The sequence below is a fragment of the Ornithodoros turicata genome, chromosome 8 (assembly GCF_037126465.1).
Source record: "Ornithodoros turicata isolate Travis chromosome 8, ASM3712646v1, whole genome shotgun sequence".
In the NCBI taxonomy this organism is placed as follows: Eukaryota; Metazoa; Arthropoda; class Arachnida; order Ixodida; family Argasidae; genus Ornithodoros; species Ornithodoros turicata.
In genome coordinates this window covers 6,568,532-6,712,710 of record NC_088208.1, presented here as the reverse complement: position 1 = coordinate 6,712,710, position 144,179 = coordinate 6,568,532, and the positions used below count along the sequence as shown (strand labels likewise).

The window sequence follows — 144,179 nt, the reverse complement described above, 5'->3', positions numbered from 1 at the left end:
CCTCCCGCATGCTACTCCCTTATAGAATGTTCTGCCATGCGGCGCACGGAATAAAAGCGAGCAGGCACCTATTTCCGAACAATCGAACTGGACGAACAACTCCGAGCATTAACGAGGCAGAAGTGGACTTGTTATCATCAATGAGTGGCCACTTATCTGAGGAAGCGTACGAGTGATACATATACCCATACATGGTGCTGATCGTAACACTGCGATAGCGACACTTGAGCCTTTTGTTTGCGTCCTCCCGCAACCTTCTTCCTGAGTACGCAAATAGTTTCGCCATCACCTCATCGTCTCACGGCCGGCTTTTGAAAGGCTGTAATGCAATGTAATGTAATGTAATGTAATGCACCGATGACAGAAAACGTTTGTGGGATTCATCATGCCCCATTAGTTGGCTACGGGAGCTCGTGACGCAAAAACCGCAGACCAAGCGCGTGACAAAAATTCAGTGGCGATTTAGCGGTAAATGCGGGAGAAATGCGTCATCATTAAGCGCCTTTTTCGGTCCATACTTCACTTCCGGGTATCCACTTCCAGTCAAAACCTGACTTCCGGTTGTCCACCTCCAGTCTATACTTGACTTCCGGTTCGACGGTTTCAATTACTTTATGTAAGTCCATTTAATTAGCATTTAATTGGCCTCTATTACTTTCAGTTACCCTTTAATTACCGAAGGTAGTTTTGAATTTCATTTAATTTCCTTTAATTACGTTTACTCGTTTTAATTACTCTCAATTTCCCTTTAATTGACGTTAGTTACCTTCAATTACAATTCATTACCTCAGGTAATCGGCGGTTGCCTTCGATAATCTGTAATTTCGTTTAATCTTCTTCTTAGTTACCTATATCTTACATTGAAAACTCAGCTTTTTGCTTCAATTAACTCAAATTTTCTTTAATTACTACCTCTTACTTACCTTCAAGTACTTCAATGTCATATAATTTACATTCATTTACATTTACCCTCTTATCTCCCGTTTACATCTCCACATGTACCTCCACGAAACCGCCCGCTCGCTGTTACCGATCAAATCATGAACAAAAGGTGTTTGCCGTGTTCAGTAACCATAACTTTCTGAATGCAACACGCCATCGAAAATGCGAGCTTTCGGTACTCAGTAATATTTAAAAAGAAATGTTCACCTCGTTATACAGAAGCGATTATTAATTTCAGCAAGATAATTTGGACTTCTTCTAGAATGGGTTCAAATACCTTCTGCGGCCCCTGGAAAAAGGTCCAGGAGGGAGGGAGGAGGGAGGGTGTGAAATGTGGCCCTCGGGATTGCAAACTTTTCGAACCCCTGTTCAGTGACGTTATGCTGGCCTTCTGAGCATCGTCGCCATTTTTATCGAAACGAGATGGGGTGAATGTCGAAAGTTGACGAAGGACGTGAAGTTACACGGCAACGGAAATCCCGGTGTACAGATTTAGCTTATTGACAGGGTCCCGGATTTGAAGTTTCGGTATTTATTCTTTTTCCTAGAATTCGGACTTGGCCGTTTCTTTCTTTTTTTTACTTTATTTATTTATTTATTTATTTATTCATTTTTTTGCGGCTGAGGCGGAAATCTGGAAAATAAGTAGGGTTTCGCGTTTTCGGTTTTTATTTTTGGACGGATTCGGCGTATGTTTTTCGATGTTTATTGATTTTCACAAAGTCGGCGTTTTTCGATGTTTTTCCTGGCGTGTGCATGGTTTACCCGATAGTTATCGGCGAATAGAAATCACAATGTAATTTCCGCACGACGCTCATTGAACATGGCATTGTTCACTGCGGTGGCGTTTTATGGCTAACGAAAAAGCAAACGGACATTCTTCACAACCATTGTATTTCTGTATGGTTTTCTGATTTGCATAAACAACTTGTTGCGTATGTGCAACAAGGTAGTTCTGCCATGTCCTGGAATGTCCGTTTGTATTCGGTGTTTTTAGGTTAAAACCGAATGATGAAAAATTTATCCGGCGGATGTTTCTCGGTTAAAATCGGAGACGCGGAACCCTAAAAATAAGCAACGGTTGTGAAAGAACGAGACAGCGCTTCGCGAACGGTTACGGAACTGAACCTTTAGACAGCAACATCTCTATCTCTATCATCCGTCGTCGTCAACATCTCGAATCCCGGATGTTCCTCGACACATCATCGCCCAGACAAGCTTTCACTTGCTTACCGTCTGCGTTGCAACAACTATACAACTCTCGTTTCCGCGGACACTTTGTATGTCATCTGTATACTCCCTTCGCTACTTTGAGTTGCCAGAAGCAAAACGTTCAGTAGAGTAGGGGTGCACTGTTCAGTGACTATACATTGTCTGGGTTCCTCTAAGCAATTGCAGAGCTCACCCGCCTTGCATGTGTGTTTCGCGCGTTGTTGATGAAAGAAAAACCACCAGCACTGGGGGTAGAGTATCGCCCCTGGCAATGAAACTCTCCATTCATCATCTCATAAAGTTGTTGTTGTTGATGAAAGACAACCACCAGCAATGGGGGTAGAGTATCGCCCCTGGCAATGAAACTCCCCAATCATCATCTCATGACATTGTTGTTGTTTTTGTTGTTGATGAAAGACAACCACCAGCAATGGGGGTAGAGTATCGCCCCTGGCAATGAAACTCGCCAATCATCATCTCATAAAGTTGTTGTTGGTGTTGATCAAAGACAACCACCAGCAATGGGGGTAGAGTATCGCCCCTGACAATGAAACTCCCCATTCATCATCTCATAAAGTTGCTGTTGTTTTTGTTGTTGATGAAAGACAACCACCAGCAATGGGGGTAGTGCATCGACCCTGGCAATGAGCTCCCCATTCATCATCTCATAAAGTAGTTGTTGTTGTTGATGAAAGACAACCACCAGCAATGGGGGTAGAGTATCGCCCCTGGCAATGAAACTCCCCAATCATCATCTCATGACATTGTTGTTGTTGATGAAAGACAACCACCAGCAATGGGGGTAGAGTATCGCCCCTGGCAATGAAACTCTCCATTCATCATCTCATAAAGTTGTTGTTGTTGATGAAAGACAACCACTAGCAATGGGGGTAGAGTATCGCCCCTGGCAATGAAACTCCCCAATCATCATCTCATGACATTGTTGTTGTTGATGAAAGACAACCACCAGCAATGGGGGTAGAGTATCGCCCCTGGCAATGAAACTCGCCAATCATCATCTCATAAAGTTGTTGTTGGTGTTGATCAAAGACAACCACCAGCAATGGGGGTAGAGTATCGCCCCTGACAATAAAACTTCCCATTCATCATCTCATAAAGTTGCTGTTGTTTTTGTTGTTGATGAAAGACAACCACCAGCAATGGGGGTAGTGCATCGCCCCTGGCAATGAGCTCCCCATTCATCATCTCATAAAGTTGTTGTTGTTGATGAAAGACAACCACCAGCAATGGGGGTAGTGCATCGCACCTGGCAATGAGCTCCCCATTCATCATCTCATAAAGTTGTTGTTGTTGATGAAAGACAACCACCAGCAATGGGGGTAGAGTATCGCCCCTGGCAATGAAACTCCCCAATCATCATCTCATGACATTGTTGTTGTTGATGAAAGACAACCACCAGCAATGGGGGTAGAGTATCGCCCCTGGCAATGAAACTCCCCAATCATCATCTCATGACATTGTTGTTGTTGATGAAAGACAACCACCAGCAATGGGGGTAGAGTATCGACCCTGGCAATGAAACTCCCCAATCATCATCTCATAAAGTTGTTGTTGTTGATGAAAGTCCGCATGCACACTGGATTTAAGGAAGCCAATCAAGATTGCCGCTCTTACTTGTTGCGGGTGGGTGGGGGAGGGAGGGTGGGGATCGGGGTAACCCACTGTGGGAGGGAAATCTCGGCACAGGAGGAAACCGAGCCTCATCAAACGATGTCCAGGGCTTGGCCTTTTTTTTTTTTTTTTGCCGGAAACTGAAATCCCTCCAAAGTGGAGTTTTTCAGATAAATTCGAATCGCTTAAAATGAAGCTGACGTATGTTTCTTTCTCATTTTTTTTTTTTTTTGACACATTCGAAAATGCGTGACCCTATACTTATTGGGCAATCGAAGGGGCCTCCACACAGTCCGTGTATGCTGAAGGAACCGCGGCAACCGTTTCGCGGGTCTTTCGGCGAGAGGAACTCTGGGGTACGGGGCCATTACATCCAACGAGCTGTTACATCCAAAGTGTCATTACATCCATCGGTGGACGTAATGGCACCATGGATGTAACAGCTCGTTGGATGTACTGGCACGGTATGGATGTAACGACACGATGAACAACACATTGACCGAGTGTTCTGTGTCCGCAGATGTAATGGCTCGTACTGGCCCGATGGATGTTTTGACTCGTTGGATGTACTGGCTTGTTGGACGTAATGACCCGGGGATGTCGTGGCCAAAAATTGATGTAACGTCTCGTTGGATATAACGGCATAACTGTTGTACAGCATGTTGCACGTAACGACTCCTTTTTGGATGTAGCGGCGCGTTGGATGTAATGGCACGCTGGATGTAGTGGCATGGGATCTAACTCTGGGATTTAGAAGATCGGCCAGCGTCAACCCAGCGTGCCATTTTTTGGAATGGACAGGGGATGCAGGGGTCCGTATGTCTCACGCGCGTTGTGCGTGACGTTAATTGCCCACCTCTGTGAGGCCGACAACGACAAGGTCTTTCAGCACTACCACCACCAACACGTCGCAAATGGTACGTGGAAAACATGTGTCCGCGGCTCAGCATTTTCTCAGTGTTCGCGGCTCAGCATCTTCGGTGAAGAACAATAGTTCTTCACTTATCAGGATAATATTTGCCTATAGTGCACCAGTCGTCTGGCTAATCTTTCCATTGTCGTATCAAACGTACCTCCTCACTCTTTACTGCATGAGTGAGCGCGAAGACGCAGCATATATCCGTTGAGTTCCCAGGCACATCCTTGTCGAGAGACACAGAAGAAGAAGAAGTTGTACGGGGACGGGTGTACACAGCGCACAAGATCTACTTCATCTGCTGCGTATTGCGTCCTGCAGTACAACAACCACAACAAATAAATCGTGACTATGACCTGGGGTCATTCACCACTGAAGAGCAGTGCCGTACCCCATTACACGAGCCGAGCCCTCCTGCGCTACCTGAAGGACACTGGGCTGCTCAGCAGCCTTTGAGCCACCCTCCCCATCGTCCCCCGCCATTTCTTCTTTTTTTTTTCGCTTCTTTTTCTCTTTTGGGAATAGCAAGTCGGCCATGACCTGTCTGACCTTCCCCCTTTTCCTTTTTCCCTTCTGTAATAAACATATCCCCCCCCCCATTAGACGCGAAACATTAGATGTGAGATATGAAAATGAAGTTAAAGTTAGGTTCAAGTACAACAACTGAGCTGTACACCACTGACTTCGCTACGCCGCAAACAGGAAGGTGAAGAAACACACACACACGCACACGCACACACACACATGAAAGAAGCACCAATGGTGATTGAGATACAGAGTAGGAGTCTACAGCGTCTGGAGCAATCCGGTAGACAAGAGGAATTCCAAGAACTTCAGAAGACATCCACGGTGTTGCACGTGGCCCTGACATGGGCCAAGGATATCAGCCAGGTTAAATGTCTGTCGGCTAGCAGTACTCAATTGAGCACAGAGTTGCCGCCTCTCCGTTTCGTAGAGCTCACATTTTTTTGGGACGTGCTCAGTGTTCGCTACGACGCCACATTTGGAGCATAGGCTGCTGTGACAGTATCCGATCCGATACTTGAATTGGAGAGTAGACGACACATTGAGACGGAGCCTGTGCATGAGGGACGTAAAATAGCGTGGTAAGCGGTGTGGAACTGAGAAAGAAAAAGTTCGATCCAACGAATACATGAGAGACCTGTCAGTGATGTCCCGACTCCACTGCTGGCGAGCTAGTGGCTGAATGAGCTCAATAGAAGTGATCTCCTGTCTCCTCTTGACAACACTATTGGTACAACCGTCCGAGTCTGTTGGGTAGCCGTTGCCCCTCTGTCGGCCTCTTCGTTTCCGCTCAAACCACAGTGACCCGGGACCCACTGCAGGGATATATAGTGACCGTGATCACTTAGACATTGAACTTGATGGGGTATATCAGTGACAACTTGGGCGAGCGATCCACGTATTCCCATGTTGGCTATACATTGAAGAGCAGCCTTTGAATCTGAGTAAACGACCCAGGTCGACCGAGCGTCACCCGATGTCTTACGCAGAAACAACAGGAAAGCATACAGCTCAGCCGACGTTGATGATGTGCGGTGTGAGAGACGATATGCAAGCGACACATCGTCCGTTGGGATAACAAACGCAGACGATGAACATTAATGACTGGTGGATCCGTCAATGAAAACTGCAGTGTGGTCAGTATATCGACTATGCATCATATCCGCTGCTAGCAGCTTGAGAACTGATGTAGGCACTTGGTTTCTTTTGACGTTAAGACGAGGAATTGACAGTGAGATCGATGGTAATGGAAGCGACCACGGAGGCGTCGTGGACACCGCTGATTTTGCTGCTGCTGCTGGTGTCCTTCAGTAGACACCCTTTTCTCATGTTGGGATTGATGCAAAAGAATCCGCGGGTACCCAGAGTCCACCAGCGGGCCAGTGTGTGCCACGTGTATTCCACAGGGTCTGTCGCCAACACGAGGCTCGGCAAAGTGTGCCGAGGATTGTTGTTTCAATGCAACTAAACACGCCGGCCTTGATAGTTCAGTCGCTAACGTGTTGGCTTGCTGATCGCGGGTTCAATCCCGGCCGAGAACGGTATAGCAATGTGGAGGGTGTAAACATTGCTTTCAGCACTGTGTGTCGGAGATTTTCAGGGTATCGAACCGAAAGGTTTTACGCTAAGATTTTCGTTTCGGTTCAAAGAAAACGGTTCAGTTTCTGTTCAGCTCCGGAGTCAAAAAATAACGCTTCGAAAACCGGTTCCAACCGGTTCAGTTTCACATGTTGTTAGAAGAATTGATTGCAGCGAAAATAATCCTCTTTATTCTTTCCAATAGAGAGAGAAATAAAGAGAGAGGTTAGAAGGGCCTATACCATGTGACTTATAGACAAAAAGAAGGAGCCCGTCTTGCACTCTGGCACATTGTTGTAATGTGAGGGTTCTGGTGTCCCCTATACCAAAATACCGATGGATGTCATGTACTGTGCACTTGAGATCTTGCGTTACGTACCACTGAGGGCCAAATAGCTCAATTTGCCATTTGAACCGAAAACATCTTTTCGGTTTCGCTCCGAAGCGTAAAATTTTGTTTCGGTTTGCGTTCCGTTCCGGTTCGAGCAAAAATAACGTTTCTGTTTTTCCTCTTTTTTTTTTGGGGGGGGGGGGTTCGCTACGGAACCCTGCTTACAACTAAGGGAGTTGCCTCAGGACAGAAGCCGCCGATATTTCGAACAGAGACTGTTCTTCTTCTGGGCCCAGAAGAAGAACAGTCTCTGTTCGAAATATCGGCGGCTTCGGTCCTGAGGCAACTCCCTTCCTACATCTCTACCGGTTCGCTGGATTTCTACCCATCTATGCTTACAACTAAACGTTGCGATTGGCCCTCGCACGAGAGCTTATATGGCGAATCACGGGCAAAGTGATGCATAACGCGCGTTGTGGGATAACGACCACCGCCACTCATACCGGGAATGATACACAACTGTTGTGGGACGACACTTATATTGAAGAAACTAAACTTCTCGCAACCGTTTACTGAAGTGCATTAAAGAACTGTTAAAATGCACAGCAAAGATTGTGGAATGCACAACAACGGATATATCCGTATACTGTATCTATAGATGCATTCGAGAAACCTTCAGCTTTACATAAGTGGGCGCCCAGTGAGGCGCGTTGCGCATCACCGGTTCCTTGGTCTCATCCTCGACCGCAGCTTATCGTGGAGAGCAGAAGTTCGCTGCTTGAAAGACAGAGCAGAGTCCCGACTGAATGTTCTGCGCCACCTCTGTGGTACCCGGTGGGGGCTCACTTCTAGGGCTCTTTTCGGTCTTCACCGGTCCCTTGTACGCCAGGTGTTGGCTTACCACCTTCCAGTACTGCATCATCTCTGCCCCACATCTGAGCAACTGCTGGAGACCATTCTGGCGAAGAGCATCAAGACGTGCCTCGGCGTCCACAAGTCCACATCGACTGCTCTTGTCTTCGCGGAAGCCAAGGAGCCACCTGTACCCATCATGACGCTCGATCAGTCTCTTAGCCACTATATGAGGCTGGCAACTCGCCACCATGGACACCCCTTAGTGCGCGCTTTGATTCGTCGTCCAGGGTCTGGGTACAGCCAAGCCGTTCTTGCCTACCGAAGCATCATCCCCAAGCACAAACCTCTGCGGAGGCACCCTGTCCCACTCTGGGTCCTGCCCGCAACCCCTGTCCGTGTCGACGTACCTGGAGTATCCTCGAAGAAATCTGCGTCGACGGTTGTCCTACGGTAGCTCACCTTGACCGTACTTGACAGCGATAGAGGGAAGATTCAGGTTTTCACCGACGCATCAACGACGCGTTCGGCTCTGCTTGCGCCTATGTGATCCCGCAGTTGTCAGCTGAAGGATGTGCAAGACTCTCACATCGCACGGTGGCGGAACTGCACGCGATTTGTATGGCGCTTGTCTTTAATTGCATCCTCTCCATCCCCAGATCACTGGTCCATCTACGCCGACTCCCTTACAAGGAATTCTCTACTCTACAGGGTCGGGATGTCTGTCTCCAATGGTGCATGACGTCATTGAAGTGTATATCTCTGCCGTATCACGGGCACACGACATCCAGTTGCAGTGGGTCCCTGGCCATTGCGGTGTCCCCGGAAATGAGGCTGCAGGTGCAGCTGCCAGGCGTGCCCACCTAGCGCGCACCCCGTCTATTTCACAAGAGGGGATGTAAAGAGCACGATAAACGCAGTAGTGAAACGCCTGAGCGGGGAACACTGGCGTCGATGCGTCCCAGTTTCCTCACTTCTGCACAAAGTGGATCCGGACCTGCAGTTTTTAATGCCCCAGCGCTCCCTCGGGCCATTACCTCCATCATTCACCGGCTCCATCTCAATGCGCCATATACCGGCCTTTTTGAACTTGGGAAGGTTTCCACACCGAATTGTTCTGAGTGCGGGGTATTGGAGGACACAGAGCATGTTATCGAGGCCTGCCCTCGATACAGAGCGCCTCGTCTTTTCCTTGAGGCGGCACTAGCCCGCCTCGACAATCGCCCCTTTCTCCGTTGGGAAGGTTCTACGCTGCTGGCCTGCCCACCAGGTGACAGCATTGCGCGCTCTTGTGGACTTCCTTACCGCTTCGAACCTGCTTGACACTCTGTGACAACTTCTGTGACACTGACATTGTGCAGTGAGTGTTTCTCGGTGCCCTAACGTCTCCCCCTTTCCTTTCCCCCGTTTTCCTTTATGCTTTATCCTGCCACACCCACTCTACCCCTTTCCTGTTTCCTGTTTTTGTTTGTTTGTTTGATTCTCTCTTTTTTGTTGTTGTTGTCTAGCTCTTTTTTTTTTTTTCACCCACAAACGCGTTTTGAAGTAGCCAGTTCTGACTGGGTCGGGACTAACCTGTGCATATTTTTCTTTCTTTTTCCAATCCAATCCAATCCAACAATATACGTGTAACACAGACACACAGGTAAGAACACATTAATCGAGGGTTAGCTCGTCTAATCATTCTCGAGGGAAGGGAATAAGGTAAGAGGGAATTTGCATCGGCTCCTGCGTAGCACCCGCTTTGAGTGACCTTGTCCTCGCCATGCTTGACAAACGTGTCGGTACATCGAGAGTATAGAGGTGATGTCGTTAAAGTTTTCGTATTTGCGGATGACTTGTTGTTTCTGATCAAGGGTGACGTGACCAACTACGAGTCTCGTTTCGAGTCATTGATTTGCGTGTCATAGCCCTTTAAAAGTGACTCATGAACTCGCGGACAACAGAACACTAAGGTTTCTAGATTTAGAGTTTCATTTCCATGACACAGGTACATGTTGGGAGTACCAACCAAGAGGAAATAATAAGCCACTGCTGTCTTATAGTCCCTCCCACTCGAAGTTAGTCAATCGAGGGAAATTCTACGGTGGCCTCACTGAGGTCACAACAAGATGTCAGTATTAACTCCTCAGCTGCATCGAACCACACCTAAGTTGTTTAAGGAAAATTTATTCAACGCGTGAAAACTAAGAGAAACTTCGACGATATGCAAGATGTTGGTGACTAACATGTACAGTCTCGTCTTAACTCTGAAGTAATAATAATAATTGGAAGTTTACGTCGCGAAACAGCTGAGACATATCTTAAGTTTGAGAGCACTCGATGCAATAGTCCCAAGCAGAAAGCTTCGAATCGTTCGATTTGCCCTGTGGGTCCAACTTTCGTGGCTTCTACAATTCGCTTTTCGACACCTCAATCATTATCATCGAAATAAAGTTGTTACTGTTGTTGTTGTTGTTTTGTTATTCGCCTATCTTTGGTTAACAAACATGGGGGTGTTCGCCTTTCACTCGATGCAGGTTCCGGTAGAAAGTGACGTAGCTAGGACTCACCATGCACAGAGGGACGAACGCAAACTTGGATAAAACATGATGACTTTTAGTGCTAGAAAATAGAAGGCTATTTCACTGGTGCGTTGTGGGGGAGCGGGGGGGGAGGATTTATTGGCAGAAAAAGAAAAAGAAGAAAAGTAAAGATAAAAGGGGAAAGGTCAGCCATGCAGCACGTCGGCTTGCTATTCCCTAAACAAACAATAATAATCATTAAAAAATAAACACCCGGCTCACAAGGAGCCCAGGAGACCCGGTGCATTGGCTAAGTAAGTCCAAGCTGTAGGAGCTGCATTTACAAACGACGCTCAAGAATACCGATTCTAATATGCAGGGTGTCCCAGAAAACGTGTCATTGAATTATAATAAAAAAAACTACGCCACCTAGAATTATGCGGTCAACGGCATTTGTTCTTACTAGATTTTTGTCAGCTCCTGATGTGAATGTCACGTATCGTACGGTAAGTTTAATTATGTAAACATTTTGCGATCTGAACTCGGAAATTTGCCAAGTAAAGGTCACTTTTTTACCCCACCAATATGAAGAGCGTGCCGAATTCACTCAAGTTCATGATAATTGACAGTGCTATTCATGATCTATCCCATTGGAAAAAACAGCCGAACATCATGCTTTTCGTAGCACCGAACCATAACGCGCGACCAGTTTTTGAGCGCAATCGCTCGCAAGTAAGACGAAAGGAGGTTCGAAACCCAGCCCACAGAGTGATAGTAAAAATGGTGAGATTTCCTGAAATTGGGAGAGGGAAAGTGGGATCCCAGCGAAAGTCGGACGCGATAAGCCATACCTGTGTTATCTCTTACTACGTTGCAGGTGTGGGCTGGGTTTCCAACCTCCTTTCGTCGGACTGACAAGGATTGCGCTGAAAAATTTGTCGCGCGCTACCTCCGTAGAGCATGATGTTCGGCTATTTTTTCCGATGGGATAGCCCCTGAATATCCCTGTCAATTATCATTAATTTGAGTAAATTAGACAAGCTCTTCACATTGGTGGGGTAAAAAAGTGACCTTTACTTGGGAAATTTCCGACTTCAGTTCGCAAAAACTTACATAATTGAACTTACGTTACACGACATTCAGATCAGGAGGTGGCAAAAACCAACTAAGAACAAATGCCGTTGACCGCATGATTCTAGGTGGTGTAGTTTTTTTTTTATTATAATTCATTGACACGTTTTCTGGGACACCCTGTATGAGCACAGTCGTATATAACACATCACACACATAGGTGTAGAATTTCCAATCTGCCTGAGCCCCCCTCCCCCCCTTCATACTCACGCATAGAGTGTCGGGGATTCCAGGTTGTGACGTTAATGGTGAGGCAAACTTTTAAATGATTTTCACGTTGCGTGAAACGCGCGATTCTTAGGGTATCCCTCGAAACGTTCGTCTTCATTGTCAGCTGGGTAGAGACCACTTTGTGCGCGTGACGTCACGGCTTGCGGAGGCGCGCGCGCTGCAGTCAGCAGATCGGCTGCTTCGTGTGTGCAAAACTGCAACCAATTGGAGTGATTGAAGTGATCGTATTCATGCAAAGTGGGCACGCACGCCGCAAAGCCGTGTATCCTTCGGGTACTCACCTCGATGGGGGCAGGGTGGCGAAATCGCTGTTAATCAGTTTCCGCGCAACGCAGTACGAAGAAATCGTTTGATTGTGTGTGTTGAAATCGTTTTGATCACTTAAACGGAAAGATTCCGTGACATCGTCTCCCAAGCAGCACAATGTACTGGAAGTCGAGTGCAATAGGGGTGGACGGTATGTGTCTTATCAATGTTCTTTAGTTTCACCAGTCTGTTCAAAGCCTTCCACCTACCCGTCCACCCCTAGTGCACTCGACTTTCAGTACATTGTGCTGCTTGGGCTTTTTGCAATTCCCTCCCGATACCTGTGTACAAATAAACGACGCTAACACGAATCGGTGCACGGTAGCAAAACAGCGCTGTTTTTGGGAAACGACCCGATCAAAGAGCCCGCCTAAGGTAAGGTAATTGTTTGCTTCCAGTGATTTGTATACGCCTGCGCAGTATAAGCAGTGATCTGGCACGGCGAAAATATTAGATAAACTACAGTGCGACTGTGATCGGCGGCACGTTTTGTGGCTGGAATGTCCAGCTGTCGATGTGCAGCGCAGAGGGATTGTCATGTTGTATACCGTTCATAAACAACTTGGTCTTGTAGCAACACTTGTCTCTTTCCTCCAGAGCTCTAAATTATTTCGGGTATTGTGGAAAGAGACAGTCGAGAGCAGTGTAGCAGTGCAACACAGCCGACGTCGCGCACCAGACCAACCCCGCGCATGCGCAGATGGCGCGTCTTGTTTGTAAACAGTTAGGTGGTCGCCCCCCCCCCCCCTTTCCCCAGCGCACCTGGGAAAGTACCGGGACGGTTCAGGCACCCAAGCACCCACGCTGTCGGCGCCTGTGTCTAGGACGTTGTCAAGTCAACTCAACTTGCTATTAGAGAACTGATGTTCTGAGGCTGGAACAACATAGAAGGGACAATCACGTACAAGACCTAGCTTAGCTCAATTGGTAGAGCCCTGGAACGGTAATCCAGAAGATGTGGGTTCGAGTCCTACAGCTGGCTAACCTTTTCAGTGACTTTCATCTTTCATCGTCAACTTGCTAGTTTGCGTAAGGAAGGGTAAACCGGGCTATAGGGCGAAGACGCAGCAGGCGTACGTTTGCGATGAAGCAAAAAGAGAGAGAGACAAAAAAAAAGAAGAAAAAAGAACAAAGAGAGAGAGACAAAGAAAAAGAAAAAAAAAGAACCGTCTGCCACGGTATCTTTTTCTATGTGTTGAGTGTGAGAGTGTCGGATAATGTGAACAGACTGAGCGCGTGTCTCTGCTATCGAGGCCTCGAACAGAAATCGCGCGCGCGCGCGCGCGCTGTCGCGCGAGAGAGATTTCTGTGAGTGCCAGGAATCGAATCCCTCCGACTGTCGGTAAGCTGTCACATGACACCTTACCGATGATACCGTATGACCGTATGACACCGTACCGTATATAACAGCTTACCGACAATCAGAGGGATTCGATCCCTGACACTCGGAGACTTTTTAAAGTCGTAGACGACGGTGAGCACAACAGACTGCGTGAAACCGCGAGAACCGCCGCCAGTTGCATCTCCCCCCCCCCCCCCGTTCACCATGGACGCATAATGTCCCCCGCAAAGTTTGTCGACCTCGTCAACTTGAACGGCGGCGGCAAAAAAGCGCAGATAAGAATTGTGTGCTCATCGGAACGCGGAGTGATTAGCAACGAGAATCTCGAGCTTCGCTCCATTTATGGGAAGACCATTGTCCTATATTCGGAGTCTTACGGAGAGCAAGTTATTCCACCCGCGCTTTCTTTTTCTTTAGCGTCCTCATTATTGCTCGCACCTTCAGTCTTCAGCGAGAATGCGCCGAGAAAAAAAAAAATAACCGTCGCAAAAAAAAAATGGAGATATCGTACAAAACAGTCGGTAGTTACAAGTGGAACGAGGCCTGGTCCCGCCGCCGAAATCGGAGCATCTATATTTTCCCGCCAGCATATATTGAGCACATTGCATAGACGGATACAGCGTTAATTGGGGTTGAATAGTGGATTCGTGGCGTTTCTCTCGTCTAGTATTTTTTATGAATGCGTTTATTCACGTTTATCTCTCGATAGAGAGACCGCGCATTTTTCTTCGTGATTCTCATTTTGTTTGTGTGGAAAGCTTATTCGCTGCTTACTAACTACACGTTCGGGAGTGCGCGGGAAAACACAGCCGCGGGACGGGCACCAACTGCTATAACAACGTTTTTTTTTTTTAATCCAAATTAAACCTGTCGTTAAAAAGTAGCCATCTTTTTGACATTTTGTGACGCTCTTTGTTTTTTTTTTTTGTGCATTGAGATTTCGCACGTGGACTCTCCTACACTGTTGCTTTTGGTGCCAAGTTTTGGTGGTGATGTTTTCATCCATTCTGTTTCAAAGTGTATAGATTTTTGTGTAGTTTTCCTTTCTTCGCTGAATAACGTGTCCTGGAGTAGCCAGTCCCGAGTGGTTCGAGACTAATACATCTCCATTTTTCTTTTTTACAAATCAATCAATCAATCAGCCCTCGTTTTGGCGACAGAATCAGGTAACATCAGATGCACGCTGCGATCTTCCGGCCACTACTTTCACTAAGTTGAGCTCTTCATGTCAGACAAGTAGACCGAGTCCGAGCTGAGGCCCGAGCGGATGTATAGACAGCTTTTGCGACTTACTTCCCCTACGTATCTCATCTAAGCCATTACTTTTATGAAGTATGAGCATGAGCGATGCGGTCGGTTCGAGGGATAATTATGCCCACATTCTCCGCGCAATCAAATCTCGGGACATGGTGTTAGTAATTGCAAGGAGCTTTCACTGCCTAAGTTGCAGTAATATAACACAAAGAAATGCGCACCTTTTGTACCTGTTTACGGCACCTTTAACGTCTTTCGAGAGGTATGCCATGCCACCAGTGACGGCGTCTATACGGGTGGAGGGAGGGAGGGGGGAGGGCATTACACCCCTAAGCCCTGCTAAAGGGGCGCCAAAAAACAGAGACCTTTCGAGTAGCGAGAATACGGGGGGGGTGCAAATTTTCCACTTATCCCCCCCCTGGAGGCGCGAAACTTACACAGGCCCCTGTGCGTCTTCGAAGGGACGCTATGACAGTGTATGACAAGGACCATCAGCGCCATCCATCCGTTGCATGTACTTGTACGATTGTAAACAAACGTTGTCAGAGATGACGTCGGCAGTATTCATAATAAGCGGCGCATAATTAGCCATGGTTCGTTTGCACGGGCGCGTTGTTTGGGTTTTATTGAGAACAGCTGAAAGAGACATTCCAAAGTCGTTTGCTTACGAGCCTATCCAGCTTTCCCTTTTCCTGACCAAACTATACCAAACGCCCAACAAGACCAGACGAGAACAGCAGCACGTAAGTTCAAGGGATTGCGACAGGTCGTTCCAGGTTATCCCAGATAGACATAACGGTTCCTTGCATCGGTGCGAAGCTACATTGGAAGTTTCACAGAGAAGAGAGTAATAGAAGCGGAAGAAAATGAGCACCGTGGATACCGAAACTCATGTGGCTCTGACATCACAGACCTCAACGCCGCCAATGAGGTAGCGCACGAGAAGTCACGTGCGTATGGCTACCAATCGGAATGGACGCAGCTCTGAGGTCTGTGACGTCTGCGCTATATACACGGGATTGCTCGAGGGCTTCTATCTCGCTAAGTACGACACGTAGAAGAAGAATTCTTTTTTCCCCTGTATTCTAGCGTGCAGTGCAATGCGTCCATGATGTAATGAACCAAATCTATGAAAGTGTCTCTACCCCTTTAATGATGACGACTGGGGAAATGAAAACGAAGACAGAGCAAAATAAATCGTATCAGCAACCGCTTTAATGGCACGTGGCATTTCGAAATGCGCCCAGATATCGTAGCTGTTGACCACTTCGAGCATCGTGACGACCACAGTGAAAGGTTCACTCAAAGTCAATTTTTCACCTAGAGCTAAATATATATACGTAGTAATTAGCCGTTTGCATTCTTTCTTCTATGGGTGACCATAATGGGTCCGCTGCGAAAACGTGACATTATCGGTGCACAGCTGATTCCTTCTGGCACTCACGCCGACATCATGACCGGTCTCGCCATGGTGGAAGCTTTTTCGCGGGAGGACCTCGATATTCCCCGTTGCGAAATTCCCGATCTCGAAATTCGCGTTCTTGAAACAAAGAAAATCAACGAGAATGCTAGATTGTCTCTTAAGATGATATGCGGTGTTTAAACACGCGACACCTATTTAACCACTCAAATTCAGGGGTTTTCGATGTCTCGTCTTAACGAACAAAAGCCACATTTTAGCAGCCGTTAGGCTTAGCATGGCGGACACGACGGAACAGCATGTTGGTTATTCCGTCGTTAGATTAGAACAAGTCCAGTATGTGGATTCTCGTGTCCAGGTTAGTCTAAGTTTACTATTGGCAGTTTCCCGCGCGCGACTGTGCATTTTATAGTCAAATAACATTTATTTACGGTAGTTTATTTTGCAACGGGGATCTCGATCACTTTATTTCGAGGTACACCCCATTTTCGCAGGGCCTGCAACAGGGGATCTATTCCATTCATTCGTTCATACAGGTGTCATTCTTGGCGTATAGCTCCGAGATGTGGAACTCGCTTGCTTGCATTCCTGTTCAACAACAAAACACGTGTATACTAACTGCGTATTACGATGCACGGGCGCGCGTGTATACAGGGATGCATTGATAAGTAAGCATATGTATACTGTCACACGCGCCAGGCAGCAGCATCCGGAACCGTGTACTCAGACGGTTCATGACTTTGCTTAATGCATTCGAGAAGAGCACCTGTTATTGTTCCCTATATTGAAGTCAGAGGTGGGGAAATTACTTTTATTTTGTAATGAATTGCAATTACTCATTACTTGTATAAAAAACTAATGCATTAGGTTACTCATTACTTTTGGATATTAGTAATGCATTAGTAATACCATTACTTTAACGAAGTAATGCCATTACTCTGGCATTACATTTACGCTTTAGGGCATAAGCCTCAAAGGTGCTATGCATAAGTTTTTTTCTTGCTTTTTTTGCTATAGGCAATAGCCACCCAACCCGAGTGTCCCCAAATCGGTGCCACTAAATCCCCGCAGAAGCGAGTCTGATAGGCAAAAGTTATAGATAAGATTTATTGCAGATGATGCCTTTTCTAGCATTATGGAACCGGCGTATGAGGCCCAGCTATACAGTTCTGTCCTGGCAGAAAAACTACCTCTGACAGCACAAGAGAAGCTAACACGATACCATACCAAAACAGTGAATCCCTACGGCAATTGTTACGTATTACCCTCATAGAGGCTATGTTTCTGTTTCATTGATTTTCCTTTATTCCAAATGCGCACAAGAGAAAATCAGTGATATCATCATGTAGACACTTGTGACACACACCGCCGACTGTTGAACTCTTGCAGAATTCCCCAGGCTGCGCCTTTCTCTTTCCTTGTTGCCTTGTGCTCATTGTTAAAGGGGGTTGAAGAAAACCTGGATGTTCCCAATCTTCACGTGGCGCAATGAACATTCGACAAAAGTAATGAGTAATGCCACCCTGCATTACTCAGTCAAAATGTAATGCATTACCATTACTCATTACTTGCTAGCAAAACGTAATTCATTACCATTACTCATTACTCAAAAGTAATGCATTACCGGTAATACATTACTTTGTAATGCATTACTCCCCACCTCTGATTGAAGTTAAGAATAAACTATATCGCGCAAATGCCTGAAATATGCATGATGTGAAACCCCGAGACTAGGGAACACGAAGGGACAGACACAAACACGAAGACGAAGACGAAGACTTCGTGTTTGTGTCTGTCCCTTCGTGTTCCCGAGGTACGTGTGTGTGTGTGTGGGGGGGGGGGGGGGGGGGGGGGTATCGTTTATCTAAAGAAATAAAAAAAAATAAGAAAGATGGTGGTCTGCCTGCCGAGACGGGCGGCAAGTTGCCACAGAGAAATAAAAAAATAAAAAAAAGGCAAGAAAAAAATAAAAAACGGGACACAGCAACTAGACACACGGCACATGGAGCCTATAGTCTCGGGGTTAAATATTTTTGTCTGTGCGGTCGCACTTCTATACTATACCAACACCGAGGATCGCTCGCCCATCATGAAGATATAGTCGCGTCGATATAGGTCTCATTTATTATATTGTTGCTGGCTTTCGCTACCATAGTCTACATTTACCTTGATGATTTCACCAGGTGGCTGGCGTCCTCGACCGGGTTCCACCCTGTAACCTTGGAATGAGTAAGCGTTACCGAGTGATCCGCGGTGATATGAAACCGATTCCCTGCTCGGGGAGTCGGGACAGTGCGCACTGGACCACGTTCATGTATTGTCCCACAACGTGCTGCAGGCGAAACTTAGCATATCCAATGGCGCGTGTTGATCGTGACGATTATGGTAGGAGAAAACAATATGGAGATGGGAGACCGCTCACCGCGGGACAGGCTATATAGTCTTCTAGGTCTATATATAGGAGAGGAAAAAGGGAAAATAAACGTAGAAAAAGACGAGAGCTCTCCTATGCTCTTAACGTGCGTGTCTTCTCGAGGACAGTCAGAACAGTTGCTTGGTTGGTTGGTTGGTTTTAAGAAAAAATAAGATGGAGATTTTGGCCTCACTAAGTGTGTGAGGACCGCAACTCCATCATCACTTGGACCAGTTATACGTTGGTGGAAGATTCCTGCAATGATGACGCCAATGAAGAGGAAGAGGATGATGCTGATGATGATGATTAGTGGTGGTGGTGATTCCGACAGAAAACGATTGCACACACACTGAGATGTCACAGAACGCGTAAACACGCAAACAGTCGACCAGCAAAAAACACACAAAACAGACATATAGGCTCAAAACTTGTTGTCTGCCCCATCAATGTCCCGGAAAAATTTCACTACGGCGGGGAACGCTCGGGGGTCAGAACAGTCGTTATTTCGATGGAAGCCGCATCGTCACACGCAACATTTTTGAAATTCCGCGCAACACGGTTGCAAGACAGTGGAACAGTTGGATTCCACGAACCTTCATCAACTGATGTCGGAGCATCCTGGTCATTCTCAAGAAGAAGGAAGGGGGGAGGGGGGAGGGCAGTGTTACGCGAATGAGGAAGAGGTTCGACGAGTGGGTGTATCTCGAAATAAAGTGACCGAAATCCCCGATGCAAAATAAATACCGTAAATAAATGTTATCCGACTATAAAATGCCCAGTCGCGCGCGGGAAACTGCCAACAGCGAACTTGGACTAACCTGGACATACTAATGCAAACACGGAACTTGGTCTATATAGCCTAATAATCAACCAACCAACGTGCTGCTGCGTCGTGTCCGCCCTGCTAAGCCTAAATGCGGCTTTCGTTCGCTAAAACGGCTTGGAGAGACATCGAAAACCCGCGAATTTGAGTGGTTAAATACTAGTGATGTCGTGTTTTTAAACAAATCATATCATCTTACGAAGCAATCGAGCATTCTCCTTGATTTTCCTTGTTTCGAGAACGGGAATTTTTTCAGATCGGGGATTTCGCAACTGGGAATATCGCGAAGTCCTCCCGCGCACGGACACTTGAACTTCTTCCACATAGAACTAACTGAAGTTAAGGGATCGGGACATTGTAACAATACTATACGTTTATAGGGAGTAGATGGAAGGCCCTCGAGGAAACGATTCGAAAAAGGTCAAACCCAAGATGGGCAATGGGATGTGAGCCACTTCGAAGGAATAGGGCGCTTATCGTGAATATCCTTCGATCCAACGGGAAACGAAAATTTAATCAACATGTTCCATTTAGGCAGCCTGGTTTCCGTCGAGCGATGCGTGACGTCACGCGCAGCCTTTGCACGCCTTGGTGCCACGTGACATGGGAAAACATGGGGATGCGTCACAGGCGTCTTTCTGCGGGCCGAATGAGGCAGCAGCGTGTGTTTTTGCAATTTTCTCTTATAATTGCACGCATACCGCAACAACTCACGGCATGCCCTCCTACTGTAACTCCGGTATGGCAATATGTTTTCCAATGTCACGTGACCAAACATGACGTCACTGCACAAGCCTCATTCCCGGTTCCTTAACCGATCGGTCTGCTCGTCTCTGTGTGAATGTGAGCGTGCATGGAAGAGAATGGAAGCGACAATGGAGCAGAGTGAATGTGTGTCCGTGTCTTCGTGACAGTGTTCTACCCGCGGTTACCGAAATGTGGTAGCGCGATACCGATACTCGTTACTTCAGTAAAAAGTTGCGAAATACCGATATCGATACTTCCTTTTTAAGGTAACGGAGTACCGCTATACCGCTAGTACAAAAAAGGTAACGCGATACTTTACCCGATACTTTTGTTGGAAATACGAAGAAGTTGCGTGCAATCTGCAATGAAACAGATACGTTTCCGTTTCCTGCCCAATAAACATATCCCCCCTCCCCCCCTGTAACATCGAAATATCGCTTACGTGAGCGCTCAATTTGTGTGACAGTGAATTGGAAGAAGACAGTTTTTCAGCAAGAAAGCAGAATATTTATTATTCTAGCTCGGACACTTTGTTCAACTTTTAGTAGTAGCTGACGCTCAAAGCTTTCGCCTCTCCGCGCTACGCGGACCACTCACAATCAGACATCTATGTGACGCGTTACAAGTAATTGTGTTACTAGTAATAAATTACTTTTTCGAGTATTATCGCGAGTAATCGATTAGTTTTCCGCTTAAGTAATGTTTTCAAGCAATCCGATTACATTTTGTGTGTAATTTCACGAATTTTAATTAGCCATATGGCTCAGTATTATCGAAAGTAAAAGTAACGGTCAGCATAACGCGTTGCTTTTCTAGCCGTTACTTTATTACAATTTTAGACGAGTAATTTGTAACGGTAAAAAATTACTTTTGCCACCAGAGTAATAGCAACGGTAATCAATTATATTTTTCGAGTACCGTGTACAAGTCTGGTCACGATGAATAACAGTAAGAAATATGACCGGTGGGGAAAGGTTGGGATTACTACAAAAGTATCGGTAACGATACGGAGATCGCGTTATTAAAACTTTTTAACGGAAGTACCGATACTGATTTAAAAGGGAAAAAAAAAATCACCCGATCCGCACTTAGATACCGAAAAAGGAATGGATTACGGTAACTGCCACTGCTTCATGATCGAGGCATCGGTACGTTGATGACAGCGCGATGGCGGCGTAGTGCAACTGGTAGCACACCTGACCGGTGTGCTACCAGTGTAGTGCTACCAGGGAGGTGTAGGGTTCGTGTCCCACCACCACCGACACTCTCTCACTTGTGCCTTCTTTCAATCAGTTTCTGCAATAGACGAGTTCAGAAAACCCCTGAGTGCTTGGCGCCGCTTTGAACTGTGGGAGTTTACTAATACGAAAGGAACGGGTGGCCTCCAAACTGTTCCCATTTCTCCCCTACCGGTCCACGACGCGTTAAGATCAGCGAAAGCGAAATGCGAAAGATTATTCTTCATTCCTACGCTCAGCAAGCGCCCAGAATGCAATGCGTGCGCAAAGATCACTGGGATTTCCTCAAGTCTTCTATTTACGCTATCCCGTTAACCATCACACGGCCAAACTTAACGAATATCGCTTTTTTTATGTCGTGTGCCACAGTGTGTATACTCACGTTCGATGCAGTAGAACGAACACTCCACGAAACACTCCACGTAGAACGAACGAACACTCCAGTAGAACGAACACTCCACGCCCGTGTCATGCAAGGGGTAACAATAGGGAGTCTTAGTAACTCGTATACACCATTTGAGAACGATATAGACGACCCTCTGTTTACAAATATGTGACGTCACTGCAAGACTGGTTCGAGGTTATATTTTGCTGTGGTGGGCAAGAAACCGAAGAAACGCGTCGACTGATAGGCTGATAAAGCTGATAGTGCCTACCAACATGCTTTGCGCCGGTGGTCAATGACGCAGGGGAGCAGGTCGTCTATACGACGGATGAAACTGTCAAATCAAAATATCAGCGAAGTGGTGTCATCAACTTCGAAGGGGTTGAGCGATGAGCGTATCATGTTTTCGGAACCTTCATCTTGAGCACCTTCCGATTTACTAAAACTCGCTATACTACCGTGTTTTCCGGCGTATAACGCGCGGGTTGTACAGTAAAAAAAAAGTGCTCTGAAGAGGTTCCGCGCGTTATACACGGAAATATTTTCCTGCAGAGTTCCTTGTCAGGTCGGTGACGATCCTCTTCCAGGGTGTGCCGTGGCTTTCTCGCAAATCTCTTAGGTTCAATTGACAAAACCGGCGAAAGGCCACTGGACTTCATAAAAGGGTAGACCCATACCCACACCCTGAACTCAGCCTGCCTGCCTGGCTGACCTTTCCTTTTGCCTGCCCCCTTTTGTTTTTCGTAATAAACATATCCCCCCCGTGAACTCAAGTCGTACCATCTAATCCTTCAGTATCCCACTCTCACCCTCAACGGATTAACCTCATCTTTTTTTCTTTTTTTTTCTATTTTTTGTTGTTAAAGTTATCTTTTACCCTAATCCATCTCATCCCTCTTTAACCGTTTGTTAGTAAATCCTTTATTTCCTGGTTCTTTTCTTTTCCTTTCATTTATTTTATTCTTCTTTCATATATTTTTTTTTTTCTTTGCAGGATAGCAAGCCGACGTCCCGTTTGGCTGACACTTCCTCCCATTTTTTCCCCTTTGGGCTAATAAATACATCCTGCCCCCCTCCCCACCCCCATACCCACCAAGAAGAATACGAAATATTGCTCTGTTTTGAGAACGCACTGGCGGTTATTTGTTCTCGAATCGGGCTTGTCATGTCCCCGAACTTCGCCTTTGCTCTCGGGGAATAAGCGGAGGAATGCTCGTGAGTCACTATCGTCTGTTCTGGCAGTGCGCTTGACCTGACATAAACGGATGGTCTTCTTTTGTAGCATGTCGTGTTGTCACCAAAGTCGTCGGTAACACGCATACAGGGTGTCCCACCGAAAAAGGGCCAGGGGCTAAAGAAAAAACGGAGTGCTCTACACAAATGGAACCAACTGTACGTGCTTGGCAGTTGTGTGGTCTATCCAAAAATATTTTTTTCATCGCCCCTTGTCAATTAATTAGCGGTAATTAAATTTATAACTTTTTAATTATCGGTTTTAGCTCTCCAGATGTCAATGAGGAAGTTGTAGTACATGTCGACAAAGACGCAACTGAAGTGGTTCGAGGTCGCTATGACTTGTCGTTTCGTTTTTTCCCGGGTTTAAAAGTTGGTTTCAGATGCCGGGCGGACCGCAGATCGCTGCCCACAATCCGGCACCCGCGGGCGACAATTCCAGCGCCCTCCGGCGTACATTGACCTTCAGATTAGCGCTTGGAGACCATCCTTGGGCCACGTCACCCAAGAGGAAGATATTTCACCTGTTTCACGGCACACCTATCAGAGTGCACTGCAATCGTCGCGCGCGGGCGCCGAATTATGGGGAGCGCTCTGTGGTGCGCGCGACTTCTGAAACCAATTTTTAAACCCGGGAAAAAACAAAACCACAAGCCATAGCAACCTCGAACCACTTCAGTTGCGTCTTTTTCGACATGTACTGCAACTTCCTCATTGACGTCTGAGAGCTAAAACCGATAATTAAAAAGTTAGAAAATTAATTACCGCTAATTAATTGACAAGGGGCGATGAAAAAATATTTTTGGATAGACCACACAACTGCCAAGCAGGTACAATTGGTTCCATTTGTGTAAAGCACTCCGTTTTTTCTTTAGCCCCTGGCCCTTTTTCGGTGGGACACCCTGTATATGATACACCGCCTTGGTTTACCGTTGAAACTGGTGGCAATCTACAGCAGCTTGCAGCAACATTGCGGTACGCGTTATACATCGAACTCTTTTTTCAAATTCGGCCCGTTTTTAGGGGTGCGCGTTATACGAGGGAAAACACGGTAGCTTCGAACTTTGGATCCGTCACGCGCTAACAGCAAAAAGGAACTCGTAGTCCAAGAGGACGGAGGAAGCAGGGAGCGTCCGGGAGCTACAGCATCCGCCGATAAGAGCAGACAGGATACGTCTCCTGTCTATATGCCGTGTGTGTTCAGAGTGATTAGATTGATCGACGGGGCGCATCCCACTTTCTCTGGAGCTCTTTTCTCTCTTCCTTATATACTCATTAGATTCCTATACGCTTCTTCTTCACAAAGATCGTGTGTCCAAGAAGCGGAGTTTGGATGTGCAGTTTATGTGCACTGATCATTCGAGCGTTCAGGGCAGGAGAACGAACAAACCGTTTTTCGTTTCCTTTTCCGTACCACTCAGGCGTGCTTTCTTTATAGTCCGGTGAGCTTCAGTTTTGCTCGCTACTGGTATAGGCAACAACTCCTTATGGACAAACATACGAGGTTTATCGTTATATATATATATATATCGCTATATATATATCGTTATATGCGTTTGTAGGTTAACGATGGCCACGTGTGGACCCTCGTTCACATGTGAACGCAACCGTTACGTGATGACACGAGTTGTTACATTAAACGTGAAGACGCAGATGAAACCGCAAATCCGCAAATGAAACGTGAAATCGTGCACTCACTCTGCACTGATATACTCCTATCGATGTTTTGCCAGAAGTATAGTCGAAACCGCGCTCTTCTTTTTCTCTTCTTTTTTTTTCATTTGTTATTTTAATCAACACCGCACGAAAAACGAAATATAAGACTCGGGCTAAGCCAGTATCCACGTCGAGACTGGGAGGTGACACGGGTTCGAATCCTGTCACCGGCTGTGCTGTCTGAGATTTTATCTGGGTTTTCCGAAGACTTTCCGGACGAATGTCGGCACTGTTCCCCCTGAAGTCGGCCCAGGACGCACACTAACACCCCCTGTCCCCCACGCTTTCCTGCTGTCCTCTCTCCATCTGTCCACATCTGTACGCCGTTCATAGCCACAGTCGCTTCGCGGCGCTAACGCGGAGTTAAAAAAAATAAGCGAGTGTGTCGATACAGAAGTAGACCCTGTTCTACACATTATTCTCTTAGGTCGCTTTTGTCGCAATTTATTGAGAATCTCAAGAGGCGGCGCCTCACTTGTCAACAATATACGGGGTGTTCAAAATTAAGCTTTCACGAGCGCCATACGCAAACACAGCGATGACAGGAAACCGGATAATAACTTTACGCTACTTGTGTAAGAAACAGGTGCTGCTAATTATGTAGCCCCTGTTTCTTACTCGAGGAACAGAAAAAATAGCACCAGTTTTTTTTTTCTTCGTCTATTTATAAAGTGCTAGTGAAAGCTTAATTTTGAACACCCTGTAGGCACACGCCACACAGAATACACGGAACACTGACACAATGAGTTACGCTCAGGCATCTGTTATTGAACGAGCCGTTTTATGGCATACGTATCCCTCGATCCCATTTTCCAGTTACCGTACAGAAATGGAACGCTGTCAGATTCGTGTAAGCGCCCCTGGTGTCCGGCGCCTATTAAACGCGGCAACTAAATACATTTAGTACTGTCCCGCGGCTATTGTCGCGGAGTTGATAACGACCGTGCATGTGGTGACCTCGCGCAGCTAGCGACCTTGTGAGTAGCAGAGTTCGTGCACTGGGCATCGTGCAATGTCCTTTGACGCGAGGTCGTTCACCACAGAGGTCACGTGGTTCCATCCGCTCTGGCTTCGCTGTCACTGCGAAGTGCGCCGATGGAGGGGAAAAGGAAAGGAGTTATATAGAGGCTGGATATCGAAGAAGCAGTTTTTAAAAAAAGAATCGCCGTTCGGGAGGGAGAATGGATATCAATGGACGCAGTTATTCGCTGTTGAATTAACTCTGGAAATATGTGTTCATCGTACATTTGTTCTCAATTTGTACAGTTAACGTATAGTAACGTTATTCGACGTTTCATTGGTGTTCCCCTCCTCGTCCCCCCGTGAAAAGACGATACGCGACGTTTCACGAGGCGCAACATAGATTTATTATATTCAAAGTAACAATAAATGCGGTGCCTCGAGTTCATCCACTGAGACGATGTTGCGGTTGAAAGAATCAGACCCCATTTTCCTCCTCTTGGATGCTGGACCGTCATCACCAACTCTGAAGGTACCCGAGTTTGTCGTCAAATACGCGGGTGGAGGGGCATATGTCGATAAAAAAAGAAAGAGAGAAAAAGGAAGTGTTAGTCAGGCAAATAGCCAGCTTGCTGTTAAACAAAAAAAAAAAGAAAAAGAGAAAGACCCACTATAACGTGACAGTGTCACAGGTTGTTACAACTTATCGTAGCTCTGTACCGTCTCAGCTGTTCTGGCCTTAGGGGATCCAGCTGTTAATGACTCTACCAGCAATGAGTTGCCACTTTCAGGTGATGGCACAGAGGTTCCCACCGGGGAATGTCTCAATGACAGAACCTCAATTGAAGCTTTCCATTTGACGGCGATGAATGCCCGCATGTGCAGATATGTTTTCCCTGCCCGATATAGATGGGGGCATATTGACTGCCAATAAACGGCTCTTGAAGGTTTCGCTCGTGCAAAGAACGTCGACTTGTTTTTGATCGACGCAGGGAAACATTCCAGGCTGGAAAGGGAAACTCTTACCCTGTGGTGGGGAGTCGTTAGGCAGTTCGCTGGTGTGTTTGATGACTCGTGTTGTTTATTGCTGCATCCAGCAATATGTGTTTGATGACTCGATCGTGTAGCATATCTACTGTCTTTGCCTGAGCCATGGCCAGAACATTCGGCAGAGCCTTTTTGGTGCGATAATAATGACACCCTTCGCAGACGAAACCAATGCGTTTTTGGTGAGAGCAATTAATAAATAAATAAATAAGTAAAAATAGATAAATAAATAAAGGAATACGCTACCGCTAACTTACTTCTATTTGTCTTATCGCGCTTAATGAAATCGCCACCAATATTTCAGTTTGTGCTGCTCAAACGCCAATTTTTTTTTCGCCTCGAGGCAATCAAGAACGCGATGTGGCCTCCCATTAAGCGTTACGACCTCCACAGTCATCGGACTGCATGGACGAGTCGTTTCTAATAGGCCATTTGAAAAAGTTCTAGGGAGCAGCTCGCACCCTGGCAGAACGTGCCGGGAAATGCTGTGCAAAACGACAGCCATTTGCTATCGTCTCCGATTGTCGTCGTCGTACTGGTGTATGCACCTTTGCTGTCGTTTTGCACAGCATTTCCCCGCATGCCATCCTTGGGCGCGCGCTGCTTACTGGAACTTTTGCAAATGGCCTATAAGCACGTCAATGGCTCAGAAAGTTAGGTTAAGTTGGGTTAGGTTAGGGCTCGCCTCCCCTGCCGTGAGGGGTGTCCGACGCCCCTGGGCTCTGGCCTCGGGGGTTTCGAGCAAGCTCTTTAGCCTCGATAACGACCTTTACACTGGTGTAGTGAGAAATTGATGGTATCATGTCAGTGTTAAACCGAAGAAAGCACATAATTGGACAATAACATATAATATGAGATAATGTGGCAAGTTATGAACCGTCTCTTTCTTTCTCTTTTCTTTCGTGCTTGTGACACGAAATAGCCGTCCGTCCACACGTTCTGCTTCACAAATACAAGTTCTCTCCGTTAACGAGGTTTGAACGATCACCAAGAAACGGTTCGGAATTTCACGAAAATACCACCTCAGAAGAACGGAGCGCATCTTCCCCGTCCTTGATTATCCAGCCTTTTTGCCGGCCATCTCGCTCGCTTCCGTACCGTGGCTGGAGAGCACGGTGCGAACGCCATTGTGGAAGTGGCAGCGACATCCGTCGGAAGGTCCCCACCCGTCCGCTGCTCATGACATGACGGGCAGCCCGGTGACGAGCCCGCTGGATATAAAAAAACAAAGTCACTAGATCGCAGTCAAGGTCATCTTGCAGCAAGGTTGTTGACGCTCTCTCTCTCAATCGATAGCAGACGGCGTCTGGTTACCCTCCTTCTTCCACGGCGCGTGCGCTATGCCCTTTCTCCGCGCTCTTTCCATTCGGAACTTGGCGGTTGATGACCCCGTGTGCGTAGAACAACAGTGCTCCCCCCCATACCCGCACTAATGGGAATAAAAAAAATATTATTGTACGAACACGGTGGAAAGGAACTGTTCTGAGGCTCGAATACACACAAACACAACGCAGTCTAGGTGCCTTAGAACGTGAATAATATAACGTGGGCGACATATCCCCGAACAAGAGGACGAACAAACAAGCGTACAACACAGGACAAGACTGCCCAATGTTCATGCATATGCTTATGCTCAATGCTCATGTACATATATGAGTTGCTTGCAGACACCATCCGTCAGACACGCGCAAATGTTTTATTCCAGTTGTAAGGAGCCGAAAAGCGAGACGTGTCGTCAACTTCTGTTCATCTCCGTTACGCGTCATCTTCATATAGACCTGTTGTTCTGGGCCAGGTGGCGCAAGTGAGCAGCAACATCAGCGCCCCAAATTATGCAACACTCCCTAGTTTAGCAGACGACGCGGCACTTTCAAATACACGGTCCCGAGTTGTTCGCAGTTTTCAAGAAGCACCGATTTTTCTGTGGATTTCCTACAGGTTTTGTAGCTTCCCTTGGCACCATACTGTTTGAAACACCATGCCAAACCCGCTGATGAAACTCCTTACTGTTTGGATCCGTGGCCGCTTGGGCCAGAAATGGCGCTGTGCAAACTTCAGTGCAACAGCCCTATAAACGTGTACAGTGCCGTGTATGCCAAAGGGAGTCTGGCCATTAATGGGACCTGCCTATACCTGAGGCTCCATCCACTTTTTGAGGTATCTAGCCAATCACAATTCGAAGTACAGTTGTCTATTATTACATCCATCCAGTACTTATACCTCACCCTTATTTACTGGGTGCCACCATTTTGGAGAGACTCGATTGATTCGGATTGAAACGGATATCACTGGAGACAGATCAAAACGACGGATTTTGCGCCCACTTTTATCAACGCCATCTGCACGGAGCGAGGCATGTTGGGAAGGCTCAGAATTGCAGAAATAGTTGCTGGCAGAAGTGATTGGCCAGGATGGCGGTACAACCGCTTCTTCGTAGCAGACGACAGCCGGTATGAAGTTTTATATCACGTAATGTAAGTACATTGAATCAAAAATGAGCAAAGATGTACGTATAAATAAAATGCAATTATATAATGCAAAATCCTACGTATAAGGGTCGTCCTTCTTGCTATTTTCCTGGTATCACGATCTTAACTAGGCCTAACGTTAGCGACGAAACATCCCATTTTCGCGTAAATAATGATGGCGGAGCGAAAATTGAAGCTGATTTTGCAGATGCGTACATGAAGATATATACTCACAGTATGAAATTAAAGTAGTCTGTGAAAATTTTTTGTCACGAAATCTCCGCTTCGCCGTTCCAAGCACCATCCTCCATCTTGGAGAAAATTTGGTGTCATGGCAGCCCCCATGGAAAACGGTAACCAATTACATGCGCCTAACTTTGATTGACAGGTCGAGGCTTTTTTTTAGATCTCCTCCTAATGGCCAGACTCCCTTTTGCATACACTGCACTGACCGTGTATTCACACGAGCGACATTTCCCCAGAAGCGGAAGATGCGAAAAACGTCATAGCTTTCTGCTGTCACGTGAGCGCGAGCGCTCAGCGTCGTGTCTTCACGTACAGTGCTAACCCTGGGGAATATCCTGCGCCACAGCCACAAGATATTTCGTAGCAGACGACAGGTAAAGACGCTAACGACGTCGTCTGCTAAGTGTCGTCTGCTAAATGCGCAATACGCCACTCCCGGTATTCCGCACAGTGTGAATGCTCAACACAACACGAGACGGAACTTCGGCTCCGTAAGCAGTATTTGCGCTTTTTCTTCCGCTAGGATCTTCCGTGAGTATGTCGCTCGTGTGAATACACGGGGTTCTACACATAGGATTCGACTTTTTCGGGTTAAACTCGATTTCTCCCCGAATTCCAATCACGTACCAGGTTTTACCACGCATCACGTACACTACTTGCTAGCAATTTATAGGAACGTGTGATGTAGATATTATTTGAGTGCAATAATAAGCATGCGAAGCACATTTGATGTTACACCATCGGTTCCTGCACAAATCCAGCCCACCAACGCTCTGCCCTCAAAGCTCTTTTGACCTTTTTGGACACAATAGGACTTTAATCGTTATTGTGAAAGGGCTCATTATTTCATTTCCCACATCACCACCAGCGATTGCGTAGAATAACGCCCGTGGAGATCACAACCCCATTCATCACCTCGAAACAAAGTTGTTGCGTGTGGTGGCTGGACCAACACACGGACTTTAACCGCGGGCCGCTTGCTGGACAGAAAGCAAAGCGTAATACCCCGCGATAACACCCGAATACCGTCAGTACCACCCGATTCTTCCCTCCCGAGTCCAGTAAAGGCATTTAACCCGAAAAAGTAAGACAGAATGACCGCGACGAGGACAACGCCTCGAAGAAGAACAGTCTCTGCTCGATGGACAGTATATGGAATTTCCTCCTCCTTTCTATTCTCCATTAATACGGAACAGATACAGTTGAAAGAATAATTTTCCGTAATAGCTTCGCGAATGAAGGAGGAGAGGACACGCGAATCAACAGGAGCGAAATCTCAAAATGCATTCAACTGTGGTTCACCAGCAGCAGTCCTCTCGTTGTTCAAGCTGAAGACTAATGACAGTTTCTTTATCAGTGTCGCATGTAAAACTGAGAGGATACTAACTATAAGAGGATTGTAAGATAGACCTCGATAGATAAGAGGACAGATCTCGCGTTTTCCGGTAAACTTCCGTACGCGAAACGGTTCTTTCTGAAGTCGGCCCTGGGTGCGTACTAGCGCCTCCTACTGTATCGTTCGTGCTGTCAATCCGCCCACATCTGTATAGTACTCGTATAGCCAAGTTGCTTAGCGGGAACTAAAAAAAAGAAAGGTATAGTCAGTGACACCTTAAAGGGGCAATAAACAGGTATACGAGGCGCACTTTTTTAAAATACATTGTGATACGTTGCCGACGGTGAACGTTTTCAAAAAAATTTTGTCGCAAAAAAGTAAATAATGGCCCCAAACCGACTGAATATTCACTGCACTCTTTCGCCCTCACGCCCCGCCCTGCGATGTCCTGGCGACAATAGCGACACGTCATTTTGACGTCGCGCATCTTCAGCCATTTAGAATACGGGACGCTTATACATTAATTTTTTGTAATATCGAGAAGTGAGGTTAACTCTAAACGTATTCCCACTTGCCCAATTCAAGGTAGCCAGTTCAAACTGTACCAAAAACCCTCAATATTCTATTTCACATGCGCACTATGTTCTCTGTGCTGTATTGCTCCTCGAGGTCACCGCGAGGTTCCCGTAACCGGTTCCCTCGCGAGCTGCAGCTTGTCTCAGTGGGGTCCGTCATTGGCTAGGAGAGCGAAATCTCCCCCACCTCCAGCGCCTAGAATTCGGCGTTGCTATACGCTGGAATATAGTGACGTGACCCGGCTCCAAGGATAAGGAGAGGCTCGCGCGGATTATGCTCTTTGAATGGCATTGTTTCGTGTTAAAGACACTCGCAGGAAGCAAAAGAACTTCATATTTGGATATCGTGAGCTACATTCTTTCATTGGGCATAATAATTGGAGAATGTTCGTCGACCTGTTTTGTGCCCCTTTAAGTCCTGCAATCAGGACCGGGGACCGCCCACTCACCCGTGGAAGGCTCCTTGCGATTGGCTACCAGCCTTTGCACGACGCCCCCGCTTCGCGATGTAGTGCCGGCTCTCTCTCTCTCACCCCAATCCCCACTTGGCCGCGCTGCATTACATTCCCGCGCGCGGAGCGATTCTTGTGTGGGGGCGGTGTCAAGTGTATGACTTATGTTATCACTGGCTGTAGTTCGTTTCAAAGCGCCCTTCGCGGGGAGTAGACAACTTAGCCACCGTGGAATCTGGGGGGCATAAAGGGACCATGAAATAATTTTCGCCAATTCCGGGTACTCTGCAGGAAACGGTTCTCATAACCGTTCACTATAATACACGTGCACATCGACTTTTAACCGTATTCAGTGCACCGGGGGCGAAGTTACCGCGCAAAAATAGTGGGGCGTGACCTCCGGTTACATCCCTTCGAAGCGGGCTGACGTCGTCAACGTCCAGTCGTCTCAGCCAATAGACGAGTTCAGAAAATCCCAGAGTGCTTAGCGTCGCTTTGAACTGTGGGAGTTTACTAATACGAAAGAAACTGGTGACCTCCAAACTGTTCCGATTTCTTCTCTATACCGCCCCATTGTCCACGACGTGTCAAGGTCAGCGAAAGCAAAATGTGAAGGACTATTCTTTGTTCTCCCGCTCAGCAAACGCCCAGGATGCAATGCGCGCTGAAGGAGCACTGGGATTTTCTGAACTCGTCTATCGTGGATGGCCAGCAGCACACACCCCGCGGGACCACGTGGGTGCATGGTTTCGGTTTGGACAACAACGACGTCGTATATTTGCCGTCGAAATCCGTAGAAATATGGCGAAACGAAAATCGTCAGCGTTGCAGGAAGAGATTATGCTACGCACATCGTTCCGTGCGCAGCAGCTCCCCAAAGGTCGCCGACAGAGACATTTTCTGACGAAGAAGACGCTCAGAGAGGAAAACGCGCTCCAGTAACCATGCTCACAATCACCGTCTACATTAGGATTCTGCGTGAACGATTGGGTACGATCTTAGCTCCAGGTCAAATCAAAACATATTTCACGGCGAAGTTTGCAAGCTTGCTCGCAAATTTTGCAATTTGCTCGCAAAGGACCGTCCGCGAATCGGCAACGTCCCCCGTGTATGATGTCACGGCCAGTTCGCCTCGCGGACGGGTCGTAGCAGCCGCCGTTCACGGCCGTGGTTAATATACAGGGTGTGTGCAGATAAAGTAGCCCCACATTTTCGCGCATAGCGCGTTCCCTGCATACCGTACGAACTTCCGGCGGCGCGGGTCGGTGCATTTATGCGGTGCAAACCGAGAAAAAAAATCGTGGTAACCAAACTCTGCGCAGTAAAATCGTTAGCAACGCGAACTTCGCTCCGCGTATTTCCAATGGGACATCGCAGTGTAGCACAGTTGCATCGCCCTACCGCTGGGGGTGCCACCTACACAGAAACAAAACGAGATCGGGTACGCCTAGCGGTAGCTAGGCGCTTCTGTGTCGTGACCGCCATATTGACTTCTGGATATAGGAAAATCTGGATGCACGGAGAGCAACGTTTGCGTGGATAACTTTTTTGTTACGTGGATTTGGGTTTCTACGATTTTTTTGTGCGTTTGTACCGGATAAATGCGTCATCCCGCGCCACCGGAAGTTCATGCGATAAGCAGGGAACGCCATACGTGCAAAAATGTGGCGCTACTTTATCTGCACACACCCTATTTGAACTATTTTCATCTTCATATTTGGCAAAGTGAATGCTTTAGTACAGAGGAACAAATTGAAAATGATCGTATAGGCTGGTCAAATATCCTTTTATGGTGGTGGTGGCGATAGGGCTTGCCGTTGTCGGCCTCACGTATGTGGGCAACGTCACGACTGACGCCCTGGGGGAATGTGCGTCCTGGGCCGACTTCTAAGGGAACTGTGCCGACATATGTCTGAAAGCGTCTGAGGAAAAGCCAGGAAAAACCCCAGACAGCACAGCCGGCACCGGGATTCGAACCCGGTACCTCCCAGTCTCGACGTGACATGGCCAGCACGCTAACCACTGCTCTGTGGTTCATGGTCTTTAATGGTCCTTTTAATCGCTTCCACCGCTTAGCGAGCGAACCAGGGACAGATGACACGTTTCACGTGACGCGCGCCACAATGCACGTCACAACAGTGATTGCGAAGGTGCAATCCACAGATTGCGCTGACTCTGCGAAACGCGTTGCGTACTGCATTGCGGTCGCTCGACTGGACCTTTGGACTACGAGTTTTCGGAATTCGACCAGAGGATGAGAAACTAACCTTAGTGTGGTCTACCTGCTCAGCTGGACCGGTGACCTCGTCCGGATATAATCTGATTGACGCGCCACCCTGGTCATGCGTGGTTTTAGTTGACAATATCTTTCCGCGTCTTATAGTTTAATAAACGTGCGATTTGTTACATCACTAGTAGGTTCCGAACAAACTTTTTTCTTCTATATTTGTTTAATCGACAACGCAACAATAACACAAATTCCCAGTGATGGCCAGTAGTTAACTACATGTAGTTAAACTACTTGACTGTAGTTAAAACGTAGTTATCAACTACTTGCAGAAATGTAGTGGCAACTACTATTATGAGTAGTTAATTACACTAGTTAGGTTACTGCAGGCGCCAACTACTTCCGATTTTGCTGCAAGCTTTACTTGTCTAATGAAGCCTCATTTGCTGTGAAATAATTCTGCAACTTAGTTTATCGAGTAGGCACAGAAAGAATCCCGCCGCAAGCTTTGTATTTGACGATCGTAGCAATGGCTTGAGCAAAAGTTTATCATTGCTTGTGATTCATATTTAGGTGTCCAAGAACACTACGAGGGATTGATGTTGATGGACAACATTAAGTAGTTATAGACGTAGTTAAAATACATTGCAGTAGTTAAACAAGTAGTTTGAACTGCTCCCCTGGAAAGTAATTGAACTACTTAAAATAAATAAATAAATGTATATATTTAAATAAATGCGAGTGAGGTAAAGTAACATTTAACGTCGCTGCTTATAAGGAGACGGAGTTCAAGCCTTCTCATTTGTTCCACTTTCGTCCTTGTGGATGACTTTGCCGAGGAATTGCCGTTTATTGTACGTACTGGGTGGTCCGGGTTGGAGCTTCAGCTGTGTGGGTGTTTTTTTTTTTTAAATATGTACTGTTTCCTGGGTGTTTCTCGGACGTTCCAACGCAAATGTGGGCACTATATCCTACACTCTAAAAGCTGAACTTCACCGCATAGCACGCTCTGCGCCAACCATTGCCACGAATGATAGGGTTGTCGTTTCTGATTCGAGGAGCGAGGGAGGCGTACGCCTTTTTGTGTCAATTATCATATATCCAAATTGACACAAAAAGGCGTACGCCCCCTCTCTGTCTTCGAATCAGAAATAATAACCATATCATTCGTGGCAATGGTTGGCACAGAGCGTGCTATGCGGTGAAGTTCAGTTTTTAGAGTGTAGATGAGTGCCAGAAGTTCATCGCACCACAAAGGGGGGGGGGGGGTTGGAGTTGGAGGTCCCATGCACAAAGCACTTTCTGTGTGCAGAAAGATGACGTACCAGGGCGATACACGCAGTGCAGACTGACTTCGAATATATGTTTCCTCTGATGGCATTCGGCCCGTAAACTAGGAAAGATGAATGCTCTATGTGAATAACAGATGCTCAGAGAGATAGTGAATATGTTTACGCGACGTGAAGATTTTTCTTCATACTAAAGTTCACACGAGCGAAATTCTGTAAAACCTCCGCTCGTAAAAACAGCGGATATACCCCGCCCAATCTAGGTGCATGGCTGAGGGGCGAGGTCTCTGTATATAGTGGTCTGAGATCGGCGGTGTAGCTACCCCCACATCCCACCACCCCCGGTACAATCCCTTCCGAGCACATCTGCAGAGTCTAGGAACGCTCCAGCGTCAGAAACAGTGTGGATGAACAAGAGATAAACTGAAGTTCTGAGGCTGGAACAACATAGAAGGGACAGATACAAACAAAGCCTCAAATTGCCTAAGAAATCAACGATGAAAGATGAAAGTCACTGAAAAGGTTAGCCAGCTGTAGGGATCGAACCCAGAAGATGTGGGTTCGATCCCTACAGCTGGCTAACCTTTTCAGTGACTTTCATCTTTCATCAGTGTAGATGATTTCACCGAAGCAGTATAGACGAACGGAGTGTCGACGCGCTCGCTGTGGACGAGCTTCGCTGCCTTCGCTCTTGGGCGTCAATAGCGAGTCTTAGCGGCGTTGGGTTTCTGCCAGTGCTGTTGGCACATCGTAAGAAAGAGTAAATCAAACATAACGAGCAACAGAAAAGATGTTGTATATAATGGGAATCGCTTCCCTTCTATCCACTCCGTCCAACTTCTACAAAGTTTGGATGGGTCGACCATGATCGAGTTAGCCTCGATCCGCTTTGCCCTTCTATAGTGAAGAGACCGATGTTTTCGAGGGAATAATAATTTTCTTTCGAGCAGACTATAAAAATAACGCCGGGACATTCTTCTAAACATCGAAGACCGTACATGTTTCGCACATAGATGCCCGCTCGCGTAATGTGCCCAGTAATTAGGTCGTTGAATAAAATTCTTTTGTTTTAGTCTTTCAGTGTCTCTAAATCGAGTGTCTCTAAACCGACTGAACTGTACCCCACTCACTATATCCAAATTGCTTGGTCCACTGCCAAAATCCAGCCCACCCACGCACTGCCTTAAAAGCACTTCTAAACTTTTCGGACAGCGTAGGACTCGGGTCTTCACTACATTACAGCCAGCAATGAGGTAGAGGTATCGAAACTCTCCGGTCATCGTCGTGAAAATGTAGGGTTTTTTTTTTTCTTCTTTTTTTGCAAGAAGGCCCAAAGCCGTAGGCAACATCCTATCTCTTGCAGCGTTGAAAAAACTGATGGCAAAGAATAAGAGGGAACAGTCACTATAGGAGCACTTAAAAAAAAAGGTGTGGTGCCATGGGCAAAGTGCAAGGGCAGTGCATTTGGGATAGGAAAGCACCTCCTCCCCATATAAAGTCCCCATAGAACACCCCCCGTGAAATATTTTTTTGGCTACCATGTTGCGTGGTGTTATTTGTTAATATTAGTCTAGAAAGTTAATGGTGATCCGCTTCGCAGTGGTCCATGTTTCCCTCTCCCGATACACCGAGTGACCGGCGGTAAACATCTTCAGCCTGACATTTGCTGGGTTTGCGACTCACCTTCAGAAAAAAAATCATTTCCCCCGCCATCTTGAAACGGTGCAGCCATAGCCGCGTCGTGTATTAAAAAGAAAAAGAAAAGAGAGAGAAAGAAAGAAATCGTCGCGACGACCAAGTTCTTACGTCGGAGACATTTTCTTTCTAGAATCCACGAGACGCCTCACGCGCGTTCAAACAACGCTCGAAAAACTTGACAGAAAAAGGTTGGTGTACAACTAAATGGCGTCTTTCCATTGCAGTGGCGTACGTACACACACAGTGGCGGTGGCGAGAGAGAGAGCATCCAAGGTCGGGCTGCTTCTGAGCGTGGTCTAAATTTAGCTCTCTTCATCCGAATGGCACCGTTCGTATAGGTCGGTCAGTACTCCCTCTTCGTCGGTGCGAAATGATCATACTGGGCTATTTCTTCACTCCACGATGCCATTTATTTGTTCTCACGTTCTTCAAGGTACTTGTTGTGGCCAGAGAAGCATTGCCTTCTCGACGGCACGGAACGAATGACTGTACGTTAAAAAGGAGTCCATTTTTGCGTGTATGTGTGTGTGTGTGTTTTTTTTTTGTTTTGTTTTTTTTGGGGGGCACCACCTGCCACGAGCTGCTGCAGGTGCGAAATAAATGATAGCGCATGGAAGGAAGGTAACAGAATAAACTATTTATTTACAGTTCTATCATTTTGGGCGAGTGTTAGCCAGAGTGTCTCCACGGGACGCCTTCTTCGCATTTGAAAAAAAAAAAAAGAGAGCCGAACATTGCAATTACATACTAGTGCAAGATTTGTCGGTTATGTATATACGCGTATCGCCTAAATTAATCGGACCGATGCTATATTCGTCAAACTGTTCGCATGTCATGTTGTATTGTTTGTGTATTATTTATTAATGTTATGTATTAGTAATGTAATGTATTAGTGTTATGTATTATTATTAATGTATTATTATATTATTTTACTTATGATCGCATTATCACCACTGACTGGAAGGAACAATAGACCGACTAGCAGTGACATTATCATCTTTATTTTTTTCTATTTTGGTAGAAAAAGGTTCTTTTTAAAAAGTCCAACAAAAACTGAGCCACTATTTGGCCGGAGACCGGGAGAAAAAGGCTGGCTAGGAAACGGAAATATGCGGAACCACCTGCAAGGTCCTCTTGATCAAGATAATGTGATATATGTATATACAACATAAAATAAAGATTTGTGTGCCGATTTCTATTCTGCCGTGTGTGTACTGTCCATATATTGTAGTAGGTAAATAAAAAGGGGGTATCCAGGGAGAAAAGATATTACATTTACAAAGAGAACTGCAGGACTTCCAATAAACCATGCCGTGCCAGCATGAAGCCGACGTCGCTTTTCCAACGGTAAAGGCACGGGGTTTCCAGCGCCATCGTGTACCTCTATACGGACCCATGACGACGGAGCCTGAGCTTGGGCACAACAACAACAACAACAACAATGAAGTCACGTTACGCAACACCTACGTCACGTCCGTGCGTTACGTTACGTCCTTGATGTTCTTGTGACCAAGCTCAGGCCTCGTCGTCGTCATGGATCTTATCCACAAGCTTATCTGTACGGATCGGTGTTGCTGGATCAAGGTCGTCCCTGTAGCGCGTTCCAACTACTACTGTCCCGGTGGGCGCGCATATCTTCCTAGTGACCCGGGGACATAATGAGTTGTTTTAGTGCATAGTGCGTTATCGCATTTGCGTACGCAAGAGATAGCGTGGTGGTTCTGCGCAGTGCGCGAAACTCTCTTTATGGTTTGCGCACGCGCAGAATCACCAACGCCGTCCCTTACGTACGCAGAGGCGATACAGTACGATACGCTAAATTAAATTAATTAAATACACTCTATCTGCTCGTACGGTTGTCCTAATGCTGAGGGCATAGAGGCCCGTTAGGTTGTGCTGCCCGTCGGCCTACAGGCCCGTCAGCAGTTTTTGTGGCGGCGTAGGAAGAACCGTTTCTATGTACGTAATTAATCTGCAACGAGAGAACGGTAGTTTCAACGAATCCAACCTCTCCCTATTATTTATTTTTTTTTTTCATCAACATCAACGATAGTTTCGCACGAGAAATCTGAATGTACTGAATGCTCGTTGTTTTTGTCGGAGTGTGGATGGAAAACAGTCACTCTATTCGAGCCCGGGTTGCGGAATGGGATCACCCATTCCATTCCAATTCCATTCCTCTGAATGAAGATTTGCGATAATTCCATTCCTTTCAATTCCTCGGAATGAAAAGGTGCGGTCAATTCCCTCTCCTGGAATGGCTTGGCAACCCCATTCGATTCCTTTAATTCCACCAATGAAAGAATTACCAGCTAGCCCAGCAGTGCTATGGAGGAGATTGACATTACCCAGCACGAAAAAAAAAAAAAAAAACACATAGACAATGTTATTTCGCCCTCCTCCTTCTCTTCCTCTTCATTGGCATCACCATTACAGGAGTTTTCCACAAATGTAACTGGTGAAAGTGATGCAGGGTTGCGGGCCTCACACTAGTGAAGCCAAAATCTCCATTTTATTTTTTTCTTAAAATCAAGCCGCACCGTCGCCCTTGACCCTGTGTCACTCAGACCAGTCCATTCCAATTCCATTCCACCTGCGAAAAAAATGCCTAATTCCATTCCCATTCCATTCCCAGGGCAGTTTCCGCCATTCCATTCCAATGCGATTCCGGGCTCTAATAAATCTGGAATGATTCCGGAATCATTCCAACCCCGGAGTGGTAACTCCGCAACCCTGATTCGAGCATTGTTTCGGAAGGTTTTTTCCTTTGTTTGTTCCGTGTTAGCGCGGCGAAGCAACTGTGGCTATATGAGCCGACGAGGGAGGACAGCGGGATAGAGTGGCGGGTTATTGGGCGTCCTGGGCCGACTTCGGGGGAAAAAACCGGGGAAAAAACCTTAGACAGCGTAGTCGTTGGTGGTAGGATTCGAAACCACCACTTCCTATTCTTCAACACGGCCTTGGCTATCAATAAGATTCCGCGTTTTCGGTTTTAATCGAAAACACCGAAAAATATTACGCTGGGTAAATGTTCCCCGATTCGGTTTTAATAGAAAAACACCGAATACAGAGGGACATTCCAGGAACTACGACAGAGATAAATCGCTGCACGCGCCCAGCAAGTTGTTGATCCAGATCAGAAAACCGTACAGAAATACGATGGTTGTGAGAAATGTAAATGTGTCATTTACTCCACAAATTTACATTTTGAAATTGTCAAATTCAAATATCTACTCGCAATTTGATTTTTTTTGTGTGTGTATGTGAAAAATGTCCGTTTACTGTTTCGTTAGCCGTAAAACGCCACCGCAACGAACAACACCACGTTGAATGAGCGTCGTGCGGAAATATTACATTATGATTTCTATACTCGCCGATAGATGTCGGGTAAACCTTGTACACTCCAAGCAAAACATCGAAAAACGCCGATTTCGTGAAAATCAATAAACAAACAAAAAAGAAAAAAACGTACGCCGAATCCGCGCAAAAATTAAAACCGAAAACTCGGAACTCTATAGCTACCACCTACGACGCAGAATACGTTCTGCTTTGAACTTTAGAACACGCACGAAGGCCTATAGCTGCGTGAGCTTTGCGAGCTGCTTCGAGCTTTTTTTCTTGTTCGCTCTTTCATTCATTGACGTCATAGCAGCATCAACAGTTATAACAGCCGGCTTCCCTCTGTGACGTAGGGCGCAGGTCTTCCGCTACCTAGGAGGTGTACTGGCTGGCTTTAGGAGCATGGTGGACGAAATGAATCCTCAGCTCCCGCTCACCCAGGGTTAAAAGAACCCTACCCTAGAACCCTAAAGAACCCTAAAAGAACTTTCCTGAGCAACGCAGGACTTCTGTCCTCACTGTGATCTTCGTGATCATCGTTGTGTTTTCACCAGATTGCCACGAGCACTGCGATGAAATACCCCACACAATGATTCATCATCATCATCATCAAAATAATGTTCAGTGAATGAATGTCCGTGTCTCACGTCACCTCCCACTATATACGGAATCAAAAATATTGATTTTATTTCGTTCTATAAAACAACTCATCCGCATAACTTCGTAGTTTCGGATTTTCTTAGAGTTAGATGACGTTATCGAGAGTTATGGCGTCCGGATCCGACGGACAGCGGACGCGAAAAAGAGACAATACATTGCCTTTCTCGAACATGCGAAGTCGCAATACAAGAGCCTATACTATTGTGACGTAAACATGGATATGCCGGCGTCACGCAGGAAGAATGTAAGATACGAATGTTGTAAGATTGAATGTTGTGAAACATAGCGTCCACGACACGGCTATGTCACTCCTGTCAAATCGTAGATAGTCGTGATAACGTGTACAATCTGCAATTTCGGTGATGCAATTACTTCGCTTCCATGCTCCGGTTCGCTCTGTTCGTCGCTCTATTCGCTGCGAGATCGACCTATAGGGGGCGACACTGTCACCATTCTAGTGTGGATAACACGTGGGCCGATGTTCGGATTTTGTGGTTCTTTTTCGTAATTATTGCGTATATTCACCGGAAGATCACTTGTGCCACGATGGTACGATACTATTCGGTTCCCCCTACGGCACTGAACGCGGAATAAACGTGTAAAAGCAGACGACGCGTCCACACTGCGATAGTTCCCTGTTCTCCGCAGCGCGCCGACACCGTTCGATCTCGGAGCGAATACCTTATTTTTGTGTGGATGATGTCGCCGCGTGCGAATCACCTACTAAACGGATTCAGATTGCTTTTAATCTTATATCGGACCAACGTGACCTTTTCTTATCCATCTTTTAAATGTTTTAGACACGGGGTGTTTCGTCTACCGAGGCCTGTCTGTTTGCAGGCACACTATCAATAAAGGTTTATTATTATACTGTCGAGGGACACGAACGTGTGAAGAAAAATAGGGTGGGTCAAATATTACGAACTGTTGAAGATCATTTTTGCGTTCAATACCTTTTTCCTGAGAATGATACCACAGAGTATATACTTACTCGAATTCTCCAAAAAGTTCTATATCGTGTTGATGACCACGAAGAGCGGGATAAGACGTCGTAGTTACCACAGCCGAGACAATTCCTATGAAAGTGTAACGCCTTTCTGACTGACAATACCGCCCAGCGGTGCACGTTTCTCCGAAACCGCAGAAATTATTCATCGGTTTCGAGGAAATCGAAGGCCCCGCCCGCTCTGCATTGCTGTGCTTCATACACAACGAGCTTCATCTTGGCGAGGGTTATCTTTGTTCACTTTCGTGCAAAACGTTTTTTTCTCCAAAGAATCGTTGTTTTCTTTCGTAATCTTCCGTCTCTTGTGTTCGCGTGATTTCTGTTCGAACTGAGTTTGCTCGACGAGACGAGACGTATTAGATTCAACGTAATCACTTTTTTTTTAATTCCGTGTTAGTGCCGCGAAGCGACTGTAGCAATGAGCGGCGTACAGACGTGGACAGATGGAGAGAGGACAGCTGGAAGGGGTGGGGGACAGAAGGGGTTAGTATGCGTCCTGGGACGACTTCAGGGGGAACTGTGCCGACATTCGTCCGGAAAGTCTTCGGAAAACCTCAGACAGTGCAGTCGGTAGTAGGATTCGAACCCACAACCTCGCAGTCTTCAGCACGACCTTGGCTAGAACTAACGGCCATGCCACTGGCACTAATGACTTATTACCAACGTGGTTCATTAAAAAGTATGTGCTGCAGGAAGGAATGTGTTGCATTGGAACTCGTACGTATATATCCCTGTATTCACAGGAGCGACATTCCCCCAGATGCGGAAGATGCGAAAAGCGTCATAGCTTTCTGCTGTCGTGTCTTCACGTATGCACTGCTAACAGTGGAGAATATCCTGCTACACAGCCACAAGATTTTCCGTAGCAGACGACAGGAAAACTCGCTGACGGTGTCGTCTGCTAAGTGTCGTCTGCCAAATGCGCAGTACGCCACTGCCGATATTCCGCACCGTGTGAATGCTCGACATGACACGGGTCGGAACTTCGGCTTTGTGAGCAGTGTTTTCGCTTTTTCTTCTACTAGAATATTCCGTGAGGATGTCGCTCGTGTGAATACACGACGTACGTCACAGTATTACGTAGTTGCACGGAGTATAGTGGGCGTTGATCTCGCCAAACCGACTTAATATGCTGGAGAAACAGGAAGTAATACATCCGCCAGGTTTAGTTTATTCTGCATGTACAAACTGCTAGCTTCTAGCAAGATCGGGGTGACTGTAAGTAAGATAAATAAAGAACCGTCGCGATAAAGATTCAGTTCTTTATTTCCCATCAGAAAGAGTACTGAAAAGACAACACCTTCTGCCAGCGTGTAGTTAGCAATCACGACACAGCAATGTCTGTCATATTTACCCTTGTAGAAAATCGAAACCACAAAAAAAGTACCCGATTTAAAACGTGCTCTCGTTTCAGAAACGCATTATGTTTGGTGAGAGGGGGACCAGAGTAAGTAGGTCCTATACTTAGGAGATATAACGTTCGTCAACGACTCGGTGAACATTTGACCACGATGGAAATTGATGTTCTGATACTGGAACACAGAGGACAGGACAAACACTTGAACGCATTTGAAGACGGCAGAAGACGACATTTCACAAACGCTTTGAAAAGCGATGGCGGAAGTGATGATCATTTGTCACACAAAGGCACGCTCATAATGACGAACGAGATTTTCATTAGTTATTGCCAAGGAGGGTGTCCAGCAGTAAAAGTTACTTTACAAAATATTTACGCATTATAACTGTGTCTTACGAAGAAATGTTTATCGAAATTAAAGTTCAAAAATAATGATTGGTAATATAGTGCATATATCATATCGAAGACGCGAAGACTCTCTCGACTCTGAGCTGCTGTTATTGCTTATGGAACACCGGCAATGTTGATGCCGAAAGAAAAAAAAGAAAAAATAAGGAAATAAAGGAAAGAAGAAAAAAAAAGAAAAAGCAAAGACGGAAAGAAACACCGCTGATATAACCTGATATTCGGGTAAATTGCACAGCATGAATCAAAAGTTTGGACGAACGCAACACTCATCACAAATGGCGTTGTGTCTAGCTCTATAGACCAGCGCAGTATGGAGAAACGAACTCCACAGCCTCAAAAACTTTATTATCCCGGGCGTTTTATAACGAACTCGCCAATTACTGAGCCGAATTAGTTTTAGAGAGCTGCATTCTTCTCAAACCGAGACTGTTTCTCTCGTTTATTTTCTTCGAGCCTTTTTATAGTTTATTGCGAAAAATGAAACGGAGAATGAAAGGAAGCTTCGTAATCACGCCGCTGAAAGAAAGAAAGAAAACAAACAAACAAAGAAATTGGTTCGATTTAAGTTTCTCCACCAAATCTCTTTCGTGCCATCGGAAGTTGGCCCAAGATGCAGCATATTCCCCCAGGGCGGCAGTCTTGTGAGGCCGACAACAGCAAGCCTTTATTTCACCAGTGTTGTGCCCGCTACCCTATTTAAAAGTAGCGCGATACTAGCGGCGCTACAAATTTACGAATGTAGCGCGATGCCGCTACCAAAAAATGTAGCGCAATTACCCTTCCGCTACTTTTTCGCCGAGGGCCTATGAATATATGTGCCATATATACGCCAGCCAGATTCAGGGATGAGCGACGGCCACGGCTCGACTTCTCTGAGTTGGGCTTACACGACCTGACAGCGAGTTCACTGGACTTACTCTAGCGTCTAATTTATTTTATTTTCTCCCTCAAAAGTAGCGGTAGCGGAGGCGGTTCCGCTACTCAAAATTGCAGCCGAAATTACTTTCCCTCTACAAATAATAAATGTAGCGGAGTTACAGCTCCGCTACTGAAAAAAGTAGCGATTACAGTATTAGTGCCGCTACGCACAACACTGCCTTTCACCCACACCACCACCTTCTTTCGTGCCACAAAATACACGTGTAGCATTTTCCGAGGACTTCACGAGTGTGGCATTTTGTAGCTCGCTTTTTTTTTTGTAGAACGAAACGTAGCAGAGGGGTGGTCCAAATGCCATCCCGTATTAAAGTGTATGACAGAATACGACAAATCACTAGGCAGTTTTAACTATGGAGTACGCAAGTGCTCTAGGGTCACAAAGAAATCAGGTGTATTCACTGCGCGTACCCAGAATGTTTTGCGCCGAGCGCAGTGATGACTTCTTATTGTTCTCGGAAAAAAATCGAGCGCCTTTTCTAGAGCCGGCCTCCAACCCACCAGCATTTCAGCTTAGGTGGGTCAGCACTGCGTTGTTTGTTGACGGAAATGAATAACATTATTTATATTATTCCAGTCCTCCTTGCTTTCGAGGCAGACGTGCATGATGTTGTTCTCTCATGGGCATCTTGTAGCGTGACGTCATCCCTATATTCGCTGACGTTCGGGACCGTCCAGCACGACGCTAGCGGATTTTGATGAAATTTGGTATGCTAACCTACGTGACACGGGTCTAATCTTTCGATTGGAGCACTAATTTGATAATTAGAGTTGAATTCATTAAGAGCGGTCAAAATGGGATTCAAAAGTCCCAAACCACCTCGCCCGTTGCTAATGAGGGATTCTTCACCGGTAGTTTTCGGCAATTTCTTTCGTTCCCTGTGCGCTCACCCTTTTCTATCAACGCAACTTAATTCACAGGGTTCGCGTTACGTTGATTATAGCCTCGGGAAAACAATAAGTCCAGTAACCACACAGTGCTATTCATTCATTCATTTTGTTTTATGGCCGGTGTATCACCCCGACAAAGGAACTCACGCAACCTTTCACGCGACTTCAATGTAACTCATCCCTACGCCGCTGTAGCTGCACCGTGCTGACAATGTTCAACATACCGATTGAAACTCAAAAGATTTGCACAAGGAGAAGCAGTAATGCCGACAGCGTATGTGCGATGATCGTGCTCTAGAAGAAACCCAGGAACACGCATAACAAAACAAAATTCAGAGTGTGCAGCAAACAGATGGGCGTCACCGCAGCAGCAGAGTATGAGTCATAACCCAAGCGCCGCATCAGGTGTTCGTCACTTGGTAATTTCCCCGCAGCAGTGTGAGTCCACGGTTAGAAAGACGACCGTGTACAAAACGCGTAGCGGAGATTCTGTGCGACCACCTTCTTCGTTGGAGTTCGTTAGCCTACGCACGGTCTGCGAAAACACGAACAATAAAGGTGACCGAAGCAGACGATGCCCCAGAAACAGTGGAATGAAAATTGGAGTTGCGTTACCGTGCAACTTCTTCGCGCACCAAACTCGTAACCCGCAGTTTCAAGTTTGTATCCGAATTATATACTAATTATAGTAGCTGCACAGCGATAAAAAAATGGCAGTTTTGATAACCAGTGAGGCATGCCCCGCCGGATTCCGGCCGGCGAACTGACGTCAACGTCCATATATGGGCATACTGGGATGTAACTCTTCCATTGGCTGCTGTAGAGACGGTGGCCCGGTCACGTGCGAGACTGGTGGCCAATGGTGTTGGCTGCGCCTGCTTTACTACCATATATGGAAGTATCGTGAGCGATTTGAAAGAACTAATGCACGTGCCATAAAAAGCCGGTGTCTGGGTCGGGACAGCTTCAGTTCTGTGACTGCAAACGTCGGGTGCTTCTGTGCATTTCTAAATTCACCTGTAAGTGCCTTGTGCTGCTTGGATTTTGACTTGGATCGTTCTGCTTTGCGCTCGGTGGATTATCGTCGGCTGTTTGCAGCTCATTTTGTGGAATACGCCTTGGAGTTCGAATTCTAGATTGTTCGAGTGTATGCCCGATTCGATTCTCCGCCTGGTTTTAATTATAGTGTAATGATTGCTTTTTATACGGCTCTTTCAGCATTATATGGCATTGTATTAAGATATTAATGCTGCAAACGTCTTTAGTTTTTAATCTGACTCTTTGCTTGTCCCTTTGTAATTTGTCTCTTCAAGACTCTAGTTTTTGTGTAGCGTAGCATTGTGCAGATTATTCTTACTAGTTTTACACTCGCGTATGATATATCTGCTGTAGGAATGTCGTAAAGGACCTTATTTGGAACAACAGAGTTGCTTTATTGAATGCATTGAATTTTCTTGCGCAGCTTTTTCCGGTTGAAATCCGTTCTTGAGCACAATGTGTGACGACGACGTCGCAGCTCTCGTTGTGGACAATGGCTCTGGTATGTGCAAAGCAGGCTTCGCCGGCGATGACGCCCCGCGAGCAGTCTTCCCATCCATCGTTGGACGCCCCAGGCATCAGGTAAGCAAGTCGATACGTCCGCAAATGTGGGAGAATGTCTCTTTACTTTAAGGGACCGGGAATCTAGTATCAAGGACGGAGTACGGACGGGATGGAGGCTAAAGTGAACGCTCTAGTCACCTGCCCATATATGGGCAAAAACCGGTGCTATGAGTCACGTGATGGCCGTCGTCTGCTACGCGCCGTTCTTTGCCGTTCGTGGATCGTGGTTTCCGGCTATCTGAAATTTGTCCTGGATATCGGTTTAGATGTTTGGTGTATCAATTTTGCATTTATTTTTGCTGGAACGCGTTAGTGCTAGAAATTTTAGCACGAAGTTGTTTCCGGTCACGGCTACAAAAAGCATAGCACATCGTGTGCTCGTTGCGGGTCACTTTCAATATGGAAGGAATGATTGCGCTGTGACGACGTGTCGCATCGGCACTAATATTTTTCCCCATTTTTCAGGGCGTTATGGTGGGTATGGGCCAGAAGGACAGTTACGTCGGCGACGAAGCCCAGAGCAAGCGAGGTATTCTCACCCTGAAGTATCCGATCGAACACGGCATCGTCACAAACTGGGACGACATGGAGAAGATCTGGCACCACACGTTTTACAACGAACTCCGAGTTGCCCCCGAGGAACACCCTGTCCTGCTCACGGAAGCTCCCCTCAACCCCAAGGCAAACCGCGAGAAGATGACTCAGATCATGTTTGAGACTTTCAACACTCCGGCTATGTACGTGGCCATCCAGGCTGTGCTGTCCCTCTACGCTTCCGGTCGTACCACCGGCATCGTGCTCGACTCCGGAGACGGCGTCTCCCACACCGTCCCGATCTACGAGGGCTATGCCCTGCCACACGCCATCCTCAGGTTGGACTTGGCCGGCAGGGATCTCACAGACTACCTCATGAAGATCCTCACCGAGAGGGGATATTCTTTCACCACGACGGGTGAGTTTAGAAAGGGTGGTGTATCCCATTTTGAAACTCTTATTAAAAATCGTGTTAATCCGCTGAACCCTCGTTATTATGACCACGGTCGTTCCCGAAAATGTTCGTCATAATGCGGAATTGTCATATTAACGGGAGGGATTTGCAGAGGTTTCACTGCACTGTTCCCCAGGTGTATGGTTATAAAGCGCGTATGTCAGATTATCGGGGAGTCGTATTAACGAGGGTTCACTGTAGTCCCAAAGTCTGCCAATTTGATTGGGGTTCTGTGCGCATGAGTATACTTCATACTTCGATACTTAGTACACGAAACAACCAATGTAAAGGTACATTGTACTGCTATCCTATGCGTTGAGGTGCAGTCATATGACTGCAGGGTATGTTTCGAATCTGTTTATTTTTAATGACTTATATTTAAACAGCTTATTTTAAACGATATATTTTGCAACTCTATACTTTCATTCTCTATTCTTAGATGATTGTTTTTTGGGCAGGGACTTTTGCGCAATTTGATTCCTTGTCGGGGGAATTTAACGACGTTTATTGTAAAACAATGTATCTTGAAGGGGTTTTTCTTAATGGATTTAAAAATTTATTAGTGCAACCCCCCCCCCCCCCCCAAAAAAAAAAAAAAAACTGGTTAGCATTCCGCACGGCCTCTAAAACTTGCTTCTCCTTCCCAGCCGAGAGAGAAATTGTCCGCGACATCAAGGAGAAGCTGTGCTACGTGGCCCTGGACTTTGAGCAGGAGATGGCCACGGCCGCCTCTTCCTCTTCCCTGGAGAAGTCCTACGAGCTGCCCGACGGCCAGGTGATCACCATCGGCAACGAGAGGTTCCGTTGTCCCGAGGCCCTCTTCCAGCCTTCCTTCCTGGGGATGGAGGCTTGCGGAATCCACGAGACCACGTACAACTCCATCATGAAGTGCGACGTGGACATCCGTAAGGACCTCTACGCCAACACCGTCCTCTCCGGCGGCACCACCATGTACCCGGGCATCGCGGACCGCATGCAGAAGGAGATCACCGCCCTGGCTCCCTCCACGATGAAGATCAAGATAATCGCTCCGCCGGAGCGCAAGTACTCCGTCTGGATTGGTGGATCCATCCTGGCTTCCCTGTCTACCTTCCAGCAGATGTGGATCTCCAAGCAGGAGTACGACGAGTCTGGTCCCAGCATCGTTCACAGGAAGTGCTTCTAAGAAAAAGACTCTCGTGTTTTTCTTTTTTTTTTTCTTTCACTGCCCAAAGAAAGAGCTGTGCTCTAAAAAAAATCGTGTAAGACTCTGTGCGACAGACACGGTTTGGCGGATTACTTTTTTACAGGATCCGCGTCCAGCATTCCGGAAACCCAGAGGGAGAGGTCTCTGGCGGTTGTCCATGGAAGAGAAAATTGTATTTATGAGGTGTTTATACGAATAAATCTAAAGTGCCCTGCATGTGTTGTTGTCTGGAGTTGGAGCAATATTTTTTTTTTGAGGGGGGGGGGGGGGACACTTTCACCCATTTTGCCCCCGTTAACGGTATTATAGGGTATTGGTAAGTTACCGGTATTGCAAAGTAACTAACGTTGTACCATGGTGAGTAGTAACACCCACTATGTGTAAAAGCACTAAAAAAACTGCTTTAACAGGTTGAGTCCAAGCTAAAGGGATTGTTGGTGTAAACTACACTTTGTGGTAGTCGAAAATTCTAGGAATTCTAGGGCAGTTTCAAAGACTGCAGAATGATTTGTGGAATATACAAGTATTCTTTGGGTGTGGCCAGTTCAGGATGCCATTCCCACAAGACTAGTGGGAATATCCCCTTTTTTTGTGTGCTCAGTTTCACATATTTGAGGACTGCTTGCCATTCGGAAGGTTTGCTGCACCACATGCATGGCTGGTACAAGATATTACCACATTACTAGCATATCTGTGTGAACAACTCTGTGTGTATCCCATGCGTCACTTGGTAATATGCCACGTGGAAATATTTTGTGCCGCAAATTGATTTATGGTCCCAGTTGGCATATGAGCATACATTATAGTCCTACTGGGATATAAACACGAGCCACGACACACACACACGGGGAAGAACAAGTAAAAAAACAGAACTGCTGACTCAGACGAGAGGCAGCAGTTTTTCTGTTTACTTATTCTTCCATGTGTGTGTGTCATGGCTTGTGTTTATATCCCAGTAGGAGTATAATGTATGTCTATATCCCAGTATATCAAGGTACCCCAGCTTTCTGTATGAATGCATTATAATTAGGGCCTGACTTTTTCGGGTTTTATTTTTGGCCAAATTCGGGGGGTAAAAATCGGGTGATATTTTTCATTCGAAAATTCGGGTGTATTCGGGTTAAATCCCGTTACGTCATATTCTGTCGTCAGGAATTCGGGTGCATTCGGGTGATTTTTTTTTGTTTAATAAAAATTTGTCTTAACATGGAACTAATGTTTAGCAATGTTATCAAACTTTATTTTAATGCACGCTTATGAGTGTGCCACGCGACCCGGATGTTTTCGGGTAGATTCGGGTTAAACCCTAATTTTACAGATTTCGTTCGGGGGGTAAATATCGGGCGGATACGGGTTTAACCCTAAAAAGTCAGGCCCTAATTATAATATCAGGTAATGGGGGCACCTCGTAAGCACAGAAGGCTTCATTTTTGCCATTACAGTACCATTGTAGGAATGACATCCAATGGGTTCTGCATCGCGAAGCTGTTTATTTGTCCCCTTCACGTAATTCGTGTGGAATGCTCTTTTCTGTTGTGCTTCCAACATTTTGGCTGACATATTTTGTGCACAACAATTTCAGATGAGGAGCTGCATGGGTGTATGAGGCCAACTGTGCCAGATTACATCTTCAATGTGTCCCAGCCTCTTGGAACAGGGATGTCAAAAGACACGTAACCCTGCCTCGTAATATTGGTAACGTAATTCTGTGTGCAGCAGTCTTCGGTGTAAGGACATTGGCATCATGCGCTGCACAGTAAAAAGGTAACAGAAGAGGGATAGTTTTCAGTTTGATTTCTTCCCCTAATTTAGAATATTCCGAATGCCTTCCATCGATTCTTTCATAATAAGTGCAGTCTCTTGCACGAAAGTTCTTGTTCGAATAAATATTAGTTGCTCCTAACCGTTTTTCATGTTACGTGTGTAATAAAATAGCCTCAATATTGACAATGGTGGCCATTTGCTCTTGTCCGCGCATATACCTCGATTATGTCAGTCACGAAAGAGAGACCAGGAAAAAGACTGCTCTTGCAGGTAATATTTTATTTACGAGAACCTTTAGAAGAGTCTTCACTTCCTTCCTGCCCTCCTCGTACTAGTCTTAGACAACCTTTTTTATTCTCACGTCTTGCTGGCTTGTTCTCTGTGCAGGAACGCTACCTCTTCCCAAGCAAAGGCTGTGGACGGACTGCTCATGCAATTCTCTGCAGTTGCAATCCTGAAGGCTTCTTCTATCTCCCTCCCAGTTTTTCAGCACAAGGGTGGTACCGCTGTGGAGCACTCAGATTCTGGGCTGCTCTCAGCCGCGTCTGCTCACACATAACCTTTTCATTGCATTCTGTGGATATGCAGGCATCCGAGGTATTTATTTCTCCGATGTACTTTCCATTTCGCTCCATGCTTTATATGCCCGATTCACCTCCGATGCATCAAATATCTGTCGTCCATGTGTCCGCCTCTTATCACATGCTTCAAGAATCGATACGCTTAGATCATCGATTGTCGTCAATTTTAGAATAAGTGGCATCCATATTGCAGCGGAAAACCATAGTTGATAAATTCCTGACTCTTTCTTTTTGTATTTTAGTATCGAAACCACTCTTTGGCCAGCAGCTGAATGCAGAGGCATTGAGCATCCAAATGGTGGCCAACTAAGAAGTGGTTTGCTGCTTTAGCTTTTTTGGTCGTAGCCATCAGTGATCTTACTTCATGTCCTTCGCTGCAGTATTGGAAGTCGCGACATTCTTTTCTGTATTACCTCCAGAGATCTTATTTCATTTCATTTATTAAACCTTAAGGGCCCTTCCAAAGGGCATTGCATAAGGGGGGATTGCAAAGAGCAAAAAGAAGAAATATACAACAACAACAATTTACAAAACATTCATGTATACCCAGTGTACACACAAAAATTGCACACTGACGATGTACACTCAAAACTTTTAAAAGAACAGCTGTTGACATGCAAATTTGAATTTCGCAGTATCAGTAATTTAAATACTTTGGCGGGAAGCGAATTCCATACTGAGACACCGAGCTGTACGGTGGAGAATTTGCGGGCGTGTTACAACGTTTCCGAATTGATCTATTACAATTTGGTTCATTAATGTAGGATGTGTTACTGTTGTACTTTTGTGGTCAAGGTGTGTCAGTGTCGTGTAAGTACGGCAGTTTTGCACCTTGTTTTCTCATGACCGCGCGCACCAGTTTTATGAAACATTGTCACGTGTTTCACATTGACATTTGTTTTTAAATTTCAAAACGCAGGACGAAGCGGTAGATAGTGATAGATCAAGTCGTAGTGGCACCTAGTAGACAAAGCATATACTGCAGCTCACACCTGTTGTTGGGCTGTAGCATGTGGCAGTGAGGTCACTGCATGGTAGAGCTTATCCTTCAGTCTAACTCGACGTCCTTGTTCCTGATCTACAACTGCAACAATGCATGCTTTCTGATCCAAAAGTTCACGTAGATATTGCACGAGAGTGCATGTGGCCACTGGCACAGTGTTGAACTGAAAATTTTATCAGCTCAGTTTAGGTTCGGACATAATGGTTTGAGTTCTTGCTCTGCTCCGAAGGACATCCCGTATGTCGGTCCGGACCGGCTTGTAAAAGCTTAAACCTGTTCACAAATTGGCTTGATGCTTGGGATATGTGTGACAGTATAGTATATATGATCATAGCGACAATCCAAACAATATTGCAATCCATAAAATGCCCTAGAGAAAAGAAAGCATGCAGCAGGGATGACGATCACTTTTCTGCATTCTTTATAGTTCTGTGGGGTTACTGATGCTGCACGCAAATAGCGTGATGGTCGCAAGTCACTATTGTGCCAGTCAGTGCGGTGGCCGCACTGCATGCCTAAGAGATCTGACGTGACATACTTCAGTTATCATAAACCCTCATAGACCATCACCCTCATAACCAAATCTTCATAAAAACTCTCAGTTATCATTAGAGCACAGATAAATATGCACTAGAAACTCCCAAAATACGCGTGCAACTATGCACTGAAAATCTTCTGAATATGCAGTAAAAATCCTCAATATACGCAATGTTTTTCATTTTTCTTGGTATGAAAACAATGCACCTTATGCCTACTGAAAAAAAAAAAAAAAAAAAAAAGAGACTATTTTATAATAACGCGAATAAGGGAATAACGCGATAAAATAAAGCCGCCTTCTTCCTCGAGTACGCAACCAAGAATACAGTCAAACTCCTTTACAACAAAACTCAGTGGACAGCAAAAAAAATTCGCAGTAAAGGTATTTTCGTTAAAAAGGATGTCTATTATTGGACGTATAGGGCTCCAGCGGGACCGCAAACAAATTTGCTGTAGTGGTATTTTCGTTAAAAAGTTGTTCGCTATAAAGGTGTTTGACTGTACTTGCGCCACTAATATAAATCATGGAGCTCAAGGCTTTGCGTTTGTGATTGATAAAATAGCGTAAACGCAGGCTGACAGGTGGACGAAACCCATAACAAAATAAGCCTGAGAATGTGCAACATGAAAAACACGGGCATACAAATATATTTGTGTTTTTTGTGTTGCCCATTCTATGGCTTGTTTCGTCATGGCTTTTTGTTCCACACTGAATTATGTCCATTAAAATGCGAAAGTCACCCATCTTCGTAACGGTAATGTGGCGAATGTGAACTGTGGCCCATCGACCATGCATGCAGCAGAGGATAGAGCAGCCTGGGTATGGGCTGTACACTGCACCTCACCCCACCGTAGCGGGGAAAATATTCGATGCCGACCAGAATTTTCGCAAAAGACGACTCAGTGCCATCCCGAAACCAGCAAAAGCATCCATGAAAAAAGAAGTATATGTAAGGTCTTTTACCTGCTATTATGGCAAAATATGCACTTTTCATGCAGTTTCATGCGAAATAGGCCACAATGTGCAAAACATACATTTATATGCACCGTAGAACCTTTCTGATCGGTCCCAAACCAAGACTAAATTTTTTTTTTATCGTTGAGATACGAAACCATATCGAGAAAAAAAACATGCATGTGCATGAAAATCCGTGCTCTAGTTATCATATCTAGTTATCATATCTCACAGACTTTGCTACTAAACAAATTATCAGTACTTCATCTTGGTCCGTTGGTTGTCAAAGAGATAAGCAATTTCCTGCAAGACCGTGCCCAGGTAGTAAATGCTAATAACCGTTACTCCTCATCCGCAGTAGTTACTTCTGGTGTACCCCAAGGTACAGTTCTGGGTCCACTTTTATTTTTAATGTATATAAACAACCTCCCGCAACATATCTCTTCACACATTCGTTTATTCACGGACGACCGCGTCGTCTGCCACCCTATTTACTCCCCAGCAGACCGTCTAATACTACAAGATGACTTAAATAGAATTAGGGAGTGGTGTTTAACCTGGCACATGTTGCTAAACCCCGCTAAGTGTAAATATGTTAACTTTTCTCGTAAACACCAAGCATCATTGTCGTCGTACACAATCAGCGGATCACCCATAGAACGCGTCAACACCTTTAAGCAGTGATGGCCACTAACTACTTCTACAGTAGTTTAACTATAACGACTAACTACTTTGCGATTGAGTAGTTTAACTAGTAGTTCAACTACTTTTCAGGGGTGTAATTAAAACTACTACGTTAACTACTGCAATGTAGTTGAACTACATCTATAACTACTTGACGCTGTCCATCAACACCGGTCCCTCGTAGTGTTCTTGGACACCTAAATATGAATCACAAGCAATGATAAACTTTGACTCAAGCCATTGCTACGATCGTCAAATACAAAGCTTGCGGCGGGATTCTTTCTGTGCCTACGCGATAAACTAAGTTGCAGAATTATTTCGCAGCAAATGATGCTTCACTAGACAAGCATTAAAAGTGATAATTTAGTACGCACGCACAACACAATTGCTCTGCACCTCCGTTCTCATCAAACAAGTAGCTCAAGATAAAAGTCGGAAGCACAATCGTGCCGTAAAGCTTGCGGCAAAAGCGGAATTAGTTGCTGCCTTCAGTAACCTAACTACTCTAGTTAACTACTTAAAATAGTAGTTAACTAGTAGTTGCGACTACATTTCTGCAAGTAGTTGATAACTACTTTTTAACTACAATCAGGTAGTTTAACTAGTAGTTTAACTACATGTAGTTAACTACTGGCCATCACTGCCTATAAGTACCTAGGAATACACTTTTCATCAGATCTATCATGGAACGCTCATGTCACTCACATACTATCAGATACATATCATTGTCTGGGCTACCCTTGCCGACATATCACGCATAGTTCTCCGCAAGTTAAGCACATGGCATACCTCACCTTCATCCGGCCAAAGCTTGAATATGCGAGCGCTATATTGGGGGGGGGGGTCATCAGCAAACGCATCTTTCAAACAGCATTGAAGCTGTACAGAACAATGCTGCACGCTTCATTTTTTTTTTTTCTCGTTTTCTCATTTATTCATATTTAATATCCAAGACAAATGCGTGGAGGTGGCCAAAAAGCAGTGCAAGACTACTTGACTAGGGCACGCCTCCGTGTTTTAACGAATATGTGAATGAACGAATATATTTTAACTTCCGTACGTTTTTAACGAATATATCCCCCATAGTAGTGTAACTGCACTTAAGCAGCAAGCCGGAGTCATTGACCTCAAAACCCGCCGTAAGATACATACCTTTTTCATAAGTTCTTCCACTCACCAGCTCTTCATGAGAGTTACATAAACAACCCTTCATACATTTCCAGCCGTCTCGACCGTCAAGGCAAAGGTACTAATAAGCCGCTCTAAAACAACCACATTCAAACTGTCATTCTACCAACAAACATCATAAGACTGGAATAACCTACCACATCATATTGCTGAACTATCTGATTACAACCAGTTTGTCGGGGCGCTCTAACCTTATATTTCACCTGACTCACCCGATTTTCTTTTCGTTTTATCCTCAATTATGCTTTTGAATTATAGTATGTAATCCTTTTTACGCCCCTGTAATTGTGCCGCTTATTAACTATCTAATCGTTACGATGTATTTCATATGTTGTGTTCATGTGATGATATTATGTGACGTACTAACCGATACCCACTCCCTCATGTATAATGGCCTCACAGCCCCTTGATGGCTCAATAAATGAATAAATAAATAAATAAATAAAGCTAAAAGCTGATGGGGAAAAAGCTACACAACCGTCAGATAACTGGTACTGCCTAAAACGCTATGCACGCTTGCGAATGTGGGTTGTGCCCCAGAAACAGGGAAAAAAGCATATAGCTGGCATGTGATGAGGATGTGTGTGACACAAAAGTTGCTCCCTTAACCCGTGCGTTGAGGTTGCTAATCCCCTCGAAGTAGAGAAGCCTGCGTAAAGTTGCCATATCCCACGCTTAAGGTAAAAAAGAAAGGAAAAAAGAGACACACGCACTATGAAAGAACATGAAAGAACTGATGTTCTGAGGCTGGAACAACATAGAAGGGACAAATACATACAAAGCCTCAAATTGCCTAAGAAATTAACGATGAAAGATGAAAGTCACTGAAAAGGTTAGCCAGCTGTAGGACTCGAACCCACATCTTCTGGATTACTGGTCCAGGGCTCTACCAATTGAGCTAAGCTAACACGCCTTCTCAGCGACTTCCAGGGTGCGTCATCTGAAGGGTTTCTTAGGCAAATTGAGGCTTTGTGTGTATTTGTCCCTTCTATGTTGTTCCAGCCTCAGAACATCAGTTCTCTCATGTTCAACAGTTGCCGCCTGCGTCGATCCCTGTCGTATGAATGTGTGTATGAGTGAGCAAAAATGTAAGAGTGAAAGGAGGATGAGTGAGAGAGAGTGACTGGTTTGTCCCTTCAGATGACGCACCCTTGGAAGACGCTGAGAAGGTGTGTTAGCTTAGCTCAATTGGTAAAGCCCTGGACCGGCAATCCAGAAGATGTGGGTTCGAGTCCTACAGCTGGCTAACCTTTTCAGTGACTTTCATCTTACACACACACTGTTGAAGGCAATTTGACGGACTTTCTGAGACCTCGTGTAAAAAGTGTGCGCTTAAAATTTCGGGGTAAATGATCGGACCAGCGTTCACCAACCTGAAAACATAGTCTTCAATAATAGCTGCTTTCTAAAAGGTACGGTTGTTTGTGGTTTGATTTGACACTCTGATCACGTGGATTGAGAGAGCTTTTTGCGGTCGGAAATTATCAGAACTACAGGCACAGGCTGTTCTAGTCCGTTGAATAGATTTTCAGAGGTGTTCGGCCTCGGGCATTGAAATGAGAGCTTTTTGTTCAGTATAAGTGAAAACGCCGAGAGCAGGCTTGTACAGAAGGGGCATCTATTACCCACCATAGCTGTTCGTGGAACTAAATATTGACGAAAGCAATAATGTTGTGGCGTTCCCTCGTGAATTTGCATACAGCAAATACTGAAAAGGGCAGAAGCAACAGTATTCATAGCTAAGACAATGAGACAGATGCTGAACGTCCATGCATCCCATAAAGCAGCGGTGTCCTGCTGCTCATACATAGGCTGTCATAAGAATTATGTGGCACTAACCATATCACATGTGATTGAGGTCTGTCACTTCAGTATGAGGTAGGTATATTTAGGGAGTGACTTTTTTGGGTTAACCCCAATTTCCCCAAGTTTCCCCCCGAAGTGTCCACGACCACTTCGGGTAAAGCCCGATTGCTCCCCAAGTTCAGTTCACTATATGAAATCCTCAAGTGACGTTCCCACTGAAGACAAACAAAGGTCGTCACATGTAACACATGTAAGAGTGGTCACTTACATTCCCAGAAACACACCCATGTGTGTCAGCGCTGTCTACGCCTTCGGGGATTAGTGCTGGTAGGTCAAAAAAAAGAAAGAAAAGGACTTAATAGACCAGAGGACAAACAGAAAACACCAGATAACACCCAACGGCAGAATTGTGGCCCGATTTCTCCCCAAGATTACAGATTTAAAAATAGTGCCAGATTTTCCCTCCCCAAATCTAAGGAAGGCGTTCAACCCAAAAAAGTCACACTCTAGGTATATTTTGCAATGTGCCTTTAAGAAAGCCTTTTAGCGGTTGTGCTTTCTAGTAAAGTGCCAATTGCACCATTTACAGAGGAAAGAAATCGGGATCTAAACAATGACAATTCATTTCAGTGGGTGGTGCGTTCACCCCTGAGGCACCCCTGAGTGCAAATGCTTCAGACTCCACTCACTTAATGCGACACAAGTGCCCCTCGCGCACACGAGAGTGTGAGAGCCCGTGTGCTTTTCGAGCTCTCGTTTCAAATGAGTGCATGGAAGCAGACGACAAGGGTCTGTGTGCTAGACGTTTTCTGTGACCTACTTCCTGTTGAGCGGCAGCAGGATGACCTTCGAAGCAAGGAGTACAAGCTGTCCATGTTACCCAATGCTTCGATTTCAGTAAAGTGTAATATTTTTCTAACTGTTATCACGCCGTGTGGACAACTTTCACACGGATATCGGTAATTATTCGCGTTAAGTATGCAGTGCTTTAATGCAGTTATCTTCACAGTAAACAGCTCCTATGTGGCCTCTCTTACAAATTCCTATCTTTTCCATTTTGTTCGTTGTTACAAGGAAATGTCTTCACAACTGCTGTCGTATCTTCCAACATTGCTATAGGTTCAAACTAAGCCAACCTGTCCTCCGTCCGTGTACTGCATGAGTGGACAACAGGAAGTGGCATGAGTGATAGCGAGGAGTGTAGCGCTACAATGTTGCTTTTCGCTGTTTAGTGGCCGCTCCGAGTGTCTCATTTTGATGATCTCCCCATCTCCCATCTCCCGACTTGAGTGCGCCAAAGGAGGGGCACCTACTTAACGCACCAATTGAAATCTGGGTCTCCCTTCATGTACTAACAATCTGACAGCTGGCCACACTGGGTTTTGCTGCAGCAACAGGGACCTGTCACACGATTGTAAATGTGTGTATCCGTTGATGTGTATCCGTATTGTGTATCCGTGAAAAACTCTCCATCACCAGCCCCCAAGCCCATCACCAGCCGGCTGCGTCGTGATGCAGCCATTCATTTTAAAGGCAAACATCGTCCCCAAGAGCTATTATTGCCTGTGTTCCAGGACTACACTTATGCTCATGTAGAACACCTCTCAATATGACAAAGTTGCAATATATTGTGTGGCACATGATCAAGTCTAATGTGATCAAGGCGACACCATAAAAGCCCCGCTTATCTTGCTGGACAATATGAGACATACCCTGAGTTTCAATATTATTATACCTCCTCATTGTAATTAACTACCTCCACCAACGAAATATTTTTATTTACTTATTCTTATTGATTACCACAAAGCGGTGGTGTCAGGGACGAGATGCTCTCGTAGAGCGTGGCAAAGGCCCCTGGCACCCAGAGTAAAGTAGAGTGTCACAACTTGAGACAACCGTGTCATCATCGCCAAATACAGTGTTGTTGCTATTAAAGAAAGGACGACGACCTTCTGCGGGAACTGTGCAGGGAAGATCCATGGAGTCTATTATATGTTTTGGCATCACATATGAATGTGCAACCTTTGTTCTCCTGCAGTTAGAGCCAACTTGGCACGTGATATTTAAAGTGCCTCTCAAGTGAGATTGAAGCTCTTCAGGCAAGCATGGAGCCGAAAGATCCTTTCCATTTGGTTTGTTCCTTTGCAGTCGTTCAGTGCAGCGTTCGACTGCAAATTCAGTCAAGATACAAATAACGTAGGAATAGAGAAAGACGACCACATCCTCATATAGCTCAAGAAGAGTCAATAGGAGAAATCCTCAAATGAGTGATATGATGTCTTTGGTTCAATTGTTATAGCTAGATGGGAATTATCTGTGCCCACAGACACGTTTTATTTTTGTGCTCTAAAGAAAAAAATATCAAATGCAACTCTTTCTTGATGTGATGTTCAACAGACCTCCTTACAAAATTGGAGTTTTTTTTAGAAACTGACATGCAAAGTTGCTGAATTTAGAGAATCTTTGGTCACCTTGAGCTACATTGATGTAGGTATGTTGCTTGAAGAAACAACAGCTGCAACCTAAATATAGTAAGGAACATTTTTTCTGAATCAATGGAGAAAATATCTACTACTAGGGAATCAAATGCCAAAAGCCAAAGGATGTTGCATTCGAACGCCACTTTGCCATGTCTTCCAGAAACATGGTGCTTTTGTTGATCAGCGAGGTCTGAGGAAGAAAGAACTCTGTACTGCGATTGGGGGTTCCTGCAAATCTGAGAGAGCCAGTCAATATTGAAATCACAGTGTTTACCTGCCATAGGGGTATGTTAGAATGACTCAGGCTCCGGTTCGGACTGTACAATTTCCCTCATTCCAGTTTTCGGGGACAACAGACCAGGTGCCCGGTTTGTTAAATTGAACTTTGTAATGTCTTATGTAGGTAACATTTATTTATTTATGATACTTCTGGTACAAGTGCCATACACGGAGGGGTGAATACAAATATTTGCCAACAACCAATGCAAAACACAACAAGAATGAAAAAAATAAACATAGTGGGGAAGCAGCCAACGATAAGATAGCAGTCATTCATCATGGTAAGATAAGATGAGACAACTCTACTGAATAGAGGATAGGGGTGGTAACATGCAGCTAGTTCTTCCAGCAAAACGTTCAAGTAAAAGGTAAAAGGCTAAAGGTAAGAGAGAGAAAAGGACACCTCAGAATCAATATTGTTCCGTGTACTTTGAGTGCTTTGCTTTTCGATGTAAAAAACTGATATAGTCCTCCATCGTTATACATGTTTGATTATAAAGAATTGGCCAGAATAACTTCAAACGATAGATTTTGTTCCTGTTTGCTAGGGAGGGAGGCTCGCTTCACGTAAGAGATCAGAAGGAGATACTTGGTGCGAATATTTATTGTACAGAAAACGAGTGGCCCTCCTCTGAACCCGGTTAGACTCATGGCAGTGCACTGTAAAGTTGCATCTGCAACATGGTATTGTTTTTCATGTTCATTTTAGGAACACCTGGAAATCAGGGTAACTGAACGTTCTGTTGGGACACGTGTTGGCTGCCAGGTTGACTTGTCAATCCCTAGGATGCTGTTGACTATACAGCCCACATTCACCTGAAAAATTCTCTGGGTGGTTGAATCTGGGAAATAGTACCATTTTGAAGTTCACGTCTCCAAGAATCTCCTTGGTTGTGTATGCGAGGTTGAGTTGCTTCCTTGGGATTAGGGACAGTGGAAGGTTTGCCCCCCTCAAGAAAATTTATATACCTCTACCCGACAAACGTCATCATGACGTTGGTAGACAGACCGAAACCAAAACAGATCGGAAGGGGAAAGCTGGGTTCTACGAATGAGCAATTGTTCGCTGAAAGAAAATAGGACCGAAGGTTGCGTCACTTTCAGAGACCATCGTAATCCCCTCAAGACCGTGGCTTTCAGGCGCGACTCAACTCTACCAAACCCGTGGCGCTGTCGAACATTATGATGTCATTTGTTTACAAATAGGTAAAGGTCTATTACTTTTGTTTACTTTCCTAGGGGTTGCCACTGTGGGTGACCAGGGTCAGTTTTGGTGCATTTATTCCGTTGTTTCTTGGAATAAAGCAGCCTCCCAGGTGAAAAGTGTTTGCAGTTACAAGTGGTTTATGAAACATTTTAGTTGAAACCACTTTTGTCCATAAATGGTGTAAAGTGGAAATTGTTTCATAAACCATTTGGAATTACAGACATTCTTCACCTAACTAGTCAAGGGGCTCCCAAGGCACAACACGTGGTGACAGCTGTGTCCTCATTTCACATGAAAGACGAGCCAGTTGCTACCACTGGGCACATTTGAGTACATTTTTTGCATGGCAGTTTACTTGCCTTTCTCTCCTACATTTCATTTTTGTTGTTACCTATCATCCTTTACGCATCAATAACACGTTGTTAGCTATTCTGAATATGACATCCTTCTCTCCTGATTTGTTGACATTGGGCGTCCAACGCTTTCCACAAATCAGAAAAGATAGTCCTCACATTCCAATTGCAAAGCCAGTCAGTCTGACATAGCATAGAAGTGTATGTTCCTCAGGGGACATTTCTTCCGGCTCCCGTTATGGATATGCCAAAAGGTCGCTAAAATGACTGGATTCGATGGCAGATTGTCGACTGCTCAGTTCAGCGTCGTTCATCGTCTCATCATCATGTCACATCTCATGCTGTCCACTGTGCCTTGGGGTAGTGAGCAGCACCCAGACTACGCACGTAATGTGTTACTAGTAATTGCGTTACTTGTAATCAATTAACTTTCTGAGTAATTTTTTGGGTAATCAGTTACTTTACTGTCAGAGTAATTTTTCGAGTAATCAATTACTTTCTGAGTAATGGACTACTCAGTAATTGATTACTTTTCCGGCAGAGATTAACTTATCTTTCAGATGTTCTGCCCCTAAGTCAAGCCCCTCGTGCCATCAGCCTTTGTTGGGCTGTTCTACTAACGCAAGCGGAGGTCATTTTAATGCTGTTCTGGAATTCACTCCCTAATCTCTTCCTAGACCACTGTGTTGGTACCTGAAGCTTTGGAGGTTTAGTGAGTCATGGGGAAAACGTGTTCCCAGGCGATAAATACAGTAGACGTACAGATCTATCTGTCCTATGCGTTTTTGTTTTTCATGTTATTTGAGATATTCCGCTATTGAACTTTTTTTTTCTTTTCTTTTCTGAGGCACATGAAGGCGGGTATAGTAATTTGTGTGAATGCAGCGTAACGACCGGAGTAACGCGTTACTTTTCTGCTCGTTACTCAATTACATTTGGAGTCGAGTAATTGGTAACGGTAATCAATTACTTTCTGCGTAGATGTAATGGTAATCAATTACTTTTTTCGAGTAACGGGCACAAGTCTGGCCGCACCACATGTTGCAAATGTCCCCAGTCATTGTCATCGATTTATCTGTTATCGTCGTTGTTGCAGTTTCAAAGGAGCAGAAACGGCGCCCTCATGAGGTAATGGAAATCTTAGTGTGGACTCTAGGGTATTTTATAATGAGGAGAGAAATTGTTTGCGTCCGCTTTCAACTACCACAATACTCAAAGCCATGTGGACGGACACTGAAGATTATTTCTGTATACTAGTAAAAATGTAAGTATATTTAGTGTGGTGTAACTCTGCACATTCATGTGGTTGGTAGCCGTGTTTTCTCTTCTGCTGTGTGTTCACTTCTCGACGTTTTTTTTTTGCAATATCCTATTGCTGTTGGGTAATGCTCACGTCTGAATAAATCTGTAGAAACTCTAGTCCACAAGAGACGAGTCAGTGCGTTGTCTTATTACTTTATCCCCACAGGTTCCTACGGCTCTCAGAGTCGATTTTGAGAAGCCGTACATCGCCAGAAGTCAAATGCCTACAATAAACAAACGTGGCACTTTCAACGTGTCCATCACTTCCATAATTACAGTGACAAAGTCCATCAGCATGGTGATAGTGTCGTTCACTTGCACTCGAAAATGAAAATTTGTGGTAACTATACAGTCAGTAATTTCCCCATAAATCCACCTCTGGGTGGAACCGAACCTCCAGGTGGGGGTGGGGAGTATATACATTGGTAGCCGAGATGGATCGGGCAATACCAAAAAACTCGGGGGGGGGGGGGGGGGGCTGCAAAGAACCAGGTTGTGTGTATAGGGAAATCCCTGATTGCAGTGCGTCATAGTTCACCCACATGGTGATTGCACCGACCTTTTGGAAGCGAAAATGAAAATTTGACCATCGGCTTTCACAGTGAACACAGTTCGTTCACGTCACAGGTAAACTTGGGGGAATGATTGAGAGGGGTCTACACACAGTAATATCCCGTGGCAGTGTAAACATAACCTATTTCGTAACTATACAGTCAGTAATTTCTCCATAAATCCAGCTTTGGGTGGAACCGAACTTCCAGGGGTGGGGTGGGGGGGTATATACATTGGTAGCTGAGATAGGTCGGGCAATCCCAGAAAACTCGAGGGGGGGGGGGGGCGCTGCAAAGAACCAGGGTGTGTGCGTCGTTTGAAGTCTTGCTAGGCTTTCTCCACTCTCACATATTTCCACGCTTTACTCATCAAGCTGCCTTGGACGGCGCATTGTATTTGTATAATGATCAATCATCATCGCGGCGCTGACGCAGAGGAGGAAACTGAATCTCAAGTTCTGCCATATAGCTTGGGCTGAGATTTTCTGTTGATATCTGCAAATGGTGAGGACACAGGCAATTAACATTCTGTCAAACGTTCTGGTCAAAGTATTCGATGTGCGCGCCCGGTAGCACGTCAAAATAAAAAAAATAAGAAAAATGAAATTGAAAATTAAAAAAATGTTACAATAAATAAAATAACGGTGTTGGAAAACCGGGGAAAACGACGAAGGGGGTCAGACAACGCCACCTAGATACAAAAAGGCCTGCTCGTTGCCTCCTCTCCCTCATTCGCTACGTGGACACATAAAGTCAGAATTCGTCAACTAGCGTGATTTCCTGTTCCGCGAATTCAAGAACTCTCAAATGGTTGCAGTTAACCTCGGAAATTTTAACCTTTAGACCATAAGCTCTCCCGAAAATCAGTCTTGAGAAAAATATGGGACCGTTTTGCGCTTCATTTTGTTTTCCCATTTAGTACGCGGGGACGTGCACTACTCGCAGACGACAGTGGCTGCCCATGCGGCTGACGGTGGCTCGTCTTCATATGGCTACGGCCGTTGAAAACACGATCCTGATTGGCTAACTCTTAGTTATATCGTCACGTCAACCAGTAACGGCGAGCCATTTCACCACCACCATCGAGTAAGCAGGCTTTCTCTGTGTAGGTGGTGTTGGCTCGGACATCAGCTGCGTGACATCATCGGTGAGACATCATCTGCATGCGATAGACTTCGATCTCGTTTCCTGGACTCGGAGTTCCTCTTTACTTTCTACGAGGGGTGTTCAAGTCAAACCGAGACTTTTTATTTTTCGCAAAAGTAAAATGAACTTAGAGCCGAGAAATTAGTTTTATTTTTCAACGTAACCTCCAGATGCACTAATGCACTTGTCCCAGCGTTTCATTCACGAGGGCTTGAATGCCAGCAGCGTAGAAATCCTTACCGGCGCGTAGCAGCCATGATCGGACCGCATTCTTGACCTCGTCGTCGCAGCTGATCTGGCGGCCCCCAAGGAACGCCTTCAGTGGCCCGAAGAGATGGAAATCGCTGGGGGCGAGGTCTGTACTGTAAGGGAGATGTGGCAGCAACTCCCAGACAAGTTCCTGTAAGGTGCGTGTCGTGAGGTAACACAATGGCCTCCTAGGTACGTCCGAGGAAAGTCATCAGCGGACAGAGATAACATCCCCAGGACTTCCCTACCAGGTCCTCAATTTGTTAGAAATGTGACAAAGTGAGACTCCCCGTCATATCCTCAGGACCTCCTATGGGAGCTACCAAATGACGCGGCTAGTACAGTTATGGGAGCAAGCAGATACCTTAGTGAATTATTTATTTTGGGAAGTGAGGGCACATTTGCAGCACCCAGTCAGCGTGTGTGCGTTTTTTATATATTTTCAACCTCGGTCACCAGCTACCATTCGTGGTTTCTCATCTGTATTTCGTTCAGCGTATTTCTCATCACAAACAATGAGTGTCACAGTTTAAAAGGCAAAAAAAAAAAAAAGATATATATATATATATAAAAGGCCCCTAGGTCACTAAAACCTGCGAAACCACTTAGAAAGGCATATGATGCAGCAGCATTTCCTTTCCAAGACAGAACAGATACAAGTTATTGCTTGTCTTCCGAACTGCAGTAGATTCGGGAGTCCTCTTCGCTTCTCAGTCAAAACAAAGGGTGAGGTATCTAAGTTTAACTTGATTTCGCACATAACCAACAACGAAGTGAGAAATTGCTTGGAGTATTAAATCGCTATCAGGGTAGTGTCCGTGTTTCTTACTGCTTTGGTTTGGTGCATGCATAGTAAGTGAAGCTTGAGCAGTGAAACGCTATTATTTTTTGTCTCTTCGGAAATAAAAGGCTCCGCGCAACCTCCTGCCAGGGACCCTTTGCGGACACTCATGCAACAAGACCGCAGTGAAAGGTCTAGCAAACTGTATTTTAGTGCACGTCAAACGATGCACATGAACGGATTCCTTTAAAATCCGACGATCAGTATTTGCGTCCCTATATCTCTTTTTATTTTATATTTTTGTTCGTTTTTTTTTAATTTATGCATGAGCACTCCTTCTTTGATTGTATTGGGTAATGAGAAATAAATCTGGAAGTTGATTACAGGCTAGCAGGTATTAAAATGCACAACGCAGTATTAAAATAATTTACTTCTCCTGTGCTTGTTCCCCGGTTGACGACCGCAGGATCTACGCAAATGACAATCACTGGAAGCTCCTATGATGACAGCCTGTGGACCTCCTCTGTTCATCCCATCACGGACGAGGACGTGATGACACTTTGAGGACATCCTGAGGACCGCGTGTGTTCTTGGGGATTGTCCTGTAGGAGGAGGACACCTTTGGTGATGAGGCCCGGCCGCTTTTGCTTCAGCGCCTTATGCAGATCCCTGAGAACGTGTCAGCAATATGCACTATTGATGGTGGTACCACTGGGCAGAAAATCAACATGAACAAAGCCAGCCTTGTCTCAGAAAACCGTGGAAAAACGTTGGATGTTCTCAGGAACTCTGACACTGGTCTCTGCGCCGCCTCGGCAGGGATCGTCCTGCACTGACGTACGACCCTCTCGGAACGTTTGCTCCACTCAAACGCTTTGCTGCGGCTAAGTGTATCGTGGCCATATTGAGCCTGAAGTCTTCTGTGAATTTCAGATGACTTTACGCCTTCAGTCACGAGAAACTTCATGACAATTCGCTGTTCGGTGTGCGCGCTCACCTCGTTGTCGGCCATCTTGTCCAGCACGTGTCTTCTGTTTTGCACAAACTTTGGACCACCACGTTGTGAACGCGGAGGCCTGCCGCGTGTGAAAATGACGAAAAAGAAGTAGCGCGAGCCATTTGTACACTCAGGAGACAAAGTCCCGGTTTGACTTGAACACCCCTCGTACAAACGGCCCTGGGTATTCGCGAAATAAAAAAGAGCTTGAGAATTTCAAGTTTCTCTTTGGGGCCACACGGCATAAACACGCCTTTCTTTATTTCACAAAATCTACGACTATCACATTCCAAACCGACGTAAGGAGTTATTTTCCCCATCTTCATCCCGCATTGATCATGAACACAAGGTCGGATCGGAATAATGTCGTGGCAAAGAAAAACTTGCTTTCGGTCTTCCATTCCTCGTTCTTCTTTAGGGTAGAATCACCTTGCATGACCAGTCACCGACGCACTCGATTTTACACTGTCGTAATGGTTGTTTTGTCGTGGCATGCCAATAAAGAGGCATCCGCACAGTGCGACGCGCACTAGACAAAAAGAAGCCTTTATTATCGAACCCTGTGCTTTTAAAGCTGCCGGGATACGCCCCCGCAGCGCGTGTACAAGTAATCACAAGTAATACGGGGTTACAAGACGGCTAGCGTAAACATTGATAAGCAAGCTACATCTGGAACAGTGAACGCGTATCACACAATGGTTACTAATCGATTCTGCATATCTGTTCTTTACTCCCTTACTGGAGTAATTACCGTTATATGGCTGAGTGGATAAAAGCAACCGCTCCTTGCAGGTTACTCCAAGGTCGTGCGACTAGGAGGCAGTGGGTTCGAATCCTACCACTGGTTATAGTGTCTCGTGTTTTTTTTTCTTCGCTTTCCGTGCTTTGCCAGACAGATGTCGGCACAGTTCCCGTATGAAGTCGGCCCAAGAGAGTTAGTCGTGCCCTGTCTCCCCACTCATCCCTATCTGTCCACGCCGTGAGTTATCTAGACTTGCTTCACCCCACCCGACAAACAACCACGAAAATCTAGAGGAGACCCCCTAAAATCTTGTGAGATTGCGCAATATTGAGACAAAAGCATGTAAATACACCCCTTGCAGCAGCACCCCTCCCCCCAAGGACGAAATTCTGGGTCAACGTACGTACGCAGCTCATAGCCACAGTTGCTTCGCGGCGCTAGCACAGGATAAAAAACAAAACAAAAACGAACTGACACTCCCTTACCGCAGATGTCCCGCTTTGAGGTCAGAGGAATGAATGGTCACGTTATCGAAGCCACCGTTGTATTTGCCGCTTCTCGCTTGATCCCTTTTTTTCCCTTTTTCTGCCACGCGCATATATTTTCAGGCACGATTTTTTTTCTTTCTGGTGACTGTTGCGGCTAGTGATTGTTTTAACTTCGGAGATAAATTGCTCATTAACATACACGGATGCCGATGTCTGGAAGCCTACGTCAGAAGACTTTAAACGTAAATGCAGTCGAAACTCGTTAATATGACCACGGTCGTTCCCGTGGATTTTGGTCATTAAGCGTATTGTGATATTAACGAACACCACGTGTTACGAGTCGTACAATGCTGTGTACGTGAGCTTCGAAAAGTAGAACATTACGTAAGCTGGTCACAGAACACAAATAACGAGACAATTTAAAAGAATGTATGACAGTTTTTTTTTAAAATCCGATAAAGACGTTGGATTACTGCAATTCTCAATCTGATGCATATGCGCTACTTCATTCTTTCTGTCAGCTCTGTTCCTTTGTGCTTCTTCTCGGACATGGTCAATGAATGCCGTATGACTGGTCACTATGACCATATGACAAAGGACACTTCAGACGGCATTGAGAGTTATCCCGAAAGCGCACCCGGGTTTTGACTGTTACAGGCAGTGTTAATTGTACCCGCTACCAAATCTAAGTAGCGAAATACCTCCACAGAAAAGTAACGCAACTCTAGCGTCGCTACAAATCTGAAAAAGTAACGAGATACCGCTACCGCTACCAAATAAAAGTAACGTAGATACTATGCCGCTACTTATCCGCTACCGAACCCTCCTCTATGCAACACCTTATCGTACGCATCTCGTTGACGAATGTGTCGAAAGTGTGTGCAATATTTAAGTTCCCTCACATAGTTGGCATGCAGTATAAAGTATGCCACTATACCTACAGCCAATATATATTATTTCACATTGATCTTGACCTTGAGACGATGTGCATTTAAGACATAATTTAATGCACGTAGCGCGTGTGTGCGTTTAATAATTTTCCTGTCAGAATGTTTGAAGCACAAGTCGATTCTTCTCCAACAACAACAACAAATAAATTAAGGATAATGAATGGGGAAATTCGCCACATAAGGTGCGGCCCACTACCCCAAGGCACAATGGGCAGGATGAGATGTGTCCTGATGATGAGGTGATGAACGATGCTAAGTAGGGGTCGATAGTCAGTGAAGTTAGTAAGACATGAAAGAACTGATGTTCTGAGGCTGGAACAACATAGAAGGGACAAATACATACAAAGCCTCAATTTGCCTCAAGTTCTTAGGCAAATTCAGGCTTTGTATGCATTTGTCCCTTCTATATTGTTCCAGCCTCAGAACATCAGTTCTTTCATGTTCAACAGTTGCTGCCTGCGTCTATCCCGTCGTATGAATGTGTGTATGAGTGAGCAAAAATGTAAGAGTGAAAGGAGGATGAGTGAGAGAGTGGCTGGTTTGTCCCTTCAGATGACGCACCCTGGAAGTCGCTGAGAAGGCGTGTTAGCTTAGCTCAATTGGTAGAGCCCTGGACCGGCAATCCAGAAGATGTGGGTTCGAGTCCTACAGCTGGCTAACCTTTTCAGTGACTTTCATCTTTCAAAGTTAGTAAGACATCAGAACGGTAGGTAAAACCACAGCACGCAAAAACACACACACACAGCACACAGGTATGCAGGCACACCATAGGGTAGAGAGGAGACCAGTGTCCCGGAGAAAAAACCTTGAAGTACTCAAGAGCTTGGCGATGGTCGATCTGGTTAGACCAAGGTTCGAGGATGGTTGCAAGTGCAGTGATAGTATTTTGTCCGAGATATCCGCGGATCCCAACCTCAACCTCTTCCGTCTGCTTCCTGTCGACGGATTGATCAGCGGGATCAAGTGGATCAACTGCCATGATAAGCGACCACACATCGAGTCATCAATAACTGGCTACCATGAGGTGAAAACATCAAATCACTGATGGCATAATGTTTGCACTCGCCAGGGTGAACGCAGTGCTGTTGACATACTGCACCAAAGCTTAGGTGTCACAGGAATGGACCATTTCCATATTCGCGTCGCCCCTGGCGGACCATCACCATCACCACCACCACCACCGAGCCCTTAACCGAAATACAGTATAGGGAGGAAATGTACCACCTGTAGTACAATAGCATGGACTCGCATTTATAAATGACATAATACATAATTAAACATTATATACATAATATATTTACATTTTTTATTGATGTCAATGCATTGATGCATTGTTATGTAGGACTGAGACTTAACATGACGCTTTTCGTGAAGTTCACAGCTGTCTCAGTGTCCCCAGTAATTTTCACTGTGAAACGTATTGTGATTACTCAAATATATCTCAGTGTTCCCGCAGTGAGCAGGCTCACATCTCCATTTTCTTTCTCCTATGATCATCGTCATCATCATCATATCTCAGTGAATATTGGGTAAAAAATACAGTGTGTGTGGGGGGGGGGGGCAGTGAATAGGTCGCCCGTCGCTCCGCTACCCTACTACAAAGTTTCATATGGGTCGACGCCGGGAGCCGATGAAGTCGGACCGTTCCCCGGCCAAGCCCCGATGGTGGCCCTACAGCCTGTGCTGCCTGGGTACAGTCCAGTGTGGTAGAGTGACCGCGATAAGGACATAGACAAGAAACATATATCAGAATACCACTGTAAGAAAATGCACTTGCCCTTGTTAAGTGCAGTGGGGTTAGAGATGTGAGCGGATCCACGGAGAACGCGCCTGAGATTGGGCAGCAAACAAGGAACATACAGAGGTTCAAGGCACGATCGAGGCACGCAGTTTCGCATTAAAACAAAGAAAATGAAACGAAGAAGGAAAAAAAAAAAGAAAACAAGGAAGGCACAAAGGACCAAAGTTAGCGCGGCAAATGGGACACTGAAAATTATTTGTCTCATTCCTGGGGAGAATTGAGGGTTGTATAGAGCAGGGGCGGATTTAAGGGGGGGCGGTCTTAAGGAAATTTCGTGCTTTGCGGCGCAGCATCGTCCAGGAGATAGGGTTTTTGCATAGGGAACACGACCGTATGGGGGGGGCGACCGCCCCCCCGCTCCCCCCTTAAATCCGCCCCTGGTATAGAGTAGAGCTCTGCACGGCCCTACTTTTCCGGCCCTGTGCGGTGACTCAGCGAATTGAGTTCACCCCAGCATTTGCCCCCCCCCCCCCCCCCAGCCGTGTCCGTTTCTTGCGGTTACCAATAAAAATTTATAAGTTAATTTATAAGAAGAGAAGAGTCCACAAACATACAAGATCTAGCGGTTTAGCACCGCGACAGCACGAGACCAAATTAAATCCAGAACGCAAGCGCGCTATCATTACACTACAAGTGTTTGTGGAGGTAGAGGATGTTGTTGACAAGTACCTTCTCCCAATCCCTCTCCAAAAGCTTTACGAACGTGATTGTAATATAGGTGAGGTGTCAGGAGCAATGTAAAGTGGCTTTGAGAAGTTTCTAGAGGGTCGAATTATACGCATAATGCAGTGCCCTTTGCCTGTTTCGCAAATATATGCCCAGGAATGACGCAAGCACCTGACTATATGAACTAGTAATAGTCTTCTATTGGGTATGCATTCTGTAGAATTAGCTGTGTTACTCGACCGAGCCGGACTCTCGCAAGCACGTTTGTCGGCCCGGGCCCGGCGGTGCTGGCATATTTTGTCGACCCGGCCCGGAGCACAGAGACGATAAGAAGCCCGACCCGGGCCCGACCCTAGCCCGTGCAGGGGTATGGGGTCTGTTAGATAAGAATGTGCGTAGAGAAAGTTGTGCGGAATCTGAGCTACCTTATATTGTAAGACGTCATATAGAGGGAAGGATAGAAAAAGGATAGAAAAGGACTCATGGGTGAGTATAGTAATTACTTATGACGAAAATAATGTGGCCATACCAGTTAGGATTTCCGCGGAGTATAATTAGGGAGTGACTTTTTCGGGTTAAATACCTTTCTCAGATTCGGGGGGGGGGGTAAAAATCGGGCGCTATTTTAAAATCTGTAATTCGGGGAGAAATTGGGCGATAATTGTGCCTTCGGGTGTTATCGGGTGCTTTTGTTTCTCCTCTTGTCAATTAAGTCCTTTCCTAATCTCTCTTTTTTGTTTGTTTTATGCGGGATCATTACCTTCCAGTGGTTATACCCGAAGGCATAGACAGTGTTGACACACATGGGTGTACTACTGGGAACGTAAGTGACCCATTCTTACATGTGTTACACGTAGCAAGCTTTCCTCGTCTTCAGTGGAAACGTCACTTGAGGATTTCATAGTGGCTGGAATTCGGTGAGAGATCGAGTTTAACCCGAATTGGTCGGAGGTCAGTTCGGAAGGGAATAACCGGGTGGAATCGGGTTTAACCTGAAAAAGTCACTCCCTAAGTATAATACCCCAAAACCGGATAGACGAAACGCAGTTTAGAACTTCATTACCAAGCAAAAAAGCATCAGCAAAGTCGAGGATTTCCTCGGAAGCCCATGACCTACTACTATACTAGAGAGTAGAGACTGGGTAATAGTTCTGGAAATCGCCGCTTGGCTATGGGATTTGGCGCTTCAGAGACACTTCTTGTACCGTATAGGGGACATGGTTGTCTGAAATCAGCACTCCCTGATTCATATAATCTCAAACCTCCACATGTTGCAAGACTATTTCTTTCAAGTAATAAACACGTGATGCACGCGGTCTGCCTTCAAATACAATATTGGCACAACACTTTCAAGCGCAACCGAGGTAATATGGGACGGCGGAGTACTGACAGGCGATTTTAGCTAACCGTGTCCCCAACAGTACATTAACGACTATACTTTATTAACGAGAAGGCGCGTGCCGAATTTTGTCTAAGAGACGGAACGTTTTTAGCTTGAACAAGAACGCTGGTGTCATCGGAATACAGAGAACGAGTAGCCTGTGCGAGAGATAGCCTAGGTAGGACGTAAATATGTATAACTGTATGTATACCGGGTGTTTCAGTTAAATAATTCGCGAGCCGGTGCACCAATCGAATAACGCTCTTTTTTACAAGTATCTGTCCAATACCGCCTACAAGATGCGCACCCCGTGAATGAGCGGGAGGCGCTCATTATTTAAATAAAAATTCAAATGAGTTTCGTGAAAAAAGCTAACTTCTAAAGCAGGCCGCCGTCGGCATTAAAATGGGTACTAGCCCTTCTGGGACCTTCAGTAGATACCTTTTAGAGAAAAATCTGCCACCGAAGCGGGTCATTTGTTGCAGTAATTAATTGGTTTCGGTTTACGTATTTTTGTCGCGGCTGGTCGCGACGAAGCGCAAAAGGACGTAATTCATTGGTATAGTTCATTGGTGCAAGGACCTAATTCATTGATGGATAAGGGAGTGGAAGAGCGTCCTTTTGCGCTTCACCGCGACCAGCCGCGACAAAAATATGTAAACCGAAACCAATTTATTACTGCAACAAAGGACCCGCGTCGGTTGCAGATTTTTCTCTGAAAGGTATCTACTGAAGGTCCCAGAAGGGGTAGTACCCATTTTAATGCCGACGGCGCCCTGCTTTAGGAGTTAGCTTTTTTCACGAAACTCATTTGAGTTTGTATTTAAATAATGAGCGCCTCCCGCTCATTCACGCGGTGCGCATCTTGTAGGCGGTATTGGACAGATACTCGTAAAAAAGAAAGTTATTCGATTGGTGCACCGGTTCGCGAATTATTTAGTCCGGGCATTTAACTGAAACACCCGGTATAAACCACCGGGGGGGGGGGAGCCTGCCTCCCCATCACGGTAGTCATCATAATCTTCAGCTGCATTCGTGGCGATGCCCACAGCCGTGAGGCCAACAACGGCAAGCTGTTTCCACCGCCAGCGTGTATAACTGTACAAGAAATAAGAACCCAGAAGTGAGCCCTGAGGGACACCTAAGTGGCCCAGATGCAGAACCCGAATCTCCGCTGCGTAAATAGCCCCGTTACGCTATAGTGACGTTACTCTACACTCTAAGAAAAAAGGGTGTGAAAAGGTGGTAACTCCTATAGTTACCACCTAGGTCAACATAGCATCTGGTAAAGGGTGTAACAGGGTGGTAAAAGCAATTGTCATATATCCAAATTGCTACAAAAAGGTACCCCCCTCGCTAACCGAAGCAGAAGCGGTAACCCTATCATTCGTACACTCTTAAAAATGAACTTCACCGCATAGCACGCTCCTAGCCAACCACCATCTCGAATGATATTGTTATCTGCCCTGATTTGTTGAAAACGGGAGGCGTACGCCTTTTTTGTGACACTTATGCTGTTCATAATTGTCACAGAAAAGGCGTACGCCTCCCGTTTTCAACAAATCAGGGCAGATAACGATATCATTCGTGGCAATGGTTGGCGCAGAGCGTGCGATGCGGTGAAGTTCATTTTTACGAGTGTACAGTGGCAAACCTCCTCACTTCATGGCCAAAATATAATAGTTGTTGTTGTTGGAAATTAGATCTGCCAGATTCGCTAAGAAAGTGAAATTTTGCCGATCACAAAGACAAACAGTTGCGGTGTATGCACGCTGTACCTCATCGCTGGAGTGGCTATTTTGTCTTCCTCCAGCCCTTCACCGAAATACGGTATAGGGAGGAAATGTACCCCCTGTAGTACAATAGCATGGACTCGCATTTATAAATTACAGAGTACATGATTAAACTTTATATACATAATATGGTTACGTTCTTTATTGATGTCAATGCATTGATGCTTTGTTATGTAGGACTGAGACTTGACATGACGCTTTTCGTGAAGTTCCCGTTTTCAACAAATCAGGGCAGATAACGATATCATTCGTGGCAATGGTTGGCGCAGAGCGTGCTATGCGGTGAAGTTCATTTTTACGAGTGTAGATAGCAGGTAGAACTTTGCCACCATTTAGGCACAACATATGCGACAACTATTACCTCCTAAAAGGTGTAACTGCTCCACCCTTTTTTCTAAGAGTGTAATACCGAATTTCTTGGGGTGATGCGATTTATCAAATCGAAAGCTTTAGTCAAATCGACAAACATTGCCCTAGTCGTTAATTTTGTCGGAAAACTCGTCGTATTTTTTCCCCCGTAACATCGACGATCGCGAGGGTGGTTTATGTAGATGTATTTTTGCGGACCCCAAATTGAGACTCGTTAAAAAGAAAATGATCACTTGCACGAACTCCATTGAATTATAGCCGACAGAAGGAGGGAGACATTATAGGAAGCAAAAATTATGCGAAAAAGCCAACGGGAACCTCTGGTGAGGAAGACGTGAGAGTGAAAGGAGGTGGGTCTAATTTCTGTTTGTTTCTCTCTTTGAAGAAGCCGGGAGGGACACGTGCATTCTCCACGGGGGTGTCGCTCGTGAAACCGGATGTCTCGCCTTTCCGTTCCTTATTCCCTTCTTGCGCCGAGAGAGGAGGATTGTTTTAGTGGCTAGAGAGGACAGTCGCACGTGCTCCTCCATCACTGGTGGATTGCCCAGCTGTGTGTTTCACCCAGAGAGACACTGGTGAGTTTCCACTGTCCGTATTCCTCACGCATAGCGGATAGAAAGGCCCGATGCATGGAGCGTTCCTGAATCTTTCAAGGATATTTATCGCGACTTTGTAGGAAAAAAAAAGAAGAAAAGGAAGAAAACACAAAATGATAAGCAATGAAAGATATAAGTCACTGAAAAGGTTAGCCAGCTGTAGGACTCGAACCCACATCTTCTGGATTACCGGTCCAGGGCTCTAAACTATTTCTTAGGCAATTTGAGGCTTTGTATGTGTTTGTCCTTTCTGTGTTGTTCCAGACTCAGAACATCAGTTCTCTCTTGATAAGCAATATTGGAAAAGATCTCTCAGCTTGTGCATCTTGGCTTCTGACGAGGCGAGTGACCCCATTTTGTGTAGTGTTCAAGTGTACTGAAAGCACGTAAGTGGATTTTGCACGACTTAGGCTAATGAAAGGAACGGCGCAGAACGGTAGTTATTATTAGTGGAAACCATGGAGCGTACGCCCCTCCCCCCTGTGCCCCATCTCCAAAAAACCGAGGGTGTCATTCGGGATGATGGTTGGGTAGAAGCGTGTCATGGCGTCAATTTTTTTGAAGAGTGTAGAACAGCTGCCTGTGACGTATTTGGTTCGGACACGTGACTTCTGGCTTGTGACTTCCGACTTGTGCTCTCTGTTTTTTTTTTTTTTTTTTGACGAAAGTGACTCGACGTGAATCACCCACTGAACTGAAAAGGAGATGAGTAAGATAACTTGTAAGATATTTTAATTCGTTGTTTATGTGTTTCAATGTACTACTGGTTTTCCTTTGGAAATCACACTCTCGAAACAGAACTTCACCGCATAGCACGGTGTGCGCCATTCATTGCTAGGAGTGATAGGGTTATCGCTTGCGATTCGAAGAGAGGAGGAGGCGTACGCCTTTTTGTGCCAGTTATCGTACATCTAAATTGACATAAACATGCGTGGCGATGGTTGCTACGCGGTGAAGTTCTGTTTTTAGAGTGCAAACTAGGAGATACACTGTTAAAACAGAACTTTACCACATAGCACGCTCCTAGCCAACCATCATTCCGAATGATATCATTCTGCGCATTGAGTTGTCGAAAATGGGAGGAGGCGCCTATATCTGAGACACATATGCTTGTTCCAGATAGGCGCCTCCTCCCCCTGTTTTGAACAAATCAGGACACAGAATGATATCATTCGGAATGATGGTTGGCTAGGAGCGTGCTATGTGGTGAAGTTCTGTTTTAACAGTGTACAAGTAAACTCTTAAAAATGAGCTTCTCCACATAGCACGCTCCTAGCCAACCATCATCCCGAATGACAACGACCTGGCCCCTGATTTGTTGAATACATGAGACGGAGCCTATTTTATATCCATCATGCAGCAGTGCAATGGCAGCAATGTGGGTGAGGTAAACATTGCTTCCAGCGCCGCGTGTCGGAGATTTCCGGCGCACGTCAGAAAGAACCCCAGGTGGTCCAAATTATCCGCAGTCCTATCCTGCGGCACGTACAACATGTCGCCATAGTATAGGCAGACAAACCTTACGTGTAACAACACGGTACCATTATTATTATTCACGTGCATAATGGGAAAAAAATAAAACACTGTCAAGGAGCCCGCGAAGAGGGAATCACACACGTAACATGAAAAACGGTTAGGAGCAACTAATATTTATTCGAACAAGAACTTTCGTGCAAGAGACTGCACTTCTGTCAGTGAAGAAGTGCAGTCTCTTGCATGAAAGTTCTTGTTCGAATAAATATTAGTTGCTCCTAACCGTTTTTCATGTTACGTGCATAATGGTACAAGGGGGGGGGGGGGTGTCGAGGTAGCTTGCCGTTGTTGGCCGCACTCAAGTGGGCATCGTCACGACTATAGCCAAAAAAAAGGAAAAGAAAGTGGGAGAAAGGGGAGTTGAGGACTTCAAAGTGATGTAGAGGCAGGATGACCGGTACTGATGGGACGGAAGCACACTGTAGGTGAGAGGTGCACTAGAGTGGTCTCTCCGCTAGGCCCGTTTCTTGGAGAAAGCGCACGAGGCCGCGAGTTTTTGAAAGTCGTTCCGCACAAGAACCTTCGGGGAAGAGGACGTCCGTCAGTATACCAGGCCTGGCGTGGGGAAGATGGGTTTCCCGCATGGCATGGTATGCACGACATTCTGTCAGGATACGCGCATAATGGTACAAAATAGGCTCAGTCTCATGTTTTCAACAAATCAGGGGCGAGGACGTTGTCATTCGGGATGATGGTTGGCTAGGGGAGCGCCATGTGGTGAAACTCATTTTTAAGATTGTAGCACACACGTGGGAGAGTGCTATCACAAAAAGCTTAACCTTCGTAACCAAAAAAAGAAAAAAAAAAAGAGAAGAAGAAGACAGATTTGGAATGCGTTAATAAACTGATTGCAGATTAGGGCCTACACCACATCCTCTGGCAAATTGTTCCATTCTTGAATGGTCCCGAATAAAAAAGAGTATACAGGGTGTCCCAGAAAACGTGTCATTGAAATATAATAAAAAAAACTACGCCACCTAGAATCATGCGGTCAACAGCATTTGTTCTTATTAGGTTTTTGCCACCTCCTAATGCGAATGTCATGTACTCCAAGTTTAATTATGTAAATATTTGCGAACTGAACTCGGAAATTTGCCAAGTAAAGGTCACTTTTTTACCCCACCAATATGAAGAGCGTGTCTAATTTAATCAAATTAATGATAATTGACAGTGATATTCAGGAGCTATCCCATCGGACAAAATAGCCGAACATCACGCTCTACGGAGGTCGCACAGAATAGCGCACGATGAACTTTTCAGCGCAACTTTGTCCAACATTTACCAGGCAAATTTCCGACTTAAGCTCGCAAAAATTTACATAATTAAACTTACGTTACACGACATTCACATGAGGAGGTGGCAAAAACCCAGTAAGAACAAATGCCGTTGACCGCATGACTCTAGGTGGTGTAGTTTTTTTTATTATAATTCAATGACACGTTTTCTGGGACACCCTGTAGAACGATCGTTTCTTGCTGGAAACATCCCACATCATCATCATCATCCATTCATCTATGTTGTTGTTGTTGTTGCTGGAACGGATCTGGGCTGCCAGCTGTTGTTATACCGAGTGTGTCTATTTGTGATAGGTGGTGCGTCGGCTCTTACTCTCGAGTGACTACTAATCGAGTGTTTACTAAAAGATAAAATAATTTGAAACGGTCCATTCTACACGCCGGTGTTGGAGGGTAACTAAGCCTGCTTTGTTGTATTATGGGGCCCAAGTTATCGTCCTTCCTTTTTTTTTATCAAATACAAAACTCGGTGCTTTCCTCTGAATGTATTGCGCACGTATGTCTTGTACGCATAGGCTGTTATAGCTTCGATTTCCACCGCGATGAAACACCCGATCACATCGTCATCATCTATTGTTGTTGTTGTGTTCGATTTCCAGGTTGCGTACTCGAGTTTACGTCGAAGAGATCAAAGTTTTCGAGAGGCCTTCCGAGTGACATATTCAATGTGGGAGTCCCAACGTAAATCATAAGTGATCCTATTTGAAAGAATACACCTTTTGTACATGAGCACTGCCAACCTGTATCGTATTTTTTTATTTTCCTGGAAAGGTTAAGGAAAACAAACTTTTTAATGTTGTTGTTTTTGCCAGTCTTTGCACCAGTCATTTACTTTATCAAAGCGTCTGTTCAGTAGTATTTGATCCTCACGACTCCGTATTATACTGCGCATGTTTCGGTAAATATATCATACAATCGTCTGCCGAATAACCGCACATTAACTTCGGTGTGTATACAGTTATGTCATTAATGTATAGTAAGAATAATAATGGGCAGTGAGGACAGATCCCTGGAGGACGCCGCAGATTCTATACAGTGACAGAGTTGGACTCGCATTCTCCAATCTGTACAAACTACCGACGTAATTGCGAATAATTATGGAACCATGCACATATTGTAAGATTGGACAACTCTGGTTTCAATTTGTACAATAACTTCGGTGACAGACTTTATCATGCGCTCTTGAAGAAAATAACACAAACTTGGCCTCTGGAGTTGATAACTTTGGTAAAGTAATCTGCGGTGTGGAGTAACTGAGTGACAGTGGGCAGAACTTTTATGGACCCATGTTGTCTAGAATAGAAAACAGACGCTTCATCTACGTGATTTAATTAACCAATGTTTAGATAAAATATATGTTCGAATACCTTGGCACAGGTAGACGGAAAATGAAAGGGCGGTAGTTACATGGATCAGTAGTAATGGATCAGATTTGTGTATTGGCACAATTGTGACACATTTCCATTGTTGAGGAACAACCCCAGTTGCAAAATATTTTCTGAAGATAAGAAAAAGAAACCTGCTCCACCATTCAGCAGAAGTCTTACCGTCTACGAAATTTGTTTGGTATTCCATCCACTTCTGCAGCATTTTAAATATCGATATTTAAAAGAAGATTTAAAATTTCAGCTTCAGAAAACTCAACATTTACCAACAATCTGGGCGTTCCTAGTATATGACGGCAAAACCCGGTTATCGTGGGTAAGCACAGAACTGAGATTACTATTTGTTTTGTCCTATTGTTCGTCTGTCCACGACCAGCTTGTCTATATACTTTACGTCTTCGTAGATAGGAATCTCCAGAACTTCGAAGGATTCTCGAACGTGAAGTGTCACAAAATTTAATTAAAAAGCCTGTATTTCTCGTTACGATCGTCGTCTCTGAAAGAACTGGAGCTTTCTTTTTTTTTGATGGTGGGGGGATTGGGATAAGGAGCTTTTTACGGGTGGGTCACAGACAGTGCTATCCAAGTACTTATTTTAAATACGGACGTTTTTGTATAGCAACCTTCTTTCTTCGCAGCAATACGCAATACACGACATCCCAAAGGGAATAACATGATTGAGAGCGTCAGTCACATCTCACAATCGTCTCTTTATATGCGTGTTGTGTGTGTGTCTAAGCGTCAGATATAGCAAAATAACTGCATGAAGGTGTTGTGTGTTTTTTTTTCTGCAAGAAATAGAGGAGCTGGTGAAATGCAGTCTCCTGATGGTCGGTCCAATTCACAAGAAATGCTACGAATAGGTGTACTTCCCACAAGCGCTTTTTGTAACAGAATCCGTAACGTTCTTTAGCCCTGCACGACTTCGTTTCAATGGGCGGATTGTCTGACGAGACACGAGTTTGTTCCTAGTAAACTCTCTCGAATGGCATCGTTCTGTATCCTGGTTTGATGAAAATGGTATGCTTTCGCCTTTTTGTGACACTCATGCACTTATAATAACTGCCATAGACAGTGTGCGCCCTTCGTGATTTCAGGAGTGATAACGGTGTCGTTGTATGGCCTTGTGTGGATTCAATCGACGTTTTCGCAACTCTCAAATTAGAACTTGACCTGAAAACAGGTTGAGCTCCAACCACTGTACTTAATCAAGCAGTTATCAATTCTGATTGGAAGACAGAGTTAGGCGCTTCTGGCAATTAATGTATTGTAATTTCTGGCGCATGCGACGGAATTCGGCCGCTCCTGCGCGGGCTTTTTCGTGGTATTTTTTTGCTGCGGCAGCGAGCTTTCATTCATAGATTTACGCCTTGGAACCAGGCCGGGGAAGCCCGCAGCTTGGAGGCCAGTACAAATTGCTCCTCGAAAAATATAAAAATATACAATACATACTATTTCCCAACACGTTATACAAATATTCTGCAGCCACATATTCCTCCCCCCTGCAAACAAATTACCGTGACAAAACAATATAATCTGCGAACAAGAGCCCAAATCCCACACAGCGAAAAAAAAAAAAAAAAAAAGGTGGCGTCACGGCTCCCTTAAGGGAGTAAATGGCTTGTCCCAAGGAACACTCCTTTTTGGAGTAAAAGTTACACCCCCTAAGGGGAGTAATATGCTACTCCATTTGTGGGGTGTAACCGTGACACCCATTGCAGTTTAGAGTCGGAGTACAGGGGAGTGGGAATATAGTGCGTGGGGGTGACTTCCAAGTGGGGAGGGTAACAGGCACAAAATGGAGTAGCCAACTTAAAAGGGGGAGTCAGAATTCTGGGCAAAGGAGTAAGTTCTAAGTGTGGGGAGTAACGCAGCAAAATGGGGTAAGGGGAAGGAGTAAGAATTCTGGGCGACGGAGTAAATTTCGAATGTCGGGAGTAACAGAAATTAAATGGAGTAACTTATAGGGAAGGGGGAGCAAAAGTGAGCAGTTACTCTCCCGTTACTCCCTTTTTTCAGAGTGCAACAACCCTCTCTGCATAAGGTTCTTTTCCCCCTACAACCAACGTAGCACGTCTAAACATTTCGTTTCATTTCAACGTTCGGTCGGTAACATTCTCAACTTTCGTCGACATCACGTGCTGATTATTTTTCGCGTCTGCTTACGGTAAAAATGCATACATTGCGTTCAGAAGGGCATACACACAATAGAGAGTTTTAGCAAACCGTCGATTACTTTAAAATAATGGAAATATGGCAGTCGTTGATAACGTGGTCTGCGTAGAACCGTATCACCCGGAACCAATCATTGGATAACATTCTGTGTCACGCACGACAGCAATTGGTTCCGATAGGCACGATAACCCAACAGTTTGCTAAAACTGGTCGTGCAGCAAGTTCGGATAGCACATGCAGGGCTTGTACCTGTTCAAGGGCTGGTCATCAGACGAAGCCACTCTCCTCATATATGGCCATTTCGCATCTTCCACAACATAACATATTCTCGACAAACATGGTGCTGTTTCAGGAGGTGTGGATCTTTACCATAACCGTACTTAAGCCCCTTAATGCACAGTGGCTAACCTTTCCCTTCCCTTTTTTCTTACTTTGCATTAAACATATTCCCCCCCACCCCCTTAATGCATTTCCCTCTCCTCTTTTCTCCATTTTTCTGCTCCTTCTACTCAATATATCCCCCCCCCCCCCGTCACAGATGACAAAGTTGTTGTTTAGTAAAGGTTATTTCTTTTTACACAAGATAGTTCTTTCATTACTGCGTATTTTATCCTCTATTTCGGTACAAGGCGTACGTGTACGCATGTCAACGCCCACACTAATGCATGTGTACGGATATGCAGGAGTCTTGAAAGCTAAGGTGGGGTTATGTGTTCTGCCAAATGCCTAATCTTGTCAGCACGACCGCCAAAGCTGTTTAAATAAAGATCTGTATATCTTCGTTCTATGTCCGTGCAAGCTATCCGTATTCCTTCATTTCTGCCTTTCGTCTATAACTTCGGTCTTCTTCATGGGCTGTTGAGGAAAAGGAAAACATAATCAAAACATAAAAAGAGAGCGCGTACGGAGCGTTTCAAAAAACGTGTAATTCGGACTTCATAAAAAAACGGGGCGACGGAAAAATACGGGGTAAACGGCATTTGTGTGGCAATTGAATTTGCCACCTTGCAAAAATATTTTCATTTGATTTTAATTAAAAGAAATTGAATTTCGTTAATTGGACTCTAAAATTTCCCAAGTAAACATGGCGTTTTTTTTGTTTTTTTTTTACAGAATTAGAGAGCCCGTAGCGAACTTAGAAATCCGCTCGATATTGCAAATGGAGCTGCCCCAAAAAAGTCCCGAAATTGAGGCTTCAAAGTTTCGGGTATTCAACGGCGCACCAAATCAGTCGCAAACATGCGCGGAGAGAAGGACATGCTCCTGCCCCCATGAAGCTAGAACAATTTATCGCCGGATTGGCGTGCAGCACAAGACGCGCCGATAACAAGGCGGGTGACATTCCACCATACGTTGATAAGCGGCAGACAAAAATGATTCCACCTCTTTTTTTACCGCCCTCTTTTTTTACCACCTTCTATCTTTCATGGGGCAGGAGCATGTCCTGCTCTCCGCGCATCTTTGCGACTGATTTGGTGCGCCGTTGAATACCCGAAACTCTGAAGCCTCAATTTCGGAATTTTTTGGGCAGTTCCATTTGCAATATCGAGCGGATTTCTTGGTGGATCTGACTAAGTTCGCTACGGGCTCTCTAATTCTCTAAAAAATGTTAGGTTGACCTGGGAAGTTACGGAGTTCAATTAAAGAAATTCAATTTCTTTTAATTAAAATCAAATGAAAACATTTTTGCAAGTGGCAAATTCAGTTGCCACAGAAATGCCGTTTACCCCGTATTTTTCCGTCGCCCCGTTTTTTTATAAAGTCCGAATGACACGTTTTTTGAAACACCCTGTATATCTGAAATATATCTCCACAAATGTACGTATCTAGCTTTGAATCGGTAATCGCCAACCAGTTGCTTGCTGCGATTGAGAATGACTGGCGCTTTGTTCCAGTTCTGGCTGTGCTAAACCTAACGATGACCCTTGACTTTCAGTTCAGTTCCAGGCATTCATGTAAGAAGAAACGCAACATATGACGGACAGTATGGGACGCAACATGAAGTCTCATGTCGGGATCGTGGGAAGCAGTGGAGTCAATGACTGCAGCAGGGTTGGACGTCTCAACGTCGACGTTCCTCACAAGAAAGATCTGGACAGCGGAACTTTGAAAGGTACGTGTACAAGTTACCGTATTTTCACGCGTATTAGCCGCGGCTTATGCGCGATTTTTTTTTCTCACGGGCGCCCTGCGGCTTATCCACCGGTGCGGCTTATCTGATGACTATTTTTTCCTGATATTTTCCCCATACGCCGATTTTAACGAAAGGGCCGACAGTGCCTCTGAAACAGCACTGCCCTGCAGATGCACGAACAGCGCGTAACAGGGACGGGTCCATATTCGAGTAGATTGATCTTCCTGGTGCATTCCCCCAAGCAGCTTTAAGGAAAGTGGTGACAGTGATTCACGTCTTCTGGAAGATCACTGACCCATCATCCACGAAAAACTCCCCACAAGGGCACAATCCGATCTTGGTAGAACTCCAGAACTGACCTCCTCTGTTGTACACTGTGCCGATCCCGGAGTATGGACCACAGGGTTTATGGCCTTCTCTATGGTCTCCTTTGTCGCACAAATCAGTCGTCTGGTATTGCCTGCGGCTTATCTGCGGGTGCAGCTTATCTGCCAGAAAATTTTCAAAACGTCCCAAAAAACGCGTCCTGCGGCTTATCTGCGGTGCGGCTTATACGCGTGAAATTACGGTATTACGAAGGAGACACCCGTACACGGACACAGGGCGCGATTTTTTCGGAAGCACCAGCGCTGATGACGTCTTGAACAAGAAATATTCTCCTGGCCGATGTGCATGCGCTTTGAACAAAAGCGATGATATACAGCGAATTATTGTAATTATGACCAGTGTTGGGGCCCTTGCTACCCAAACCAAGCAACGGAATGCCGCTACAGACTATTTCACTCAAAAGTAGCGCAATGCTATCGTCGCTACAAATCCGAAAATTTCAGGGGATACCGCGCGGTATCCCCACCTCCGGTAGCGCTACCGGAGGTGGGATATGTTTGTTATAAAAAAATAAAGAGGGAAAGGGTAGCCTACGGCGGCTTGCTGTTCCGAGCAAATAAAGCCGCTACCAAACCTCTACCGCTACCAAATCAAAGTAACGTAAATACCTTTCCCCTACTCACCCTCGGAGTTTAGGCATAGTGTTGTCCACTGTATCTAGCGATGGGGGACTATTTGTGCTCCCCTAATAGACCTCTCCCTGTCTGTAAACAAATGACGTCACAGTGTTCGACAGCGCCACCAATTTGGTAGAGTTGAACTACGCTCGAAGCTAGAGGCGAACAAGGTCGCGCCCGAAAGCCACGGTCTTGAGGGGATTACGATGGTCCCTAAAAGGGACGCAACCTTCGGTCCTACTTTTCTTTCAATAGGAGGCAGCGAACAAGTGTCCATTCGTGGAACCCAGCCCTCGCCTTCCGATTTGTTTCGGTTTCAGTCTGTCTACCAGCGTCATGATGACGTTTCTCGGGTACAAGTCTATTAATGCCATCATGCAACATAAAATGTATTACACGTTACAGCTAAGGGAAGCGTTGGAAGGTGAGACTTTCTAAGAGGTACCGGTTGCAGTCTATTAGGTAGTGCTCAGTGTCGGCTTCCGCACAACAAGTTGTGCAGTTGGGGGAGTTCGTCTGGCGCATTTTATACAGGAGTGAGGGTGTGCGTGCAACATTCATTCGAAGACGATGGTGGAGTGACTAGAGATGCAAAACTTCCGAAAATTTGGAATCGCTGGAAATTGGAAATTTGGAATTTTTCGGGGAAAAAAAGTTCTTTTTTTTCCCGAAAAATTTGAAAAAATGGAAATAAACGTTGTTACTGCTCAGTCGAAGCAATGCCGGCCAAACCACAGCATACGATGCGCTAGAAGCTTTAGTAGTGTTCATTCTCTAGGCATAAATGCAGAGCAGAGCATCCCATGAGACGGCTGTCTACTCAGCGATAGGTAATTAGAACAACCCGTCCACTCCGACCAGATCTCTGACATTATGTGAACGTGATGGCGATTGCTTGGAGCGGCCAGACGGAGCACTTTAGTTGGTGGTTGTTGGCGGATTAGAGGCACCTAAGGCACTGTTGGCGGGTTGGAACGCATCGAAGGCACGAAAATTTACATTTTTCAATTTTGTCGCCTGGGAATTTTGGTCTATTTTTTCGGAGACGAGGAAAAAACCCGAAAAAGACTGTTTTTTCCCCAAAATTTCCGTTTTTTTTTTTCTTGGGCTTCGCATCTTTAGGAGTGACTCTTCAGCTCTATTGCAACGGCAGGCAATAGGAAAGTCCTGCAGGGAATCAGTGAGACGTACGAAATGGTGTTATGAGGTAGAGTCCGCTCGGAACTGCCGGGTACGGACACAGCGCCACCGGCGACTGTGCAGGGAACAGGCAGAGGTCGTTAGGTGTATAGAGGGGTAGCCGGGAAAGCACTGGTAGATGGTGCGTGTCTTACTATCGTGTCGGCGCGGGTGTTAGCAAGAAGGCCTACGTGTCCCGGGATCCACTGAAGCGTCACAGAATGGCCAGTAGGCGCGAGTTGCCTCAGATGAGCGCGTGGAGATAATTGATGTCGTTTCCAAGAGTAACATTTGGATATAGGGTACCCATGCGCATTGAGGTACCAAAGAAATAAGGGCGGTCACTGCGTACCCCAGAACCCTAACAGTATTACGCTCACTGTGCAGTGACGATTCCTTATTTCTGTGAGGTCTCAATGCGCATCCCTATTCTAAAACTACGTATTCTATGCATTTACGTTATCGTCTGCAACGCAGCACTTTTTCGAGGATGTTGTTCTATGAGAACACAGTTTTGGGCCCACATTATCCACAATTCCTAACAACTAGATGAATTACGACGGAGGTGATCCACCGCAGCAGTAGCGGTATCATACCTCCGTGCATGTGGGATAATATATGAGTGGGATGACGATGAAAAAGGTGAGTCATACACATGAGACACGCGAATGACATTCACACACGCGTAACTGGTGGGGATAGTAGTTCATCCGGTCAGCCACCGGAGACGTACAGCCCCATCCATGGCAAAAGCTCTGAGGTCAGACTAGTAGACGTCAAGAACAGATAGAATGAGTGCACGCATTGACGGTGCTGCACGGGGTTAGAACAAGGACCAAAGATTGTTCTTTATACGAGTAGGTTGGGACCGGAGCATTGCTCTCTCCGAGCTGTATAGAGGGCTGTCGATGAGGACATGTTGAATGCTTGCCACCATGCCGCAGTTCGAACACGGGCTGGTTGAAGCATACCCTATAGTCTATGTCTGAAGTGCGGGGTGAAAGCCACATTGAGGCGAAGTTGATGCACAAGAAAGGACAGACAGAGGGCCCTGGGCGGGAAAACGACAACGTTGGATCTATACGGCGTGCCAACGCCCCGTAAAGGCTCGTTCCCATTGCTGGGCGGGAGCCCGGAACGGCGCCCGCGACGGTGGAAACGTCACTCGGAGGACGCCGGAGGCCCGTTCTCTGGCGCCGTTCAAGCAATCGCTCCTTGCGCGACTGACAACGGCGGACGGCAGCGACCAACCAATCAAAGCGAATAACAAGACGAGGGCCCACGGCGCATGAAAACCACAGGGGCGATATAAATCCGTCATTTTGTAACTACCCTCAAGCGGGCGCGTTTTGCAAAAGAGCCACCTTGTCCTGGTCACACATCATAGAAAACGTCATTTTCAGGTCACGTGACGTTGTTTGCGTGTCGTTTTACCGCTTGCCGACATATTCCCGTCGGCATAAAGCCAAGAGATGAACGTATTTTGCCAGCGTAAACTATGCGGTGCTTCTTCCGCGACATGGTATCTCATTTCTCCTGAGTTGAAATACGTCGCATCGGCGCAGTACGTCTTAACGCGCGGTCGTCATCACATCTTTGGAAGTCGTCAACAGTGAGAGGCCTTATGTACAATAACAATGTCAACAACAAATGCACTGATGATGATGAATGGGGAAACTCGCTACCTGGGTTGTGGCCCGCTACCCCAATACCGACGGGACTGCATAGGATGTAAAATGACAATGAGGAGACGAGGGGGGAGAGACGGTAGCAAAGCCGCACATCAGGATTAAAGAACATAAAGTAGACCGGTGTCTTGAAGGAAATCCAGGCAGGGCACGACGGTGTTGCAGGATGTCCGTCCAGGGCACAAGGACTGTCGCCAAAGTGAACGTAGCGGCAGTTATTGGCTGAAGTCGGTTCCGCAACCTTTCTCGTTGAATTCTGAAGAGGCTGCCTAGACACCATGATAGTCGCAACGCACAAGCGACTTCTATCCTCGGGTCATGGCCTGTGTTTCCAATGGGTACCACCCAGTCAACACCGGCCTGCACGTTAACACCCGCGCAGACGCCTTAGCATGTCGGGCACATGGGGACGTCCCCGTCAATAACTGTCCAGTAACCACTTTCAGCCTCAGCATGTCGATTACAGGTACGCCGAATCCGCCACAGCGGCACTCGGCAGTTTCAAGAGGGCCCTGTCCGATTAAGTTCATCTCCGGTCCATCGACCCGTCGATGGATTTCGTTGCCACACACCACTGTTCGCGTCGAGAAGCGTCCATTCTACACCGACTACGACATAATGTCGCCAGGACCCCTCTGCTTCTCTATAAAATGAATGTTCTCCACTCGCACAAACGCCCCACTTGCGCTCTTGAGGCTAATACTGTATTCCATATATTCTCGAATGCTGCTGATTGGACACCTCTCAGACGACGCCTATACTCGAGCTGCGGTGCACCGGCTTTTCTTTGGCTACTCTGCTCGGCCGACATCCCACACAGCTGTCTGTGACGAAAGCTGTTTTGACTTTCCGCAGCGACGCAGGTCACATGAACAGCCTGTGAACTCAAGTCCTCATTCTTCAGTGTCCCACCCTCACCTCTCACCCTAATACGCATCACCCTAATCTTTTTTAGTCATCTTTTGTCTTAAATCTATCTCATCTTGCTTTAACCTTTTGTTAGTCTATCACAATAAGGCGTACGTGTCCCGTTTTCAGGAAATCAGGGCAGAGAATCAAGAAATCAGGGCATAAGAAATCAGGGCAGAGAACGAAGTCGTTCGAAATTATGCTTCTTCTACCGCTGAAGTCACGGCAGTTCCGCTAACGGCCTTAAATTTTCAGTCGGACTAGTGTATTAAGCGAGAATCCTTGCACAGAATGTCCTTTAATTGACCACAGAGAGACAACAGCTAAATCAAAAGAATTTCGAAGAAAACTTTTAGTATACATGGGACATTCTTCGGCAAACATAAACAAGCCCCTGACACAACTTCCGGTGCCACGAAGACTTCCGGTCCTTCCGCGACTATACCTTTCGTTTTACAAATTTGTTGAAAGCGGAAGGCGTACGCCTTTTTGTGGCAATTCGAATTGCCGCAAACAGGCGTATACGACCCTCCTACTTTTCAAATCAGAAGCGATAAGATAAGATAGAGAAGAGAGAGATAACTGTATCAATCGGCGCAGTGGTCGGCGCAGAGCGTATTTGCTGTGAAACCGGATGTCGTTTTGGCGCCAAACCAGAAGCGGTGAGGACAGCATGTATACAATTTGAGCATACGTGTGAAACCGATTAGATTAATACAGTCAATGCGACTATTCTCTAGAGAGCTGGCCTGAGATTTTCCCTCTCCCTCGCACGCCCCGCCCACCCGGAGCGCGCCAATGGGAGGACGCGTGGGCGGGGCGGCGTCGGCTGAGTGCCATCTGGGGGCAAAGGTTCGAACGTAGACGGGGATGTGCTTTTGGCGACGCTACATCCACTGGGTCGTTCCATCCACCACGGCGCTGAGCGCCGGGTTGGCTCTGTGTGAATCTAGGGAGCCTACATGGGTTGCTGCGGACGCACATGGAGGCTCCCTATGTGAATCTAGGGACGCGCGTTCCTTGGGACCGCGAAAATGGTCGGCGATACGTACTGAGTCATTTCTGTCTCTCTTTTTTTTTTTCTTTTTTGTGTTTTCGTGAAATGAATTGACGGATTTTGACGGCTCCTGTGTTCGCTTGTTTTTGCTTTTAATAAACGTTTCATGATCGGCGTCCTTGAACGATGCCCGCGTTTGTTTGTTTGTTTCGTTTTATGATGGCTTGTTTTTGCTTTTAATGAACGTTTTATGATGGCTTGATTCAGTGCCTGTTAGGCGCGGACTTCGAATGGCGCGTTTGCGGCGTCCTTGGGCGATGGTCGCGTTTGTTTGTTTTATTAAATATATGGAACACGCGTTGTTAGAGTGATCTTGATAAGGCGTCCGCGGAATCGTTGCGCCTGTGTTTGGGTGATAGTAGGGCGTTTTTTGGCGCGCGTGTGTGCTTATTGAGCGATGCGCTGTGGACCGGGACACGGGCGGTGAGAGGTATACTCCGCTTTTGTTTCTTTGTCGTTTCGCGGGACAATGCGTCATTATGGACTGTTTCCCTCTGCGTTTTTTTTTCTCTGTTTCATACCCCCTTTTTGTCTTCACTGCGCCATGTGACACGTGTTGTTACGTAAGGAATTTGATGAGATGCCATGCCCGTGCCGTTTTTGTGCTGACAGAAGACTCTGGTTCTTTTCCCCCTTTTACTGAACATGATGCCACCCATGTTGTTACAGAAGGACTTTGACGAGACTCCCAGGCCGTTTTTGTGCGTATGTTTGGTAATGCTGGCTAATGACGAAAAAAGACTACATTTATGGTGGTTTCTTTCATTAAACTTTTGGTGGCACCGTACCGCTGTCAATCGACTGGGCGCGCATCATCTTTCTATGTGAAACCAGGAGACGTATGCAACTGACCACAGCAGGCTGCGAAATTAATGCAGATGACATTTATTGCAAGGAACTGCATGGACAGGCTCTTGTTGGCGATGACAACAGTACATGTGGTCGAGGGCTGTCCTCTGATTCCTCGGTAGTGGAGTACACTGCTGTTTTTATATGCTGTAGCATATCATGATGCGTGCTCATGCAATTGGTCGAAAGCCGTTTGATCGAACGCCGTTTGATCGAAACGGCAGAGGTCGTTTGATCAATTTTTTTATTGGTTCGCTTGTAGCGTTGATGTAACAAAAACATGAAGAAAAACAAAATAAAGCGTCAGTCCTAGATGCTGTTATCCTAAGGGGTATTTAACTCTTTGTAATACTCTTGCCCATAAACACATTCCTCATCCTAACCCACTTCTTGGCATCCAGAAAGCGGTCCACGTGCCTGGGTTGTTCACCCTCTCCCGTTCGACAACTTGATAGGTTTTTCCTCTCTGACAGATAGTGACTAAACATGGCATACATGCCTTTCACCCCTAGTCCCCCAACACTTTGTCAACTAATTATTGACGTCAATTGTCAAACAATAAACAACTTTGACAAATAAATAAATAAATGACATTCTTGAATGGTTTATTCGCGTCGAACGTGGACAAATTTTAACAATGTATTATTAATGTTTGTAGTCAATAACTGACATTGTATAGGAGAAAGAACAGTTTTAGTTTACGTATTTACTTTGCGCCTATGTGCAAGTGAATCTAAATTTGGTTCTTGCACTATACATGGAACCGAAGAAGTCCCTCGAAACCCAGACAATATAAGCCGGCGAGCTGATCTTTGTACTTTGTCTACTTTTTCCTTCTTATGTTCATTAAAAGCAAAAACAAACAAACAAACGTGGGCATCGCTCAAGGACGCCTATCATAAAACGTTTATAAAAAGCAAAAACAAGCCATCATAAAACTTTCATTAAAAGCAAAAACAAACAAACGCGGGCATCGCTCAAGGACGCCATCTCACGGGCGAACTCAGGGCTGTGGTGGATGGAACGACCCAGTGGATGTAGCATCGCCAGAAGCACGTCCCCGTCTACGTTCGAACCTCTGCCCCCAGATGGCACTCAGCCGACGACGCCCCACCCACGCGTCCTCTCATTGGCGCGCTCCGGGTGGGCGGGGCGCGCGAGGGAGAGGGAAAATCTCAGGCCAGCTCTCTAGAGAATACAAGTTTCGGCATTGTTTGTTCTCTGTATCTCGAATTATTATGTCTTTCCAGCACCTGTTGGTCCGGTAGACCCTCACTATTGCTATGCATTCTGTCCTTTAGCATGATGTGTGCATACTGGAGATGTATAATTTCAACTGCAGGCCAGCACAAGATGGAGTTCCAACCCAGCTGCAGTCCCAACGATCGCGAACGTGTCCGGACCATGAGCGTGAATTCTGCGTTTCTCGCCCTGCGGACGCTGATCCCGACGGAACCCAAGGACAGGAGATTGTCCAAGATCGAAACGTTGCGTCTCGCCTCCAGATACATCGCCCACCTGACAGCCTTGAGACAGGCTTCCAGAAGCAACGACGCGCCTTGTCTGACATATCGCATGGACGGGTTGACGACTGGAATTCTACAAGCGTCCAGCATCTGCACCTTCTGTGTGGCACACAGGAAAATGGCTAGCGTATGTATCTTATATTCGTGTTGATCTCAACAGTTGAAGGAAGCACCCTGAATTGTCCGGCATGCTCATTGTGATACTCGTGGGCAACTCTGGTAGGTACAAGCTCCTTGAGTCTCAGGAATACAGAAATGAACAGAGGACCCGTTGACAATGAGTGACGAGAAGTAGTTTTTAGGGGTGGGGGGTGGGTGGGTGAGGTGGGGGTGAACATTTATGGTAGGAGTAGCAGAACAAGGCGGGAGACGAGCTCAATTTCTCGTCGTTTTTTTTCCTTACAAACAAACCAACAAATGAAAGACGAGTAGTTAGTATTCGAAACAACTCGACGCCGCCTGGTCACGAGGCTAATTATTACCTAATTCTCCATGTAAATTTTTCTTAGTAGTGAAAATTACTAGTGAAATTAGAATTAAATTATAATTCTGCACAATGTCCAAACTGACCCGAGAGCTCATAGAAAGCAAAAAATAAAAGATAAGAATTTCGGCGTTACATGTACATCACGTATACAGGCCAGGGTGTTTCATTTAACTCGAACCCCACCTTAAAAAAATAACGGCTCACTGCATCAGAACGAAACCAACTGCATAGTATTACTAGTAGCCCAAAGTATTTCAGAGTATTTTTGTACCGCAATTAACTAATTCATTAGTGGAAATTAATTTTCTAACTTTCTAATTATGAGGATTACAACGAAGATGTCAACTGTGAAGTTTTAGGCGCTGCCGTAAGAAAACGAATCCAGTTGGGTTTCATCTCTCTAGCTCTAACGACTTGTTTCTCCAGGGTCTCTAGAAATGCGCCCGAACTTCCGAAACTTGGACGGAGCATGTCTCCGACGCGCAAAAAGAACGGCTCGATCGCAGCGCCCACTCACTTCCACTTGACGAACTAACAAGGAGATACGCGATCCATGCCACCTACACTCTTATCTATCACCCTTGCATATGGTGCCGTATCTGCTAGGCGATCAGAGGGCACAGTGACGATGACAACGCCGCGCTTTGTCATTTTGTTGTTTTTGATTTCCTCCTCTTTTTTTCTTGTTTCGCCGTGAAGCAACTGAAAGCACGCGACAGGGAAGGTTATCTTTCAACGGAAGCACCTTGAACTTCGAGCATGTGTTTACAAAATAAAATAAAAAGCAAGCAAACCAGAGAACACAAGGAGGAGCTGTCGCGGTGACATTTGTTCAGACTATCTTTTAAGGTGTACGTATTTTAGTCATTTACGGCCACTCTTTGTAGAATGGTTTGTGGCACAAGCAATGTGTTATTCCAGCGAAGAGCCAGCGGGTACGATGCTTCCCCTAAGTGCTGCACAGGGAAAACAGAAAAGAGCCGGATAAAAGTAATCGCCTCTTTTTGATGTAACGTATTTTAATGACAACTTATTTTAAGATAGAGCAACGTGAGTCTGCATTTCGCACATGTATTCCAACATAACAGAAACAATATTATGGACATTCAGAGCAGGTGCTCGAAGAGATCGCTGAGCGTCATCACATAAAATCGGCATCTCCTGATTGTGTTCTCGGTCGCCCTCCGCAACATGTCCTCGGGGATTTCACGGCAAACTTGAGTGATCTTCGCCTTGAGGGCATCAGGTGTTGTCGTGTCCTCGACGTACACTCTGTCCTTCACATATCCCCATAAGAATAAATCCCGAGGCGTAAGGTCCAGGGACCCGGCAGGCCATAACACTGGTCCGAGCCTTCCAACCCACTGGTTAAGAAATGCGTGGTCGAGATAGGCGCGAGCTGAGCTGGAGCTGTGTGCTGGAGCGCCATCGTGCTGAAACCACAGCTGACCATATCGCGCTAGTTGGAGGTTGGCACAGAACTCTTCCACGGGGCCTGAAGAACCTCGTTTAGGTATGTGTCCGCGGTCAGTGTCCCATCAAGGAAGACAGCCCCAATGAGGGTCGCATAGGGAACCGAGAGAGAAACTGATGATCTGAGGCTGGAACAAACATAGAAGGGACAGATACAAACAAAGCCTCAAATTGCCTAAGAAATCAACGATGAAAGATGAAAGTCACTGAAAAGGTTAGCCAGCTGTAGGGATCGAACCCACATCTTCTGGATTTCCGGTCCAGGGCTCTACCAATTGAGCTAAGCTAACACGCCTCTCCAGCGACTTTCGGGGTGCGTCATCTGAAGGGACGACAAATACTTACTTACGACAAATACATACTTTCATCTTTCATCGTAGGGAACCGAGTTTCGAAGTCTCTTTGCTGTAACTGTTGATGCAGTTGAACGTGGTAAGGACGGAGGCACGCCTCTTTTGCTACCCTCCATACGGTCGGCAACGGAACTCCAATCTGACATCTAGCCTCGCGGAGGCTGGCTAGAGGGTGTGCCTCAAAGAACACCAACGTCGTTCGAACGTCGTCTGAAGGTGTCGATGACCTACGACGCTTTTGGGAAAACTTGCCGAATTCTTTTAGCGTATCGTGTTGACGAACAATCATCGCAGGTCTTGGTCTCCTGCCGGGATGCCACATCTGAAAAATCTTCACTGCCTTTTTTTTTTATTGCGCTGTGTAGCACCTAGGGCAAGCACAATGTCAGCTCTTTCTTCGTTGGAATAGGGCATTATTTGACCCGCAGAGCATTCAAAGAGTGTGCATACGGAGACGAAAGTGGATCAAGGTGCGTCGGCTGAAATGTAGCCCCCCTTCCCTATCGCGTACTTTCAGTTGCTTCACGGCGAAATAAGAAAAAAAGAGGAGGAAATCAAACAAACAATAAAAAGACAAAGCGCCGCGTTGTCATCGTCACTGTGCCCTCTGATTGTCGAGCAGATACGGCACCATGCAAGGGTGACAGGTAAGAGTGTAGACAGAATGGATCGCATATCTCCTTGTTCGTCAAGTGGTCGTGGGAGGGCGTTGCGATCGAGCGCTCTTTTTGCGCGTCGGAAACATGCTCCATCCAAGTTTCGGAAGTCCGGGTGCAGTTCTGGAGACCCGGGAAAAAAGAAGTCGTTAGAGCTAGGGAGATGAAAACCAACTGAATTCGTTTTCTCATGGCAGCGCCTACAACCTCACAATTGACATCTTTGTTGTAATCCTGGTAATTAGAAAGTTAGAAAATTAATTTCCACTAATTAATTAGTTAATTGCGGTACAAAAACTACTCCGAAACACTTTGGGCTACTAGTAATACTATGCAGTTGGTTTCGTTGTGATGCAATGAGCCGTTATCTTTTAAAGGTGGGGTTCGAGTTAAATGAAACACCCTGTGTGTGAAAATCTAAACCAAAATCGCGATGGTCATGGAATGACCATAGGTATAGATTTGTGAGAGAATTCACTGCTCTCGGCAGCCCTTGTCTTTATAGTCTCTCTTCGTTATCATCTGTTTTGTACCACGCTCTTATGACGTATTTCCAACTAGCCCATTGTTTCTCAAACCGCAGGTTATGACCCCCAAATGGGTCATGGGCCTTTTTCTGGGGGTCATGGAGGGTCTAAGCAGACATGCGACATGCCTTGAGCCACACAGATCAACGTATTGATTTGCTTGTATGAAGAAAGCAAACACATCCTTTCTCATTGAAATACGTGATTAAATCAATCCCTGTTTAAAAAAAAAAGAGAGAGAAAAAGAAACATTAATAAGCATTTTTGGTAGCTCTCTCCGTGGTTAATGTCTTTTAAATAAACTGCAATGTCATTGAAAAAGTAAATTTTCGGAAGGCTTATAAAGGCGGAGTGCCATGTTAGGTTTGGCACTACTCAAAGGGGTCAGTACTGGAGACGTTTGAGAAACGCTGAACTAGCCCAACTTGATATTTTGATGCCCTCTCCCGAGTATAACCCCAGACCTTTCTCCCTCACCCCACCCAAATTCCCGTGTTGGGAAATGTCATCTAAGAAAAGAAACTTCACTGCACGACACGCTCCCAGCAAACCGTTGGGTTGGGGGTTAGAGTACGCCATTTTGATCCCATTTTACATTTATAGTAACGTTCCAAAAAGGCGTATGCCCCGTTTTCTCCTCACCTGAGGGTTACTGCAGTCATGGGCAGTGATAGAGATATCATTCTCCGCATCTTCCTTTGCGCTTATTATGCGGAAGAGCTCTGCTTTACTAGTGGTTTTGCAAATAAGATATTTCCGCTTCTCAGCAGCGCCGTTATGGAGAAGAAAAAAAAAACATTTATTTCGCAAATTACTAGTGAACATAAATGGTTAAGTTCATGATCATATTTCACCGAACATTATTGATCCCCGACTGGCCAGGCCTCCAAACAGATCTTCGCTGTCGTCGTTAGGCATTATTAAGATCTAGATAGGGCATATTTTGGCACCTAATAATGGAGCTGTGTTGTAGTACTGTGGCTACTTGTGTGCTATGCAGACGGGGCAGTAATGGACACAAAGCAACCAATTTCAAATAGAAAGGACGGTCTCAAATGAACACAATGAAGGAAATACCGGTACAGGTTAACGTATACAGTCAAACCTCGCTTTACGAACACCCTTCGTTTCTCGGAAAATCGTTCGTAAATCGAGGTATTCGTAAATCGAGGTCCGCAGTGCACAAATACCTCATAAGACCACGGGAAATTGATTTCAATAAGTTTTATTTTTGAAAATACTGCGTAATTGTGCTTTGCACCATACTTTCTACAGGGTCTATCCTGTTTAGAAGAGACGACAGAAGTCTGACACTTGACTCATCCACCCGGTCCTCAAAGTACCATATCGCGCGCGGATGAGACTGTTTCCAACAGCAAATATCACGCTTGTCACCGGCTGTCAGGACTGAACGCTTTCTTGGAACGGCAAGATGTTTCCATCTCGGAGACCTGGTGCAAACTCACAACCATTCGGCTGTAAACGCCCGAATTATTCTTTCAGGAAATGGTGAATCATGTTTGTGGAACGTAGTGACGTTGGGACATTGTATGTTTGACCTTGGCAGCATGTACTGAGGAACTTTCATTGTCCACCGGTCCATTGGCCTGTCCTCTGTACGTTCATAACGCCCGTTCGTATATCGAGGTCAGAATGGCTTGGCTACTTTGGGTCCGTTCCCTCATAATCCGTTCATAGTTCGGATATCGAGGGTTCGTAAAACGAGGTCAAAATACACGGAAAAAGTTTGGTTCCCTGTGGAGCCGTTCATAAGTTGAGGGAATTCGTATATCGAGGGTTCATAAAACGAGGTCCGACTGTATACGTATTTAAAGGCCCCGATTGTGTGCTGCTCACGCTTATAATCTGCTGATTCATCTGCAACCCTGAGGTTTAAAATGTCAACCTAAGGGTACTTCACCCGCTTAAAAGAGCAACAAAAAGAAATTTAAAATTGCTCAAAAAGGCGCCACCAGGCAGCGTACCAGCAGCAACCACGCAAAAAATTTTTGGAGAGTAACCTGTAATAATGGTAATAACGCTTTTTATTACGTGCCCAACAACAGCCTCGATGGTCATACACGCTCACAAAGTTTTACATACATGCTGAAGACGACACATACCCAGGAAACGGAGAATACACTTACAGCTTACATAATACACGCGTAGGTCACAGAATATTATACAGGGTGTTTCAAAAAACGTGTCATTCGGACTTTATAAAAAAACGGGGCGACGGAAAAATACGGGGTAAACGGCATTTGTGTGGCAACTGAATTTGCCACCTTGAAAAAATATTTTCATTTGATTTTAATTAAAATAAATTGAATTTCTTTAATTGAACTCCAAAATTTCCCAAGTCAACCTAACGTTTTTTTTTTACAGAATTAGAGAGCCCGTAGCGAACTTAGTCAGATCCACTAAGAAATCCGCTCGATATCGCAAATGGAACTGCCCAAAAAAAGTCCCGAAATTGAGGCTTCAAAGTTTCGGGTATTCAACGGCGCACCAAATCAGACGCAAGGTTCGTGGAGAGGAGGACATGCTCCTGTGCCCATGAAAGATAGAAGGTCGAAAAAACACAGGGCGGGAAAAAAGAGGCGGAATCATTTTTGTTTGCCGCTTATCAACGTATGGTGGAATGTCACCTGCCTTGTTATCTGCGCGTCTTGTGCTGCACGCCGGTCCGGCGATAAACTGTTCTAGCTTCATGGGGGCAGGAGCGGAGGAGGAGGAGGAGGAGTGTCGTTGGGAGGAACCCGAGAGGTCTGCCTGCCTGATTAGGTGGCATGTTTCTCGGGAAGGGAAAGGTGGTGGAGAGGAGGAGAGGAAAGGGTGAAGTGGAAGACCGAGCGGAATCCGCTCGGGGGGAGGATAGCTGCGTCCATGGGCCGACTTCAGGGGAACTGTGCCGGCATACGCCTATTACACATCTGAGGGAAACCCAGGAAAAACCCCAGACGGCACAGCCGGCCCGCGGATTCGAACCGCGGACCTCCCAGTCTCCAAGCGCACGCGTTACCGCTGCGCCACCGAAGCTGGTGGGGGCAGGAGCACGTCCTGCCCTCCGCGCATTTTTCCGACTGATTTGATGCGCTGTTGAATACCCGAAACTCTGAAGCCTCAACTTCGGGACTTTTTTGGGACAGTTCCATTTGCAATATCGAGCGGATTTCTTGGTGGATCTGACTAAGTTCGCTACGGGCTCTCAAATTCTGTAAAAAAAACGTTAGGTTGACTTGGGAAATTTTAGAGTTCAATTAAAGAAATTCAATTTATTTTAATTAAAATCAAATGAAAATATTTTTGCAAGATGGCAAATTCAATTGCCACACAAGTGCCCTTAACCCCGTATTTTTCCGTCGCCCTGTTCTTTTATAAAGTCCGAATGACACGTTTTTTGAAACACCCTGTATACAATAATGTTGGTGGATATAGATTGCTTCTGTCTAAAATTACGGGCACGTCTTGAATAACATATTGCACATTACAGATATTTGAAACTAGGACTAAATATATGAGTAAAAGATCGCATAAATTATATGCAATACTGAACTGCAGGATGTCAGGAAACGAAAAATGTGCACAAGCAAAATGGGTGAACACGGCGCTGTTTAATTTACGAGAGCGCTATAAACGCGGCAGCGGTGAGAAGGGCTTTCAAATCTGGGCTCACTTTTAACTGCAGCGCACTACACTTTTGATGTATATACAGGCTTTACGCACGTGTCTTTGTACTCCGGGGAGGGGGGATATGTTTGTTTAATTGATATATTTATGTTTACATGCATACATTAACGTTCGAAAATTGAGCTGTCCATTGTTTTAATATTGCCTTTCATTGATTCCAGCGTACGGAATCCAGGAGGACGGCTTCAACCTGAAGCGTCCAACTTCTTCGAGTCGACAGATTTCATTCGATGTACATAAATTCATTTTGCACTCTTTGCCAGCTGAAGAGAAATAGTCCTGAACAGTCACTAAAATACATGATCCTCAATTTTTTTCTATTGCAAGCGATGGAATATGGCGCGTACAAAGGAGAGTGGTAACGAGGCAGCTGGGCCTCGACAGCTCATTTTGTAGAGTATGCTGGCCTACTGAGCATAAAGAACGGCATGTTCGTTTCAGGCTGAGGACAACAACAATAAAAACTTTATCTTGAAGATGATGAATGGGGAGTTTCACCGCCAGGATGGTAGCATTGAGGACGGTAGAAATATTGGCGAGGTAAATATTGCTTCCAACACGGTGTTTACTGGCACGTGTAAAATAGACCCTATTCGGACGAAATTATCCGCTGTCCAGTATCGTGAGAGGTAAAGGACTCCTTTCAGGGAGGATACCTTTCCCTCAAAAGGATTCAGAGTTCTCCAGAAGTAAGAAAAAAGATCGGAATCCGGAAGTAAAGGTTATCACTCCCCAACCCCCAAGTTTTAGTACATCGGAAGAATTCTACGGGAACAACCATGACAAAGAAAACCATCAAAGCTCACACTTTTATGGCCATTAGATGTGCCACAGACTGCGCATTACTTTGGCCCTCTTGCATCGACGTGTTTTGGAATCTCAACGTCGAACCTAGAGTCACTAAATAAGCTACACTTCAGAGTAGCGACACTGAGCCGCCATGTTGTTTCGGATGACCTCCAGCCCCACCTCTATTTTGGCAGTAGAAATAGATGAAGGTGAAGTTCAGCAGTGGAAGAAGACGACACTTCGAAGAGCACTAAATGGATGGCGCTGGAGGTCATCCGAAACAACATGACTGCTCAGTGTCGTTACTCTGAAGCGTAGCTTATTTAGTGACTCTAGTCGAACCCTTTTCAGCGTCGTTCGTCATCCTCCTCATCAGGACACATCTCATTCCGTCCACTGTGTCTTGGGGTAGTGGGCCGCACCTCATGTGGCAAATTTCTCCGTTCATCATCATTAATTTATCTGTTGTTGTTTTGGAATCTCTGACGTCCTTCGCGGAGGACCTTGTCTCAGCAACCTCACCGTGTTACCGATTCCCCGAATTCGAACTCGCAACCTTTCGTGGGTGAGTACGTTACCAACCTACCGCGACAGTTGGACAGAAATGTAATAGTCGCTTACCTGGGAAATACTGACGCAACTTGAGCGATGACAGGTGAGAGTCTAGGGGACGGTAAGCCACCGAGCAGACAACGTGGCGCTTTCTCCCGCACCTCTCAGTGATTTATCGGACACCCCAAACCATACATAAATGTTTCCTGACACCCGACTGCCTGTACACCCTTTTGTTCCCTCTGGCGGTCCCCGTGACGGATGCCGTATGTTGATGATGGAGGGACGACCACGACGACGATGGTAACAGAGGGTTATAACCTGGGACCCGAACCCTAGTTGGAGCTATAGGCGTCAGCTAGGAGTTACTGATAAAAAACGTAAACGCAGGATTAGCTTTTGGACGTAATCCAGGATGAAACAACAACAATAAATGAACGAGAAGTGATGATGAGGTGTCCCGTCAAATTAGCGAGTCAAAAATCGCGACACGTCAAAATCGAGAGATGTCAAAATCGCGATACATGAATACCGCGACACGTCAAAATCGCGACTAAGCCATGAAAATAGGGTAGGGGATAAAATGAAGACCAAGTGCTCTATGCGAATGAAACCAGCTGTACATTGTTCGCAGTTGTGTGAACCATCCGAAAATAATTTTTTCGTCGAACCTAGTCAATTAATTAGTGATAATTAAATTTGTTATTTGTAATTATTTCAGTTCTAGTGCAAAGGTGTCAATTAGTCGGTTGTATTTAGTCAATTAGTTAGCTTTCCCCGGGTTCAACGTCGGGTTTCAGAATCTAGCGGAGCAATGAGCGCTCCTCTCCTCAGTCGGCTTTTCCTTAGAAAAATTAGAATTTAAAATTAGAAACTTAGTTGTCATTAATTCTCCCGTGGCATAGTGGTTAGGATGATCGCTTTCCACGCAGAGACTGGGAGGCGACGCGGGTTCGAATCCTGTCACCGGCTATGCTCTCTGAGGTTTTCCCTGGGTTTTCCGAAGACTTTCCAGACGAATGTCCGCACAGTTCCCCCCTCAAGTCGGCCCAAGACGCATACTGACCCCCCTGTCTCCCACTCCTTCCTGCTGTCCTCTCTCCATCTGCCCACATCTGTACGCCGCTCATAGCCACAGTTGCTTCGCGGCGCTAACACGGAATTAAAAAAATATATATCACCAATTAATAGGTTCGACGAAAAAATTATTTTTGGATGGTTCACACAACTGTGAACAATGTACACTCTTAAAAATGAACTTCACCGCAAAGCACGCTCCTAGCCAACCATCATCTCGAATGATATCGTTATCTGCCCTGATTTGTTGAAAACGGGAGGCGTACGCCTTTTTGTGACACTTATGCTGTTCATAATTGTCACAAAAAAGGCGTACGCTTCCCGTTTTCAACAAATCACGGCAGATAACGATATCATTCGAGATTATGGTTGGCTAGGAGCGTGCTTTGCGGTGAAGTTCATTTTTAAGAGTGTACAGCTGGTTTCATTCGCATAGAGCACTTCTTCGTGGGGTCTTTATTTTAACCCCTGATCTATTTAACCCTACACTCTTAGAAATGAATTTCATCGCATAGCACGCTCCTAGCCAACCATAACCTCGAATGATATCGTTATCTGCCCTGATTTGCTGAAAACGGGAGGCGTACGCCATTTTTGTGGCAATTATGAACCGCATAAGTGTCACAAAAAAGGCGTACGCCTACCGTTTTAAACAAATCAGGGCACATAGCGATATCACTCGAGATAATGGTTGGCTAGGAGCGTGCTATGCGGTGAAGTTCATTTTTAAGAGTGTAGCGCGATCAAAATTAAGCTTTCACTATTTTAAGAAAAAAAAAAAAAAACGGTGAGTGGCACAGGAAGGCCGCTTGTGCAGACAGGTTGTAGAGGGTTCAGGGTGAATGAGGGTATCGTCAAAATCAAATTACAGGAATAAATGAAGCCACTTCCACGCTAAAAAAACTCACGTATATTACACGTCCTTATACCTTAAAGTAGCACAGAAGTCATTTTTAACACCCTGTTTTCTTACTATAAAACTGTTAAGTAGGCCAGTAAGATGCACCATGCGAAGTAATTCACACCACAGAGTCATAATTATCGCAGAAATTGAATTTAAAGTACGCCGCAAAAGGCGACCGTGCGCAACGGCGGTGAAGAGCAGTATCTGCCTCTAACCTCGCGCTGACGCTATGAGGAGAACGCTCGCAGATTGGTCTAGAGAAATGTTGTCTGCTACTCCTCTGTCGTCTGCTACTCGGCTGTTCGGGGTTCTGAAAAAGCCTTTCTCCTGGCTCGGTAATGATTCGGCCGCTCCTTCTATCCCCAATTCTCCGGGAGAACTGGCAAAATTGGTTTACAGCGGCAAAGGGACAAGGCGCTGACCCCCATTGACCGGCGAACCAGAACGAGTTCTCCTTATAACGCCATCGGTGATGTGGCATCATATACCCTCTCCTCCTCGTAATACCCGGAGTGGCGAGTTAGGGGTGAAGGCGCGGACCCATGTTTATGTGAGCTTTTTTCTGGGAAACAAATTGAACACATCAAAACCTTTAGCGCCATACGGTAAAATGAGACACACACTTTCATCAGACGTCTTTTAATCTGAAAATTTTTTGGAAGGCCCTCTGTACTCCTTTAATCGTCCCTGATACCATTTTCATTTTTGGAACTGCAAATTGACGAGGAGACTGAAATCTCGGTGCTGTACGTGACCAATTTTAATGGGTACCAACAAACAACTGACGTATATTACAGAGCCTTACACCTGCAACTGAAAGTTGTAGGCTATATACCTCTCAAGTAATCCATGATGTCATAATTCTTATAGTCCTCGGCGATCCTTCTTTTGCAAGGAGGTATAGTATAGGTATAGTATAGTATAGGTAGTCTAGTATAGTATAGGTATAGGATAAGTTTGCCAAGGAGGCACTCTCCTCACAGGCTGCATGACGGAGAACAGAGAGGTAATTAAATCCCATTGATGGCCCAGGATGCACCAGAAAAACAAGAAAAAATAAAGAAAAACACAAGAAAAAATATAAAATGTCCGAGATGTCCGTACACTGCCGCGTGTCGCGATTCTGACGTGTCGCGATATTAAGTACATACGACATGGTGGAATGCGCACAAAAAACACACTCTTAAAAATGAACTTCACCGCATAGCACGCTCCTAGCCAACCATTATCTCGAATGATATGGTTATCTGCCCTGATTTGTTGAAAACGGGAGGCGTACGCCTTTTTGTGACAATTATGAACAGCATAAGGGTCACAAAAATGGCATACGCCTCCCGTTTTCAACAAATCAGGGCAGATAACCGTATCATTGGAGATTATGGTTGGCTAGGAGGGTGCTATGCGGTTAAGGTCATTTTTAAGAGTGCAAGGGCAATAAGAACAAGAAGAGGACAACACCACCACCAATATTACGCTGGTGTTGTCCTCTTCTTGTTCTGCTTGTCCTTGTTTTTTGTACGCATTGTACCATGTCGTATGCACACCAACTAGCCCAACGTCGTTTGTTACTGCGATATTGACTCTTCGCGATATTGACTTGACGTGTCGCGATACTGACTTAGCGGTTTTGACGTAGAACCGTGATGATGACATGGGATGTTTAACCGTGGTAGTCACAGGACCCTACCCCACTTCACAGACGTTAATATGAGAGGATGAATTATGGTGAACGCGAAGCGACGATTGGTCGGAGTTCTGTTTAGAGCTATTCGAGAAGTCCAGTGGCTTGCATGAAAACAAGAAGGGAGCGAAGAGCCAGGCACCGATGCGCAGGAGAGCTCCATGGACCAAGTACTTTGGACAAGCTGAATGGTCTATGGTCAAGGAGCTCAAGTTAGCGTCGAAACACCCGGCGTTCATACTTGAACCGGTCACAGTCCTCGATGATATGGAGGATCGTAGCTGGGGTGGGGCCAGACATGTACAAGATACTCAAAAATGTATTTAAGATAAGATAATAAATACTAACGTTAAAATGTAATTAAGATAGAGTATAAATACATAAAAATTAAAGTAATTAAGATAGAGTACAAAATACTTCAAAAAGTATTTGAAATACAATTAAGATACTATTTATCCTTGAGCGCAAAAAGTCACCGGTCACTGCTCAATGCGGCAAGCCGTCGCTATGTGACATGAATCACCTAAACCCCGCGCACTACGGTAGCCGCCGCTGTGTGATAGGACTAGGAGTCATCTAAACATAAGTCCCAAAAAGATGACAAGGAGATACCACATAACTCCACTAAGTATTGTGACCCAGAACAAAGCAAACTTCTGCAAGTCCCTGGTCGGCGAGGTCAGAATTCGGCGTCACCGCGTCATGGCACACATAATAGAACCCTCACTGGCCAAGGCTTAGGACACACTGGGCAGTTTCTAAATGGAGACTTCCAAGAAGGGCCAATGTCCGGGTCAAGTCCGAGAGACTCAGGAAATTTCCACTGAACACGCAAGATAATGGAAAGACGAGACACAGAAAGTTTGAGAGGGAGACCCAAATTTGTAATTAAGAGTATTGAGTAGAAAATACCACAAAATGTATTTTAAATAGAGTACAAATACACAACACAAAAAGTATTGAGTAGAGTACCAAAATACCGCAAATTGTATTTAAAATACAGTGTTTTAAATACAATACTCCAAATACGTACAAGTCTGGGTGGGGCAAGCTGGGCACGGCGCCGTCGTACTGTATCCCAGCTTAACCCGGAACACAGGGGTGAAGGGCTACACAGAATTGAGCTTCTTCGTTGTGTATGTTCGTGTATTTTGTGTAACCCATGTTTCATCATAGCTACAGGAATTACGTTATACACCCCATAAGAGAATATGGTAGCGGGAAATCATTCGTAAATACGTCATTAATATTGGATGCTCCGAACTACTGATTAGAAAACCATACTCAGTGAAGGCGTTTTATCTATATGCTACCTTTATTAAGAATCATATATAGTCAGATACGGTGCGTGTCGCGAGTTAAACAAAGACAGAATAAACGTCATGCACTCAATTCCGATGCATTGTTTGTTGATGAGACGTCAGGAACATTTGTACACTATTAAAATGGAACTTGAGTCCATTACGTGCTCCAGTGGAGAACCATCATTCTCTCTACTGAGTTAATGAAAATGGGAGGCACATTTCTTATATTTGCGTTAATTGTCCAAAAAAGTCATTCACGAATCTGAAGACATATATCATTCTGAATGACAGTTTCCTCAGGGCGGTGTTACGTGGGCCCAATATTCTGTAAACTTTTTCAAGAAAAAAAAAAGAGAGAAGAAAAAATTCGAGACGGAAAAACGCGTCTTTGATCCCAGTCTTGTATCTCATACAGTCTGGAACCAATCTCATCGCCATCGTTACGATCATAACCTTATCAGTTGATTGACTGCGCTAAATACTGTACTTGGAGGACCACGCTGTCAACGATTTATTGAAAACGCGGTGTAATTAACTAATGATTCGCTAATTCTAAATCACAAATTAAGCCCAGCGCCTCTGGTAACCCTCACATTTTCCCGTTGAAGCGCAGCGTTGAGAGAAAGCGCAACCAAACTGGAGAACAACGACATGGGCAGAATACTGGTGTATATACATTCTTCATGTTGCGTAATGTTTATTCCGAGGTGCTTTTGTTTTCATGGGAATCCGCTGCCACAGAAGCGACGCTCGTGACAAGCTGTGACAAGCAGTCGCTAACTGAGGTAGATAGTCGATGGCCCAGTATCTGCCTAGAAGCTCGCAGGGCTCTGCTTTTAGGTGATCTTGAGTCCCTTCTGTTCGATCACTGAACAGACACGAAGCTCCTTTTCATCTTCTGGCCGGCAGTCCCATCCAGGGAGCCGGTCCATTTGGATAGTACTGTGCGCCGGCCGGTTGTTGCTGTAAGTACACAAAGACGTGTTCACCCATTTGAACCCTCTACAGGTGTTTGTAGGCGCATGTGTCGGATACATCGGACTAAATAGTCCGACGTATGCAAAATTTCCTTAGTGTTTGCGTCAAAGTTATGGCAGTTACTAGACTATTTTGCAGGCACTGATGTTGTCGTTTTCTTTTGTTTATTAAGTCGTTCATCTTGGAAGCCACAGCGGAAATATGAAGAGGTCGCAGATACCAGCGAGACGGTGATTTCCCCGATTTTTCACGCTCTCGCTGAATAGTGCGCTAGTTTGGGAATACTTGAGCGGGAGCGAGAAGTGTCACATTGTGACGCTTTCGCGAGTGAAAATCGCGCGTTTGGGAGCTTTAATGAGGCGAGTTCAGGATGACCCTCATTTTCAACTTATCCACCACCAGGAAGCTCCAGTTGAAAGAAGAATGTGGAAGCCGTGTTTGGATAAAAACCACAAAGAGCAACAAAAGAAAAAAGAAAGAGAAAAGCCGAACGACCGAATTGCTTTACATCGTTGCCAGCGATCTCAATGAACTTATTGACCGGGTGCTCTGATTCTATAAGGTCACAGCCACGAAAAATCACACCCGTACAAGGTTCCAAGTGAAATCAGTAGAGCCTATTACTGAAAGCTAGACTGAGGAGAGCCTGATGACTGCCGCGTGATGACTCGCACTCATGATATTATATGTTACGTGGATATCTAGAAGGCTTAGTAAATCTATTTCTTTAAAACGAAAACGGTTATTTTTTGTAGTCAGTCAGCTTAGAGCACTTCAAGATCAAGCTTCCAACAGTCATAAAATTAACAGGGTGAAGCGGGGCTAAATGGACCCTTTCAAGCACTGTACTTTCACACGTTGGGGGCACAAGACGAAAGACCTTGTGAGAGGACAAAGAAAACAACTACACGGCTTGTTCCGAATAGCCTCATTCACTGAAGATTGGGCCAGCACTAAGAACATCCTACAGAGGTTAGATGAAATGTAGTATTCTTAAGTCCGAAACGTCTACGCAAATCGAATGGCTTCCGTAACGCTGCTCATAACGTCATCTGCCGATTTGCGCAGTTTATTTTTGAAGAAACAAGAGCAGCATTCAGGGACACCCCCTCTGAAACCCGGCTTGACCTGATAGCAGAGGACTACGCAAGGAAGCTAAGTTTACAGGGTGGTGCGTGAGTACGTGAGGAGGAACAGATCTGGGCTGGGAGAGGAGGACATATCTGAGGCGAAGAATTCCCTTTTCGCGCCCCGACCTGATAACAACACCGATAACACGCCCGGGAGCATTCGCGTAAGATAAAGAATAAGACGTGATGTATAACTGCGGGAACGCGCATGAGACTTTCCAGATATCGGGAGATTGCCGGATGAAATTGGCAGGTTGGCGCCTGTGATAGCCTTCTGGACGACAAATTGACTAAATGCGAGTTCTAAGAGTGCAGCAAGGACAGCAGCTACGGTCCGCAGACGATACACAGACTACGTAATTTTATGATGATACCGTCAGTATCAAATTGGTATCAAGAGTTATTACGAGCTAAAATAGAGGAAACTGACAAATTGGCGCCAGTGAGTGCCACTTGGGCGACGATTTGGCAAAATGTTTGAAGTATATAGATTGGGCTGGTTGGTGTAAATCCACAAGCGACCAAAGAACAAACACGAAACAACAACAGAGTGACTTGTGTGTGATCTTGTCTCCTGTTTGTTCTTTGGTCGCTTGAAAATGAATGATTTGACCAAACGCTACTTCGCAGGCTCTAGCAAGGGAAACAGGTATGGCCGCGGACTCATAGCTATTAAGCATGGATATACAGACTACGTAATTAAGTGATGACATCTTCGATATCACGTTTATATCCAGAGTTATTACTAAATGAAATGGAAGATATGGACAATTTGGCGATGCGAGTGGTGGCATCTGCGAGTGGTGGCATCTGCGAGTGGCAATGATTTGATCAAACGCGACTTCTTTGGACCAGAGATTTTGGAGCAGAACTAAATACCAGATTTGGAGATAACGCTAAACAAGTGCTACGCGCCCTCAAGTACATTATTTATTTCTCGCTTAAGATGAAGCAATGCTTAGATCAGGGCAATCAGGGCTCTCACACACGCGGGCCGCATGTGCATGGCTTGCAGTCAGCTATCCTGTGTCCCGGGGGCTCTTGACCACTAAATAGAATAAAGCTGCCCCCCCCCCCCCCCCACACACACACGCAGACACCAATAATGAAGAATTCGGAATGAAACCAGGTTTTCAGGCATTGTTTTTACCCTTGCTCGATGTAGTGCTGCTCCTGTCGACGTTAGGAAGTACATTCACATTCGAGCAGTTCTTGTGACTCATGAACCTCAACAGGTAGTTATAGCAATCTGGTCTGAACGTGCATTTTGATAAACTACACTGTAAGTAATATGATAATTGAGAAGTAATAGTGGAGACAAGTGCAGAGAATGACATCATCTTAATTATTACACTAAGTTTATGGGCTTACAGCATAGCAGCAGCCTCTCCGGATATCATGCGCGAAAAACTATATACGGAGCACAGAGAGGCGCAGAGAAAAAAAAAGAAAAAAAAAACAGATGGAGTAGTTATGTACGAGGGTCATTGTGTGAAAATTTTTAATTATTTCTCTTTCCCTGATTTTGTTTTCTTATTCACGTTGAAAATGCAAGCAAAAGCAACAATACAGTGTATAAACCGACAATTTCAGTGCTCCTGAACGTTGAGATAATCGTTCGTGAAGAACTATGTACGAAGAACTTGCAACGCCTTTCAAATTTTCAATGTCTCATTTGGAAAAGAAGCTCATTTGTTTCTGTTGGTGTGTCAAGTGAAGTTTTTCATTGACGAATTGTATATGTGAATGCCTAATAACTATACCGCTCAGCTGTTTACGCTAAGGTACTTTGCTATAATTGCGGTCCTTTCCAGGGTCATTACCCCCACCCCCCAGGGAGGTGTACACTCCCCCTGAATATTTCCAACCACTCCCCTGTAATTCATGAGATTTCCCGATACAGCTTGGCCATCAATGCATATACCCATATACGTATGTATCCATATAGATATACCACCCTATGGTTCGCTCCACTCGAAATCACGCAGACATCTTATCACGCCGGGTACCGCATCTTGGCTTCTATGCGCATTGATGATAGTGCCAGCCGCAACAACAATGACAAAGAAGAAATTGTCGTTCCTCTTCGCTGCTGATACGAGTTGCGCAACGGACTAAAAGCTGATACCTTCCGTTTGAATTCAGCATGGCAGAGCCGCGACGATATGGCAAGGAAAAAAACTTGCCAAGATACGGGGCACAAAAGTGAACTTGCACGGCAAATCGCCGGCAGTCCGAACATTTACACGGCAACAGACACCTACGAGCACTGGTGCTAAAGTCTGAGGAAAAGACATCATAGATGAAAATACATATCCGTTACGAAGCCGTTTGAATTTCACTGTTCATGGTAATCAACCAATTTTTCTCGAAGTGCAGCACGCATAAAGAAGTCCATGATTCGCTTACACGTCTACCTGCAAGAAATGACCCACAGTCTCCTTCTGAAACATTGCATCACTTGCCAACATCTTTGAGAAAAAGTAAAAAGTAACCTTTCTGCAACCCCGATGATGGCAGGGGCAACCAAGAAATACACCACAAAGAGTCACTGGTGTATTCTGCATAGCGAAGCCATTATCAACGACTTGCACTAGGCCCTTGTACTGGGATTTTAACAGTGGTGACCGCAAAATTTGGAAAAGGCGCCGGCAGAGCCCTCTAAAACGGGCAAAACCCTTTGTATCATGGTGCCAAATGCATATTCGAGACGGCTTATGCTATTGCCCTTCCCACTGGGATTGTAACGGAGGCGACCGCAAAATCCGTAAAAGACCGCAGCAGAGCCCCTTTAGAACGGGCGAAACCTCTTTAATCATGGTTCCAAAGAGATATTATCAACGGCTTATGATGCTCTTCTACAGGGATCGCAACAAAAGCGACCACAAAATTCGGAAAAGGCAGCAGCAGAGTCCTTTAAAACGTACGAAACCCCTTGTATCATGGTACCAAAAGGCATATTCATGACGGCTTATGCTATGCCTTTCTACCGGAATTGCGCAAGAGGGGACCGCAAAATTTGGATACTGCGGCAGCAAGGCCTTTTAAAACGGGCGATACTCCCTGTATCATGGAGCGAAAGAAAGAAAGTTATCAGTGGCTTGGTGGCAATGCTATGCTGCTGGAGTTATAACACAGGCGATCGCCAAATTCGGAAAACGTGGAAGCAGAGCCCTCTTAAACGAGCAAAACCCCTTGTGTCATGCTGCCAAAGACATATTATCAACAACTTATACTATGTCATTCTACCGAGGTCATAACACAGGCGACCGCAAATATCGGAAAAGGATGCAGCATAGCCCTTCAGAACGGGCGAGACCCCTTGTATCATGCTGCCGATGACATGTCATCAATGGCTTGTGCTATGCCCTTCTACTGGGATTGTAACAGAGACAACCCTAAAATACGGAAAATGCGGCAGCATAGCCCTTTAAAACGGTCGATACCCCTTGTATCATAGTTCCAAAGTCATATAAGTATACGCAACGGCTTATGCTATTGCCATTCTACTGGAATTATAACGGATGCGGCCGCAAACTCCATAAAAGCCTACAGCAGAGCCCTTTAAAACGGACAAAAACCCCTTTAATCACGGTGGCAGACATTTTACACACATATAAAGACGCGACGGCTGTTATGCCCCTCTCCTGTGATTGCATCGGAAACCATCGCAAAATTTGGAAAAGGCGGCAGCAGGGCCCTTTACAATGACTCAAATGATATGTATCATGGTGCCAAAAAGATACTATGAACGGCTTGTACTGGGATTGTAACAGAGGCTACCACAACGTTCGGCAGCAGATCGAGCCCTTTAAAACGTGCGAAGCCCCTTTAATCCTGGTGCCAGGGCGTACATGGAGAGGTCGCGTTTGAAGAAACTGCTTCCAAAACGACACTCGCTAGGCAAAAAGCGTCCTCAGCTGACTTTGTAGTATGTATATGTGAAAGTAAGATCACGGGGTTTGAACGCCGTATCTTGTTCCCCTGTTGCACCCTGAGAGGGCGCGTTTTACAAAATCGCTTCCAAAATGGCACTCGAAATGGCCAAATGGCCTATTTCATCAACTTCGGGGCTTAATATATTTTGACATAACAATAATATTAAAGATGTCCAAAGCTGATTTTCTAATGTGTATATCTGAAACTAAGATCATGGGGTTTGAACCCCGTACATTGTTCCCCTGTTGCACCATGACAGGTCGAGTTTGACAAAATCGCTTCCAAAACGGCACTCGAAATGGCCACATGGCCAATTTCATCAAATTCGGGACTTAATATCATTTGACATAACAATAGTATTAAAGATGTCCTAAGCTGATTTTGTAGTATGTATATGTGAAAGTAAGATCACGGTGTTTAAACCTCGTACGTTGTTCCCCTGTTGCACCCTGAGAGGTCGCATTTGACAAAATCGTTCCCAAAGCGGCACTCGAAATGGCCAAGTGGCCAATTTCGTCAACTTCGGGGCTTAATATCATTTGATATAAAAATAATATTAAAGATGTCCTAAGCTGATTTTGTAGTATGTATATGTGAAAGTAAGATCACGGGGTTTGAACCCCGTATCTTGTTTCCCTCTTGCACCCTGAGAGGTCGCGTTTGACAAAATGGCTTCCAAAACGGCACTCGAAATGGCCAAGTGGCCAATTTCGTCAACTTTGGGGCTTAATATCATTTGATATAAAAATAATATTAAAGATGTCCTAAGCTAATTTTGTAATATGTATATGTGAAAGTAAGACCACGGGGTTTGAACCCCGTACCTTGTTCCACTGTTGCACCCTGAGAGGTCGCGTTTGACAAAATCGCTTCCAAAACGGCAGTCGAAATGGCCAAGTGGCGAATTTCGTCAACTTCGGGGCTTAATATCATTTGATATAAAAATAATATTAAAGATGTCCTAAGCTGATTTTGTAGTATGTATATGTGAAAGTAAGATCACGGGGTTTGATCCCCGTATCTTGTTCCCCTGTTGCACCCTGAGAGGTCGCGTTTGACAAAATGGCTTCCAAACCAGCACTCGAAATGGCCAAATTGCCAAGTTCATCAACTTCGGGGCTTAATATCATTTGATATAAACATAATATTAAAGATGTCCTAAGCTGATTTTGTAGTATGTATATGTGAAAGTAAGATCACGGTGTTTAAACCTCGTACGTTGTTCCCCTGTTGCACCCTGAGAGGTCGCATTTGACAAAATCATTCCCAAAGCGGCACTCGAAATGGCCAAGTGGCCAATTTCGTCAACTTGGGGGCTTAATATCATTTGATATAAAAATAATATTAAAGATGTCCTAAGCTGATTTTGTAGTATGTATATGTGAAAGTAAGATCACGGGGTTTGAACCCCGTATCTTGTTCCCCTCTTGCACCCTGAGAGGTCGCGTTTGACAAAATGGCTTCCAAAACGGCACTCGAAATGGCCAAGTGGCCAGTTTCGTCAACTTTGGGGCTTAATATCATTTGATATAAAAATAATATTAAAGATGTCCTAAGCTGATTTTGTAATATGTATATGTGAAAGTAAGATCACGGGGTTTGAACCCCGTACCTTGTTCCACTGTTGCACCCTGAGAGGTCGCGTTTGACAAAATCGCTTCCAAAACGGCAGTCGAAATGGCCAAGTGGCGAATTTCGTCAACTTCGGGGCTTAATATCATTTGATATAAAAATAATATTAAATATGTCCTAAGCTGATTTTGTAGTATGTATATGTGAAAGTAAGATCACGGGGTTTGATCCCCGTATCTTGTTCCCCTGTTGCACCCTGAGAGGTCGCGTTTGACAAAATGGCTTCCAAAACGACAACGAAATGGCCAAGTGGCCAATTTCATCACCTTCGGGGCTTAATGTCATTGGATATAACAATAATATTAAAGATGTCCTAAGCTGATTTTGTAGTATGTATATGTGAAAGTAAGATCACGGGGTTTGAACCCCGTATCTTGTTCCCCTGATGCACCCTGAGAAGTCGGGTTTGACAAAATGGCTTCCAAACCGGCACTCGAAATGGCCAAATGGCCAATTTCGTCAACTTCGGGGCTTAATATCATTTGATAGATAAATAATATTAGAGATGTCCTAAACTAATTTTGTAATATATCTATGTGAAAGTAAGATCACGGTGTTTAAACCCCGTACGTTGTTCCCCTGTCGCACCCTGAGAGATCGCATTTGACAAAATCGTTTCCAAAGCGGCACTCGAAATGGCCAAGTAGCCAATTTCGTCAACTTCGGGGCTTAATATCATTTGATATAAAAATAATATTAAAGATGTCCTAAGCTGATTTTGTAGTATGTATATGTGAAAGTAAGATCACGGGGTTTGAACCCCGTATCTTGTTCCCCCCTTGCACCCTGAGAGGTCGCGTTTGACAAAATGGCTTCCAAAACGGCACTCGAAATGGCCAAGTGGCGAATTTCGTCAACTTCGGGGCTTAATATCATTTGATATAAAAATAATATTAAAGATGTCCTAAGCTGATTTTGTAGTACGTATATGTGAAAGTAAGATCACGGGGTTTGATCCCCGTATCTTGTTCCCCTGTTGCACCCTGAGAGGTCGCGTTTGACAAAATCGTTTCCAAAGCGGCACTCGAAATGGCCAAGTAGCCAATTTCGTCAACTTCGGGGCTTAATATCATTTGATATAAAAATAATATTAAAGATGTCCTAAGCTGATTTTGTAGTACGTATATGTGAAAGTAAGATCACGGGGTTTGATCCCCGTATCTTGTTCCCCTGTTGCACCCTGAGAGGTCGCGTTTGACAAAATGGCTTCCAAACCGGCACTCCAAATGGCCAAATTGCCAATTTCGTCAACTTCGAGGCTTAATATCATTTGACATAAAAATAATATTAAAGATGTCCTAAGCTAATTTTGTAATATGTATATGTGAAAGTAACATCACGGGGTTTGAACCCCGTACCTTGTTCCCCTGTTGCACCCTGAGAGGTCGCGTTTGACAAAATCGCTTCCAAAACGGCACTCGAAATGGACAGTTTTATCAAGTTGTATAGTTTATAAAAGCGATATAAAATACGAAACGGTATCATTTGTATATTACTCACTCAAAATAAAGTTGTCTGTTCTGTCAGTCCCTTCGAGTTCTGGAAAAAATGACTGTTCTCGTTTCGAACTCTTTGAGACCGGCCGTACAGTCTCAGCGCATCCGTATTACGATAATACTGGGACTTAGTCCGTCGAGCGCCTAGGAGGGGATCCCTGTCTGAGTCGCAACTTTGAAGGCCCTGGGTGCATCAGGATTAACACTCACACATCGTGCCGTGGTTGGTATGTGGCCTTTAGGACGTGCTGAACGAAAATAGGCGATGACATTTCCAGAATTTGACTGCCTTTGTCGAAAAATTGTAGTCTAAACATGGGCGATGTGCAAAAATCGACGGAATCCCCATAGGCGCAATGCATTAAAACTCATTTGGCCAGGGTGCACTAGGCTTATATTCTGCTGGCGCCTTTCATGTCTCCAGGGGTTCTTTACATGGTGTTCTTCTCTATTAGACGATGACATCTTTAAAATGTTATTCTGCTTTGCTGTTAATTGGCATAAACGCTGTCTCCCATTGAATTCACATCCTGTAAGGCCGCTTCCCGCATAGCGGCTGAGTATAGTGACGGAGTGCGCCGGCGGGGGGTGACCGCGAATTTTGGGATTGCTTTGCTCCATGTTTGCTCTAGGAAAAAAAAATAAAAGAAATAAAAACAACGAGAAGAAGGCCAAAGATGAATTATGTTTGTAGAACAACATCACACGTTTCTAATGCACGTCATCGCTAGGGCGCAGAAGACAGTGCGTGTCGGTGGCAGTGCATCGAGGCCCGCGGGCAACGCGCCCACATCCTAATGAAAGGAAGGCATAGGGCAGACATCATCCGCGGCTGATCAGCTAAGGCACATGTGTACAAAGTACAGGGTTCGCCAAGATAAACTTCGGGGTTTGTAACGAAGATAAAACAAATAAGAACAGCGTCGTAAAGCTAAAGTAGACGTTAGAGGACGTATTATGCCCCAAAATTGTATGTCGATACTGCCACTTGCTCCGTTTTTCTGCGGATAAATCGTGAAAATTAAAAAAACCGCCGCTGCCTAATCGGCTATACCTGTGTTCCAGCCGAAACACAAACTGTGGTTCAGCTCCTTTCCGTCAGATGGCGAAGCAGTCGAGCGCGGTGTCGCAGACGACATCGAACATGTGGAACTGAATGCAGACTAGTTCTCTGCGACGCCGCTTTCGACCGTGTCGCTATCTGAGGAAAGTTGCTGGAACACAGGTATAGCCGATTAGGCAGCGGCGGTTTTTTAATTTTCACGATTTATCCGCAGAAAAACGGAGCAAGTGGCAGTATCGACATACAATTTTGGGGCCTAATACGTCCTCTAACATCTACTTTAGCTTTACGACGCTCTTCATATTTGTTTTATCTTCGTTACAAACCCCGAAGTTTATCTTGGCGAACCCTGTACATTTACCGTGTATCAGCTACGCCTTGAAGACGGGTTCACAACATAAGAAGCTCCACCAACACATCATCTGGTGCACGACTATAAGCTTTGTCTCATTTCTGCCAGTGCACCGCCATGTGTAGTCATGTTCGCCATGCGCGGCCACATCTGACCCTTTACTCTTTTTCTTTAATAAATCTTCATTTTCCCCCATTTTTGATTGAAAGTTCTAGGAACTCAAGTGACTTTCTCTGTAACTGGTATTAAACTTTTTTATTATCCGTCCAAGTTTCTAATCGTGTTGCGCCAGTCTCTCGTTTGAACCTTCAGTGAACTGCAGTGAACAGTGAACAGTAGGCACTTGTAAAGGAACTGCCCAATTTGCCCCGCGTCTTTGGCTTCGATTAGTCCTTGCTGCTAATGCACCCCTAAAAAGGAAGAATTCCGCCATCTGACGACATGCCGATGCAGTTTAATCATTGTACACGCATTTGCAAAGGTCTGTTGAGACCACGCGGCTATTATTAATGTAGTGCCAACTTCTAAGGATTAATACTAGAAAGAGTAAGACGTTTTTAGATCACTTTTTTTTAAAGACTTACTCATTTCTATTTTCAAGTGTTTTGGAGTAGACGGCTCCTGTGCTTTGTAGGAGCCACCATTTCGATATTTTTCTTTCCTAGTTCCAACTCCAACTCCAACTGTGTTTTCCCCTGTAGTACTCACCCAGTAATTTGAAGGAAGAAACCCTATCATTCATCCTCGCCGGAGAGTCACCAGCTTGGTATCAAGAACATATGGCCTGCACTCTTAGAAATGAACTTCACCACATAGCACGCTCCTAGCCAACCAGAATCTCGAATGGCATCGTTATTTTCTCCGATTTGCTGAAAACGGGAGGCGTACGCCTTTTTTGTGACAATTATGAACAGCATAAGTGTCACAAACTAGGCTCCGCCCCGCGTTTTCAACAAATCAGGGACGAGAACGTTGTCATTCGGAATGTTGGTTGGCTAGGAGCGTGCTATGTGGTGAAGTTCATTTTTAAGAGTGTATACCTTCCACCTATGTTCCACCTAGAGTGATAAAAAATTGTAACTAACGACACACTCGCCAGATGATTCTGGGACTTTCGGCAATTACCTTCTGGAAATTTTGCCGCCATTTAGGAAGGCTTTGGACAATTTTTAATTGGGGGAAATTTATGTTTTTCAATCTAACTTTCAAAATTGCGAAGCCAGTCTCACTTTTTTTGTTACAGAAATATGATGTGCTCTACCGCCACAGCTTCCGGTGCCACGAAGACTTCCGATCCTTCCGCGACTAAGGACAATCGGAACCAGCCGCCATGCAAAATTATATGCTTCGCTTTCCTGATTTGTTGAAAACGGAGGCGTACGCCTTTTACGCCTGGCCTACTGCCAGGAGGCGTACGCCTTTTTGAGGCAATTTCAATTGCCACGAGAAGGCATATACGCTCCCTCTCTCCTCAAGTCAGAAGCGATAACTGCATCAATCGGCGCAGTGGTTGACGCAGAGCTTGTTTGCTGTGAAGGGGTGAAAACAGCATGCAGAAAGCAACAGAAAATTGGTTGAAAAAAAAAGTAAAAATGTTGCTTTAGCCCCGCCTGCTTGATTGTCGCGAAAAAGCACACTCTTAAAAATGAACTTCACCACATAGCACGCTCGTAGCCAACCATCACCCCGAATGACAACGTTCTCGACCCTGATTTGTTGGAAACGGGAGGAGGAGCCTATTTTGTGCTCATTATGCACGGCACAAAATAAGTTCCTCCTCCCGTTTTCAACAAATCTGGGACGAGAACGTTGTCATTCGGAGTGATGGTTGGCTAGGAGCGTGCTATGTGGTGAAGTTCATTTCTAAGAGTGCAGGCGCGAAATGTACGGTTAGAGGAGGAAATGTCCCCGCCTTCACGTGATTTGCTTGCTTTCTTCGCCACCAGCATCAGTGTGAAAGCGGGGGAAAGAAAGGTAAATAAGGGGCGGGAACACTTCCTCCTCCCGCCTAACCTTCCACGCGCGCTTTTTTGTGACAATCAAGCAGGCGGGGCTAAAGCATTCACTAAGTTTTTTTTTGTTTTTCGACTACTATTTCGTTTTCGTTGAGTCTGCAGTTATTCTTGATATTTCAGTAAAGAAAAAAAAAAAAGAGGTTCGCTTGGCACAAATTTATTTTGAAAAGTAAATTTTCCTCAATTAAAAATTGTGGAAAGCCTTCCTAAATGGCTGCAAAAGTTTCCCGAAGGTATTTGCCGAAAGTCCCAGAATGATCCGGCGAGTACGTAGCCAGTAAGACTTTTTTTATCACTTTAGGTGAAGCACCCTCTGTAGTTCCTGCAGCACTCGCGATAGGAATCCTGTGAACTGGAGTAATTATCTTCCTTGCAGGTTTGTTTTTTCCTAAGCTTGCTCTGATTATCACCCTGGTCCACTTATAGGCACATTTTACCATATGATTGTTATTATTATTCTGTCGAAGTGTGATGCGAGTTGTTTTTCGTATCTGATTTTGTATTGTGTGTTTTTTTTTTTCCTGGTGACTGCACCGAACTTCGTGCCACGAGCCTCTGTGGGGGAGGGGTATATGTTTATTAAGAAAAAGAAAGGAAAGGTCAGCCAGACGAAGGTCGGCTTGCTATTCCAAACAGAAAAATGAAGAGGGAAGAAGGAAAGAAAAGGGGACGAAAAGAAAAGGAAAAGAAGAAAATAAAAGGGAAAAACGAAGGAGATAAGGAAAGGAAGAACACAAAACTAAAACTGAAAAGTCACACACACAGTCATACCTCGGCCTCGGTCAAGCCTTTCGGCTTAGGCGGGCGTATTATGTACTGTCTTCGGTTTTGTGGTTTGAAATAACTAAATAACGATCGCAGTTGTCTCTCGAGGTGAATACGCGGATTATTATTGAATAATAATAACAATAATATTAATATCACGAAAATGCCCGAAGCTCAGGAAAACAATATACGACTGCGTTCCTTACCGGACGTTGATGATGTACCATCCCGGGGGGCATTTGTGGGCAACTGGGATATTGCATCTCGGTGAGATTCATAAGTGCCACGTTGTAGTGAGGTGCAACCAAGGCGGAACCTCCGGCTGTAGGGAGGAAATAATATGTAGACGTGGTTTAAAGGTGCCATGAAGGGATAGTTTGATACCGAACTTTCAGCTCATAGGAGCCAGTTCAATAACAGTATGAAGACACTGAGCTACTGAGCTACGAGTATGGCATACACTCTAAATAATTTTACACCTTAAAGGAGCATGGAAATGATCGGAATAAAATATGACGGGAGAAGTAGAAATTATGATTCTGAGCCCTGTGATACATATTCGCACAAAAAGTTTGAGCGTAGCGCGCAATCCTGGAGCGCGAGGGAGCTTTGAATCTCGGCGGCAGAAATGCCCCCTCACTCGGCTGTCAGCCGCTGACGTCATGTGACCGCGCCGCCTTTTTCTTTATTTTTTGCGATTTCTCCGGCGCGCGCTGGCAAGCCGACTGGGAAGGAAGCGTTGTTGCTCATCGGACGCCGTGCGAAGGACAGGTGATGAATTGAACACTCTTTAGGCGACACGTCTGCTCTTCTCGACGAAACGTTTTATGGAGTTGGAGGCTAAGTTCCTCGAGCTTCGATTTCGCCACACGACTGTACCGGAGGCTGGTAAGTGATGCTGCTAAGTGTGAACGAACATTCGGATTGAAATATAGTGCTTCTTCTTGTTTACAAATGCATAGTCATGAAGACGCGGCGCAGTGACCAGTGTTTTCACTTGGAGATGTTGCCGACCATCATGACTTCTCCGTGTTGTGGTCAACACTATGGGCTCTGAACCGCATGGACACTGGCATCTCTGAGGCGAAAGAGCGGACCGATGAACGCATAGCTGTGTAACATTGCGCTTACCATATCTTAGTGATACCAGGAGCGTAACGTCTCCACAAACACTACAACATGAATGCCAAAATAAAGTTAGTAAAGTTCATCTGCTAGCGATCTGTGGGAAACCCCAAAATACATGGTCAAATAATCATTTTCTTTTTTGAATGGTCATACGCAGAATACAACACTGGCACATGGAATAAATCTCCAACTGACAGGAACGTATTTAGTCGTATCACATATATATATGCTGCACACACAGGCACAATACTGTTCACTAATGAACGACACCTCAGCACAATCGGAACAGAAATCACAACCGCGTACGATCCACCTCAACCCGGGCCGTCACTGCAACACAGAGGCCTGGCTACACCTTTTACACTGCCCGCAGTCTTGTTTTATGCAAAACTTACGAGACAAATCATGTAAGAACGCAAGTGAATGTCAAACGCAAATAAATAGCGACAGCGTCTCAGTCGGTAAGTTGCCATGATTCCTGAGCTAGCAGACGATTCTGGCGGGGAGCGGACGCTTCCGGCAGCCAATGAAGTGCTCGGACGCCTGACGTCACCACACGCCTGACTCGGCTTGGGGGAGACTGTCGCCGCGGAGCGCATTCTTCCAAACTAATTTTCTCAGGAAATTCGCGCTTTTCGAAGGAAATATTTTCCGTAACAGTTTATGAAGGTAGTATGTTCATATCAAGCGGTGAAAAAATATATGTTCCAAATGATTTCCATGCTCCTTTAAAGGGTGTAAAAGAACATGTGCATGGCGCACACCTTTTAAGGTGTAACGGAACACCATCAAGAAATCAAGGGTGTAATTGTATGGGAGGGTGTAATGTAACCTGCAGACCATAGAAGAGGCAGCTGGAAATTATTACAGCTTCACTGCGAAAATATAGTGTTTCTAGTTTTTACAGAAGGCACATGCTTGGTACTTTGGAGTGTCATTGTGGCTATCTTGGCATCACTCTTCGATCACAGCCATGCAAAATATTCTTTAAAAAGTCAAGAATATACTTTTCTCACACTGAACTTGTAATACTTTTCAAGTACACTACTCAGCTGTACCCTGTGTGAAGCAAAAATAGGACATGGCAGACACATGTTGCACAGCACACACATGTTATAGGTGATTGATGTGGGTATATGCGGGTATCATACATATCAGACACAATCACAAGAACTGAATAGTTATGCTTTTATTAGGTTGACATTATGCCATGCAGCATACATATCCTACATTACGTAGGCATGAAGGTATTCAAACGTATCACTTAATACAGCTTTATCACATAGTAGTAATTTTATATTTTCCAGTCATCTAACCTTGAAGGGGTTAGATGACAGTGTACCAAATGTTGAGTAACTGTGCATTTGGTCTTTATATCACAACTTGTATCACAAGCTTGTGTTCTGAGTACCACAAGGACTCCAACACTGCACAGGAACAGGAATACATTTAGCCTGTGAAATGGAGCCTGTCCCACCTCCAAATACACCCTCTGTTGCACCCTCATCACACCCTCCTGACAATGTCTCATAAAAGGGTGTAATTCGCCATAGTTCCACCCTCGAAAATTTTGAAGCCAAGGTTCTAGGGTATAAGATAGGCGTAATACATGAGAATACACCAATTTTACACCTTTAAAGGTGTGAAAATATTTAGAGTGTACACTAAAAAAAAAAAGGGTGTCAAAAGGTGGTAAGAGCAATTATCATATATTGAAATTGATACAAAAAGGCGTACGCTTCCCTCGCTCGCCGAATCAGAAGCGGTAACCCTATCATTCGTGGCAATGGTTGGTGGACAACGTGCTATGCGGCGAAGTCCTGTTTCGAGAGTGAGGTAGCAGGTAGAACTTTGCAACCTTTTATAGGCCCAACATATGCGACAACTACTGTAGAAGTGTTTTTTTCCGCGTGGAAGATATTTTCGCGTTTTCGAGCAGAGCTGCTTTGTGGATTGATTCGCGAGAACTTAAATTCGCGACACAGGTTTCCGGGAGTGCTTTGCTCTTGCATATCGTGCCGCCGTCAATACTCGGGCATATTTCGGCACGTACTAAGACATCCGTTGTTCACGTGGATTGCGGCATTCTAGGTCTATTCCTTTCTTCTCCACACAGTGATGGGAGGGAAGGCACTGTCAAATGGCCTTTAGGGACCCTGTAGGAGGCCATAGTACTGGCCGTGTGCAAGTTAGCCAGTTTATTTTAGCAGTTCTTGAGTTTGAGTTGAGTTTGATTATAGAAAAAAAAAACCGGAAGATATTGAATTCGTCACTGACGAATTCTGCTACTCCCACAAAGGAAATGAAATAAATGAAAGGAGAAAGAAAAGAAAAGAAGAACGGGTTCCCAAGGTGAAAAGCTAAAAATAGAAAGACATCACCCCTCCCAATCACCGAACTGTACGTGCATATGCGTAGCTACATCCCCTACAAGTGAGCTGAAGTGCAAGAAACAAAACTGCAACGGGGAACTCGACGACACATGCCTAGCATGCGGTCCTAAAATACAGATTCCATCTCACTGCTCAACTATGAATTTGACAAGCGCTGACAATGCCGCATCTCTCGTCCCGGGTTCCCATACACCCAGCACCTTCACTATATCGAAGGTTCTATTGTCCAAGCGGTCTAGAGCAAACTTCAATGTAGCCCTTTGGGATGCGTACCTTGTGCAGTGCATAACGATGTGTTCCGTGTTTTCCACAGGTGCACACACTGGACAGTTTGCTGAACTAGCCCTGCCGACTTTATGGAGAAACTGTTGACCGTACGGAACGTTAAGGTGAAACCGATGCAAGAGTGTTTGTATAGGTCGCGGTATGCTGGACGGAACACGGAATTTCAGATCCGGGTCAATCTGATGAAGCAAGGATGACCGCCTGTCGACTTGTAACCATTGCTTTCTGCAAATGTCTTCTGTCAGCAATTTTAACATGTGCTTCACATCTGACGTGGAATATATCACCGTGTGTTCCGTTGACGATAGGTGCGCTATATCCGCCATCTCATCTGCAGCTTCATTACCCCGTATGCCAACATGTCCAGGAATCCACTGAAGCAGTATGTCGTGGCCAGTGTCTACTGCTTTCTTGTATGCGATGAGAATGTCCCGTACTATTGGAGCCATACAGCCACTTCCCAAGAATGATGTTATGGCTTGGAGGCCGGCCTTTGAGTCGCAATATATGACCCATTGCGCGGGCTCCTGGCGTGCGGCCACATACTGCATTGCAAGCTGCATGGCTACCAATTCCGCAGCTGCCGACGATGTTCTGTGGGAAAGCCTTGCCATTCCTTCTCTACTATGCTGTGGTACAACAAACGCTGATGAAGACCCAGACGTTGACGTCGACCCGTCTGTGAAAATTGCGGTCCTACCACGATGGCTCTCCATCAGAGACAGACAGTACTGTTTCAACACTGGAGATGGTAGTGAAGCTTTTTGGTGATATACGCCAGGAACAGTCAGCGCGATACGAGGAAGTTGCAGTGTCCACGGAGGATCGACCGCCGTTAATGTCAACTGTGCTTTTGGTAAAGCACTGCGATATGGAGCTATCACGTTGATGAATTGCGAATTTCGACGTGCCACCTTCCTTGCAAGGGGGTGTTTGTGATGCCGCGTGCATAGACGAACGTAGTGCCGCACTGTTTCCTGCGTCCTTAGTACATCTAATGGAAGTTCTAAGGCTTCTACTGTAGAACGTGAAGAAAAACAATGTGCAAGTTTCCGGCGATGCAGAATCAAAAATAACAAAGATGCTCTGATGCTGCTTTGATGCTCTTAACCGTCTTTGTTATTTTTGCTTCTACTGTAGTTAGGACATTTGACGTTGCACAAGGTACACCGAGGCAGACTTTTAAGCTTTTCGATAGTACGCTTTGCAGTGTCCTCTCTGACGTGTCGCTTATTCCATGCAGTACGGGCAAATGGAAAGCCATAATCTGCCGAATAAGTGCCTTATGTACGGCGAGAAGAGACGCTGTCGACATTCCCCAGCGGGAGCCGCTGATGCGCCGTAGGATGTTGATGCGTGCGTCAGTTCTTTCCCTGAGGTGTTTAATGTGCGCAGCCCACGAGAGCTGCGAGTCGATTATTACTCCCAAAAACCGGTGATGAGACACTCTCCTTACTGGCTGGCCGTCAAGCTTCAATTGAAAAGTCTTCATTTTCTTTCGACTCAATGGAAGAAATACAGTTTTCTCGACTGATATGTCCATGCCCCTCTCCGTTAAGAAGGAGACCTACAATGTAAGGCATTCTGAAGGCGCTGCCGCAATGCGGGCAACTGCACACCAGAGCACCATATACAGATGTCGTCGGCGTACATACTAATGTGCACGTTCTTCGGCAACCGTTGCGGTAGGTTCGCCATGACCACGTTGAACAGCAGGGGACTCAACACGCCGCCCTGTGGCACCCCGCTTGATAGGCCATGACTGTCACTATTCCCGTCTTCGGTTTGCACATACACTGACCTTCCTGCAAGGTAGTCTGCTATCCACCGTAGAGACCGACCTTGTATTCCTAGGCTATACAGATCATATAGGACGTGGCTGTAACTGATCGTGTCGTACGCCCTTTTGATGTCTAAAAATGCCACCGCTGTCGTGCGACCTTGCGCGCGTTCATGTTCTACGAAGGTCACCAGGTCTAGTACGCTGTCCATATAGTGCACCTGCCCTTTCGGAAGCCAGACATGCATTCTGGAAGCAGCTTTTGTGTCTCGATGACCCATTCCACTCGACTTAGCACCATCTTTTCCATTACCTTACACACGCAGCTCGACAAGCTAATTGGCCTGAAGGATGCCATATCCCTGGGAGATTTCCCCGGTTTCAGCAAGGGCACTACTCTGGATATTTTCCATATCGCAGGAAGCCTGCCCTCATTCCAGCTCTTATTGATTAGACATAATAAAGTCTTCTGAGCGTTGATGTGTAGGCTACCTATATGCTTGTAGGTAACGCCGTCGGGACCTGGCGACGATTTACATCTTCTTGAACTTGAAGCGGCGTCAAGTTCTGCTAGGCTGAAATCAGCATCCAGGGCCGCACACCGCGCGTTATCGGTCAGCACAGTACTCCGTTTGGCATTTCCCACTGATACATGATATGCAGTTGTCGTGGATGATAGAGATGGCCTAGTAAACAGTTTGCAAAATTCATTTGCGGTAGACCTCTCATCAGTATCGTGATGAATAGCCAGAGCCCGGAAAGGGTAAGATTGCGAGTTTGCTGCCCCAAGCGACCGGACTACCTGCCATGCACGCGTCATGGGTGTGAATGGCGAAAGTGTGGAACACAAAGACCGCCACTGTTGCTGAGATAATCTTTGTAGGTGACGCCGTATTATACGCTGTAGCCGGCATGATTCCCGATAGTCGTCTGGGTTTCCGGATCGTCGGAATCTCCTTTCCGCTCTACGTTGAATCGCACGAAGCCTTTCGTATTCTGCATCGACGCGTGTTTTTCTTCACCGCAGCTGCAAAATCTTCAGCTGTATCTGTAGCTGCGCGGGCGATGTCACGAGCTGATTGGAATTTATAACGCGACCAGTCCGTTACATTCACGCGTCGCCGTTTTTGCAGTGAGCCTGAAGGACGGTGCTCAATGAGCACAGGCATATGGTCACTCCCCAATGAGTCAGTATGCGTGCCCCACTCAATACGATGAGCAATTTCAGTGGAGCATAGGGTGACATCTATACAGCTGTGGCAACGCAGGCCGCGAAAAAACGTTGATGACCCGTCGTTGAGAACAGTAAGGTCAAGGTCAGTCACTACACTTTCAAATATTCGCCCACGAGCGTCAGTGTGCTGGCTGCCCCACAGTACACTGTGGGCGTTCATATCCCCGCAGACAATGACCGGTGCAGGAACGCCAGCAAGTAGGCCTCTGATCTGTTCCTCGGTAACCCTTACGTTCGACGCTACATACGCACTGGTCACAGTAATGTAGGTGCTCTTGAGTCGAACGCGACACGTGACGTATTCGAAATTTTCATTTGTCGACACCCGTATGAGGGCACACGGTATGTCCTTTCGCACGCACAACATGGCTCTACTCTGGCTATTGGGTCGACGGGAGAAGTGCACCTCGTAGCCTGACAGTTTGAAGGCGTCATCGACTCTAAGTTCACTCAAGGCCAATATTGGGAAGCGATGACGGAAAATGAAGTTACGAAAATCTCTCATTTTCTGCTGTAAACTGTTACAATTCCACTGAAAAATAGTAGCAGACTTGATTGCTTTAGTCATGTGGAGGTTCATTCAGCCGTCGACGCAGGTGATCCTGGTGTAGGACTGCCTCCATTGCTAGTATAGCTTGTACCTCTGGAAGATCCCCCGCAGGTCGGGTGGTCTCGTAGAATTGCGCGTAAGACAGCAAACAGCAAGGACACGATAAAACTAGTACTTCTGATGACGATCTGCTACAGTTATCTTTTGCGGTTTGTCTATAGGAGCCCGATGTAAGGACTCTTTCGACCTGGTATTGTACGCTGAAGTGGTCTTCCTGTCGGAGGGCTCAGGGAAGGACTCCTCGAGATGTTTCAAGCTTACGTGAGATTTAGAGGCAGCTATACATTGGCATATGTGTTAGATCCCTTCGACTTTGCTGCTACTTGCTTCTTCGTTAAGTTTTGCTTTGGTGGTTTCGAGGTAGTGGGCTGGAGAACCTCTTGCTCGACGGCCCTCACGAATTCTGGGTTCGGTGGAGCCAATTTGCTAGTGTTAAAGCGACCGAGAGTCACTCTTTGCACCTGCGCGGCGGCAGCCGCTTTAGCTATTCGGCATGCGCCGTAGGTTGCTGTATGTGCGAGACCGCAATTTGCGCACTTCGGTTCTCGCCTCGCAGAGCATACCTTATAATCATGCGACCCCGAACAGATCTTGCACCGTTCTTCATTCCTGCAGTGCCGAGCAATGTGTTCAAAATTGGGTTGGGGGTGTGACGTATTCATTTACCGCATAACTGGTGAAACCCAGCCTTACTTCCGCTGGAAGGGGTTGTCCTGGTTGGAACGTAAGGATCACGCTGTCTTTTTCCAGAGGGCTGGATGTGCCGTCGTCAGCTCGGATGAATACGACTTCTCGCTTCACGGTTATGATACCGTAAGAGCTCAGATAAGCTTTTAGTTGCTCTTCAGAGTACTGCATGGAGACTTTACATATTCTCCCCATAGTCTGAAGATATGATGATGGCACAAACGCTTCGACTACGACAGTGGCGACTTTGTCAATTTGGAGCAAGCCTGTGGCTGAGGCTTCAGATGCGACATTAATAACTAAGCTTCCATCTTGGTTAATTCTGTGAGAAATGATTTTCTCCTGAGTTCCCTTCATTATTCAGTGGTGACGGACCTTTCATGATGTCTGTTGCAATTGTATTGGGGTCTACATCCCAGAACGACTGGGCTGGGTCTTTTGGTTTAAAGACCACAGGAATGCCCGTGAGACGGTTCTTCTTGTATGAAACCACCTGGAACGGTGTTGGGTCGTCGTCGATTTCAAAGTTCACTACTGTATCTCCAGAATCCAGGTTCGGGTCCTCGTGATTAGGATTCTGCCTCTCGAACTCATCATTTTCATCACGAGGCCGTTTTGTGGGGGGTTCAGAGTGCCTAGGGTGAGCAGCACTTCTGTCAGGCGGCTCTATTGAGGTTGTATGCTGGGAGCGTTGGCCGTCCATTGCTGCTGTAGCGACCCGAGCCCGAAGCCCGAGCGAAGGGGCCCGAGGTGTGACTCGGTGTGATGGATTGAGGTGCAAAGCTTGCCTTTCGTAAGAATCGTTGCAGAAAATTCCGTAGCTCGATAGACACACGTCCGCTTGGCGCGAGCACTTCGTCGTTTTCTTAGCAGTTCTTATTAATTATCACTCGGGGCACTGACCAGTTCGGTTGAGATGTGGTACTATCATTCAGGCTGGTTTTGAGAATGCGGGGAAAGGCATGTTCTGGCTTCGTGGTATAGTGGTATATTGCATGTATAGTGCAAAGCGTTTATAGGAGTAACAAAAGCATGATGTATTTTCATTTCTTTTCATCTTGCCTGATGGGATAAAACAATCTTCTACGCTTGGTTAAACTGCCTATGCTACATGGAGTAGAAAGGGTCAGGTAGTCGCGGTATAGCGTCGAACGCCGAACGATTTTCGCCATCATATGGCCAGAATTATTCGCGGGAATTTAAATTCGCGATTTTAGAGGTGTGTGCGAAAAACGCGAAAAATAATTCCGCGCGAAAAAAAAAAAACACTTCTACAGTATTACCCTCCAAAAAGGTGTAACTGCTCCATTCCTTTTTTTTCTAAGAGTGTGGAGGCAGGCCAACTGGTGGACAAACTCCATAATGTGAAAAGTCCGAGTCAGGGCACAACTAGAGGGACAGGACAAACACTCAACTCAAGTCATCCGTTTGTCGCATTTCACATTATCGACACTGAACCTTCCTGCTATCCTTCTTCTCGCCATATGTTCAGTAGTATCCCTTTGCGCTGAAGCAAAAGTACTTCGCAGAATTCAAAAAAGAAAAGGAACATGATCACACAAAGCCATACGCGTATATTCATCCTCACTTTGAAGGTTTATAGAATTAAAGGTCCTTTAGCTCCAGAGTAGGGATGTGTCAACCGAATCCGCGAATCCTACACTCTTAAAAATGAACTTCACCGCATAGCACGCTCCTAGCCAACCATCACCTCGAATGATATCGTTGTCTGACCTGATTTGTTGAAAACGGAGGGCGTACGCCCTTTCTGTGACAATTATCAACAGCATAAGTGTCACAAAAATGGCGTACGCCTCCCGTTTTCAACAAATCAGGGCTGATAGCGATATCATTCAAGATGATGGTTGGCTAGGAGCGTGCTATGCGGTGAAGTTCATTTTTAAGAGTGTAGGCAGGGATTCGAGATTCAGGAATCCGAATCCCATTGCACAAAACGGCGAATCGAATCTTTCGAATCCACCGACCACGTTCGTTCGTTTCTTTTTCAAATTGGCGCCTTCGGAGTCCGCTGAAAGCCTCATTGGCCGACGGGTGTTTTCTTGTTTCTGTGTGCACGTTGCTGTGGACTGAAAGAGTTCAGGCAGGAACTGCTACGTTACAAGTTTAAAAGTAATATGGTTTTGCTTTTAATTGTTGCTTTAGCTTTATGCAAATAATTCAGACTCGAGAATGTATGTATTTCTTGTAGTCGACGAACAATATGTTAAATAAATTAAGAACTATATGGGTATATTCTTAAACTAACTTTCTAACTAGTAACTAAACTTAAATAACTTTCTCCTTCTTCTTCAACTTCTAACTAAATAGCAACTTTCTAACGAATCTGAAGTATTTATTTTTATTTTTTATGTATCATATTCTGGTTCAAAACACTCTCCAGTAGGAGTTTTCCTTTCTTCTTGGCTTTTCGAACTGTTTTTAAAGAAAGGATTCGAAAGATTCGAGATTCGTAAGATTCGTGGATTCGCAGAACCTTCCTTGGATTAGGATTCGGATTTGGATTCGGATTCGCAAAATTCTGGATTCGTCCTATCTCTACTCCAGAGTCTCCAATTTCAGCACGTGCACGCAGCACTGTGCCGAACTGCTCATAATTTGGGTATATACGTATTCCACCTTATTTTGCTTGGATTGTACAGGCATAATGTACTTTCGGTGTATTTGTGCTTGCGAGTCACGGTACACAGCCAAATGTTTTAAGTATCACCCACATAGGCCTATTACCCAACGGAATAGCGCGCGAAGTCTCACTATTTTGCCAAACCTCGAAGGGGCTACACACGCAACACGCTATGTCTTATGGGCATTTGCGGGGCATTCAAAGAATGGCCCTCACCTACGAAATAAAGGCCGAGGGGACACGTGACAATACTTTTCTTAAAAAAAAAAAAGTGCCACTTTTTCTTTGTTCTTTTAGAGAATGTCAAAGCTAGTGGCCTAGAAATCTGGACTCTTGCGGAACTGCGACTTCACTCTAAAAACAAAACTTCACCGCAAAGCACGCTGGGCGCCAACCATTGCCACGAATGACAGAGTCACTGCTTGTGATTGGAAGACAGAAGGGGGCGTACGCCTTTTGTGGCAATTTTCATATACCCAAATTGCCACAAAAAGGCGTACGCCCCGCTCTCTCTTCCAATCAGCAGAGATAACCCTATCATTCGTGACACTGGTTGGCGCACGTCGTGCTATGCGGTGGAGTTCTGTTTTTAGAGTGTTCATTACAATTTTTCGACTCGGACAGCGGCGAAGACTGCTTCTTTCAAGTACACTCTTAAAAATGAACTTCACCGCATAGCACTCTCCTAGCCAACCATTATCTCGAATGATATCGTTACCTGCCCTGATTTGTTGAAAACGGGGGGCGTACGCCATTTCTGTGACACTTATGCTGTTCATAATTGTCACAGAAAAGGCGTACGCCCCCTGTTTTCAACAAATCAGGGCAGATAACGATATCATTCGAGATAATGGTTGGCTAGGAGAGTGCTATGCGGTGAAGTTCATTTTTAAGAGTGTACGTGGTCGCGATTCTCAGTCTCGCGGATCTCACACGCGTGTGGGGGTCTTCCGCTACGGGAGAATGCACTGTAAGCACTTTCACTTTCTCTTTTCAACAACAACAAATAAATGATGATGATGCAGCGGGATGTTTCGCCGCTGAGGCGGCACCCTATCCCATTGCTTGATGGGGAGGAGATGGTGAATGATGATGATGATGATGGTTTCAGCTTCTGCTGTGACGTAAGAATTAAGATCCTGTCAAGTATTTCTGATGCTGTGAGAACTAAGGGGCTATGAACATATGTTACGTCACTAACCGTTTAGTTAATGCGAGCAATGTTTCCAGCTTCCATATAGTGCATGTTGTCTCAATGCAAGAGTGGGTGCACTCTTAAAAATGAACTTCACCGCATAGCACGCTCTGCGCCAACCATTGCCACGAATGATATCGTTATCTGCCCTGATTTGTTGAAAACGGGAGGCGTACGCCTTTTCTGTGACACTTATGCTCATAAGTGTCACAAAAAAGGCGTACGCCTCCCATTTTCAACAAATCAGGGCAGATAACGATATCATTCGAGATGGTGGTTGGCTAGGAGCGTGCTATGCGGTGAAGTTCATTTTTAAGAGTGTGATACGTACCAGCGATAGTGGTGTCTGTCGGATGAACATTGACGTCAATGTTATTCCCATCTTCCCCGTATTTTTGCGGTGGGGGACTGTGTGGACTGTGCGTGCAGCTGCACGGAGCTGTTTCTGCTTTGTATGCTGCCACCACCCTGAAAAAAAAGAAGAAGAAAAAATGAAACAAAAGAAAATGACGATGTTGATGTTGATAGAAGAGAAGAAAGAGAAAATGACCTCCTGGTCGGAGGCCTTGAGACGAGAATGAATGAATGAATGAATGTTTACACATTCGCATACATTGCTTAACTGGAAGCACGGAGTACAAGCTACCGGTGTTTGGGTTGCCTTGATCGAACGCAGTGCGCCTTTGGCAATGAATATCAGTCTTAAGGAACATGCCAGCCAAATTGGAAGGACGATGTTTGGGGCATATAGTTCGCAAAGTAGAAGCAAAACCAAATATATAAGAGAATTATGTAAGGCGGATCGTGGAGTTTCCATCTCAGATGGAAACTCGTTTAGCTTTATCTTTACGATTGTCAGTTTTCCTTGATATTTTTAGGCCGTGAGAATGGTTAAAGTAAAGTAAGTGGAACGAGACAGTTTGTATAAAAATGTGTCCCCCACTGTACCTCTTTCCGGCTGCCAAGATACCGACCCCAAGAACGAAGAGACAGAAGAGTATCCCGATGACAGCGAACACCAGCACGATCACTAGAAGGTCGGTAGACTCGAGCTCCACGAGGTATTGCAGGTTAAATCCTAAATAAAAGTCAGAACAAAAGTAAGATTCGAGTTTACGACAAGTTTTTTTTATTTCGTGTTAGCGCCGCGAAGCAACTGTGGCTATGAGTGACGTACAGACGTGGACAGATGGAGAGAGGGAAGCAGGAAGGAATAGGGGACAGGGGTTAACAGTTTACGACAAGTGCGTCACCCGACACTCGATTTCTGGATACATGGGTTGATGAATGTTTAAAGGGGTTGAGAATCCAAATCCAAATATTACACAAAATCATGTTTGAAATGTAGATTTATGGGTGCCAAACATCTCCGTCCAAACCCTTTCACGCTGCGCTCCCGCGCCACGGAGTTAAAACGCTTTGAATATGAGGAGATCCTTTCAGTCTTGGCTCGCCTCCTCCTCGCCCGATCTCGGTATGACGTAGTACCGAGTGCTTCACGGAAGTGCGGAGTTCCCGTCCTCATGACGACGCCCGTAAACAGGGTCGCGACGCGGCGAAGTGAAATGAGGGGAAGGGCTACGACGTAGAGCCATAGAGCAACCGGTCAAGGCGTCACTTCCCGTCGACTTCATGGAGCTGCCAGGCACCGTGTGGCGCCACGATCGACGGGGGCCTCAAAAATTGGAGATTTTTAAAACTCTATAACATAAAAAATAATAGGAGGTGGGAGGTGGGACTTTGCGTACGGAGTGCGTGGAGTAAGGCGTACAGACTCTGCCAGAGACAAAGTTCTATCCGCGTGGTTTATTTATTTATTTATTTATTTTAACATACTGCGAGCATAGAAGCCCTAGCAGGAGGGGCTCTTTCAACAAATATGTGTGATCTACAAGAGCGCACAACTACTATAGAGAACACGGAAACAAAACCGTAACAACACATAACACAGATAAAATGGTTAAAAAGCAAGCGAGCTGGTGGCTAAGATCCATGACGAAAACCCGAGACTGGGAAAAAGACGAAAACAGACGACACATAACAAAACAGACGACAATAACATCACAAACAAAATAACAAACATACGACATAACAAAACAGACGACAAAACAGACGACACATAACATCAAGAAATAATTCTTTCCAGCTCTTTGACAAAGTTTGGAGACTGGAAAGCATCGGGTGGGAGAGAATTCCAGTCCTCAACAGTTCTGGGGAAGAAACTCCATTTAAAGCAATTCGTTTTAGCAAATATTGGGGACAGTAAACGATCGCTCTGTCTATGTCGGGTCCGCCTTGCCGTCAGCGGTTTTATACAGTCTGGTAATTTCAATTTGAATTTTCCAGACAAACAATTATGTAGGAACGTTAATCGTGCTATTTTTCTTCGTGCTTGTAGGGAGGGGATGTTATTCTGTTTCATTAAGAGAGTTGGTGAGTCAGTTCTTCGATATTTGCCAAAAATATACCTCACTGCCTTCCTTTGAACTTGCTCGAGACGGTTAATATCTTTCTTGGTTCCGGGGTCCCAAACAATTGCCGCGTACTCTAACTTAGACCTGACACAAGTATTGTAAACTAAAATTTTGGTACTCGCTGGTGCGTTTTTAAGCTTCCTTCTCATAGTCCATAATTTCCTTAACGCTGAAGAACAAATATCTGCTATGTGAGATGACCAACTAAGCTCACTAGTAAATTTCTCAACCCCTTTGGATTCACGAGGGACTGCGAAAAAAAAAAAAAAAACATTAATTTCCTTTCGCCTTACAAATCAACCTTACTCGAAGCATCAGTCTCGCAAGTCCCCTTTGCTTCCTGCTGCCCCCTCTCTCCCAATCTGCCCACTTCCGTACAATGCTCACAGCCACGATTGCTTCGCGGCGCTAACACGAAATAAAAAAAAAAGACAGACAAAGACTCGATCAGTGCGCGAAATATAAATGCCGTCAGTAACAATTACGCGATTGCAGGAAGTGTTCGAAAGAACCCATAAAACTTGATAGTTTCGGATTCTCAAAGAGTGCGTGACGTCACCAGGAACTCTGGCGTCTGCTCCGTAGCAACATAACGCGTCTTCCCTTTCCGCCCTGCGTTGGACAGTGTCTGTGACTTTTCAGTTTTATTTTTGTGTTCTTCCTGTTCCTTTTCTTTCTTCTTTGTCTTCTCTTTTTCTTTTCCTCTTTTCCTTTCCTTTTCTTCTCTCTATTTTCCTTTTCTTTTTTTCCTTTTTTGGAATAGCAAGCCGACCTCCGTCTGGCTGTCCTAAGTCCCTGTCTGTTCTCTTCATAAACGTACCCTCCCTCCACCTGTGACCGTCACCACCACCACATTGTGACAATTCATATAATACCAGAAGTGTCACAAAAAGGCCTACGCCTCCCGTTTCTAAGAAATCGGGGGCAAAACGACATCATTCGGGATGGTGGTTGACTATAAGGTCGTGCTGCGCGGTGAAGTCCCGTTTTTAAGAACTGCTTTGGTTTTCTGGCCTAGTATGGCAAGCAGTTCCCTCATGACCAACACCACAACAGTGAAGCAAAGATGTCGGCAACTTTCAAGGAACAATGTTCTCAGACACGTCATGACGTCATACTTCTCAAAACCAGGAAGCAATATTCTAATATATCCGCGAAATGTAGAGAGACAATATTTTGGGCGAATACAGCATGAAGCATAAATCAGGTAACATTCTGAAGACACGAGATTTAGCACATGGCACTTTTAAGACGGGGAGGATGTCCGGCCAATGGGTAAAGCACTAAACTGAAACAGTGATTGGCCCCTATAAACTCTAAAAACAGAACTTCACCGCACAGCTCGCTGTGCGCCAACCATTGCCACGAATGATAGGGCTATCGCTTTTGATTCGAGGAGAGAGGGAGGCGTACGCCTTTTTGTGTCAATTATCATATATCCCAATTGGCACGTACAAAAAGGCGTACGCCTCCCTCTCTCCTCGAATCAAAAGCGATAATACTATCATTCGTTGTAATGGTTAGCATACAGCATGCTATGCGGAGAAGTTCAGTTTTTAGGGTGTATGTGTGTTCAATTTAAGAAGGAAACCAAATCTAGTGCGTCAGCTACATACGCCGTTGGAGATAAGGGTGCGCTATAGCGCGCCAGGAAAAATACCGCAGCGCCATCACGTAGTGTGGTGGTGGTGGTGATGAAAACCGGCTTGCCGTTGTTAGCGTCACTTATGTGGGCCGCGTCACGACTGTAGCCAGGATGCGATAAAATGATGTGATAACAGATGAAGGAATGATGACGGCCGAAAGTTAAGATCTAGGGCCACTGCCAGAAATGGTGAGAAGTCCCAGCAGTATTCTTGTGGCCGGTCTTAGCAGCCAATGCGGAAGCAGGGTGATTATAATGGGTTACGTCATCTCGCGGAGTAGTGTGCGCGACGTCTCTGTGTCCAGCCATCCTATCTGGGGCGCAGTTATATTTTGAAAGCAGATGGACTAGCTTTCTTTTCTTTCTTAAGTTGAACACGCCTATAGTTCGTATACTGTCTGCTGTTTGGAAATTGTACGAAGAAAGGTGCAGCGACAAAAAGGATCTCGTCAGAGGTGTCAAAGGATCTGAGGGATTAGATTAGCAATTATTGAAAAAATATTAATAAAGTGCGTAACTCACACTATGAATCCATCAATTCTTGACGAAATCATTGCAGAGAGGAATACGTTACGTCCTCCAAAACTGTCGCGAATGTTTTGCAATGGATGAGCATCAATTGCAAAACATTCGCGACAGTTTTGGAGGACGTCACGTATTCCTCTTTGTAATGAGCATTCTCTTGCTGCGGTGTCCCCCGCAGTCGCAATGCAGATACTCACGGTGCTGATGATGCTTTACATGATGGAAGAAGTTTTTGGCCATGTTGAGTACAACTTTAATGCCCCATAATTCATCCTCTCTGTGAAGTGGGGTAGACTCCCGTGGCTGCCACGGGGAAACATCTTGTCTCATCATCACTTCTCCTTCATTTATTTATTGTTGTTGTTGTTGTTAATGCCCCTTTAAGATATCGATCAATTCCTAATTATTATACTTGTGACAATTATTGTCCGGTTACGATATCTAATTATTTCTGTAATATATCTAATTATTGTCTGGTATTGTTTCGCTATTTAAACATTCATTTAAAAACGCTTTCTCGTCGTTTCGATGTCGTCCGTGAGATATTCCTGCTTCGGATTCCTGCACGTGAAGGTACAGAAATTCCAGCCGACACTAGTTTTATGACGGGAAATCGAATCCCGCCAGACTGAAATGGATTCGGCCGATAACAAAGGATGTGAATTCAAAGCACTTTATCCACTGTGATTCTGGCAGGTTTCATGTACACTTAACACATCTTTGCTTAATACGTCTTTTTCGAGGCTTCCCGAGGTGTCTCATAAAACACGTCATGTAAATCAGAGGGTATAAATTACGGACGCTGACCTATGCGTTTTGCCAAGCATTTTCTCACGCTCGCTGTTCGCTGCCACAACTCATAAAGATAACAGCTGATGTGTGCTTTCCTCATGCACATATTTCGCAAGATCATATTTCCACAGCATGCCCTCCTTCGTGTGTACCTTCAATCCCAACTTCCTTTTAACGGCATGACCTATTACACAAGCTTATTCTCCACAGATGAACGCATATAATTGGAGATTCTTACTTTGAATTACTTAAGACGTGGCGATTACCTGGCGACATGAACGTCTTGAAATCTGGATACCCTTTGACATGTAAGGCCGAACAGCTTTCGCTTGCGTGCCATCTTCCTGTCTGCCTTGCAAGAACAAGTTGTTCTTTCAAGAATACAAGCTGCATGTCATCCGCGCTCGGTCGTGCACTCCGGGAAGGAGGGAATGCATGATGCAGAGAAAATGGAAAGCCCCAGGAGCCTCTTTGCCCCACGTGCCAAGTAGAAGCTGACGTGACACACATACTCATTGACTGCCAGCGGTACGAAGATCACCGGTCGTGTCTCCGGCGCCTCCTTGCTCATCTAGGCCAGTGTTTCCCAAAGTGTGGTCCGCGGACCCCTGGGGGTCCGCGAGAGTGTCCGTGGGGGTCCGCGACCGTCTCTCACATTTCAGTGAGGATTTTCGTCCCCACAAACACGCGCTCGTACATGCTGCCCGATTTCCAAACACCCAGAATTTCCAAAATTGCTCCAAGCATGCTTCAACGGCTAGCTTCTAATTTCTGAGAGAAAAGTCCTGCAATGCACGTTTGTCCGCGTTATAGACATACAAACAAGAAGAACAAACCAGTCCGGAATCCTTTCTGAAGCTGTATCAAAAGCACGCAACAGCTGACGAGGTGGCTGGTTATGCACTAGCTAGCATGGGAAATACAGTGCGTCATATTGTTTTGCTTCGAGTTCGAACTGACTGAAGAGTGTTCCTGTGTTATGCGCATTTTATATTTGGCAGCCTGCGGACCTCTTGCAGCGATGGTGGCACTACAGATGATACCTCGCACTGAACGCGGCGTGGGAAGTCAACTTAGCTTCTGTCTAGACAGTCACTTGACCACCTTTATGCTTGCACAAATGTAGTTTCGTTCCTTGTTATACCCTGTCGCGCATATCAAACGTGGTCTGCAGTGCAGTGTACACAGCGCGTATTCCGGTATATTTGTGTGTGTGGTGTGGGGGGGTCCGTGAATTTGTTCTCATCGCTTCCGGGGGTCCGTCACCGCCAAAAGTTTGAGAAACGCTGATCTAGGCAACCGAGAGCTTTCCCTCGCGGTCCTACCTGGCCCTACCCAGCACGCTGAAGTCACGTCTCCGCTGACACGATTCCTTCGGGAATCTAAACTCCTGGCCATTCTCTGATACGCCCTATGCGCACCGATCAGTGAAGGAGCTGTTTATTCTGTATTTTTTTCCCCATAATTTTATGTGTCTCACCTGCTTGTATCTGCCTTTGTTTGCTTGATAGCTTTTTGGGAATAGCAAGCCTACACCGTGGCTAACCTTTCCCTTCTCTTTTGTTTGTTCATTTACTTCGCGTTAAACATATCCCCCCCCCCCCCCCAGGAGCTGAACATTTTCCAAGTAAACTTAGAGATGGCCGAAATCGCCTCCAATGCTCTCATATCGAATAGAGGCCATCATGCAGAGAAGGATCACTCAATAGGGTACTCCTTTGGGGCACCCCATGCAGTGACTCCGTTGTCGAGGTACCCGTGCGTAAGGATGGGAGATCACCCGCATCACACGGGCGCTTCCCGCGTAAGGAAACTCGTCGGGAAACTCCTTATTTTATGTGTAAGTGAAAGACAGCAGCACAGTGAATTTGGATCAAGAGATTCACTCTCTCCATTCGCAGTATGCGGGGTCTGATAACCAGCGACGTAAGACGATCTCCACGGCGAGAAAAGACGCTGATATCTCAAAGACGGGAACCCTCAAAGGCAGAGCAGAGATTTCGGATAAACCCAAATTGCTATATTTTTCCCGGCGTATGTCTTTTCGAATATTTCGCTGAGTATTTTTATTATTTTTTTATTTTTTTTGGGAATAGCAAGCCGACACCCTGTCCGGCTGACCTTTCCCTCGTTTCTTTGTTATCATTAAATATATCCCCCCCCAAAAAAAATCCAGGAACCCCACCCAGGCAGATCTCTCGGAAATGGCACTCCACCACCACCACCTACGGATAGCAGATGGACGAGGAGCGTGCTGCTAAGACGTGACCGTCTTTCCATTTCATTCTTAGGCACATTATTCATTCCTAGGCGCGTTAGGCATTCCATTATTAGGTACATTAGCCATTCTTAGGCTCATTCTTACCACCGGCAAAGGGGTAGAGTACCGCCCCTGGCCATGAAACTCCCCATTCATAATCTAACATACAGTTGTTGTACGCAAGTCATGGAACATTGCCCATACCATCGTCATCATGTATCTCTCTCTCTCTCATGGCACTGCGTCGCTGAGCAATTGCCATTCCTTCCACATCAATGCTTCCAACAGTTGATCCCAGTTTGGTTGGTTTGTTGCGGGGAAAAATAAAATGAAGGATGTGGTGCCCACGAAGAGCGCTGGCTACTCCAGTTCCATTAAATATTCCGTGACATAAAGAAAGTGATAGTTGAGGAGTGAAAACGAAAAGAAAATAAGCAGTCGCGTATCACTACGTCACATATGATTCTCACGAAATATCTCTCGTCAGGATACAGCATCAATTCGTCGGACGTCACTCAGTGTCGCTTTTACTACTGAGTTGCGTAATCATTTGAGTCAAGTGGAAACTCGAAGCTGGAAGCATGGGTAAGGCTACTACAAAAAGTAACAGTTAGCCTGCAAAGATAGCGACTGAGTTACAGTTAGAGTCACTCTTCTTGAAATGTAACTGACAGCTAAAGACACCATTTTAACGTAACTTAGCTGCTTTACAGTTATCTTCTAAGGAAAATAAATAAGCCGAAAACGTTACCACTTTCGCTTTAGCACCTGTACTGTCTCCCGGAGCTATACCGCCTTATAAACGGAGTATTTTCCACGGGCCTTAGCCCTATAGCCCTCTAGCTTGTACTGTGCCTGCTTAGTTAACTACCCACACTCTTAAAAATAAACTTCAACGCATAGCACGCTCCTAGCCAACCATCACCTCGAATGATATCGTTATCTGCCCTGATTTGTTGAAAACGGGAGGCGTACGCCCTTTTTGTGACGCTTATGCTCTTCACAATTGTCACAGAAAAGGCGTACGCCTCCCATTTTCAACAAATCAGGGCAGATAACGATATCATTCGCGATGACGGTTGGCTTGGAGCTTGCTATGCGGTGAAGTTCATTTTTAAGAGTGCAGGCACAGTACAAGTGCAGTAAAGCGGCATAATTATGCCGTGCCTCAAACAGAGTCTTTACCACGGGTCTTAGCTTTAGCACTTGTACTGTCCCTACGTAGTTATGCCGCGTTATAAACAGAGTATTTTTCACGGGCCTTAGCTTTCACACTTTTTTTGTCCATGTGTTCCAAGGCCGCGTTATAAACAAAGTATTTTCCTTTTCCACGAGCCTTAGCTTTACCACCTGTAGTGTCCCTGGGTACTTATGCCGCGTTATAAACAGAGAATTTTCCACGAACCTTAACAGCACATTGGGACTAGGCCGTCCTGGTTGTATATCAGATGACAGAATTCTTGAAATTTCTGGTTGTTACAAATGGCAGTGTACTTGAAGCCCCGACAAGATGACACTAGGGAACTGACGCGGGGAAAGTACTGCCATACCTGAGTTATTTAGTTATATAGCTACATTTTACAGTTACTTTAGCCAAAGCGGTCACTATAGTTACAGTCGTAAGTTAGTTTTGTAGAAAAGTATCTAGTTACAGGTAGAAGTTACACGTAAATTAGCTACTACCCTATACTGATCTGGAACACATCCTTCCCCACTGTCGGTACCACCAGCCTTATTCTGGCCTACATTTGCATTGTCTATCAACCACTCAATCAATCAATTCTTTCGCTCTCAAGCTCCGTGCATGCGGTCCACTGTCAAATTCCGATCAACAACGCCAGACCGTAAAAATACTTGTCACTCTTCTAGACACTGTAAATATCGGCGTTTTAAATTCATCAAATTACAACCAGCAATGGGGCAGAGTATTGCCTATCGCAATGAAATAGACCACTCATGATCACAGAAAGCACGTGTTGTGTTTATACGCAGGACATACCTGAAGCGTTCCAGGAGCGTTCGATGGCAACCACAAGAGATACACTTACGAAGTACGCGACCAGAAGCAGGAGGCGTGCCTTCGGGGTCGCCATCCAGTCGCACTTTGTCGCCTGTTATCGTTCTCCCAATGAGTCTTGTCTCGGAGATAAATACAATTAGCTAAATCTACATTGCGTGACGAAGGTCCAATACATAACAATCGTTCGGAGAATTCCGGCGTTTTTACAGTCCCGTTGCAACATAGAAATGCTCCGTAGTCAGGAAGTGGTAACAAGTGCGAGCAACGTCTCCGTAATATATTCTGCTCCAATTATTACTACATGCCGTTGCAATAGTTTGCCCACGACGTTGTCTAGCCTTAAAATGCACAAGTGTACTCACAAAATAATGTATCGTTAAAGGCCATTGTTGACAACAACAAGAACAACAGATAAATTAATGATAATGGATGAGGAAATTCGCCACATGAGGTGCGGCCCACTACCCCAAGGCACAATGGGCAGGATGAGATCTGTCCTGAGGATGAGGTGATGAACGATGCTAAATAGGGGTCGATGGTCAGTGGAGTCAGTGAGACGTCATCAGAACGGTAGGCAAAACCTAAGCAGACAAAAACACACACACACAGCACACGGGTACACAGGCGCATCATAGGGTAGAGAGGAGGCCAGTTGTCATTGTTGAACAGATACTGCTGCTTAGTCGAATTCGAGATTCTTGGCCAGAGAGAGCGCACCACATAAACAAAATCGTGAGGCACTCTACACGTTAAAGCAGACAAAAATGTTAGAATGTACTCTGCCTAAGCGCAACCTCCTCCGTTACCCCTTTACTCCGCATGTGCCTATCTGCGCGTCTTAAGCGCGGACCCCATAACAAGCGACACGCGACGCGCTGCAGAATTTGTCGCTGTCGCGTCTGGTCATGGCGCGACTTCCTGGTCCATTTGAGCAGCGACATTTCGTCACCGAGAAATGATGTTTTTGGAGAAGCAATGCTTGTTTTATTCGAGCTAAGTTGTAAACTGCCATAAATATACCAAAAATAGTATTTCATTCGTCAAAACGAGGAGAAATTGTAATGAAGTTGCTATGTAATATTCGCCGTAACGCAGTGGCGCTGCGGTTGAAGTACCCAACGCCCCGCCCACTTCTTCGTCTGCTAGTTTTATTGGTTGCCCTCTCCACCCTCTCCCTTGCCCACGAGTTCAGTTCTTGTTTCACGCCGCCAAATCTAGCTGGTTTTGTCAAACAACAGGCAACGAACTCAGCGACATGCTACAAATATCTACTGGGAGTAGATGCAGAAATATTGAGCCGCGACAAAGCTTTTTTGACGTTCGTGTGGCGGCAGTGACGTCGATTTTGTCGCTTCTCGCGTGTATCTGCCGCGTGTCGCTTGTTATGGGATTCGGGCTTTAGTGTCAGACACTAAGCTCCTGGCATACAAAACCCTCGTATGCCCTGTCTTGGACTATGCATCAGCGGTTTGGTCCCCGTATTCAGACCGAGGTGTTAAAACCTTCGAAATGGTTAAATCCGTGGCAATTATACATTTATCGCTAAGCGGTGCTACACATACTTTTCCTCAGCTTTTGCGCTTAGCTCTTTCGATTTGACTCCCCTTAGTCAGCGGAGGACTCTTGATAGGTTTAGGCTTTTACACAATTAGATCAGCTTCAATGATCCATACTTCGTCATCGCGAGACCCTCTTCACTACGCGGTGTACATCATCTGAATATTGTACCCCTTATGGGTACAATACCCTGGGTACCCTGTACTCCTTCGTTCACGTATCGATGTTTTAAATACAACCTTGCTGAGATTCATTCTTCTACACAAACCCGCCAATGGAGACACTGTCCCGGTCCCGACAATCCTGCCGACCTTTTGACGAGTGGTGTGTCATGCCGACGCCTTCTGGACACTTCGTGCAGGTAGAATGGCCCGAGTTGGCTGTGCAGTCCTGAATCCGGGCCGCCAGGTTGACACGCTACAGCCAATGCTCCAGAAGATGTCCACTCCGAGGCTAGGACCCCCGACGTTTTCGCAGTGCTGACAGTGATCAACGAGCCCATCCTGCAAGTACGAAAGTACAGTTCGTTCTCCAGACTGCTCCGGGTTACGGCATGGGTGCTTCGGTTTGTTCACGGCAACAGGAGCCCTTCCCGCAAGGGCAGGGGTATGCCTAATTCAGAGGAGATTAATGCGGCAGAGCACTATTGGATTAGAACTGCTCAGCGTGAGTCTTTAGGCTGCAGCCTACCACCCACACTTCTCTTCGGAACACCTCCTTGTTTCGCGACGACGAAGGGATCCTCCGCATGCAAGGACGTCTCCAGTACTGTGCCTTTCCTGATGCAGTCAAGCATCCTGTAGTCTTGACCTCGGACCACCCTGTCACAGCTACGATTGTCAGGCAGACTCACTTACGGTTGCTGCACTCTGGCGTCCAAGGAACACTGACGGACCTACGGGAGGCCTACTGGGTTATTCGAGGACGGCAAGTGGTAAAGAAGGTACGCCGGCACTGCTGTCGCGTTTGCCGGCGAGCAAAAGCCCGCGCGTGTACTGAGACTGCTACTCCCCTGCCTCGGAACCGAATATCAGCTGCAGTGACATTTGATGTGACAGGAACCGATTATGCTGGGCCACTCTTTTACAGACCACCTTACGGAGAGGGCAATGTTGCTAGAAAGTGTTACATCCTCATCTTCATTTGCGCCGTCACTAGGGCAGTTCATTTAGAGCTCACAGAATCTATGGGTGCCGAAGACTTTTTGAAGGTCTTCAAGAGATTTGGGTCGAGGCTAGGTATGCCAGGAACAGTATATTCTGATAATTTCCGCACCTTCAAGCGTGTGTCCCGTGATCTTTCCTT

General features: G+C 45.5%; 3 protein-coding genes across 7 annotated transcripts; 2 read left to right on the top strand and 1 right to left on the bottom strand.

Moving 5' to 3' along the window:
• The first annotated feature begins 46,536 nt into the window (after positions 1 to 46,536).
• LOC135366429 (actin-5C-like) lies at positions 46,537 to 49,618 on the top strand. Its single transcript, XM_064599126.1, has 4 exons — positions 46,537 to 46,645; positions 47,089 to 47,246; positions 47,694 to 48,180; positions 48,864 to 49,618. Exons 2-4 carry the CDS (start codon positions 47,121 to 47,123, stop codon positions 49,379 to 49,381), a joined length of 1,131 nt encoding a protein of 376 aa, XP_064455196.1. The 5' UTR covers positions 46,537 to 46,645; positions 47,089 to 47,120; the 3' UTR covers positions 49,382 to 49,618.
• Positions 49,619 to 51,338: 1,720 nt separating this feature from the next.
• LOC135366428 (transcription factor 15-like) lies at positions 51,339 to 100,229 on the top strand. Of its 3 annotated transcripts, XM_064599124.1 has the most exons (7): positions 51,339 to 51,763; positions 61,784 to 61,885; positions 75,714 to 75,778; positions 75,841 to 76,030; positions 84,376 to 84,552; positions 92,602 to 92,912; positions 100,133 to 100,229. In XM_064599124.1, the coding sequence occupies exons 5-7, from the start codon at positions 84,414 to 84,416 to the stop codon at positions 100,163 to 100,165; spliced, it is 483 nt and encodes a 160-aa protein (XP_064455194.1). In that variant the 5' UTR covers positions 51,339 to 51,763; positions 61,784 to 61,885; positions 75,714 to 75,778; positions 75,841 to 76,030; positions 84,376 to 84,413; the 3' UTR covers positions 100,166 to 100,229. The 3 variants fall into 3 exon arrangements, with proteins under 3 accessions (XP_064455194.1, XP_064455193.1, XP_064455195.1); XM_064599123.1 differs by lacking the exon at positions 61,784 to 61,885; XM_064599125.1 differs by lacking the exons at positions 61,784 to 61,885; positions 75,714 to 75,778; positions 75,841 to 76,030.
• A 6,101-nt stretch (positions 100,230 to 106,330) lies between these two features.
• On the bottom strand, positions 106,331 to 143,362 carry LOC135365883 (uncharacterized). 3 transcript variants are annotated; one of them, XR_010413982.1, is made up of 5 exons: positions 143,143 to 143,181; positions 132,550 to 132,679; positions 131,933 to 132,069; positions 119,855 to 119,970; positions 106,331 to 107,241 (listed from the first exon to the last, which is right to left on the bottom strand). XR_010413982.1 is itself a non-coding variant. In XM_064598568.1 (5 exons), the coding sequence occupies exons 1-5, from the start codon at positions 143,205 to 143,207 to the stop codon at positions 107,170 to 107,172; spliced, it is 477 nt and encodes a 158-aa protein (XP_064454638.1). In that variant the 5' UTR covers positions 143,208 to 143,362; the 3' UTR covers positions 106,331 to 107,169. The 3 variants fall into 3 exon arrangements, 1 of the variants encoding a protein (XP_064454638.1); XR_010413981.1 differs by lacking the exon at positions 143,143 to 143,181 and adding an exon at positions 141,297 to 141,394; XM_064598568.1 differs by lacking the exon at positions 143,143 to 143,181 and adding an exon at positions 143,186 to 143,362.
• Positions 143,363 to 144,179: the final 817 nt, after the last annotated feature.

Excerpts from the sequence above, each read along its gene's own strand:
- LOC135366429 (XM_064599126.1), top strand. The coding sequence starts at position 47,121 with ATGTGTGACGACGACGTCGCAGCTCTCGTTGTGGACAATGGCTCTGGT. Across the intron at positions 47,247-47,693 it reads TTGGACGCCCCAGGCATCAG|GGCGTTATGGTGGGTATGGG; the intron begins GTAAGCAAGTCG and ends CCCATTTTTCAG. Across the intron at positions 48,181-48,863 it reads ATATTCTTTCACCACGACGG|CCGAGAGAGAAATTGTCCGC; the intron begins GTGAGTTTAGAA and ends TCTCCTTCCCAG.
- LOC135366428 (XM_064599125.1), top strand. The coding sequence starts at position 84,414 with ATGACGGACAGTATGGGACGCAACATGAAGTCTCATGTCGGGATCGTG. Across the intron at positions 84,553-92,601 it reads GGACAGCGGAACTTTGAAAG|GCCAGCACAAGATGGAGTTC; the intron begins GTACGTGTACAA and ends TTTCAACTGCAG. Across the intron at positions 92,913-100,132 it reads CACACAGGAAAATGGCTAGC|CGTACGGAATCCAGGAGGAC; the intron begins GTATGTATCTTA and ends CATTGATTCCAG.
- LOC135365883 (XM_064598568.1), bottom strand. The coding sequence starts at position 143,207 with ATGACACACCACTCGTCAAAAG. Across the intron at positions 132,680-143,185 it reads GACACACCACTCGTCAAAAG|GATTTAACCTGCAATACCTC; the intron begins GTCGGCAGGATT and ends ACTTTTATTTAG. Across the intron at positions 119,971-131,932 it reads GACAGACACCACTATCGCTG|CCGGAGGTTCCGCCTTGGTT; the intron begins GTACGTATCACA and ends TCCTCCCTACAG.